Genomic DNA, 117597 nt, shown 5'->3' with positions numbered 1-117597 from the left:
GGAAGGAAGGCAAGTAATTAATTAAATAGATGTGGATGCGTAGGTAGTGGCCAAATCGTCGAGGAGTAGTGGTCGAGAAAGGTCAGTTAGACCGGGTGTTTAGCGCTATGGTATATACGGCAAGCCCGGGCATAATTCAAGGACTTGTCAGGTAGTAATTAAGATATCTGGGGAAGAGTATAGTGAGTAGTTTGAATTGATCGAATAGTTTATAGTGTTTTTATTGTGATCTCTAGTAGGAAGGTTAGGATTTTTGAGACACTCGCTTGTCTGAGACACTCGCTTATCAAGTACGTTATAAGATTTCTGTCTCGCTTGCTTGACTGTCCCACTTGCTTATCATGTACGTTATGTAAATACTTACCCCTAGGTTTAAAGGCGGGGTAGGTAGAGAGATAAGGGGATTTTAAGATTAGAGGGCTTGAAAAGGGTATAATTTTATCTACACCCTATCTAGTACAGCCAGGTCTCGCTCAGCAATCGGCATTCAGCAGGCGAAATAAGTTCCCTTCCCTTCCACTGGCTTCCCTGGTCTCCTTATATAAGTCACCCTTAAGATGAACCAGGCACATGTTCCATTCCTCCGAGCTCCTCACCGAGTAGCTTGCCCTCGATATCGACCGGGGTTGCGTCAATCAACACATATAACATCCGAGACCAGGACTCGCTGTGGTTGATCCATTGGTGCATGGTACCTCTTTGAATCAGCACATCGCCCGGCTTGAGGACGCGGCTCTCACCCGAATCCAGCAAGCACTCCATCTCGCCAACAAGGGCAATGGCATAGTCGCAGCTCACGGTTCGATGCATTGGTGAATAGGCTCCAGCTCGAGGCGGGTAGTCCACGTACCGCAGGACCGACCCGCTGCGCTTGACAAGACCCATCTTCCTCCGCTGCTCATAGATATGGCGGAAGTCGGAGAGGTCTTCGTCGTCAGCCAACCGGACGGGCGCCGATGATGTAGCGTAGGCCAGTCCGAAGCCAACGGGCTCATTTTTGTGACCAACTGTCCAGAACGGAACCGGCTCTGGTAAGCTGGTGGAGTAGATTGCTTTCCCAGACTCATCGTGTGTGGTGATGAAGCGACGCGGCTGCGGTAAGGAACCTCTTTGAAAGTACTCCGTAGCTGTCATGGTGATCTGGAGAGGAGATTGCTGATGCGCTAGAAGACGGACGAGAAGAGAAGGGTTGCGGGTTATGTTGGAGTGATGTGAAGCTGCTCTAACGTTACTATTATACAAAGAAGCATGGATCCGAGGCGATTACTGGCAAAGACCTCGGTCGTCCTTGATAATGTGCTCCGAATGGGAAGGGGTCGGAGCCAAAGTGGAGTGTCGGGTCCTCCGTGTTAGTTCGGTCCGAATATGACTCCTAAACCCGGACCTGTTTGTTTCGGTCCGACCTATGCTTATTCAGCCTTCAGTCATTGTAGAGGTCGGGCCGTAACTTTGAACCTAATGTACTTGGGGGTTCTCGGATCCTCCGTATCTGGGGCTTTCGAATGAGAATCCTCCGAGGTGGTCTCGGGGGTCTTGGTATGTTTTTCCACTTTCGCCTGTTTATGTAGATACATCAACCCGCCAGCGTTCTAGACGACGTTGTTCGTCAGTATCGTATGTGTTGAGTCGCAAAACTGACAGAAGAGAGGCCACGCTGGCACGCCATCAAGAGAAGTTAACCAAGACAGACCCTCACACACTACCAGCTCCAACAAGATGGTATCCTGGCCGATTTCAGTCTCGCCTGACAGCCCCTTCACCCTAGCTAATATTCCCTTCGGAATTTTCAGCACACCAAACAAGGTGAGTGCATTTTTTGCTTTCAAACCTGCCTGGACACAGCGCTACCATTTTGCAGGTTGAGAGACGTGTTGGCGCTGCCATTGGCGACTTTATAATAGATTTGTCCGTCCTAGAACAGTCTCCTTACTGTGATGATGCATGCTTGACGGATCTGACGATCTTCGGCGACGCTTCTCTATTCCGAAATGGTGATCTCAGCAGGTTTGCCAGCTTGCCGGCTGCGACAAGGACACAATTCCGGAAGACTCTCATAGAGTGGCTGAGCGACGGCAACTCGCCGCTTTTCAATGATACCTCGCGGAATGAAGCTGTTTTCATTCCCATGAAAGATGCTACTATGCATCTGCCGTTCGATATTCGAGGCTTTACGGATTTCTCGTGTGCGGATGTTCATGTCGATAACGTAAGCGTGGAATACCAGGTCTACACCTGCTGATCAGAGCAAAAGTCTTCTGACCTACATCTAGTGTAGCAGGCTTGCCGGGGTGTCAACACCTCCCAGCCACTACTGCATGCCTCTAGGCTACAATGGCAGAGCTTCGTCGGTCGTGACTGAAGGCGAGCCAATCCATCGACCGCGAGGAATCATAAGGAACCCACAAGACTCCTCGGTGTCGTTCGGACCTAGCAAAAAGATGGATTACGAGGCTGAAATAGGCATCTTCATTTCTCGACCTCTTCCCATGCGCAAGACCATCACTGCCGATGAGGCCAATGATTACATTTTCGGGTTTGTCGTACTGAACGACTGGTCAGCAAGAGACATCCAGGCTACAGAGATGACACCTCTTGGGCCATTTAGTGGCAAGGCCTTCGCTACCAGCATATCACCCTGGGTCATCACTCTTGACGCGCTGGAGGGGGCTCGGTGTTCTTCCACGGCCGTAGACTTGTCTGAAGGAGGTCCCACTGGTGCGCAACATCTACGTCATGACGATACGAATTCTACGTGGGATCTCGAGGTGGAGGTGTCTGTGTTCAGTGAGTATACCGTGATGCAGATTGAGGGGGCCAGGAAAGCTGATTGCCTCTAGGGCCTAAGTCCAAAAGCACAGCACCCCTTCTGACGTCTCGTTCTAATCTCCGCGATCTTCGCTGGTCGCCCGGTCAGATGCTTGCACACCTTGCCTCTTCCGGTTGCGGCTTTCGCACAGGCGACCTTGTTGGAACTGGCACAATATCATCCCCAGTACGTGGCAGTCTTGCGGTTCATTCCTCGAACCTATGTCATTCCTATGTGTGCTAATGATGATATAGAATGATTCTCCGCCCCTTCGCACTTTGGGATGCCTGTTGGAGTTAACGGAAGGTGGAATCAAATCTATGGGTAGTTATGGAGATGAAACTCTTACGTTTCTCGAGGATGGAGATGAAGTAGTTATGAGTGTCTGGACCGCCGGGCGGACGGTGGGACTTGGGACCTTGCGTGGTGAACTGCTGGGTCTGGTGGCAGATGAATGATCCAGAATTTTATAACTGATTTATGAATTTTTTGTCGCGAATGTCAATTTCACTCAATCTTGATAGTCACAGATAATCTCGGCGCCTATTATTCGAGGTTGTAATTATGAACCACCTAGAGCGAGTCGAGGAGGTGAAGTTTATAGCACGCAAGTGTGCAGACAGTTCTTCTACAACCCTCGAATACCCATCACTGCCGTTACTAACGTGATAGTTGACCATCGAGAAAAGGCTTCACGGCATGCGCGGGGAAGCTTGTAAATATTATTAATCACATATGTCTTGATAAAATCTTGAATTGCTTAGGATATAAAGTGCAATGTTGATATTGTGGCCATCGCCTCTTTCAAGCGATCACTACTTCTCACACAAACTCACGATAGCATCTTTTGCAGATATAGAAGCAGCCTTGAGAGGGGTACGCGCGTGCATATGACAAAGATCCGGTCTCCTTAATGGGCCTTGAGCCACGGAACAGCCTGCATGGCCTTGCGAATGCGCCCATTCACGAAGTACAAGGGGATACACAGAGAACCAAGGGCAAAGAGAATGCCACCAAACAAGACATAAGTCCCCCTCAGGCCAACGGCCTCAACCCAAGAATTGAAAGAGCCAGTGTAGCCGAATGAGATGGCGTTTCTACCTCCACAAGTTAGCACAATCGCGGGACCCGACATATGCGGAAGTAGTTCGCCAAGCCAAACACTAGTCAGCGCCGAAATAGCTATGAAGCCAAAATAGACGAGAGCGAAGCTAGCGTGTATGCCAACCCAGCTGTACTTCTGAGGATCCGCAGCCACAACGCCGTAGATGATGATGCCCAGGAAGTACAACAACAAAGGCAGGATGAAATTTGGGAGGACATGCTCAGGCTTGCGGATGCCGTGGTTGCGGCGGCTCAAGTAACAGCTGATGGGCTCAGCCATCTCTCCAAAGGCGAGACCAAACAGGGCACCAAGGGCGGCTCCCGCCTGGGCTGTTCCAACCGCAGACTGGGAGAAGTTCCAGGGCGGCATCTCGAGGCGCGCACTGTAGGTGAGGCTCAGCACGACAACGCCCCCGAAAACCATGCTGTTGAAGAGCAAGGCCCAAAATGTCCCGGGAACGAAGATACAGATGAAGATATCCCTGTACGCTCCGAGGAACCGGGCGGCAGGTGAAGGCTGAACTTGAATGGGCCCAAACTGGCGCATATAGGAGGCCGTTTTGGGACCGCCGTGTTCAGAGTGCTCGCCTTCGATCTCGAAACCAGCGCTGCGGGCAGCTTCAGCTGTAGCAAAGGTCCGGTGGGTACCATATGCGTCAGTAGCGTGGATCCTGCCGCTGACCTCAGCTGCGTGGCGGACGAACAGAGTCTCCGGCACACAGAAGACGACGACGACCAGAGAGAAGGATGTGAAGGCCAGCCAGTACCAATAGCTTACTCGCCAATCGCCATTAGCATGCTCGACGATGAAGGTTACGGGGACCAAGAGCAAGGACGAACCAACGGCGGTCAGCGTCCAGTAGGCTATGAGGCGTGCGCTTCGCTTGTAGAGGAATGATGTGTCTAAGACGATGATGGGTAGCTTTGACCTGTCAGCCCCGGCCTTATCAAATGTGTATGCGAGCGCAGCGCAGGTGGAGAAACCAGGTGGAAAAGGCACTACATACCAGGCAGTCAGCGACTCCTGCGGCAAGACCTTGTAGGCAACGGGCTCCGAGGTGAGACTCAAAGGACTGTGACTTGGCGGCCCAGATTATAGAAGCCAGGAGAAGAATATTACTGAGGATAAAAACGAAACGCCGACCGAGTGCCATAGATAGAGGTACGAAGAAGAAATTCCCCAGGCCCATGCACAGCGAGGGATAGCTAGCGAGTTCTGTAATACGCTTCGGATCAAACGCCTAAGTTCACGCCGCGTTAGATGAGGCGTCTGAATCGTCGGAGGGGGGTCCAAGACAACTTACACCGTGCGTCTGCACCTTGTATTCGCCGACGAGGTTGCCAAGGAAGAGTGAAGTGGACTGAATAGTGCCAAATGCAGCGACACCGTAGACACAGACAGCCGCGAGGATGAGACGCTGGCGACCGTCTCCAAAGTTGAGGGGATCATTGGGGTCGGATGAGGGGACGGGTAGTTTGCGGGCATGGCCGTCTTCTTCGTAGAGCAAGACTCCAGCACCTTGAATCTCGACATCTTCGACAGCGACGGCTCTGCCCGTTGCTTCAGTGCCTCGTTTCTCTTCCATGATAACAATGTCAAAAGATGCGTCAAAGGTGCTTGAGTCTTGTCTCGATATCGCTTATAACTCCAAGGTGTGCAGTGAGGAGAGGAAAGAATAGAGTCTGGATAACTAAGTCACAAGAAGAATGACTTTAAATCAATACAGAGGATCATGAAAGAACGTGGTACAGTACTTATGTCAATTTGCCGTCTGGGGCCCCAGAAACCTCTACCGAAGCTAATTTCCCCGCACTCGCTTACCCCATCTTTTCAAGCCCAGTGGCCCCGCTTGGTCTGATGGCTCGGATCACAAGGTTGGCTTCTCGAGCCCCTCATGATCCACACGTTCGGCCCGAAGGTCTCACGGTTCGCCGTCTCCCTTCGCCCACCGCCGCGACCGTCGCACGCTGCTCCTCCAGTCCCTCTTCTTATGCTTGCTGCATTGTCCGAAAGGCCTGAGTCGTGGTATCTCTCCCGAACACCCATCCACGCCGATGCCCGACCCTCTCGATCGACCTCCTGGATCATGGACAAACAACAAGACCCACCAGCTGTGGCATGTCTCCGTTGTCGCAAGCAAAAGGTTGGGCCCCACCAGCGTCCGGCACGCCCGGCTCCTGCGTGTGCCAGCATCGACTATCACTGACAGGATTGAAGCTCAGATGTAGTCGTGAGCGACCAGAATGCCGTCGCTGTCAACGAGTCGAGACCAAGTGCTACTATCCAACCCCACCAGATCGGAAGCGACTCGCCCTCGAGCGGGCACGGGAAAGAACCTCACGGTCAGAGTTTCACCAGACTGCATCTCCAGGTCAAGCTCCACGGCCTCATCTTGGCGACTCTGGGCCATCGAGTGCCCAAGACTTGGATTCACAGAATGCATTGCCTGCCACACCAGGAGATCAAACCAGGTCAACGAGGGATGAATTCATGGTTCTATGTGGGCGGGGAGCTCATGAGAGTCGAGCAACCCTGGTTCAGCCAGAGATGGGAGCCTCGACGCGCCAAATACATCCGAGCCAGGATACATTTACCACTGTTCAAGTCTCAAAAGAAGTAGCTCTATTCCTGTTCGAGATATATTTTGAACGGCACTATCAGGCTGATTTTCTATTTCGCAAAAAGCAGTTCATGGAGGACTATACGGCCGGCAAGATTTGCAACTATGTTGTTCTTGCAACTTTTGCGTTCGCATCCTTGTATGTCGGTTCAAAATCGCCCACCTCTTATCCCTCCTCCGACTCTTACTGACACGCAGCCCAGATTTCTCCCTACCGTTCCGGGAGGGGTCTTTCAAGGGGAAATTGACATCACAGAAGTCTCCCTGGCTGACTGGGGAGTGATCGGTCAGCGGTGGGCAGAGCAGGCCGGCCAGCAAGCTCTGATGAAAGCTGACCAGCCGTGCCTGGCGCTCGTACAGACCTGCCAGGTCTTGGCTCTCTTCTGGTTTGCCAAAGCTGAAGTTACGAGAACAGGCATGCACACAGGTATCTCCAACATTCTGCTTTCGCATCTTTCATCATAGTTTGGTGAAGCTAACATCCTTTGTTGCCATCGCCTATCGGGCTTCCCGGCTGCTACAATGTCACCAGATCCACTTTGACAACACCATGACCGACCAGACTAGCGAGCAGGACCTGGGGATGCGGTGCCTTTGGGCATGTTGGCTCACTGAATGCTCCAACCTGGAGAATTCACGGTTCCAGGTCGACTGCTGGACCGATGTCAATGGTTGTCCATTGCCTGCCGATGGCGACAATAGTTCTGCCGGAAGCTTCACGTATTTTCTAGACAAAAACGGGGGCCTCGTTTCGCCAGATAACGGAGCCAAGGTTGGCTTCAACTCTGTGTTAATTGTGGTCCAAGGGCTCTGGTCAGTTGTAATCGACGACACTTTCAGAGCTGGTCTGACTGGGCACTAGGTGGGAAGTCCAGCAGTTTGTCCGATCAGTTCATGGGAACAACGGCAGTCCATCCGAATGGGCTGCAAAATATTGCTCTTTAAATCAGAGGCTGGAAGATCTCCCCAGTCATATGACTCACTACGAACAGCACATCTTGGCTAGTGGAGTCCCCAGACCCCCGTCAGCCGAGCTAAGTCGCATCTTCTCACTGAAGTACATCTACGAACTCTGCCTCATTTATCTACACTCTTCGGTAGTTCCCGCTCTGTCCTGCCGCACGCAGACACCAAATTTCTCACGGTCGATGCTGCGACTTGCAGCCGAGCAAGCTTGGGAACACTCCACAAAAATGACTACTATGACGGAACAATACATATCGTGGAAGGCACCCATTTCAAAACTGTGGCCCATGGTTGGATACGGAGCCTACGTGTGCGCTGCCGTCCAACTGCGTCGATGCCTCGCCCTCGGTTCGCTCAACTACCAATGGTTTGAACGCACAAAAGCCCATCTTCATCTCACGGGAGAGCTTAGGAAGTATTGGATGACCTTACAGCCACTTGTATGTTGCAGTGTGTAAAAGATTGTTTTGCGGCTTCCTGACCAATAGTACCTAGTATGAAGACATGGAACGCCAATTTGCCCAAGCCCAGGCGCTCACTGCCTCCCTACGAGCAGACCTGTCCAAACAGAATTCGGGTCCTGGCAATGGTGGAGAAGCTTCTAACATTGACAAGCGAGATGCGAATACATGGCCGGATCTTTCAAGTCACATCCGCACTTATGTCGCCAATAACAACAATTTTCAAAGGTTTGGCGGGCTGAGAGTCCAAGGGCGATTCAGTCACACCGCCACGGGTGACCCATTGGAGACATCGTCTGCCTCGAATAACCGGGAAACGAGTCCTCAACTACCAGATATCCAAACACTAGGTTTCCCTGGCGCCACCGACCAGCCGTCAATGGGCTCTGATGGCAAGTTGGCAGATGCAAAGGACAGGCTCCCAGCCGATCACAGTTGGGAAGAGAGGCTAGAGCCGATCTGGTGGAACCAAGATCCTGGGTGGCTAGATGACGTATTTGGGAGTGGCTTCTTCCTTTCGGATGACCTTGGATTCCGCATGGATGTATGCTAATCTTAGCTGATAAAGGGATATCAGCTTAGTTAAATGCGGGCTGAGCCAAAAAGCGTAGCGCGCCATTTTAGTTCGGTCCCTTGGGGGTGTGCCAGATTATAGGGAGCTGTAAAGATGGCTTTGTTTTGTCGGCCTCTGCCGTGTTGAATTCAATCTGTCGGACTGGTTTGCTGTTCATTGTGCCGCATCGATCTTTTCTACTCGTACAAGTCTACACGGAGTGCCTCTCGAGATCTTGGTGCAGTTAGATGTCTTCATTGTTTATGCGTTACTTTATCATGTCTCATCAAGTTTCCATCGCGTCTCAGGCCATTTCAGTCGTATTATATCACTCTTTCGCCTCATACCTCCAATTCGCTTTAAAGCTCTTCAACGCTCAACCCGGTCCCAAGCTCATCAGCTAGCATCTCCAAATACTTTTCGTCCATCTTCATATCCTCCTCCTTCTCCTCCTACTTCCCGCCTCTAGGGCTACAACTCGACGTCGGGAGAACGTCCTTGTAAGGATTCCCGGTCAAAGAATCAGGTCCACTGCGAATACTCTCCTCAACCGTAATGGGTGACGACTGCCTAGTTGCAGGAGAAGGGTCGGAGGAAGAAGTTGACTGCCGAGATGGTTGCGTATCTAGTCTCATTCGGGCAATCTTCTCCAGGAGTCGGCACTGCCGCTCAAACTTGACTTTCAGCACCTTGCCCAGGTAGTCCCTGCCAAAGATGGGTCCGCAGTGGTCGGCGAGGGCCTCAAGCACTGGGAGGCCGCCATGCTCGGTAATAGCGTTGCGTACATCGAGGTAGATGTGGAAGCGAAACTTGGAACGAAAGCGGTCGAAGTAGTGCTTTCTGGTGTGACGGCAAAAGGTATTCTTGGACAAATGGCGATACGTTGTGATGATTGCATCTAGGTGGTTTGCGTTAGGTCTTAGACGTTGAGATGGATATGGGGTAATCAAGGTTCGTTGTACTCGACGCTTATATTCGTATGAGCTTGATGCTATGGGCATCACGGTACCTGTGGAGTGAGGTCATTGCGAAGAGCATCAAAGGAGCACTCACTAATCCTATATTAGATCGTGGCTGTATTACAGGGGCGGTGGCCAATCAAAAGTCAGAGCCTCTCAACACAGAGGCACCAGTTGGTGATGCACCTATTTCTGGGGAAGAGGTTCTTTCTGTGCTGTGACGAACTGCATAGTGACTAATCACATCTGCTTGCAAAGAAGTGCCGAGTGTTTCAGAACGTCCAATAGCCAAGGACAATGAGTTCACATAAGCAGTCAACGTCATCATGCATGCGAATGAAGGAATCCTTTTCCTCGGAGGTTTTCTGCCCAAGGGTGTTAATACCTCATTACAGGGCCCGCCTCTAGCTCTCTTATCATGAACAAAGTCTGTCCTCTTGTCCGTCACTTTATCCTTTGGATGGTGGTACACCTAACGATTGCTTTACGAGTAGCATTATCATTCGCTTCTAGCGTCACTGGGTTTGCCTTGAGGGCATCGCTTCATGGGCATCACCGCTAGTTCACTAAATGAGTTCTCCTCATCGGCATGCACTATTTTCCTCTCTCACATTATATTATTAGTTCTCTCTGTAAGGCCACCTTTGCGGGGGGGAATCATTCACATCATACGCTTTACTCGCTTCTTAGCCGTCTCTTTATTTGCAAAACATCATTCGCTTTCTAAGCATCACTCTATGAGTTTGCAATCAATTATGTTATATTCCTCGGCGCAGCCGATCTAACTTGCCCTATCTGAGCTTCACATCATTAGAACTGCCTAATATCCAATGCAAGCCGCCCATTCCCCCAACGGGATCGTATCATAAGTGCATTGGCTACCCTGAAGCCGTGGGCTTGGATTATCACAAGGTCACGTGACAGGTCCGACCTGGTTGCTGACATAATCACTAGCGGCGGCCGGGCTGGTAGCTGTGGCTTGACTGGCTGGGTGCCTTGAGGCTGGTGGCGTAAAGTCAGGTGACCTCCTCGCAACCACAACAACAGTTCTATCCCGGTCTGAATATCGTGACTCTCATTCCCTTGAACAAGAACGTCAAGACCTGTCAATGAACTGAGAAAAATGTGACAGAAGCTTTCAGACTCAGACTGCTTTGCCTTGAATGAGACGCTGCTATGGCAAGCGTGACGTGAGCTGTGCCGTGGCCATATTCGCACATGTTTCTTTGTTCTCAGTACCCTCTCTCAAGATTCAGGCAGTCCGTTAATTTCTTTCATAATCTCTCATCAGTCTCCAGCCATGACCCCGATCTCGCCAAATCGTGCCCGAGCATCTCGTCGTCCGTCCTCGATATCGTGATCGCCCTCGCATCGACTCCCGAAGAAGAAGCACCCCGGGCTCAAGAGTCCAACCATCAGCTCACGTCGCCGTACGCAGCCCACCAGAAACGTCCCAGCCCTGCGTGGAAATACCATTGTTATAGCCGGGATCGACCGCGCTCTTTGATCACAGACTCTGGTACACTATAGCCGGCTACATTCTCTCCACACGACAGCTGATGTCTCTCCTTCTTCTGCGTTAGGAAAGCGGAAGTATCCCATGGATGTGGATGACGGCGGTGGTTATAGCAGTTAAAGACTCCCTGAGAGGTCTAATCTTTCATAATATAGCTAAGAGTAAGTCTTCTACTAACGTATATGATAAACATGCGACGCATCTAAGTATGCGACGCACCTATACTGTGCACTAAATCTTAACATTCTTAAGCTTAATAAAAGCCGCAATAAAATAGCTATAGGCTTAAAAAAGTATTTTAATAAACTTAACTCTTAAATAAATTATAATAACGTACATGATAAGCATGTGCACCAAACAAGTATATGCACTAAAAATCCCTTAATCATCACTAATGCCATTTGATCAATTAATTATTAACTAAAAATCATGCCTTAACTCTATTCTAAATGTTAAGTCCTTCTTGTGCTTTAAGCTCTCTAAAATAACCTAAATTTAAGTCTCCGAGGCGCTGCTAGGCTATACTAAGTTAACTATTGGGCCTTATATCGCCGGCATAATGGCATTCAATCTCGATGTGATTAGATTCCTAAATCACGCAAACTATCTAATCTAGAGGAATAGATTATTATTTAGTTCATTCTCGACCTGGATTCGCGAGGATTTCCCCCGCGACTACGTAGTGTTGAAGAAATGGCTAATTGATTACTCGCCGACCGCGACGCGCTACCTATCGGCAAGCGCTGGGCTTATAACTTTATTAGACGACACCTAGAGCTTAAGACGCATTTTTTTTAGAAATATGACTACTAGAGAGCTAAGTGCGAAGATCCAACTATTATTCGTAACTAGTTTACGGTTATGGCGAATGTAATCGCGAAGTATGGCATCTGATTAGAAGATATCTATAACTTTGATGAGACTAGCTTTATAATAGGTATAATTCAAAGCGGAATAGTCGTCATAGGCATAGATAGGCGTAGAAAGCTAAAATCAGTACAGCCTGGAAACCGGGAATGGATTATAGTCATTTAAGCGATCAATGCGGAAGGCTAGGCGATCCCGCCGTTTATCATCGGCGCGGGCCAATATCACCTCGCTAACTGGTACCGAGAAAGCAACCTCCCGGGCGATTAGGCTATTGCGATGACCCAAAATGGCTGGACCGATAACGAGACTGGTCTAGAGTGGCTAAAGCACTTTGACCGGTATATAACTAATTGATTAATTAGTTCTTATCGTCTCTTAATCCTTAATAGCCATAAAAGTCATTATTTTATCGATTTTGAGAGGTTTTGCCAGGATAATAATATTATCACGCTTTATATACCACCTCATTTATCTCATCTGCTTTAGCCCCTTAACATCGGGTGCTTTAGCGTGCTTAAGAATACTTACGGTCGAGAAATTAAGCATTTGATCAGATGCTCTATAACCCACGTTTCGAAGACTGAGTTCTTTCTGGCCTTCTACGCCGCATTTCAGGCCACTATGACACAAAAAAATATCAAATTAGCCTTCAGAGGGGCCGGGCTTGTTCCTCTTGACCCGGAAAGTATGGTCTCGAAGCTTAATGTGTAGCTATGGACTCCAACACCGCCTGAGGAGGTGGCTAAACCATCGACCCCTTGGGTTTCAAAGACCCCAAAGACCGTGCTTAAGGCTCAATCTTAGTCAGATTACCTCGAGAGACGAGTTAGAACGCATAAAAGTAGCTCCCCAGAGTCAATTCTAGAAGCTATACGGTCTTCTTCTAAGGGAACAAAGATAGTTATGCATAAGGTTGCCTTACTCGAGGCTCGGGTCAAAGACCTTGAATAGGCGAATGAGATACTAAGCCGGCGCCGGAGGGCAAAAAGGACCTGACTACAGAAAAGAGGGGTAATGACGGTAGAGGAAGGACGGCAAGCAATTGATCAAATGGATGTTGATGCGCAGGTAGTGGCGGAATCGTCGAGAAGTGGTGGTCAAGGAAGGTCGGCGCGACCGGGTGTTCGGCGTTGTGGTGTCTGCGGCAAGCCCGGCCATAATGCAAGGACCTGTCAGGTAGTGATTGAGACGTCTGGGGAAGAGTATAGTAAGTAGTTTTAATTGATTAAATGGTTTGTGATGTTCTTATTGCGGCTTCTATCTTATGGGTATAGGAAAAGTAGTGCATATACTTATTTAGTGCACATGCTTATCATATACGTTAGGTTTTTTATAACTTAATTAATTTAACTCTAAGTTATTAACTAGTTAAATCTTAAGCTAAATTTCTTAGAATTTTTAAGGCTATTTTAAAATTTAGTATAAATCCTACTATAGGGTAAAATACGTCGCATACTTAGATGCATTGCATGCTTATTATATATGTTATAGGTAATGGGAAGATTAAAAATAAGGCTATTATATTAGCTTTAAGATATACTACTATATAACATATATATATAGCGAGTGCACCGGACAAGCGAGTGCATTACTATCTCCTGAGTGCGTGCGGACCTCTACTATGGTAACGATGTAAAAGACTAAAAAATATAGACTATAAGGTCTGAATAAGGTGTAGGGTAGGTAACTAAAATAGGAGGAGAATAGGCAGTAGATTCAGTCCTTATAAAGAGCTGATTGGCTAGATAAGGAATCATAGGCTGATAAAAGTGGGTTAAAAAATAAATAAAAGTATATGGTAGAAGGCCAGCTTCTGATTGGTAGTCTTATTACTTGTATTAATTAAGGATCTTAGGAGCTATTTCTAAGAGAGGGTTTATAGCTTATATAGCTAATAAATCGGAATCTATTAGCCCGACTCAGATAGAAGTTATACCGTCAGATAGTTCTAATTCCAGGCTTTAAAACCCTATTAGTTTCATTAGAAACGGATACCTAAAAGCCGGGCTATAGTTAGAAGAAGTTAAAACCCTTAAAGGTTTTAAACTAAGAGTTTTAAAACCGGGTGGAAAATACCCGATAGAAAGGCACGGCTTTATTAGCTTTATCGGGCTGTATAAGAGCCCTAAGTCCGAAGTCACGTGACCCTTCCTAAAAGGGTAATATGACCTAAAAGGGGCATTATTATAACTCCTTGATATCTTGCTTATCTAAGCATATATAGCTTAGGTAAGCAAATTATAAGATAGCGCATAAGCTATAACATATAATAATAAAATCCTAGGCTTATATCTTATAAGCCTATTTTTCTAGAATTATATTTATAAAATGTAACAGTCTGACCCCAAAGGGGCTCAAGCTACAGCTAACTAGCTTCTGCCGTGCCGCGATGCTGCGGCCCCTTAGCCACTAAGGCAAAAGGGTAAGTTAATAACAGACCGCCAGTCTGTTATTATAGCTGCAACTATAGGGGACCGGCTCGGCGCCACAGCGCCCAAGCCACTATACGGCACAGTTCGTAACATAAAAGACCTTTATTTTAAGGGCTTTTATACCATAATCCTTAGTCCTATAGCTATTATAATTAATTATTAGCAAAAGAGTTCTTAATTTATCTATCTCGGTCTACTTCTTAATCTCTAGGTTAATCTATATTACCCTTTGAAATATAGCCTACTTTTCCCCTTATAATTAGATACTTCTTATCTTTCCTTTCGCTTAGCTATAAGAGCTATAAGTACTGGCCTTTAATCTAATTATCCTCGTAATCCTCTGGCATATCTTACTCTCATCGTGAGAGGGCATCTAGGATAATAGCCTTTTTGCTAGGTTAGAATTAAATTATAAAGTTAAACCGTGATAATATCTCTACTTAGTAGACTTATCTTTCGCTAAGCTATTACTTTTTTATAAAATATTAAAGGTTAAGGTAATTTATAAGGATTAGAAAGAAGGCTATATTTCTTAATTTTATATCTTAGTATTTTAAATAATAAATAATTATAAGTAGCTTTTTATTATAAATTAAATAATTATATTTAATAAGTAAATTTTTCTTTAAGAAAAAAGTTATTAATTAAAAGATTTTATTTTTTTATTTATAAAAAGGTAATATTATATTTTTTTATTAATTAAATAATAAAAAATATTTTTTTAGATTTTTATATATTTTATAATATATTTTAAAAAATAAAAATTAATTATTTATTACTATATAATATAATATAATACTTACTTAATTATAATACTTACTTATTATATATATTAATATATATAATAAGTAAGTATATTAAATAAGTAAGTATATTAAAAATCTTTACCTTAAAGATAAAAATTACTATAAAAATACTATAAATTATTTAATTAATTAAAACTACTTATTATATTCTTCCCCTAATATCTTAATTACTACCTAATAAGTCCTTATATTATAGCTAGGCTTACCGCAGATACTATAACGCTAAATACCTAGTTATACTGACCTCCCTTAATTACTACTTCTCGATAATTTAGCCACTACCTATGCATTAATATCTATCTAATTAATTACTTGCCTTCCTTCCTCTACCGTTATTACCCCTCTTTTCTATAGTCGGGTTCTTTTTGCCCTCCGGCGCCGGCTTAGTATCTTATTTACCTCTCAAAGGTCTTTATTCTTAGCGGTCAATAAGGCTACCTAATGCATAACTGCCTTTATTCCCTTTGCAAGAGACTATAGAGCTTCTAAAATTAACTCTAGGGAGCTACTCTAATGCCTTTTAATTTATCTTTTAAGGTATTTAGACTAAGATCTAGCCTTAAGCACGGTCTTTAGGGTCCTTAAGGCCCAAGGGGTTAACGGTTTAGCTGCCTCCTTAACTAGCATTAGTATATATAGCTGCATATTAAGCTTTAAGATTATATTTTCCGCATTAAGAGGAATAAGCCTAGCTCCTTTAAAAGCCCCCTTAATATTTTATTCTATTATAGTAGCTTAAAATGCGGCGTAGAAGGCTAGAAAGAACTTAGTCTTTAAAACATAGGTTATAGAGTATCTAATTAGACGCTTTATTTCTTAATTATAAGTACTCTTAAGCACGCTAAAGCACCTAATATTAAGGGGCTAAAGTAAATAAGAGGAATAAGGTAGTATATAAAGCCTAATAATCTTATTCTCCTTATAATATCTCTCAAATTTGATAGAGTAGTGACTTTTATAGCTATTAAGGATTAAGAGATAATAGATACTAATTAATCGATTAGTTATGCACTGGTTAAAGTACTTAAGCCACTTAAGACTAGTCTCGTTATTAGTCTAGCTATTTTAAGTCATCGCAATAGCCTAATCGCCCGGGAGGTTACTTTCTTAGTACTAATTAGCGAGATAATATTAGCCCGCACTAATGATAAACGGCGGGATCGGCCAGCCTTCCGCATTAATCGCCTAAATAACTATAATCCATTCTCGGTTTCTAGGCTATATTGCTTTTAGCTTTTCACGCCTTTCTATACCTATAATGACTATTCCGCTTGCAATTATGCCTATAAGAAAGCTAGTCTTATTAATATTATAAATATTATCTAATTAAATACTATACTTCGCGATTATATTTACTATAAGCTAAAACTAATCGCGGATAATAATTAGATTTTTATACTTAGCTCTCTAGTAATTATATTTATAAAAAAAATATATCTTAAGGTCTAGGTATTACTTAATAAAGTTTAAAGCTTAGTATATACTAATTAGTAATATATCGCGGTTAATAAGTAATTAATTAGCTATTTCTTTTATATTATATAGCTAAGGAGGAAATCCTTATAAATCTAGGTTAAGAATAAATTAAATAATAATTTATTTCTCTAGATCTAATAGTTTATGTAATTTTAGGATAATATCGCGTTAAGATTATATACTATTATGCTGATGATATAAGGCATAGTAATTAACCTAGTAGAGCCTTATAGTTTATTATAGTTTTAAATCTAGGTTATTTTAAAGGGCCTAAAGTATAAGAAGTAATCTAGCTTCTTTATTTAATTAAGATATCTCTAGTTATAAGAAATTAATTAATTAAATAATAATAATATTAAATAAGGGATTTTTAGTATACTTGCTTATTTAGTATACTCGCTTATTATATATATTATAAGATTTTATTTAATTTACTTAATCTAAAAGTTTAAGTTATTTTTATCTTAAATTAATTTTTTAAAGAATTTTTTTTTAATTAATATAAACTAATATAAAATTTAAGTATTTAATTTACTTATTTATTTAACTTGCTTATTAAGTATATTAATTAAGAATTAATTACTTAAATAAAAAGGTAATATATATAATAAGCATATAATATATCTAAGTATATAATGCATTTTATCTTATAGTAGGATTTATATTAAATTTTAAGATATCTTTAAAAATTCTAAGAAATTTAGTTTAAATTTTAACTAGCTAATAACTTAAACTTAGACTAAATAAGCTATAAGAAATCTATTTTAATTTCTTAGAATTTTTAAAAAAAATCCCTTATAAGATAGTTTTAAAAAAAGCTTATTTATACTATATAAGTAGTTTTTTCTCTATAAAGATATTTTTTTAAAAACTCTAGGAAATTATATATAATTTATTTAAGAGTTAGGTTTATTAAAATGCTCTTTTTAAGGTTATAACTATTTTATTATAGTTTTTATTAAGCTTTAAAATTTATAATTTTAATATATAATATAAGTGCATCGCATACTTATATGCGTTGCATGCTTATTATATATATTATAAGTTAAGGAATTTTTATTTTACTCACTTATCTATTTTACTCGCTTATTATATATATTACCTAAGTTATATTAATAGCTAAGGGAGCTGGTATATATGAAGTGCTAACGAGCGAGTCCTATATACTCGACGATGCTTATCTAGACCGACCGTGGATTGGGACCGCAGTCGTCCTGTCAAATGTGACAGCCTGCAACATGCCTTAAAGGGTGTTATGTGATGACACTAGGCTCAATTGGGAAGTCGCAGAAATACGCCTTCCCCTTTGCGAGGCTTCGCCGAGAAACACACAGAGAACAATAAGATAATACATCATTATATTTAATAATTAACAATCAGAATACTAGCCACTTGCGCAATCAATTCATTAATTATCAAAGGAAGATGCTCTCTACCGAATCCTTAGCGAAGCTTAGCCTATGCACCGCCGTAGATTAGACCCTCTGGGATGACTAGTTTAAGTCTAAAGCCAAGCGCGCCTAACTCTGGGATTATATCGACCCAGAAATATCGGGAAGTAATCATTAAACCCTCGCCGAAGCTACGGTGGCTCCAATGAAGCCCTAGATCAGTCAATTCAGCAAGAGAACCTCCACCGGCAACTGGTCGGCGAGCATGAGCGCTGTGAGCGTCGCAGAGCTCCATATCGATGATATCGCGATTTAGACCGTGTTGACCGCGGAATATAGCGCTAAATAGAAGGATTATAAGCTCCTTATGAAGAAGATTAATAACCTATAAGAATAGATATATAAGATTATAAGCTTAGAGTACCTTTACTAATACTATATCGCAGAGAAAGATATTAATAAATAATATGCCTTATTAAAGCTATATTTAGGTATTAACTTACTTAACTATAAGATATAAGCCCGCTAAGAATATATTAATACCCTTGCGATCCCTTACTAAGAGAGATTATTAATAAAAAAAAAATAAAAAATTAATTAAATAAATAAGATTAAGTATATAATAAGCTCCTTAAAGTAGGGTTTAAGGACTTAAAAGAGATAAGCCTATAGTTTACTAACTTTATATAGGCCCTTAGCTAAAGCTATTATAAGACCTAGATCTATTTTTATTACTTATTATACTTAATAGAAATAAGAAAGAATACCCTTATATTATTAAAGGTATTATAAGATATATAATTCTTTCTAAATAGTATTATAAATAATTACTTAATAGCTCATAGAAAAGCCATAAAGGGAGCATTTAGTCTTACTATTACTAAAGGCTCGCTAACTAATATAACTAAGAGTATTAAAGATATAAATAATAACTAAGAAAGAAATAACCTCTATAAAAGAGAAAGGTATAGAAGAGGCTATTAAGGAGCGCTAAGAGAATAGAATCTGCGTAGCCTATTAGTTTATAAGGGCATGCTAAGAAATAGCTAAAGTAATAATTACCTTATTAAATATAAATAAAGTAAAGAAAAAGAAAAAAGAGATAAATATAAGGCCTATTATAGCCCTTACCCCTTATTAGGCTATTTTTATATTATTAAGAATAAAAGACTATATTAATAAAACCCTAATAAAATAGTCTAGAAGAGTATTAATTAGTGACTTATTATTAATAACTTGCTTATAAAATAAGTTAGAAAGGTAAAGAGATTAAATATATTAAAGTAATTAATTAGTAAATACTAAGAAAAGGCTTAAGTTGCCTTTTACTCCTTATAATAATTAATATATACCCTAAAGAACTTAGCTATTTTTAACTTAGGAGCTATAATATATATCTTTAATAATCTCTTATGCTTTACTTAGCTAATTACTACCGCGCCAAGGGACTTCTTATAAGTAAAAACAATCCCTATAGCTATTAATAGCTATAGATTTATTAATATTACTATAAAGAGAGCTAATAACTCGCTAAAAAAGCTATAGCTATATAATATAATATATTATAAGAAATTTATAAATAACTTAGTCTCTTTTATAAGGCTAAGAAAACGCGGCTTATAGTAGGATATAAGCCCTAGGAATAACTACTTAAAAAGATTAAATTATAGCTTTTTATATTACCTTAAAGAGATATATAATTAATAAGTCCTTAAGTACTAATAGCTCACTAAAGATATAGTGATAATTATAACTATAAAGCTATTAAAAAATAACTTAGTGCTTATTCCTCCGCAAAGGAATAAGTATATTATATATATAAAGAGATAACTAATCTAAGGAGATATAAAGTAATAATATTAATACCTTAGCTACCTAGGCCCTAATATTAGTTTATAGCTATTAAATACTACGCGAGGTACTTACTTAACCTTTACTAAGTATATCTTAATATATAAGTATAACTTATATACCTAAGGTAAGATAAAAAAATAAGTATAAAAAATACTAAGAGACTCTCTTATATTAGTCTTATTAAGTAATTAATTAATTATTAATTTTTATAATTTTAAATAAAGCTAATATACTTAATAAGTATATAAATTAAATAAATATATAAATTAAAATCTTAACCTCTAAGATATAAATTATAATAAAAATATAATAAACTATTTAATTAATTAAAACTACTTATTATATTCTTCCCTAGATATCTTAATTACTACTTAATATATTCTTATATTATAACTAGGCTTACTATATATACCATAGCGCCGAACCCCTAGTCACGCTAACCTTCCTTAATTACCACTTCTCGACGATTTAGCCACTATCTACGCACTAATATCTATCTAATTAATTACTTGCCTTCTTTTATCTAGAGTTATCTTCCCTCTTTTCTATAAGTAAGTCCTTTTTGCTCTCCGCTGCTAGCTTAATGCCTTATTTACCTATTAAAGGTCTTAGATCTTAGCCCTTATTAATACTATCTTATATATAACCGCCTTTATTCCCTTAGAAAGAGACTTTAATGCTTCTAAAATTAATTTAAGAGAGCTACTTTTATGCCTTTTAATTCTTCTTTTAAAGTATTTAGATTAAGATTAGGCCTTAAGGATAGTCTTTAAGGTCTTTAAGACCTAAGGGTTAGAGGGGCTAGCCTCTTCCTCGGCAGGCATTAAAGTCTATAGCTATATATTAAGCTTTAAGACTATACTTTCTAGGTCAAAAGGAATAAGCCTAGCCCCTTTAAAGGCTATCTTAATATTTTTCTTTATTATAGTAGCTTAAAATATAGTATAGAAGGCTAAGAAGAATTTAGTCTTTGAAATATAAGTTATAAAGCATCTAATTAGATACTTTATTTCTCAACTATAAGCCTTCTTAAGTAGCCTAAAGCAATTAATATTAAGGGGCTAGAGTAAATGAGATAAATAAGGCGGCATATAGAGCGTGATAATATTATTCTCCTCGCAATATATCTCAAAGTCGGCCAAGTGGTAACTTTTGTGGCTATTAAGGATTAAAAGATAATAGGGACTAGTTGATCGGTTGGTTATGTGCTGATTGAAGTGCTTTAGCCACTCGAGACCTATCTCGTTATTAGTCCAGCCATTTTGAGACGTCGCAATAGCCCAATCGCCCAGGAGGTTGCTTTCTTAGTACTAATTAGCGAGGTGATATTAGCCCATAACCACGATGAACGGCTGGATAGCCTGGCCTTCCGCATTGATCGCCTGAATGACTATAACCTATTCCTAGTCTCTAGGCTGCACTAATTTCAGTCTTTTATGCCTTTCTGCGCCTATAACGACTATCCCGCTCTAAATTAGGCTTATTATAAAGCTAGTCTTATTAAAGTTATAGATATCTTCTAATTAAATGCTATACTTCGCGATTATATTCTTAATAAGCCTAAACTAATTATAAATAATAATTAAATCTTTATATTTAGCCCTCTAATAATTATATTTATAAAAAAAATATATCTTAAGCTCTAAGTATTACTTAATAAAGTTTCTAGCTTAGCGCTTACTAATAGGTAGCGCGTTATGGTTAGCGAGTAATTAATTAGCTATTTCTTTAATACCACGTAGTCACGGGGGAAATCCTCGTAAATCTAGGTCGAGAATAAATTAGATAATAATCTATTCCTCTAGATTAGATAGTTTACGTGATTTAGGGATCTAATTATAACGCGTAGATATGCTATGCTATTAGCGATAGAGAGTAATATAAGAGATTTTATAGACCTTTGCGGCGCATTAGAGACTTAATTTTAAGTTATTTTAATAGGCCTAGAGCATAAGAAAGATATTAGCCTCTCTATTTAACTATGGCATATTAGGTAGTTAAGAATTAATTAATTAAATAGAAATATTATAAAATAAGGGATTTTTAATCTATATGCTTATCTGATCTATATGCTTATTAAGTATGTTATATAGAGTTTTCTTTTATAATAATAATTATATATTAGGTAATAAGTTATACTTAGGACTTTTACTTTATAAAATAAATATTTAATATATTATTATTAATATTAAATAACTTTTTTATAATATTATTAATTTAATATAAGATTAAAGTAAAAAGAATTAAAACTAATAATAAGCTATTAATATATTTAGATATTACTTAATTATTAAGTACTTATAGGATTATTATTAAGCCTTTAGCCTTAAATACTTAAGCCTAAAATAGGGGTATAAAGTATATAATAAGAATTATTAAGATTAAAGCTTAATATATAAGAATTAAAGCTAACTTTCTAAAAGCCCTATAGCCTAAAATAATAACTTATATAATATATCTTTATAATTAAATACTTATTACTTCTAGGGGGTAAAAGTTATTATATAAGTTATTTTATTTATATTTTTATCTTAATAAGTACTTCCCTCTTACTTAGCTTAACCTCTTATACTTATAATCTTATAGATATAAGGTATATATTATAATAAGTAATATATAACTAAGCTATTAATAAAAGAAAAAGCTTATACTAAGGGCTTAGCTAGGGTTTCTTATTAATTATATATTAAGTAACTTATATAAGATTTAAAATCTATTAAGAAATAAAGTATTTATAATATAAGATATTATTTTTAATAAGTATTAATACTTTAATAAAAGCTTATTAAAGCTTATTAAAGAAATAAACTTATATAATATATAATAATAAATTAATTAATTAATTAAGGTAAATAAAAATATAAGAATTATATAAAATATTAATAAAAAAGAAATAATATAAAAAGCATATTAATACTTTTATAAATATATAATAAACCTTAAGTAATATCTTTTATATAAAAGTAAGATTTAAACTTATATTAACTCTACTATAGTCTCTATTAATAGCTTTCTTAATAGCTATTAATATATAAGGTAATAATAAAAATAAAAATAAACCCTTTAAGGAAAAATTACTAATAAAGTAAATTATATATTAAATATTATAAAAAGCTACTTTTTTAATAAATATAAAACTATATAAGAGACTTAAGAATAACCTATAAAGAGCATATTAGCTTAATTACCTAGTAGTAGCTATATAAGGTAGGCACCTTAGAAACTTTAATAAGAGTATATTAGCCTATAAGGGCGATATGCCGCTGCTTTAATAATAAAGGCATATTAATAAAAAGAAAAGCTAAGAAGAGATAAGACTCTAGGTAAGGGCATTAAGCGCCTTGGCATAAAAAGAGCCCGAGAGAGTAGCTATATATACCCCTAAGACCTCGCTAAGAATAGCTAAAAGGAAGAAAGTTAGCCTAATTAGCACTTATTAAAGAAACCTTTATTCTCTCTTATTTAATAATTAGCTAATATAATACCCTTATAGGGATAAGTTTAAAGAAGTAAAAAAGAGTTATTTATAAGGCTATAAGGTAGCTAGCTCTTAAGAGAAGGTCCCTTAAGTATTTATCGCAAGGCATTAAATCCTTAGATACTATTAGATATATACCTATAAACTTAATAAGTATAAAAGGTTAATTAAGTTTAAGGTATAATTAGTTATTTATAATAATTAATAAGCAAGGGATTACTAAGAGACTTATATAATAATACTTATAGAAATATTATTTAAGATACTTATAGCTATAGTAGTATATTTTAACCTTAAGCTATTTTAATATAATATTATAAATATATTTATATATACTAAGATTAATAAAGTTATTTATATATAAATACCGCTAGGTTACTAAGAGTATAGCTAGGTCTTATAATTAAGGAAGGCATTATATAGCTTTAAAAGATTGCTTTTATTATAATAATATTACCTAGAGATTAGATTATAAATAATTAGCTTTTAAAGAGTTACTAGCGAGAACTATTATTAGTAAAAGGGAAGTATTATATTCTTTTTTTATATTAATAACTATATACTAGTATTTTACTAAGAGCTCTATAAAGCTATAATAATAGCTATCTAAGTACTATAATAATAATATTACCTTAAAGGCAGCTAGGACCTTTAATAGTTCTTAGGCATTAAAATTATAAGAGATTATAGCTAATATAAGATCTAGCTCTTATAAGTAGTTTATTATAAGAAGGTAGTATAAGGAATTAAGAGGTTAAGCTAAGAGCTTAGTAAAGGGCTATTAATCTTAATAATAAAAGAAGAGCTTTTCTTATATAATAGCATAGTATTAATATATAAAGTTTATAACTACTAGGTAAAAATTAATAAGATTCTCTATGCCGCGGTAATAACTTAGCTAGATATTACCTTTATAGTAAGCTAGCTAGCGAGATTTAATTAAAATCTAAGTCCCTTATATTAGAAGGCTATAAACCGCATACTTAGATACCTTAATAGCTTAAAGCACCTTTGCCTAGAGTTTAATATAGTCCCTGGTGGATTAAATAATACCCTTAAAGTCGCCTTTAATACGAGCTTTATTAATAACTTATTAAATTATTAGAGCTCCTAAGTATTTATAATAAAGCTATTTAGAGGGATAATTATATAGAGAGCTAATAAGTAAATAATAATAATTATATTAATAATAAAAATAGAGCTCTTAGCCCTCTTAAGCGTAGTAAAGAAAGTTATATTTATAAGTTAATTTATCTCTTCTCTTTAAATCTCCCTTCTTAATAAGTATATATCTGCTATAAGCTATATAAGTGCCCGCTAAAGTACTTTAATAATTTAAATTTAATATAATAATACTTAGATTATATAACTTATAACTATAGAGCTTATATAGCTATAAATAAAGCTCTAATATATAAATATATATAATTACTAGCTTTAATAAGCTATTACTAAAGGAAAGGTTTTAATTAACTATACTTTATCTATAGAGATAATAGCTAATAAATTAATAAAGAGCCTAGCTAATAAGCCCTTTAGGATCTTTAGGAAGTAACTAAATATAGTAAATAAAAAGGAGTTACTTAAGAAGAGTCATCGCCGAGAGCTCGCCGAAGACGAGCAGCGACTAGAGAAGCTACTAATAAAGGAGGATCCATGGGATCAATTGAATCATATATCAGAGAGCCAGTTAGAGGCATCATAGGGTTAAGTTAGCCTATTGGGCAGACCTAAGGGGGTATGTCAAATGTAACAGCCTGTAACATGCCTTAAAGGGTATCATGTGATGACACTAGGCTCAATTGGGAAGTCACAGAAATACGCCTTCCCCTTTGCGAGGCTTCGCCGAGAAACACACAGAGAACAACAAGATAATACATCGTTACATTTGACACGTCCCTCTTCCTGTCGGTCCTCCTGTGATAGGTCCACAACTACCTGGAAATGTAGAGACCACGTGACGCAACCGCGTTGGTCGTAACACTTCTAACGCCGCGCCCCGATGGGGGCTCTAGGAGATATTCGGGTGGGGGAGCCCGTGAAGAGGATGGTAAAATCGGGGGTCAAAGCACAACGAACACGCGACAGCCCCACGTAACGCGTCGCATGTCGCCGCGACGCACCCTCCTTCTTTATTCCTTCACAATTCATTGAAAAAATGACTTCTAGTAGATCTTTTGGTGTAATTATAAGCGCGAATTGCCGACATTGTTAGTAATTTGATTCTATGACTAGAGCCCTTATTATTAATGAGAAATCTAAAGGAAGATCTTACCGCGACGTCGCGTCGGAATTTAATACGATACTATTAACTATCTTCGGAATTTATTAACGCTAGAAACATAATAAGACTATTAAAAGAAAGCTTAATCGCGGCTAGAAACTAAAGCTTATAAAGGCGGAGATTAAGTATATTATTCTCTCTTTAAAAAGAGACTATTATATAATATATAACGCGCTCGTCGGTATAGTAGGTGGAAAAGTATCACGGTTAACTATTAAGCGAATTATCCGCATTTATTATAGGCGTAAATAGCGTATAATATAGTAGATATCTCTATTAAAAGAAATAATAGCCTAGTGACTTTCTTAGGCATAAGCTTAGAGGGAGGATATTAATAAATTAATTAAGGTATAAGGGTCTAAAGTTAGAGCCTTATTTTAATTTAATAAAGGTTCTTCTTATTAATAATACCCCTAGATAATTTCTAGTAATAAATTAATAATTTAGTCCTAACCTAATTATAAATATAATTAGATCTTCTATAAGCCTTATAAGAAGTTTATAAAAGCACTTATTAATATTATAGTTTATGGGAAAAGTAAGTTATTTATTATAATTTAAGGAGCGATTTAAAAAGGTAGAAAATCCCCCCTTATTATTATAATTCGTAATAAATAAGTGAAGTAGAAAGGATACTCGGCTTAGAGCTATTAATAGGCTTTATTAGAGGGATTTCTTCCTATTTATAATAAGACCCAGCGATTTTAGTAAGATAATGCTAGGATTTATATAGCATAGTCGACGGAATGGTTTCTAATAGAGCATAGAATTAAGTATATTAACTAGCCGGCATACTCGCCGGATCTTAACCCCATTAAGTATATTTAGAAGCTTTTAAAGTCTAACATTTGAAAGATATTTCCTTACTTAGAATATCTAAAAAGCGGCAAGGTTGATAAGGAAGAACTAGAACGGTATATCAAGGCGGCGTGGGACGCGATTACACTGGATGAGATTAATAACCTTATCGACTCTTTGCCCCGTCGCATAGAAGCCGTGATCCGGGCCAAGGGTTAGTATACCAAATATTAAAGAGCAAAAGCAGGGCTTCTAAATGATTATATTTACATAGTGATTGGCTGAGAATTGATAAAGTTGTGTATGAGTGAAGTTATGCATTGAGAATGAAATTAGGGTGGTTGGGGTGGGGTGTTCGTTGTGTTTTGGACCCCAATTTTATCGTTGGCCCTGTTGTGGTCGGTTCACAAAGTGATTGCTATCTGGGCCATGGGGTGGCTGACAAATGTTCGTATGTGACATCATCGGCGTACGCTAGTAGTAATACCCACGAGAACTGATGGGGTCGGGCAGCTTGAACGCAGCCCAAAGGCCCGTCTTGCAACCAGCAGGTGGCAACTATCGCATGATGGTGTTTTAAGGTGACTTACTTGCTAAGGTTGAGCTGCTCCCTTGGACTCGCAAGCAGGGAACTGGCACCACCAACCAAACAGTGATGACATGGGTCGACTAACTTTGATAGTTGACCTCTCATATTCGGTTCTTTTGCCTACTTATATGGCCTGGTGTCTCTCTGTATTTATCCTCACTTGAGCCTGGGTGCCTATATCTAGGCTCCATAACCTGCGCCTTGCTTTGATGTATTGAATGACTATAAGAACCACCGATGCAATAACGAGCTATTTCGATCGAGGCTAGCTTGTGACCTACTTTCTCTGGTAATACTGAGAGATACAGGCCGCTCTAGTATAGCGGCAGCTTGCATGACTGGCTGAGAATAAGCAAACAATTGATCCCAAAGATAACAAAAATAACGGCAATAACTTTACTAGTCATGGAAGGCATTAGGTTATGTTACTGGCGTGGCTTAGACCGTTCAAAGCGTCTTTTATAGCTTAAAGCAAGATCTCGAGAATTGAGTTCTTAATATTAATACTCTTCGCTAGGGATACTAAGCCCTATCCCTATTATTCGCTATTAACTAAGCTCTGCTTAAGCATTGTTTTAAGATTAAGGTCTCGATTTATAAGCAATCTATTAATAAATATCCTGATAGTATCTCTTTTAACTCCGGCGTCGTCTTAAGAGCTTTTAAATGATGCCCGGTTTACTGGAGTTATCGGCTCCGCACGAATCTCGCCATCGCTGCCAATGACTTCGAGTATGTTCTTCATGGCATTCAACTCAAAGTTGATCCGCGTCGTGATGGCAGCACCTCCGTTATGACATGTCATCGTCACGTTATCCATCGCAGCCAGCACCTTTGACACCTGTGGCTCATGGTAGTGAACGTCGATACCAGCAGCAGAGATCTTGCCGCTCTCAAGTGCCGCAATTAAGGCGTCTTCGTTGACAACTTGTCCCCGCGCAGTATTAACAAGACGTGCACCGTCCTTCATGGCCGCAAAAGCCTTGTCATTCATGAGGTCCTGGGTGTGCGCGTTGAGCGGTGTGTGGAGAGTGACACAATCCGCGACCCCAAGAAGCTCATGCAGCGTAGCATGGTAGGTAGATTGGAGCTCCTGCTCAACCTCGGGCGGTGCGCGTACGACATCATAGTAGTGAATCTCCATACCCAGTGCGGCTCGTGCCTTGTGTGCTAGCAATTTGCTGATGTTTCCTAGTCCCACGATGCCCAAGATGTGACCGCGTGGGTTGAGCGATATACTTCCAACTAGCTTGTGTGTGGCAACAAAGTCATCTGGGTTGCAGGTGCGGGCGCCCTTTTGTGATCGCCAAAAGTTTCGAAAGACGGACAGGATCATGAACAGAGCTGTATCGGAGACAGCCTCGTCACTGCAGCCAGCGCCGTTGGCATACCAGATGCCGCGTCGACCGAGTGCGTCGACGTCAGCCCAGTTGAAGCCTGCGCCAGCAGATGCGAAGATGCGAACTGACGGTGGGAGGAAACCGATGAGTTCGTCGTCCCATTGGCCCATCTCACCTCCCGTCTGAAAATGCGGTCGAAAGATGGCCGAGAAATCACCATATCTAGAGAAGGGAGTCAGAGATGGTTCTCCTCAGGGTTGGCTTCTAGATCAAGACGTCTCACTTCTTTTCTTTTAGCGCCTTGATAAATGATGCTCTGTCGTGCTCTTCATTGGCCACGACCTGGAATCTCTCGGTAAATACGTTTTCGAAAAACTTGTGGTTATACTTGATATCCTCTCCAAGACGGAGCACAATGGGTTTCTTTGAAGTCATGGTAAAGTAGTAATAATCAATGATACTTATCACGGCGATTACGACATTAACAGTCTGAGACGGACCAGGTTAAATAGATGGTTAACTCACGCGGAAATGGTTAAGGCTAATAATACCCCGCAACAACAAACACCTATCAAAATCAACAAGCACGGGGATGAGGATCCACACAGATGCAGCATCTTGGGCCGGACATCTGGCCGTAGCGTCGGTTTTCGAGCCGGAGAGGGGCGTGGCCGGTAATAAGAGACATCCATCAGACAATCAAAGTGAATAAACTAGACAAGCAAATTCAATGCTCAAATCTCTTGGCGTCGAACGTTTTAGAGGTGATACAAATGACATTTACTTTGGCTTGTCTCAAGGATACTCAATTTACTCTTTCGCGCGTTGATTGATATTGCTCCGAGTTCTCGTTGAAAGGGGCGGGGCTTAACCAAGACCCTGGTCATCGTAGCACGAAGTTGCTCCATGAGCCGCATCGATGAAGGCGGTAGAGGTCTCGGAATCACCAAGGCCACGGAAGATGTGGAAGAAGAGGTAGGGCTTTGCAAACTGCAAGCGAAACAACGCTCCTTTACGAGGACAAGTTCCAAAGTTTTCTTGGTGGCCTGATGTCAAGAGAGCATGTGAGAATCTCGCCAGTTCAAAATCCGCCGTTAAGACTCACCCTGGAACGTGCTTGTCCAAGGGCCGACCCATTGATCTAGTTGACGCGAAAGGTTGGTGACCTGGGTATCCTCGATAAAGTCTGGTGAGCCCAAGGTAGTCAACTTTGTGAGATGATAGACCGACTCGATTGGAACCTTGGGCAAATCTCGCTCATATTCTGGGAAGAGCTTCGGAGAGTTATCACACGATGGCCTGCAGAAACAGGAGTATGGATGAGGTGTCAAGTATTTTGAAGTGGACCAAGGTCAGGGAGGTTCAAAGTTCTGAGAATGTGCTGGACACTGGAGCACACCATCTCAAGGTCTTGGACAAGGGCATGTCTTTGTCTGCCTGGACTTAGCGGTGCAACCCGCATCCACAGTTCTACCACTTACGGCAGCCTTTCACTGATCAAGATCTGCAGCCTCTTGTTAAGGACAAAAGAAAGGCCTCTCTCGACACAGTATTTACTTGGAGGGCCACCATAGCCCATGTAATACCGAACCTAGGAGCGTGCGTCTGAGCGCCTCAGATGAATACTGGGTCTGAATGCCTTTTGCTCTCTGCATAAGGTGCATGCCGTGACCTTGCGTGACAAGGCGGGTGCCGCGCGCGGAGGTGACTGCGTTGACACCCCAGGTTGGCTTCTGTCCAGTCCAGGTGCGCTTCCACATCGTTTCCGCGCCGCAGAATGCTTCGGACAGTTGACTGATGCTCGGATTGCTCGCAGCATCCAGACCATTCTCAACCTGCGCCAATCGGCGGCTCAATTATCACCGAAGTGGGAAGCGGATTGACTCAGTAGGACACTTGCAGGGCTGTCTAGCCTGAAGGGAAGGGACACTGTACTGTGTCTTGCGGTCTCACTTGGAGCAACTGGATTTTCTGAGGCCTCTCTCTAACTGGGAGCTCTTTACTGCTCCTAGATCCCTCTTGAGAGTGAATCTCCCTTGGCACGGCCACTAATTGGACAATTGACCGTCCCAAAAGCTCCCTTGAATATCACCATCGGCTCATTTATCCTCTTGTCCAAGTAACCGCCACACACACACCAACGCGTGAATGACATTAGGACCCAATGACCCCCGCCTCACCAGCGAAGAGGCCGCGCGGCTTTGATGCCGACGCTAATAAGCGAGGTTGTGACCAACGGATTTAAGCCGGCTATGGCCTCACGGGACAGCGGTATAATGGTAGGATAGGGAGCCTGTTTCCTGTCGAGGTTCGTCCAAAGTTCGGCACCAAAGAGTCGAGGATTCGACGTAAATTACAATATACTTCTTAGTCGTTTTTTCTGGCTGTATCTTCTAGGTAGGGTAAGCAAGAGAACAAGTCCAAATATGAACCATTTCTGGCCAGAGTATCCTATGAGTGCCCAAGGACCTCCAACGAGGTCACAACGGGGGGTTATGGCCAAATATAATCATATAGATGAGAGGTACATAATTCTTACCTCACTTCTGCCTTAAGGGGAGGTTATCATAATCATCAGGCTTTAGCAAAAAGACATCATATATCGCCTAAAACTGCTAGAAGGGTGACACTGGGGCGAGGTACGGCTTGGAGGCCCTTGGGCACTCATGGGATACTAACACGATCGGGCCCCTGCGGGGCTTAAGTTGCAGCCAGCCAGCTTCTGCCGTGACCCGCCTAATTGGGGTTAAAATTGACATACTGGTGTAGCCGGCCATCGTTCCGATGTAGCAGGACATCGTTCCGATGTAGCAGTGCGTAAGTCAAGGACCAATGGGTTACCACCACCCTTACCCCAGGTTTTCCCCAGCTTACCCCGCATAACTGGCACGAGAAAGGAGCGTATAAGTATAGCATTTGAAGCCACCTGGGTCCTAACCATCCACTTCATCACATCCCCCTTCAAATATCTCCCCTCAACACGCCCCCTTGTATATCCCCCATTCTATAACTTCTCCCACCTTGCTTTCCAAGATGTTCAAGGCTGTGGCCGAGTTCTTGAAGCCAAAAGCGGCAAAGAAGATGCATTTTATGCATCTCAAAAACAACACCCACCCAACATGGTACAAGGATCCGGGCCTCCGCAAGAATGTCTGGCACTGCGTGGGCTTCTACTTCGCTGTATTCTACTTAGGATACGACGCTTCTTTAATGAATGCGTTGCAGGCGATCCCCGAGTGGGAGGAATACTTCGATTATCCCTCGGGGAACACGCTGGGCCTCATATCTGCGAGTTTGTTCCTCCCTGCTATCGTTACACCCTTTGCAGCTTCTTGGATAAACGGTCTCTGGGGTAGAAAGTGGTGCTTAGCTATTGGATCTATCCTCCTGATCCTCGGTGCCTTCCTCAATGCCTTTGCCAAGAACATTGGCACCTTCATCGGTGGGAGGGTAGTGATTGGAGCAAGCGGGCCGTTTGGGAAGATAACGGGCATTGCACTGCTTCAGGAACTCGCCCATCCTCGTCTTCGACCGTACGTTGCCACAGCTTACTACAGCAACTACTATGTGGGCCAGATTGTTGCCGCCTGGTTCGGCTATGGAGCCCTATCCTGGCCGTCGACTGAGTGGAGATGGCGAGCACCTTGTTTGTTTCAGGCTTTTGCCCCAGCAGTTGTCCTGATCCATCTTCTCTTCGTTCCTGAGAGTCCACGATGGCTGGTCGACCACGACCGGTCCGACGAAGCACTCAAGGTTCTTGCCGACGAACACGCCAACGGTGACATCAACGATGAGTTGGTCAGATACGAGTACGACGAAATTTGCCGCGCTCTACAGCTTGAGAAGGAAAACAACAACGCCAAGTATACCGACTTCCTCAAGACTCCTGGTAACAGGCGGCGGCTGCTTGTTCTAGTCACTATGGGCACGGGCTCCAACTGGGTTGGCAATGGCATCATTGCCTACTACCTCTCGCCGGCACTCAAGCTTGTGGGAATTACGTCATCAAGCGCGATTGCTGGCATCAATGGTGGCATGGCAATTTGGTCTCTTTTCTGGGCCTACGCTGGAGCCATGAGTGCAGAGCGCGTCGGTCGCCGCACGCTCTGGATCACGGGAACCGCTGGAATGTGCGCTGCTTACGCTGTTATCACTGGTCTTAGCGGCTCTTTTGCCGAAAACCCCTCCCGCAGCGTGGGAATCGCGGTGGTTCCGATGATGTACATCTTCAAGACCTTCTACTGCATGAGTTGGTCACCGCTGCCGTTTGCGTATGGCGCTGAGATTCTGCCGTATAATCTGAGACTCAAGGGCCTCAGCATCGAACTCAGTGTTCAAAGTGTTGCGCTGGCTTTTAACCAATGGGTCAACCCTGTGGCCCTTGAAGCCATTGCGTGGAAATAGTAAGTTTAGATCCACTCACCACTTGAAATTATCACTAACTCCCAACAGCTACATCGTCTACATCGCCGTCATTGCCATGTATCTGGTACTCATCTTATTCTTCTTCCCCGAAACTAGGTAAGTCTTGTTCCATCCCTTGCTTCCTAGCGTATAGCTAACCCTAGCTTGTAGAAACATGACCATCGAGGAAGTCTCTGTTCTTTTCGACACTGGGCGAAAGGGCGACGCCGCCGCAGCAACTCGCAAATTTAATAACGACAAGTCGGAGAAGGAAAGAGACATGCTTGGGGATGATGACGACGTTGAGAAAGAACCAACTATATCTAAGATTGAGCGGATCTAGATTATATATCTTATGAGATCTTTTAACTCTGCTGTCTATTCTTTATAAAGCTAATTAGTTATGGAGAAGCAGGGATATGGCCGCATCATCAACACTTCCTCCGACAGCATCTTCGGCATGGGTGCCGGAGGTGAGGGGGGCTACGTGTCCAGCACAGGAGGCTGCAAATCGACCTGGACCTCCAAATTGAGAGTCGTCTGCATCAAACACAACCGCAACCAACGAGGAAACAACGTTTCCAATAATGTGGAGTGATAAGCTGGTGTTAGGATTGAGCAGCCTGGGGTGTGCATCGTGGCCATCGCCATGCTTGGGATGTTGGCGCTCATGTCTTGCACCAGGGCCGGGCTGATTGGAATTACCACTGGAGGCGTGGTATCTGGGGGGAGGGGGTTTATCGTGCTGGCTGTTGTCGGAGATCGGGTGTCCGGTCGGAGTATGGTCTCGGTGGACATGACCGTGAGAGGCCCCGCCATTTGGTTGAGGGCGGCACTGTCCACACTGACCCTCGGGGCTTTGGTTGGGTGGCCGAGAGCGAGCCTGCTCATTCTGGCGACCCGTTGGAGTCCCACCTCCTGTTGTAAGTCTTGGAGGATCACCATGGTCAGGAGGTCCAGCCGACGGACCTTGAGGGGCTCGCCGGAAACCTCCCGGCGGCGGAGGCGGCATTCTGGGGGAGCCGTCGGCGATTGGTTCGAAGAGTGGCTCGAAAGGGCCATTTGAGGGGCGTTGACGGTGGCCCGCGGGCTCCGACGATGGCCGACCAGGTGGTTGAGGCTGTGGGTTTCCTTGGCTCGCAGGCCGCCGTGGGTGGGACTCTTGAGAGCCCCGGTGCTGGCTTGCTGCGGCAGCAGACTGAGGCCTGGATCGGGGTCTGTATGCTGGATCAGCTCCTGCTCTCTGGCGCATTCTGGCGATGTCTTCAGGAGTGAGTCGGTTGGGATGGTTGGACATGTTGACGGGCACACGATAATGAGGTGGGAGACCACAAAAAAAACTGTGATGGCCTCTTGGTGATGGGCAGAGTAAATGTGAGAAACACATGAGAGAGAAAGAGATCAAGACGGGCGTGAGAGAGATCCGGAGGTGATGGAAATCTTTGATGAAGCAAGTAATGAACAGAGCAACAGATGCTGCTAATATCAGATTTAATACTTGACAAGGTCAACCGTAGACGAGCACGTTCAGTAGCAGAGAAGTGTCAGAAAAAAGCACGGCAGCAAAGGATAGGAGTCTCATTAACCCTGAAGGACAGAACAGGTACGTGGCGACACCTGCCTGGTCTAGGTGCGGCTAATATGTCAGAAATCGAGCCAACAACGGGGAGTCAGGCACCAGCCGTTCAGCCTTATCATATTAAACAAGCCTCTATTACCCCGTATTGCTTCAGCTTAATTCCCCTTTTCTTATCATTAATGACATCTCCCAAAATAGCCCTCAGCCATAACAGCAAAAACGAGAATAATTAATACACGACAACATCACAATCTTATCGGCTTGAACGATCCTCCCCTACCTAGCCCCTCTCAACCCTGGTTCTCTATATCGACTTTCTTCATCGGAACTTCCTCTCACAGAGTTACAACTTCTCAAATCACCTCTTCAGCTCTTTGCCATACATATTGTCTCCTAGCTTTAACCCACGACTAATACTGTTAAAGCATTGGTGCAACCTTGGATCGAGACCGGCTGGCCCATCAAGAATATAGTTACTCCCCACCCCAATGTTCTCCCTTTCGCTAACGCAAAGTCTCGTAGGTTAAGCCCTGGCGTGTTCGTATCATCATGGCCATACAGGCGCTGACCATAATGGTACTATATTCTCCTATTCTTGAAGCAAAAGAGTCTGACCTGACCTGGCTTGTCAGGGTTACTTCAGCGACAGCATTGGGAGGTTTTGCCTCGAGTACATGCTGTCCACAGTTGCCCTACGGCTGACATGCTCCAAGAGACTTCACCGCCAGGCGGCATCATCTTGGAACATGAGCCGAGAGGAGAAGGAGGTTCGGAATCGCATCTTTTAGGCTGCTTATTGTCTAGAAAAGAACTGCGCGGCCCGCTCGGGTCGTCCTTCAGTATGTCGCGAGCTTCCCTCTTCCACCACGTGAGCTAAAAACCCCTCGTTTCCCAGATGATCGACGACGATCAGATAAGCTGCTCTCTACCTCAGAAGGGCCATTGTGAAACCTCTTCGAACTCTCGATACGCGATCACTCTCATCAAGCTGGCTCAGATGTCCTCGTTAACATCAAAAAGACTCACCCTTATCGAGACCAACCAGCAGTCCGCGGAGGTTCTCGTCAGAACAGTCGCCGAGCTGGATCAGAAGCTCAAGACGCTGGCGAGCCACATCCAAAAGGTCGTTGATCTTGATTCGCCGTTGGAACCAGGGAAGCCAGGCCAAGATATAGACTTGCAGCAGGCCATCTATATCCGCATGGCATATTATACCATCGTGCTAGACATTCATACCCCTCTCAGCTACCCTTGGTCACAACGCCTCTTCAACCTCCAGGGTGATCCTGAACTACAACTTCAGGTGCAAGCACCATTGGAAACCGTTATCCCGACTGCAAGAAAGGCAGCCATGGCGGCTCAATTTGTCCGCCTGGATGCCTGCACATCCATCCTGTAGGCCGCAGACGCCTTATCCAGGACACTCTTGTCCCAAGCTAATCCTCTTGTTCCAGCATTGGATTCCACGTTCCCCTGTATGCCCTTATCAACATGTTTGTTCACATACTCGAGGACACGCAGCGCTCAACGGTTCAATCCAACCTGTCCCTACTTGACATTGGGGTAAGCCACTTCCTCCGTGTCGAGTTTAATTCAGAGTCAGAAGTCTCGCAGCAGTTCCCCAAGGAGCTAGCGCCACTTGCCAGACAAGCAGTTGAAGGCAGCAATTCCGATCTGACGGGGGTGGTGTTTTAAATTTGCTGGGCTCTATCGGGCATGGCGAGAAACCAGGCCTCAACAATTGGGCTGATCCCATGGGCAACGTGCGTCTGCTGTCATCCCAAGTCACCTTATGGCCAACTAACACCTTTCAGGGATCCTCTTCCGGCCTTCTGGATCTTGAATTTGAGCATTGTAGTACCTTTCTTCCTAATCCCGACTTTGAGGTCTTTATGAAGTTTTTATACTAATCCCCTTCGTACAGGGGCATCGACACTATGATATGTGGTCTCGGGGCTCAAGTAAACTGGCATGGAATTTCTTACGCGCCAGGGTACTTGCCAGATTCTTTGAGATGACGCAAACATTGGCATGCCTCAGGAGCTCGTTTAAACTCGTTCATGGTCCTCTGGATCAAAATCTATGCCAGGGGGGTTTTCCCGAAACAATTGGGATTTCACAGAGCTCATGGATTCATCAGTGGATTCGGATTGATCCACTTGTGTCTATCATATTTCTTCTATCTATTTTCTTGTGGTGGATGGGCGTTGCAGGACCATGGTTGACAAACCACAATGACCTGATACCTTTCTTATTCCTTTCTTCTAGGCCGAGAGGTGGTCCGGTAGATACCTGAAGCCGAAAGCGGTGTGTTCTAAATCACGACTGTTGAGCTGCTTGCTGCTTGCCCTCCGGATCGTTGCTATAGCGATCCGGTGATGCTCATCGCCGTAGGTCAGGGAGGAAAGGGCCGCTCTCATACGGGGCATGTGTTACCAGAAATCCACGATAGAAATTGATCATGTTGCGAATGTTGTTAGTCTGAAGAAGGAAGCTTCAAGCTTGCGAGACATCAGAATCGAAGTCTGTGAACATATTGACAGAGTGAAGAAGGAAAGGGAAAACTGGGAGAAGCTAGCTTCTACTGCTTGGCTATATGGGCTCTCTGGGCTCTCTGGGGTAATTATACGTGGTAAACTCGCCCATTCCAGCTCGGCAACTGCAGTCGCCATCGCATGGCCCACCGGCCTCTGTACCACCAGTCGTGCCCAATATTGAGGGGATTTCGGGAGCTCGGTGCTCTGGAATCCGGAGCAGGCCCTGAGCTTCCAGCGAACCTTCCTGGTTCGGGCCGGGCTCGGAGCAATCCATAGCGTTCGAGGAGATTCCATTCATAATGACATATAAAGTGGAACGATGATGACAATGATGCCAAGATCAAGCAGAAAAGCAAACCTCTTTATGAATCCAGCAAATATACTCGCAAAATGGCTTCCGACAATGCTTCCAAGAATGGCGTCACCAAGGGCCGTCTCATAGTTGTCGGAGCAGGCTACGCGGGTCTGGCCACGGCCATCGAGCTCGCCAGGAAGGGGTTTGAGGTTGGAGTTGTCGAGGGCGTAAAGCAACTCACAACGCAGGGTATGTGGCCTTGAGCAGCACCCAGGTCTTAACATGCACTGACGTCGATTAGGCGACATCATCCAGCTCGGCTCAAATGCCACCCGTGTCGTGAGAAACTGGGGAGATGTGCTCGCAGAGGAGACCAGGGTGTCTGGAAAGCCGTCTTCCATGACCATCGCTGATAAGCTCGGCAAGACGCTCCTTCAAGCGCCGATGCCTACAGAGTTTGATGGATATCCGGTTCTGTACTCTAATAGAGGATCTTTGCAGCGTCTGATATTTGATCATGCCAAGTCGCTCGGGATCGAGTTTCGGTTCGGCACAAGGGTCGAGTCCTATTTCGAACAAGACGACTGCGCGGGCGTTGTTGTTGGTGGAGAACGCCTGCAAGCCGATGCTGTCATTGCCGCTGACGGAATACATAGCACAGCGCGGAAGCATGTCATCGGCATTCACCAGTATCCTCGCACCAGTGGGTTTGCCGTCTATCGAAGTTGCTTTCCATTCGATCTCTTCGCCAACGATCCTCTCACAAAGCCTCAGACTGAGGTCAAGGAGGATAGCTTCAAAGTCTGGTTGGGCACTGACATCCATGCCATCATGTTCATCACGGTTGCTGTCCGCCAGGCTATAATATTTTGCACGCACAAGGCGAGCTTCCTCAGTCTTGTGCATGATGAGATGTAATACCTGACCCTTGCATAGGATACCTACGAGGTTGAAGAGTCTTGGTCGAATCCAGGAGATATCAAAGAGCTGCTCCAGGCTGTCGACGGCTGGGATCCCGTTATCCAGGCGGCAATGAAAGTGATTCCGAAAGAAAAGTTGATCGACTGGAAGCTTCTCTGGTGTGACCCTATTCGACAGTGGGTGTCCCCCAAAGGCCGCATTGTGCTGGCAGGGGATGCTGCCCATCCACATCTACCCACGTCAGGCCAAGGTGCCGCACAAGCATTCGAGGACGCCGCCACTATTGGCGTTTTGCTTGACAAGTTAGCCAGGGACGATATCCCGACCGCGTTCAAGGCTTTTGAGAAGCTTCGGTAAGACACTTTCAACGCGATGGCAGGACTTTGTTGACAGCCCACAGATTCGAGAGAACCAGCTTGACGCAGCGAATGGGCTGGGAGACTCGGCATCGATGGCACCAGACTGACTGGAAAGCGGTTTCAGCCGACCCATCGTTTCTCAAAATGCCACAGCCTATGTGGCTGTACAGCTTCGACGCTGAAGAATACGCCGAAAAGCGACTGTCAGAGGTAGTCGAAAGCGTCAAGTCAGGATCTCCGTTAAAGTCGAGCAATTTACCCAAGGGCCATGTCCATTGCGACTCGAGCAGTGCACCACACTTGGCAAGCCTATGGCGCACTACAGGTTGTTCGATGAGGGTCTTGACGGGTGAATTTGTTAGCAAACAGGATTCACAAATGAACCAGGTACATCTACCTTGTCGAAGGCTCTGCGCTGGAGACAATAGGCGAAAGCCGAGCTGAGGGCAACCCTGGCCTGCCGCGTCACGCCGACCGAGATGAACATGCGCTCGTGGTTAAAGTTGTGCATGATGTACTTCATGCCCTCGTTCTCACGGCCTATCAGGTTCTCGCGCGGGACCCTCACATCGTCAAGTTCCATGAACGAGGTGCCAGCCACGATCTGACCCGAAACCTTGAGGCGTCTCCTGGTCACCCCGGGCTGGTCCTTGAGCGGCACCACGATCAGTGAGATTCCCTTGCCACCAGAGCCCTCTCCGCCGGTGCGGACCGCCATGGTGGCGTAGTCTGCCATCATCCCGTTGGTGATCCATTTCTTGGCACCGTTGATTACGTACTCGTTGCCGATGAGCTCGGCAGTCGTGGTGATGTTGGCCACGTCGGAGCCGGCACTGAGTTCAAGATCAATCATCAATGCCTGCCAGGTGCAGGCCGGTTCAACCTACTCGGGCTCTGTAATGGCAATGCAAGTCCTCTCGCGTCCTAGCAAAAGATCCGGGAGGAATCTGTTTTGCAGTTGCGAATCCGCGTAAAGCAAAAGAGGGGGCACACCGAATGCCATGCCGGTGGTGATTGACCCGGGCGGGCCAGCTAGTCCCGAGCGACTCATCTGTCGTTGTCGATCTCGTCAGTCTCTCTTGGTCAGGTCGCATCCGTCAGAACGCACTTCATCCGCGTAAATCAGGGTATGGAGAGCATCCCATTCCTCTACCGGCACCTGGCCAGGCATGTGCGTAATGCCCAGCCTTTTGAGCCATTCGACAGGCAGAGGCGCTGGCAGAGCCGGAAGGACAAAGTTGCCCCGGGCAAAAATCTCAAACAGGTCTGATGGCACCTCCTCTGCCGTCTCCCACTCGAGAGCGTGGTCATTGAGGTTCTCATCGACAAATTTGCGGCAAGTCGATTGGAACCTGCGATGCGACTCGTTGAAATACGGGGAGGGGGCTCCTTTGAGCCACGGAGGCTCGGCGAAGGGTATGTGGCTGTTGGGGGGGGGGACATGGCGCCGAAGAGACAGATTTGAGGCAACTCTATGGCAAAGAAATGATGTGTTGGAAGAGTAATTGAAGTAGATGCTGAAAAATCATACACATGATGATGAATGGCGCAAGCTAAGCTTCCATCCAAGAAGACCCCGAACTGCCTCGGCATCACCAAATATGGAATGAGACCATGTCGGCTAGAAAGCATCCCCCCCGGCCCGAAGAGCCCGGGCTTACAATGAACCCCGAATTGAGACATAGCCCGGCAGATGCATTAATTGCCAACCAAAGCCCGCTTTGAGTCACAAATGTTACAGTAAGCAAATCGTTTTTGCATTAGGCCGAGTCATCACTTATACTCGGTTTATTATCACTCCTAATCGCTAGCCTCCCTAATCGACACCCAGCCAATGGCGCGAACTCTTGTTCACAAGGAGGTCCAGTCACTCCACCACCAAGCCCAAAAAGTCTGGTCTATCATATCCAAATTCGAGGACGTCCACACCTGGGCACCGAGTGTTTCCAAGTGCATCGTCGAGGGTGAAGGGGTCGGCGCAGTGAGAACCGTGACCGAGTCGGGCATCATCTTCCAGGAGAGGCTCCAAGTTCTTGAACCCGAGTCCCACACCATTGGCTATCGAATCTTGGATCCTACCCCTTCCCCCATGACTGGATTTCACGGCACGATTCATCTTGAACAGAATGGTGCGGATGAAACAGTTCTGACGTGGACCGCGGACGCCGAATCCATTGATCAGCAAGGACTTGCAATCATTTCCCCCGTCATGAGCGAGTTCATCAAGAGGTCTATTTCTGGTCTTGAAGAGACTCTCGCAAAGAGTTAGGAAGAGAGGCCTTCGACTGAGTCTGTGATGAGCGGCTCGCCAACATCAAGTGATGGGCTGAGGAATCACTACTTTCGGATCGACTGGAGATATACTACAGGAGAATATTAGAAGACAGCAATTCCACGAGCTCTGGATTCAATCGATAATGAATATGCCACAATTTGACTGTAGTCCCAAACCCGCAACATTTCCTACATTCTTGCTCTCCCGCAACTTCCACCCCGATTCATGTTAGACTCTAAAGTCAAGCCCGGAGGCCACGATAAGTCCGATCCATGGAAGACGGAAACAACCAGGCTGGGTGTTTGTTTGGATCCAGATGGATCGCATACATAACGCTTGTGGTGCGTAGTCCGTAGGAGCGATGAGTCCCAGAGGTCATTATACTGCAAATACGGCAACATACTGAGAGAACATCATGGCGCAGTCAACCTCCCCTTCACTCGAGCCAGCTTTCCTGGCCCGCCTGTATCCCGCCCCTGACTTTAAAATAGGTAACATAATCAATATCACTTGCCCGCGGCCCAATACTTTACTGAACAGCGACAGGCAGCACTTCCAATGGAGAGGTTCTGAACGTCGTGGTGAGTCTCTACGTAGCCACCCCATCACATTGCCTGTGTCATCAGCTCACCGCTGCGAACCCCGAAAGCCCATCTCATCCGGGACCGTCGTAAGTGAGCCAGGCTTCAGCGTTCCTGTGGATGCCGAGATCGCCTTCGGGTCTGACCACGTCCGCATCAATCCTTCTCAATCCCATGCACGGATTCATGTCAACGCCATCCTGAAGTAAGAACCTTTTCACAGGAAAAGTTCTTGCTCCTGACTAACCTACCTGCCCCAGAAACAAAGACGGCGCCCTGGTCACCTATTCCTACCACGGTGTCATCAAGGTAGATGCTGTGTTCCTGGCCATTCTGTCAGGTTCCCCTGATGCAAAGACGACAACTTTGGAAACGCGGCCTCACATGTCACTTTTCAGGCAGGCCCGGGGCCTCTCAAGGAGCTTGAGGACAGCTTGTTCGTTGGCAGCGCACGCTTTTTTGTTGAGGACAAGGGATTTTTCATGGAGACAAAGGTTAGCCGCGTCGTTGGTTAACCCGCAAAACTTGGACAGAACAAGTAGCAATGTTTGCGATACACCGAGCTATGTGAAGCCTAGACCGGTTCAGTAGCTGGCAAGAAAAAATTTCATAGGCAGTTGGCTATTGTTCAGTTATATCCATGCCAGTTTACACTTGGGAACTGCTCTGCGGTGAATGGGGGAATGCGTGTTTTTATCGATACCTCGGTGCAAGACTGAGTCTATTAAAAGAACGAAATGACACACCACCTACTCAAACACCAAGCGGTTCGTGATGCTTCCAATCTCCGAGATGCTGACCTGGACAGTATCCACATCCTTTAACCATGCAGGTGGCTTCATGAATGCTGCAACCCCGCTCGGAGAGCCCGTGAGGATCACCGTCCCAGCTCGCAGCGTGGTGCCACGGCTCAGGTGGGCGATGAGATCTCCGACACCAAACAAGAGGTCATTCAGCTGTGCCCGCTGTCGCTCTTCACCGTTGACCTTGGTCACCAGGGTGAGCTGATTCACATCACCCAGAGCAGTAGGCGAAGCGATGACGGGCCCCAGGGGCGCGAATCCGTCGAAGCTTTTGGCATATCCATGTTGCTGTCCGCTGATCTCAGGAAGTTGCCAGTACCGACTGCTGACGTCGTTTGCTGCAGGGTAACCCAGAACATTTTTAAGGGCGTCCTCGCTCGAAGTCACATATTTGCAATCCTGGCCGATGATGACGGCCAGTTCGCCTTCATAGTCCATGTTGGTACACTCTGGGTGGACATGGAAATCGTCAAAGGGCCCGCTCAGTGCATCCGGCGGCTTGGTGAAGACGGTGGGATGCTTCGGGGTGGGGAAGCCAGCCTCCGAAATATGTGTCTTGTCGTTGAGGCCAATCCCGTAGATGATAGAAACCCGCGGCAAGGGACTCGACACCTAGAAGAGAGATGAGCTACAGATCTCAAGCGTTCTTAATAAAAACTCGTGACTCACTTTTGATATCTTGGCAGTTGCTGCGGTTGCCATCAGGTCCCAGGCATCATCTCCGGCGTACACCGGAACCTCTTGGCCGACCGGGTCCCCCGACGATGGCGCTTCTCCATAGAGGACACGGCCACTGGGATCTTGGAAACGGACCAGACGTTCAAAATTGTTCTTCATGTTTGCTGTTGATCGATCCCTAGCTATCCTTGGGTGGGGAGCGGGATCGGGCTCACTCTAGTTGTCTGGTCTCTTTAAGCAGTTATTACCTTGCCAACCGATTGGTTCGGAAAGCCGGTGTGCTGGCTGGTCCGGCGGAACGATGATTTAGTGCCGCTACGTGCGTGACCGAAGATCCGTTGACGTTTACTTCAAGATTGTTGAACACAATATACCACTATGCCATATGGCAAAAGTAGAAGATACCTTCTAACAGGTACCGAGGCATCAAGGGTCATATTGCTGCACGACACACACCCCATTTTGCAAGGAATTTATTCCGGCGAAATGCTCTGTGAGACCCTTTGGCCTAGCAGTAAGCCGGTGTTGGCAGACTTTGTCATGCACTAGCTCCAGGCAACTGAAGGCGAGGTTCGAACCTGCAGCCTTCGTGGCTCGCGGTCTGCCTATGCCGGCTTAATCAGAGCAGTTACAATGGAAGTTACTGGTGGTTCACCTCCCGGGCTCATAACTGTCGTACAGAGCGCCTGCGGTCACCTTGAAGCATGAAAAACGGCAGTTGAAAAAGCCTTGTTTTTCTGAAAATGAGGGCATCGCCTAATGCGGTGATCTAACACGACACAGCACTCACATGATGCCCTGTTGGTCCTATAGTACTCATAGGCCAGAGATCATCTTGTCGTTTCGTTGGATAGTCACGCGAGCCCGTTAGTCCAACTGGCAGTCTCTCTATGAGAGGGAACAAGATGATGGTTAAACCCCAGACGTGCTCAGTTCTGAACGGCGTGACCCCCTCATGTGGGTGGAAACCTGTCTAGGCTTTCTTTCCTCTCCCTACCTCCCTGCTCGGCCACCCTCCCATCCCATCCCAGGACGCTGCAATCAGCCAAGTTCGGGCGTCTTTGCCCACACTTGGTGTGAACGCTTGCGGGGGAAACGTAGGGAGTAGCATTTAAGCAGGGGTCACCGGTCTCGTGTGGCTAGTCAAGTCCGGGCGGGGCTCCGGGAGTCAACAGTTCAGTTCCGGACTCCGGCCGATCTAGTAGTCAAAGGTCTGTCAGATTTGGGGTGGGTAAAAAAACAGCAAGCTAAAGCCGCACGTGGACTTGAAGCCTGCTCGGATAAAAGGATGGGTTTGTGGGGTGATATGTGACATTTCACAGTCGGTATAGCGGCCTTCGACTTGTCCAGCTTCTGCGGGGGCGGCTGGTCCGGATCTACAGCTAGCCCCGACTAGGTAGTCACATCTCTGTGTTCTCCGTTCTCCGGCCTAAACGCCGTCCGGAAGTCACATATCTCTTCCCCGGGACAACCAACCAGGATCGACATTTTGTAATCAGAGACCTCGCCCCCTGATCGTATTTGTCATAGACGCTAGCTTCCGAGGCCTCGCTACTGCCCCGAGAGGTGCGACGGTTCGGATCTTCGAGTCCTATACCGACAAGAAGAAGGAGGTTGAGCGAGTTACTTGGAGGCATAATTGAGTTGACTAAAAACATCTTGCGAGAAGCTGGAGCTCAGTCTCCTCAACTTAGATCCAGAGGAGCAACATAGGGTAGGCTATTTTACCAATACATTGAGCCGGTGATTTTGGTCGATTCATAATAAAACCTGTGAATATTTCTTTTGATGTGTTGGTAATTCCAAGATTAGACTCATGCATTCCTGAATTTACTCATTCTCTTCAACTCACCTGTGTACTTTGACGAGGATGTCGTCCACGCAACATGTATCCACTCCATCTGCCCGTTGAGATGCAAAACTCTTGTGATTTCAGTCTATCCCTCAGCTACTTTTCTTTGGCAAATACCGAGTTGATAAAGTCAGGCGTAAAGTTGCCCTCCGAGTCCAGGTCTTTCTCTGCCTTTGACCAAAGATCCATGATGACTTGCTTGTGACCTGCAGAGCGTGGCTTAATATCACATTTAAGAATCTGTCAGCCCATGTCGTTGCACTCGTACACAGCTGACTCACTCAAAATCCTCAGGCCTCACAATCAGACCCGGCGTCACGGTATCGCGGTTGATGGGCACGATGGCACCCCCAAAGTCTCGTGCAGGATTGATGGTGAATCCCCGTAGAATACAGGAGATGGCGAGGAATAGGTTACGCTCGGCGACGTGGAAACCAGGGCAGACTCTCCGCCCTGCACCAAAGGTAAAGTGAAGTCTTCTGGGAGAGTCTTGGCTGATCGCGTTGTTTTCAGTCAAGGTCGTGTCGCCAGTTTGTCGCATGGGGTTGAAAGCTCTCGACTCCTTGAATCGTTCGTGATTCAGTGTCCAGACCTTTTAAGAGTCAGCCAGTCAGTAATTGCCACCATCACTCATCAACGGAAAACACCAACATTCATCATCACCATGGACCCCTTTGAAATGACCATGCCGTTATAAACGTCGCCTTCCTTGGCCGAGTGAGGAACAGCAGCACTCAGCGTACTCGGTGCCCCTGGTTGGTCTGTCAATATCTTTTTCTCTGTTTCCATCTCGGGTTGAAAACGCACATCTCAAGGTTTCTTCCACAACACCGCGAACATAAGGCAGATCCTTGCGGTCATTCCATTCTGGAAGTCGGCCGTTGCCGATGACCGAATCGATTTCCTCTTGGGCTTTTTCTGAGCTTCCGGGAAGAGAACCATGGCCTATTTGCGAGTTAGTACCATCGCCGTACAGCGTGCTCTCATATATGTACCTTGATGAAGCCTAGGATTGTGTTGGCCGAAATATTCCTAGGAAGAGACCGTTAGCCTTGACTGTTCAAGACAGAGCCAGGGACGAGAAAATGCTAACATGGCAGCCCCAAAACCATGGGCCGCATTATGGGCTATCTGCCGATCATCGAGCCGGTCTGCGTCCTTATTCAGCAGCATATCGCCGATGAAACCTAGTAATCAAGTTCAGCACACGCCGATTTTACTCCATGGGTCTGTTGACGAACTGGGACAAGCGTTTCCACTTTCTATCCTCTCCTTGGCTCGGTTCAACAGTTGGGTAAAGACACGGTTCTCTAGGTTCTGGAGATCGCGAAGCTTTCTTTTACTAGGGAGCATCCAGTAAGGCAATAAATGATAATGGGGACGTAAAAAGCGATAGAAATCCACCAGTTGAAAGTTGGCGGCCTCGGACGTAACGTCCATCCACTGTCATAGTTAGGAGATCTTACAATGCCATAAAGCTCAGGATACATACCTCAAGCAAATCCTTCACGTAGCCTGTGTCGGTTGCTGGAGTCCAACCGTAGAGCAGTGCCGTGGAGATGCTTGCTGTATACCGCTGCACATGCTGGACCCAACCCTCAGGCCGGACGGCGAGATCGTTGACGAGCTGCCTACTGTCAAACGCCTGGTATGGAAGATATCTGTCTGCTGACTTGACATTAAGACGGACGTGGTACATTTTCCTCTGCCGGCGCCAGATGTCGTCATTGCTACAAGCAAGAGTCAGTTTGCATCATATCACGCTGAGGAGGTTGGGGACCTCACTTGCGAAAGGCAATGTTGAGGTTATCGCCAAAACTCCGAATGTAAAGGTCTGGACGACAAGAGTAGTTACTGCTCCTCTTCTCGATGAGGTCTCTGACCACAGTAGGATCATTGAGCAGGAATAGATTTTGCCCTCCAAGTTTCATTGCCGTTATAGGACCATCTTCACCTCTTGTTAGCTCAACTCGTGAATGTCGGTTATGGTGGGGTTCTGACATTGTTGTGCCAGCTTCTAGAATTCGAGATGAGAGTTTTTAGTTGGCATTTGATGCAGGTTGCCAAGAATAGGCAATGTAGGGGGCCCTGGGGCGGTTGTTAGCGTCTTGACATGCATTCAAAGCACAACAGCGAATCTACCTGGAGGGAAGCTCTTGGGCCTGCTGCCATACTGTAGGACTTTGGTGGCAAACAAAACCAGGCACAAGGCCGCGAATGAGTAATAGTAAGAGTATAAACCTTCTGCCGTGGCCATGATGTCTTGTGATCAAAGGGGCAGCAAGACAGCCATCATTTGCCCCCCAACCATCCTAGAGAACCTAAGGTTTAAAGAGGCAGATAAGGTATAAGAATGTAGTAGTTTCTTTTAGGGAACCAACTTATATAGTCAGGCGGCGAGAGTAAGGGAGATCCTAGGGTAGAAGCTGGAAGAAGGTAATAGCTTAAAGAGTATTCGTAAAGTTATTACGGCCGAGGCTAAGGCACTAAGCCTAATACAATAAAGGACAAGGGTACTAGTAAATAGGCAAAAAGATATATGAAGTAGGGATAGGATAGGTTTAAGTGAATTTATATAATACAACTTAGTATTTTCAGGTTTATTACTAGACGGAATCAGCTAGTAGCTAGGTAATTAAAAGTTAACCTCTCCTTATCATATAGAAATATAAGCCTCCTGTGCTTAGTATAGTATAATAAAGGTTCTCGATTTATAAACCACTTTTAATAGCTCTTTATAAGTATAATATTATATAAAAACAAGCTAAAGTCTTCAAGATAGATTATAGTACTTAACTTGTTAGAGAATACTAGTTAGTATAGGCCTACTTAGGAAGCCGAGGCTAAATGAATTTCATCTCAGAGCAAAGAATTAGCCATAGACGTGGTGCGTAATGCGTAATGCGATCAGATAGACTAGGCGAACCAGATCTTGGATTCTCCGCCTCAGGTACGCCGGATCGTAGTACTAAGTAACACCTACGTTCTGCCACATATCCTCCCCCTCCAATCTTCGGTTGTTCTTCATCTCAAATACTGTTGGAAAATGTCTTCTGGTACGTCCTTGCCCAAGTAGTGCGGTATTCGCTCGTACATCTCCCATGCGCTGTGCCGAAGAAACCTTGTTTGCTCCCTGATCCATTGCTCAAACTCATGTCTCTCGATAGTCTCACCATTCTTCTCCTTCTCAGTCAGGGTTGCCAAAACAGTGTCAACACGTCCTCGCAGGCGTATGAGCTTTTCTTGCAGGAAGACATTACAAAAGACAGGAAGATTGTCATTTGCAAGATCCACGCTTCGAAGTGAGGTGTACTGATCATCAAGGTTAGGGTCTGCAAAAGCATAGCTACTTACCATACTTATGCGCTCTGGCACGTTGACGGCTCGCAAGGCAGCGTGCTCTGTGCACCCTCCCTGCATAATAATAGCCCCGCCGATAGTTGGGCTTTTGACTTTAACAACGGAACCATTTCCAGTCCTAACGGCAGTCTCGCCCCCTTCCATACCTCTCGTGTCACTGAGCATGACAACGCAGACAACAGGGACCTGGTCTTTGTGCCAAGAGTCGATTGGTATGTCGTCGTAGGAAGACTTCTGTATTTCCCTGGGCAATAGTGGAGTCGCAGGAGTCTCTGTGAGATTGTAGACTCCGGCTAAGCCTTCTGGGCCAAGCTGAATGTTGACCAGGCCTAGATCGGCTTCTCTTTTCAAGAGACGCAACCCAAACCCAGCTGCCTTCTCTACAGCAGCCTGGGTTGCGGGATGTTGCCACGCCTGGAGTGTGAACTTTGCTGTCTATGGGTTTGCATAAGCTAAGAATCTAATATTCTTTTAAAAATTCTGTTGGAGGGAGAGGAAACTACCAACCTTCTCGTGACCCGCGATGTAAGCAGGGGCACGATCCCAAGATCTGAGATACTTGTCGAGAACTCCTTTACTGAGCATCTCGCGGCGCAGAATACGCACTCCTTCTTCAGAGAAGAGAGGAAACGGGTCCGTATAACAGAGATTAGGCGCATTCTGTGGTTGCGGCAGCCCTAGGTCCTGAAAGGTGTGGATTTGGGTAGGTGGCCGGAAAGCCAGGTGAACCTCGGGGTCGAAGTCTGGTATATGAGGGTCGCCAAACACAGCTGTTTCTTGCGTACGAGTGGTTGCTGGAGCCATAGCACAATTTGCTGATGATATGTTGGGCGTCTGCCAAGAAAGTATAGCTTTCGAAAAAGAGCTTCGTTCGCGCTTCTGTGATAGAAGTTCAGAGACCTGCCTATTAAGGAGAATAGTTTCACTACATGGCGTAGTTAGAGCGTTCTTATCATCTGCTTCAATCCCCGCGACAGCCCTGCGGCTACATGAGTTATACCTAGCTATTTAGGACCAATTAGAGAGTCTGCTGCTAAACTTTCCGAATTTGGTGAAAAAAGCCCGCTATTATTACCAGGCTAACTAACTATCCTTGGCTTCACTATCCGATAACATACCCACAGATAAGAAACGGGCGCTTACAGGCCTCAGGGGTTTGAAATGTTAATCATTAACCAACCAAAAGGTGCCGATCCTTTCTTCTCCATAATAGCTTGCGCTTTGAGAAGGTATCTACCATCTCTCGCCACCGATCGTCAAGTCCCCTGTCGGAGAAGCCTAGAAGTTAATCAATCAAAGGGCTGGAATCACCCTTCGACTTGCACTTTCCTCGGGATTCGGTGTTAAGAACCGCTACCCCGCGCCAAGCTAAAATGAATTAGGAAATCGCATCCTATCTTTCCCCATGACATGACCTCTCAACAACGGATGATAATTTAATCATCCACGGGGTAATCACAGGGAGTCACGTGGCCAATAACGTGGGATGAGAAGCTTGTAGCTGAGACACGAGCGTTCAACCAACCATCGATCTAGCATTCCAAACACTCGAGCGATTACACGACAACAGCTCTGCGACACTTATCCGTGATTTAAATACATGGTGGTGGGAGAGTTTAGCCTCGTATTTCAAGACCTCAGTTCCCCTTCTCTACGAACAAGTCTCCAACAATGGCTCCAGAATCAGACGTGGTAACAGCGATAGCGAGAGGGTCCAAGGACCTACATGACGACACGACAAAACAAGATGTCAGCACAGGCATCGTAATCCCAACGCTGGTGGAAGGAGAAATGCTCACTACAACAAAGTGGGAGATCTGGTCGTGGTACGCCTATTACATCGGTTCCAATGGACTCGCCTTGTTCAACTTTGGGCCGACTGCCTTCCAGAATTTACTCGACCAGGCTGCATCCAAGGATACCGGCCTTTTGCCTTTTGCCGGCCGCGCCAGAGATATCAATAGCATCGTCTTGCTTGCCAATGGCATCTCTTTCGCCCTACAGGCTATTCTCTTCCTCATCATCGGAGCGTACGCCGATTTTGGAACTGGACGACGATGGATTCTGCTGGTCTGGTCCATTATTTCTTATGGAATCGGCTTTGGCTGGTTGGGCGTCCACGATCCTAGCAAATGGCAAACGGCCACAGGCTTATACATCGTCGGCCTGATCGGATACCAAATGACACTTACATATTGGACTGCCGCATTTCCCTCTCTGGCCAGGAACCTGCCTCAGCTAAGAGACGCCGTGCTGCAGTATGAGTCGGGCGAAATCACGCAGCAGGAGATGGATCGCAAAGACGAGGTGGAGAGAAGCAGACTGAGCAACGTTGCATTCTACATACAATCCATCGGCGAAGTCGTCATCTTGGCGATAATTGTGGGCATCATGTTCGGCGTCAAGGTCGACAAGAGCGTAGCGAATAACAATCGAGGGCTCTCGGTGCTAATCGCTTTCGCTACAGCCTGTTGGCTCATTCTCTCGATTCCTTGGTTCATCTTAGAGAAGAAGCGTCCGGGAATGAAGGTCCCAGACCACTTGAACATAGTGACCGTCGGATTTTGGCAACTTTGGAGGGCCCTTGGGCAGGTTTGGCACTTGAAACAAAGCCTGATCTACCTTGTCGGATATTTCCTCCTCGGCGACTCTCTCAACACTACTGTCACAGTCATTGCCACGCTACAGAACCAGGTTGTCAGCTACGAGACTCTTACCTTGACTTACCTGCTCATTGTCGGTATAGCCGCCCAAGCTATTGGCATTGGTACCTTTTGGCTCATCCAGAAGCGATTCAACCTCAGTGCGAAATCCATGTTCAACGCAGTCATGGTCTCTATTATACTCTTAGATGGTTGGGGTATGATTGGCAACTGGACTGACAAGTTTGGGTTCAAGAACGTCTGGGAGATTTGGCTATATCAGGCTTTCTATGGACTTTTTGTGTGTCCCTGGTACAGCTATTCTCAGATCATGATCAGTTCTGTGACTCCCAGAGGACACGAGTTTCTCTTCTTCTCTTTGTTTAATATCATTGGTAAATCGTCCAGTTTTATCGGGCCGTTTATCAGCAGTGCCATTATCGATGCCACTCCTGGTGGTACTAATAATAGCGCACCATTCTACTTCTTATTCGCCCTGAGCTTGGTCAGTGCTATTGGTATCTGGTTATTCCTCGATCTGGAGAAGAGTGCTCGAGAACAGGAGACTTTTATTATTAAAGAGAAGGTAGATTTAGATAGGCGAGGAGCTAGGCAACTTTAGTGCTTCCTACTATATATTATAAACATGCCTTACTCAAGGCATATTTTATTTATATAGCGTTAAATAGAGCGCGTTTTATATTAGCGAGTATTAAAAATAGGATAAAAAGAGTTTTATTTCTTTATAAAAAAACAAGGGTTAGATTACCTGAGCTATCTTAAGAGTTAAAGTTAATATTATTTATATTTAATAAGAGCTTAGTTATATTTTTACATCTTGTGTTTATAATAAGTAAAAGTAATATATTACTTAACGTACATAATAAGCGAGCGTCGCAGATAAGTGAGCGTCGCACTTTTCCCTCTTATATCTAACTTTCCATTTGATTAATTGATTCCTAACCACCAAATATGTCAGACTTGAATATAGAGGCTAGAACCCTTCTTGCCCTTTAGGCCCTTCAAAATAACCCTAAGCTAAGCATCTAACGCGCTGCAGGGACCTACCGGGTCTCTGAGCATAGGCTATGTCGGCGACAGAATGGCATTCAAGCTCGACTTGATATTATCCCTAAATTACGTAAACTATTAGATCTAGAGGAATAGATCCTTATTTAGTTTATTCTTAACCTAGATTTATAAGGATTTCCCCCCTAGCTATATGGTTTAAAAGAAATAGCTAATTAATTACTTACTAATTGCGATATATTATTAGTTAGTATATATTAGGCTTTAAACTTTATTAAGTAATACCTAGAGCTTAAGATATATTTCTTTTAGAAATATAACTATTAGAGAGCTAAATATAAAGATCTAATAGTTATTTATAATTAGTTTTACCTTATAGGGAATATAATCATAAAGTATAACGTATATGATAAGCGAGTGGGACAGACAAGCGAGCGGGACAGCTAGATTATATACTAAAACTAGGATTTTTAAATAATTCTAGAAAATTCATATTAAGCTAAGGAAAGCTAAAAATTAGAAGTTAGCTTAATTATATAATATATTACTAATCCTGATTTTTATAGATTATTAGAAAAATACCCTATAGGGTAGTTTAGAAAAAGTATATTCGCACTGTATAAATAGCTATTTCTCTATAAAGGAGATTTTTTAAAAATCTATAAAAATTAGATATACTTTATTTATGAGTTAAATAGCTAGAAATACTCTTTATAAGTTTCTAGCTATTTTATTAAAGTTTTTATTAAAGTTTAAAAATCCTAGTTTTAGTGCACAGTCTAGCTGTCCCGCTCACTTGTCTGTCCCACTCGCTTATCATATACGTTAGTATTTAATTAGATAATCTTTATAACTTTAATAAAATTAGCTTTCTTATAGGCATAATTATAAGTAAAATAGTTATTATAGGTTTAATAAGGCATTTAAAGCTAAAATTAATATAGCCTAGGAACTAGGAATAGATTATAATTATCTAGGCAATTAATATAAAAGGCTAGGCGATTAAGCTATTTATTATTAGCGCAGGTAAATATTACCTTGCTAATTAGTACTAAGATAATAACCTCCTAGGCGGTTAGGCTATTATAATAACTTAAAATAGCTAGACTAATAATAAGACTAGTCTTAAGTAGCTTAAGCACTTTGACCGGTATATAGCTAAGTGATTAAATAGTTGCTATTATTTCTTAATCCTTAATAGCTATGAAAGTCACTAGTCTATTAAATTTAAGAGATATTACGAGGAGAAAAAGGTTATTTAGCTTTATATATTACCTTATTCCTCTTACTTGCTTTAGCTACTTAACGTCGAGTGCTTTAGGCTGCTAAAGAAGGCTTATGGTCGAGAAATAGAGCATCTGATTGTTACGGGCGAACCCGTGAGGAAGGTTGTTTCCCCCCTGGAAAAACCAAGACCGGAGAAATCATTCTCTGTAGCCCCGCTGCGAGCCCTGCACAAAACCCGCAGCGAGATCACAGCTAGTTCTTTTCCTTTTCTCTCCCTTCCTTAGTCTTAGATATTTAATCAACTGGTTCACCTTAGCTGCATGAGCTCCGGTCTGACCCTAGCACTAATTAAATGCTTTATTACCTATATTTTAAAGACTAAGTTTTTTCTAACCTTCTATATAGTATATAAAGCTATTATAATAAAAAAAAATATTAGGGGGGGCTTTTAAAAGAGCTAGCTGTCAAATGTAATGATGTATTATCTTATTGTTCTCTATGTGTTTCTCGGCGAAGCCTCGCAAAGGGGAAGGCGCATTTCTGCGACTTCCCAATTGAGCCTAGTGTTATCACATGACACCCTTCAAGGCATGTTGCAGGCTATTACATTTGACACACCCCCTTAGGTCTGCCCAACAGGCTGACCTAACCCTATGATGCCTCTAACTGGCTCTCTGATATATGATTCAATTGATCCCATAGATCCTCCTTTATTAGTAGCTTCTCTAGTCGCTGCTCGTCTTTGGCGAGCTCTCGGCGATGACTCTTCTTAAGTAACTCCTTTTTATTTACTATATTTAGTTACTTCCTAAAGATCCTAAAGGGCTTATTAGCTAGGCTCTTTATTAATCTATTAGCTATTATCTCTATAAATAGAGTATAATTAATTAAGATCTTTTCTTTAGTGATAGCTTATTAAAGCTAGTAATTATATATATCTATATGCCAGAGCTTTATTTATAGCTATATAAGCTCTATAGTTATAAGTCATATAGTCTAAGTATTATTATATTAGATTTAAATTATTAAAGTATTTTAGTAGGCACTTATATAGCTTGCAGCGGATATATACTTATTAAGAAGGGAGATTTAAAAAAAAGAGATAAATTAGCTTATAAATATAGCTTTTTTTGCCGCACTTAAGAGGGCTAAGAGCTTTACTTTTATTATTAATATAATTACTATTATTTACTTATTAGCTCTCTATATAATTATCTCTCTAAATAGCTTTATTATAAATACTTAAGAGCTTTAATAGTCTAGTAAGTTATTAGCGAAGCTTATATTAGAGGTAACTTTAAGGGTATTATTTAATCCACCGGGGATTATACTAAACTCTAGGCAAAGGTGCTTTAAGCTATTAAGGTATCTAAGTATATAATTTATAGCCTTTTAATATAAGGGACCTAGATTTTAATTAAATCTCGCTAGCTAGCTCGCTATAAAGGTAATATCTAGCTAAGTTATTACTATAGCGTAGAGAATCTTATTAACCTTTACCTAGTAACGTACTTAATAAGCATGCGGATCAGATAAGCATGCGGATTAAAAATCTTAACCTCTAAGATATAAATCGCAATAAAAATATAATAAATTATTTAATTAATTAAAATTACTTATTATATTCTTCCCTAGATATCTTAATTACTACCTAATACGTTCTTACATTATAACTAGGCTTACCGCATATACTATAGCGCTGAACCCCCGGTCGCGCCGACCTTCCTTAACCACTACTTCTCGATGATTTAGCCACTACCTACGCACTAATATCCATCTAATCAATTGCTTGCCTTCCTTTATCTAGAGTTATCTTCCCTCTTTTCTATAGGCGGGTCCTTTTTACCCTCCGCCGCCGGCTTAATGCCTTATTTGCCTATCAAAGGTCTTAGATCTTAGCCCTCATCAATACCATCTCATACATAACCGCCTTTATTCCCTTAGAAAGAGACTTTAATGCTTCTAGAATTAATTCAGGAGAGCTACTTTTATGCTTTCTGATTCTTCTTTTAAGGTATTCAGACTAAGATTAGGCCTTAAGGATAGTCTTTGGGGTCTTTGAGACCCAAGGGTTAGAGGGGCTAGCCTCCTCCTCGGCAGGCGTTGGAGTCCGTAGCTACATATCAAGCTTCGAGACCACACTTTCTGGGTCAAAAGGAACAAGCCTAGCCCCTTTAAAGGCTACCTTAATATTTTTCTTCGTCATAGTAGCTTAAAATGCGGCGTAGAAGGCTAGGAAGAATTCGGTCTTTGAAATATAGGTTATAGAGCATCTAATTAGATGCTTTATTTCTCGACTATAAGCCTTCTTAAGTAGCCCAAAGCAACCGATATCAAGGGGCTAGAGTAGATGAGATAAATGAGGCGGCATATAAAGCCTAATGATCTTTTTCTCCTCATAATATCTCTTAAATTCGATTAAGTAGTGACTTTCGTGGCCATTAAGGATTAAGAGACGATAGGGACCAGTTAATCGGTTGGTTATGTGCTGATTGAAGTGCTTTAGCCACTCGAGACCTATCTCGTTATTAGTCTAGCCATTTTGAGACGTCGCAATAGCCTAATCGCCCGGGAGGTTGCTTTCTTGGTACTAATTAGCGAGGTGATATTGGCCCGTAACCACGATGAACGGCTGGATAGCCCGGCCTTCCGCATTGATCGCCTAAATGACTATAACCCATTCCCGGTCTCTAGGCTGCACTAATTTTAGTCTTCCACGCCTTTCTGCGCCTATGACGACTATCTCGCTCTAAATCAGGCCTATTATAAAGCCAGTCTCATCAAAGTTATAGATATCTTCTAATTAGATGCTATATTTCGTGATTATATTCTTAACGAGCCTAAACCAATTGCGAATAATAATTAGATCTTCGCATTTAGCCCTCTAATAGTTATATTTATGAAAAAAACGCGTCTTAAGCTCTAGGTATCGCTTAATGAAGTTTCTAGCCTAGCGCTTGCCAATAAGTAGCGCGTTGCGGTCGGCGAGTAATTAGTTAGCTATTTCTTTAATACTACATAGTCGCGGGGGAAATCCTCATAAATCTAGGTTAAGAATAAATTAGATAATAATCTATTCCTCTAGATCAGATAGTTTGCGTGATTTAGGGATTTAATCGCAACGCGCAGATATGCCATGCTATCGGCGATAGAGAGTAATATAAGAGATTTCATAGACCTTTGCGGCGCGTCAGAGACTTAATTTTAGGTCATTTTAATAGGCCTAGAGCGCAAGAAGGATATTAGCCTCTCTATTTAACTGTGGCATATTAGGTGGTTAAGAATTAATTAATTAAATAGAAATATTATAGGATAAGGGATTTTTAATCTATATGCTTGTCTGATCCGCATGCTTATTAAGTATGTTAGTTATAAACTTTATATATTAATATTATATTATTATATAAGAGAAGCTTTTTTTTTATTATTAGGGTTAGTAGCCTTTTACTAGGCTCTTAGCTTAACTTCTTAATTCCTTATACTACCTTCTTATAGTAGATTACTTATAAGAGCTAGATCTTATATTAGCTATAATCTCTTATAACTTTAATACCTAGGAACTATTAAAGGTCCTAGCCGCCTTTGAGGTAATATTATTATTATAATACTTAGATAGCTATTATTATAACTTCGCGGAGCTCTTAGTGAAATACTAATATATAGTTATTAATATAAAAGAAAAATATAATATTTCTCTTTTACTAATAATAGTTCTTACTAGCGACTCTTTAGAAGCTAATTACTTATAATTTAGTCTCTAGGTAGTATTGCTATAATAAAGGCGATCTTCTAAGACTATATAATGCCTTTCTTAATTATAAGACCTAGCCGTGCTCTTAGTGACCTAGTAGTATCTATATATAAATAACTTTATTAATCTTAGTATATATAAATGCGTTTATAATATTATATTAAAATAGCTTAAGGTTAAAGTATGCCGCTATAGCTATAAGTATCTTAAATAATATTCCTATAAGTATTACTATATAGGTCTTTTAGTAATCCCTTGCTTATTAGTTACCGCAAATAATTAATTATATCTTAAACTTAGTTAATCTTTTATACTTATTAAGTTTATAAGTATATACTTAATAGTATCTAAGGATTTAATACCTTATAGTAAGTACTTAAGGGATTTTCTCTTAAGAGCTAGCTACCTTATAGCCCTATAGATAATTCTTTTTTACTTCTTTAAACTTATCCTTATAAAAGTATTATATTAGCTAATTATTAAATAAGAGAGGATAAAGGTTTCTTTAGTAAGTATTAATTAGGCTAGCTTTCTTTCTTTTAGTTACTCTTAGCGAGGTCTTAGGGGCGCATATAGCTGCTCTCTTAGGCTTTTTTTATGCCGAGGCGCTTAGTGCCCTTACTTAGAGTTTTATCTCTTCTTAGCTTTTTTTTTTACTAATATATCTTTGCTATTAAAGCGGCGATATATTGCCCTTATAGGCTAATATACTCTTATTAAAGTTTCTAAGGTGCCTACCCTGCGTAGCTACTACTAGGTAATTAGGCTAATATGCTCTCTATAGGTTATTCTTAAGTCTCTTATATAGTCTTATGCCTATTAAAAAAGTGACTTTTTATAATATTTAATATATAATTTATTTTATTAATAACTCTTCCCTAGAGGGTTTATCTTTATTTTTATTATTACCTCTTATGCTAATAGCTATTAAGAAAGTTACTAGTAGAGACTATAGCGGAGTTAATATAGGTTTAAATCTTACCTTTATATAAGAGGTATTACTTAAGGTTTATTATATATTTATAGAGGTATTAATATACTTTTTATATTATTTCTTTTTTATTAATATCTTATATAACTCTTATATTTTTACTTACCTTAATTAATTAATTAATTTATTATTATATATTATATAAGTTTATTTTTTTAATTTCTTTAATAAGCTTTAATAGGCTTTTATTAAAGTATTAATACTTATTAAAAATAATATCTTATATTATAAATACTTTATTTCTTAATAGATTTTAGATCTTATATAAATTACTTAATATATAATTAATAAGAAACCCTAGCTAAACCCTTAATATAAGCTTTTTTTTATTAATAACTTAGTTATATATTACTTATTATAATATATACCTTATATCTATAGGATTATAAATATAAAAGGTTAAACTAAGTAAAAAGAGAGTACTTACTAAGATAAAAGTATAAGTAAAATAACTTATATAATAACTTTTACCCCCTAGAGGTAAAAAGTATTTAATTATAAAGGTATATTATATAAGTTATTATTTTAAGCTATAAGGCTTTTAAAAAGTTAGCTTTAATTCTTATATATTAAGCTTTAATCTTAATAACTCTTATTATATATTTTATACCTTTATTCTAGGCTTAAGTATTTAAAACTAAAGGCTTAATAATAATCCTATAAGCACTTAATAATTAAGTAATATCTAAGTGCCTTAGTAGCTTATTATTAGTCTTAATCTTTTTTATTTTAATCTTATATTAGGTTAATAATATTATAAAGAAGTTATTTAATATTAGTAATAATATATTAAATATTTACTTTATAAAGTAAAAGTCCTAAGTATAGCTTATTACTTAATATATAATTATTATTATAAAAAAAAACCTTATAATATATATATATAGCGAGCTAGATAGCAAGCAAACTAGATACTTTTTTTAACCTTTAAGATAGAAATTACTATAAAAATATAATAAACTATTTAATTAATTAAAATTACTCGCTATACTCTTCCCTAGATATCTTAATCACTATCTAATATATTCTTATATTATAACCGGGCTTACCGCAGATACTATAATACTAAACCCCTAGTCGCGCTAACCTCCCTTAATTACTACTTCTCGACGATTCTGCCACTACCTATATATCTATATCTATCTAATTAATTACTTGCCTTCTTTCCTCTATTATTATTACCCCTCTTTTCTATAGTTAGGTCCTTTTTGCCCTCTAGCGCTAGCTTAATATCTCATTTACCTATTTAAGTTCTTTAACCCTAGCCTTAAATAAGGCAACCTTATATATAACTATCTTTATTCCCTTAGAAGAAGACTATATAGCTTCTAAAATTAACTCTAGGGAGCTACTTTTATGCCTTATAACTTATCTCTTAAGGTAATCTAACTAAGATTAAGCCTTAAGCATGGTCTTTAGGGTCTTTAAGACCTAAGGGGTTAACAGTTTAGCTACCTCCTTAGGCGGCATTAAAGTCCATAGCTATATATTAAGCTTCGAGACTATACTTTCTGGGTCAAGAGGAATAAGCCTGGCTCCTCTAAAGGCTAACTTAATATTCTTTTCTATTATAGTGGCCTAAAATATAGCATAGAAGGCTAGAAAGAACTTAGTCTTTAAAACATAAGTTATAAAGTATCTAATTAAATGCTTTATTTCTTAGCTATAAGTATTCTTAAGCATGCTAAAGCACCTAATATTAAGGGGCTAAAATATATAAGATAAATAAGGTAGTATATAAAGCCTAATAATTTTCTTCTTCTTATAATATCTCTTAAATTTAATTAAGTAATAACTTTCATAGCTATTAAGGATTAAAAGATAATAGTAACTATTTAATCGCTTAGCTATATACCGGTCAAAGTGCTTAAGCCACTCGAGACCGGTCTTATTATCGGTCTAGCCATTTTGGGTCGTTATAATAGCCTAATCGCCCGGGAGGTTACTATCCCGGTACTAGTTAGCGAGGTAATATTGGCCGGCACCGATGATAAACGGCGCGATCGCTTGGCCATCCGCATTGATCGCCTAAATGACCGTAATCCATTCCCGGTTTCTAGGCTACACTAATTTTAGCTTTCCACGCCTATCTATGCCTATAATAACTATTCCGCTCTAAATTATGCCTATTATAAAGCTAATCTCATTAATATTATAGAAATTATCTAATTAGATGCTATACTTCGCGATTATATTCGCTATAAGCGTAAATTAATTACAGATAATAGCTAGATCTTTGCACTTGGCTCTCTAGTAGTCATACTTCCGAAAAAAACGCGTCTTAAGGTCTAGGTATCGCCTAACGAAGTTTAAAGCCCAACGCGCGCTAACTAGTGGCGCGTCGCGGTCGGCAAGTAATTAATCAGCTATTTCCTTTATACCACGAAGCCGGGGGGGAAATCCTCGCGAATCTAGGTCGAGAATAAAGTGAATAAGGATCTATTCCTCTAGATCAGATAGTCGGCGTGAATTAGGAATAGTATTGACTCGGGCTTAGATGCTATTATATTAGTCAAACAGTATTGAATGCTTGACTTGGTAGAGCTTTGCGGCACCTCTAAGACTTAGTTTTAGTGTATTTTGATGGGCTTGAAGTGCAAGAAGGATTCTAGCCTCTTTATTAGACTATGATATGCTAGGTGGTTAAGAATCAATTAATTAAATAGAGATAATATAGGTTGAGGGATTTTTTGTCTGGTTCGCTTGCTATCCGGCTCGCTATATATGTACGTTATAGCCTTATTTAAAGTTATAAAAATTAATAGCTAATTAATTACTTAATAAGGCTAATATAAAAAAGTCTCTTAGTGCTCTTTATACTTATTTTTTTATCTTACCTTAGGTATATAAGCTATACTTATATATTAGGATGCGCTTAGTAAAGGTTAAGTAAGTGCCTTATATAGTATTTAATAGCTATAAAATAATATTAAAGCCTAAGTAGCTAAGGTATTAATATTATTACTTTATATCTCCTTAGATTAGTTATCTCTTTATATATATAATATACTTATTCCTCTATAGAGGAATAAGCGCTAGGTTATTTTTTAATAGCTCTATAGTTATAATTATCGCCGCGTCTTTAGCGAGCTATTAGTGCTTAAGGACTTATTAGTTATATATTTCTTTAAGGTAATATAAAAAGCTATAATTTAATTTTCTTAAGTAGTTATTCCTAGGGCTTATATCCCACTATAGGCTATGCTTCCTTAGCCTTATAAAGGAGATTAAATTACTTATAAATTTCTTATAATATATTATATTATATAGCCGTAGCTTCTTTAGCGAGCTATTAGCTCCCTTTATAGTAATATTAATAGATTTATAGCTATTAATAGCTATAAGGATTATTCCTACTTATAAGAAGTCCCCCGGCGCGGCAGTGGTTAGCTATATAAAGCGCGAGAGATTATTAAAGATATATATTATAACTCCTAAGTCAAGGATAGCTAAGTTCTTTAGGGCATATATTAATTATTATAAGGAGTAAAAGGCAACTTAAGCCTTTTCTTAGTATTTATTAATTAATTACTTTAATATACTTAATCTCTTTACCTTTTTAATTTATTTTATAAGCTAGTTATTAGTAATAAGTCACTAATTAATACTCTTTTAGACTATCTTATTAGGGTTCTACTAATATAGTCTTTTATTCTTAATAATATAAAAGTAGCCTAATAAGGGATAAAGGCTATAATAGGCCTTATATTTGCCCCCTTTCTCTTCTCCTTCGCTCTATTTATATTTAATAGGGCGACTACTGCTTTAGCTATCTCTCAGCGTGCCCTCGTGGACTAATAGGCTACGCGGATTCTATCCTCTTAGCGCTCCTTAATGGCCTCTTCTACGCCTTTCTCTTCCACGGAGGTTATTCCTTTCTTAGTTATTATTTATATCTTTAATGCTCTTAGTTATATTAGTTAGCGAGCCTTTAGCGATAGTAGGACTAAATGCTCCCTTTGTAGCCTTTATATAAGCTATTAGGTAATTATTTATAATGCTATTTAGGAAGAATTATATATCTTATAATACCTTTAATAATATAAGGGTATTTTTTTTTATCTCTATTAGGTATAATAAGTAATAGGAATAGATCTAGGTCTTATAATAGCTTTAGCTAAGGGCCTATATAAAATTAGTAAACTATAGGCTTACCTTTTTTAGGTCCTTAAACCTTATTTTAAGGAGCTTATTATATATTTAATTTTATTTATTTAATTAATCTTTTATTTCTTTTTTTATTAATAATCTCTCTTAGTAAGGGATTATAAGAGTATTAATATATTCTTAGCGGGCTTATATCTTATAATTAAGTAAATTAATACTTAAATATAGCTTTAATAAGATATATTACTTATTAATATCTTTCTCCGCGGTATAATATTAGCAAAGGTACTTTAAGCTTATAGTCTTATATATTTATTCTTATAAATTATTAATCTTCTTTATAAGAAGCTTATAATCCTTCTATTTAGCGCTATATTCCGCGGTTAACATAGTCTAAATCGCGATATTATTAACATAGAGCTCTATGACGCTCGCAGCGCTTATGCTCGCTAACTAGTTACCAGTGGAGGTTCTCTTACTAAATTAACTAATCTAGGGCTTCATTAGAGCTACTATAGCTTCGGCGAGGGTTTAATGATTACTTCTTAATATTTCTAGGTTAATATAATCCTAGAGTTAGGCGCGCTTAGCTTTAGACTTAAACTAGTTATCCCAGAGGGTCTAGTCTATAGCGGTATATAGGCTAAGCTTTACTAAGGATTTAGTAGAGAGTATTTTCCTTTAATAATTAATAAATTAATTACGTAAGTAACTAATATTCTAATTATTAATTATTAAATATAATAATATATTATCTTATTATTCTTTATATATTTCTCGGCGAAGCCTCGCAAAGGGGAAGGCGCATTTCTGCGACTTCCCAATTGAGCCTAGTGTCATTATATGACACCCTTCAAGGCATGTTGCAGGCTGTCATATTTGACACTAGCCTTATTCCCCTTGACCTAGAAACTATAATCTTAAAGCTTAATATATAGCTATAGACTTTAATGCCTATTAAGGAGGGGATTAAACCCTCTACCCCTTGGGTCTTAAGGACCCTAAAGACTATACTTAAGGCTAGATATTAATCTAAATATCTTAAAAGATAAATTAAAAGGCATTATAATAGCTTCCTAGAGTTAATTATAAAAGCTATAAAGTCTTTTATAAAGGCAATAAAGGGAAATATATATGAGATTATATTATTAAGAGCTAAGGTTAAAGACCTTTAAGAGGCGAATAAGATATTAAGCTAGTACTAAAGGGTAAAAGGATTAAATTATAAAAAAGGGGAGTAATAATAATAGAGAAAGAAAGGCAAGTAATTAATTAAATAGATATAAATACTTAGGTAGTAGCAGAATTATTAAGTAGTATTAGTTAAGGAAGGTTAGTGCGACTAAGTATTTAGCGTTATAATATTTATAATAAGCTAGGGCATAATATAAAGACTTATTAGGTAGTAATTAAGATATCTAGGGAAGAGTATAATTAGTAATTTTAATTAATTAAATAATTTATAGTATTTTTATTATAATATATTATAAAAAGATAAAAAAAAATATAATACTTATTTATTTATAATACTTACTTATTAATATATATAATAAGTAAGCGTCGCAGTTAAGCAAGCGTTGTATTATATTATATAGTAATAAATAGCTAATTTTTATTTTTTTAAAACGCGTTATAAAATATATAAAAATCTAAAAAAAATATTTATTATTATTTAATTAGTAAGGAAACCATATTATATTTTTTATAGAATTTTAATAAAATTCCTTTATATATAAATTACTAATTATATAATATAAATAAGTTTTTTAAAAACTAGCTTATTAAGAATGTTTTAAAAAATATAAGAAAATTTTAAATAATAGCTAACGTACATGTATAGCGAGCCGGACAGCAAGCGAACCGGACAGCAATACTGTGCACTTAAAAATAGCTAACCTTAAATTTCTAAAAACTGTTATAAAATAGCTAAGAGCTTAAAAAGAGTATTTTCTTAAATCTAATTAAAAGAGTTATAAGTTTATAATTTTTTTATATTTTTAAAAAATTCCTTTAATTTAAAAAAAATAAAAAACTAATATAGACAGTGCGAATAAGAAATTCTTAAATAACTTACTTATTAATTTTTTTAAAAATCTAAAAAAAATTACTAATAAGTTTTAGATTTTTTTTAAATTTTATCTAAGCTTGCTAGCTTATAAAGCCTAAAATGGGATTTTTAAGCATTTTTTTAATTATTTTTATAATTAGGTGAGATTTATATTATAAAGTAAAAGTGTCTGGTTCGCTTGCTGTCCGGCTCGCTATACATGTACGTTAATTATATTATTAACTAAATGTTTAAATTATAGCTATTTTAAGACTAAATTAGTTTTTTAAGAATTTTTTAAAATATGCTTTATATATAACAATCATATATTTCCCAAGGGATAAACCGGTCATGCTGGGTTTATATTGGCAGAGAGTGCTAGGCGTAGTCTGAGCAATAGGTTATAAGTCACGTCTAGTAATATGCTCAAAGGTATTGAGTGTAACCAAGTTATATTAATAGCTGAGGTAGCTAGTATATAAGAAAGTGCTAATGAGCGTGTGCTATATACTTCGGGTTGTTCTTGGGACCGACGTTGTTGAGGTTCGGTCCAGGGTAGGACCGATGTTTTCAATACTCGGTCCTAGGACCGGCGGGAGCGAAGTTTGGTTCCCTCGGTCTTATTTGCTTAGTCAGGTTATTTTGCCGGGTTTCCCCGCCTGGCGTATGTCATGGCCGTGATATTATAGGTTAAAATCTAAGTGCGACGCTCACTTGTCTGCGACGCTCGCTTATTATATATGTTATATATATTAAATAGTTTTTAAAAATTTAAGTTAATAATATTTTTATTAAAAAAAAACTTAATTATACTTTTATACCTTATTAATAATTTAATAATAACCCAGAGGGGTAGAGTTATTAAAAATATTATAAAAATAAAAAAAATATTAAAAATCGTTAAAGAGTAAAATTATAAAAAATTAAAAAAAATTAAAAAATTTTAAATAATAAAATAACTTATTATAATATATAATATATATAATAAGTAAGTTAGCTATATAAGTAAGTTAGTTATTTTTTTTATTTTAAAGATTAAAAATTATAATAAAAATATTATAAATTATTAAATTAATTAAAACTATTTATTATACTTTTCCCTAGATATCTTAATAACTATCTAATAAGTCTTTATATTATAACTAGGCTTATTATAAATACTATAATACTAAATACTTAGTTATATTAACCTCCTTTAATTATTACTTTTTAATAATTTAGCCACTACTTATATATTAATATCTATTTAATTAATTACCTACCTTTTTTTTTATTATTATTACCTCTCTATTTTATAATTAAGTCCTTTTTACCCTTTAGCGCTAGCTTAATATCTTATTTATTAGTTAAAGCTCTTAGATCTTTACCCTTATTAAAGCTATCTTATATATATTTCCCTTTAGTGCCTTAATAACTAATTTTATAGCCTTAATAATTAACTTAGGGGAGCTATTATAATACCTTTTAATTTATTTCTTAAGGTATTTAGACTAAGATTAGGCCTTAAGTATAGTCTTTAGGGTCTTTAAAACCTAAGGGTTTAATAGTTTAGCCTCCTCCTTAGTAAGCATTTAAGTCTATAGCTATATATTAAGCTTTAAGACTATAATTTCTAGGTTAAGAGGAATAATCCTAGCTCTTTTAAAGGATATTTTAATAGTTTTTTTTATTATAGTAGCCTAAAATGCATTATAAAAGGCTAGGAGGAACTTAGCCTTTAAAATATAGTTTATAAAGTATTTAATTAAATACTTAATTTCTTAATTATAAGCTCTCTTAAGCACGTTAAAGTATATAATATTAAGGGGCTAGAGTAAATAAGATAAATAAGGTAGTATATAAAGCTAGATAATCTTATTATCTTAGTAATATCTTTTAAATTTAATTAAGTAATAACTTTTATAGTTATTAAGGATTAAGAGATAATAGTAATTATTTATTTACTTAGTTATATATTAGTTAAAGTACTTAAGCTACTTAAGATTAGTTTTATTATTAGTCTAGCTATTTTAAGTTATTATAATAGCTTAATTGCCTAAGAGGTTACTTTCTTAATATTAATTAATAAGATAATACTAGCCCGCACTAATAATAAATAGCGGGATTAATTAGCCTTTTAATATACATATATAGCGAGCCAGACAGCAAGTAAACCAGATAAAAAATCCCTTAACCTATATTATCTCTATTTAATCAATTAATTCTTAACCACCTAGCATATCATAGTCTAATAAAGAGGCTAGAATCCTTCTTGCACTTTAAGCCTATCAAAATATATTAAAACTAAGTCTTAGAGGTACCATAAAGCTCTACTAAGTCAAGCATTTAACACTATTTAACCGATATAATAGCATCTAAGCCCGAGTCAATACTATTCCTAATTCACGCCGACTATCTAATCTAGAGGAATAGATCCTTATTTACTTTATTCTTAACCTAGATTCGCGAGGATTTCCCCCCTGGCTTTATAATATAAAAGAAATAGCTAATTAATTACTTACTAACCGCGATGCGCTACTAATTAGTGCGTATTAAGCTTTAAACTTTATTAGGCGATACCTAGACCTTAAAATATATTTTTTTTAGAAGTATAACTACTAGAGAGCTAAGTATAAAAATCTAGCTATTATTTATAATTAGTTTATACTTATAGTAAATATAATTATGAAGTATAATATTTAATTAAATAATTTTTATAATATTAATAAGACTAGCTTTATAATAGGCATAATTTAAAGCAAAATAATTATTATAGGCATAGATAGGCATAGAAAGCTAAAATTAGTATAGCCTAGAAACTAGGAATAGATTATAGTTATTTAGGCGATTAATACGGATGGCTAAGCGATCGCGCTGTTTATTATTAGTGCTAGCTAATATTACCTCGCTAACTAATACCGGGATAGTAACCTCCCGGGCGATTAAGCTATTATAATGACCTAAAATAGCTAGATTAATAATAAGACTGGTCTTAAGTAGCTTAAGTACTTTAACCGATATATAGCTAAGTAATTAAATAGTTGCTATTATCTTTTAATCCTTAATAGCTATAAAAGTTATTACTTAATTAAATTTAAGAGATATTATAAAAAGAAGAAAATTATTAAGCTTTATATACTACCTTATTTATCTTATATACTTTAGCCCCTTAATATTAAGTGCTTTAGTATACTTAAAAACACTTATAGCTAAGAAATAAAATATCTAATTAAATACTTTATAACTTATATTTTAAAGACTAAGTTCTTTTTAGCCTTCTATGCTATATTTTAGGCCACTATAATAGAAAAGAATATTAAGTTAGCCTTTAGAGGAGCCAGGCTTATTCCTCTTAACCCGGAAAGTATAGTCTCAAAGCTTAATATGCAGCTATAGACTCCAACGCCGCCTAAGGAGGTCACTAAACTATTAACCCCTTAGGTCTTAAAGACCCTAAAGACTATGCTTAAGGCTTAATCTTAGTTAAATTACCTCGAGAGATAAGTTATAAGGCATAAAAGTAGCTCCCTAGAGTTAATTTTAGAAGCTATATAGTCTTTTTCTAAGAGAATAAAGATAGTTATATATAAGGTTGCCTTACTTAAGGCTAAGGTTAAAGAACTTAAATAAGTAAATAAAATATTAAGCTAGCGCTAAAGGGCAAAAAAGACCTAATTATAGAAAAAAAGGGTAATAATAATAGAGGAAGAAAGGGAAGCAATTAATTAGATAAATATAGATATATAGGTAGTGGTAGAATTATTAAGAAGTAGTAATTAAGGGAGGTTAGCGCGACTAGGGGTTTGGCATTATAGTATTTATAGTAAGCCTAGTTATAATATAAGAATATATTAGGTAGTAATTAAGATATTTAGGGAAGAGTATAATAAGTAATTTTAATTAATTAAATAGTTTATTATATTTTTATAGTAATTTTTATCTTAAAGGTTAAAAAAAGTATCTAGTTTGCTTACTATCTAGCTTGCTATATATATATAACGTACATGTATAGCGAGCCGGATAGCAAGCGAACCAGACACTTTTACTTTATAATATAAATCTCACCTAATTATAAAAATAATTAAAAAAATGCTTAAAAATCCCATTTTAGGCTTTATAAGCTAGCAAGCTTAGATAAAATTTAAAAAAAATCTAAAACTTATTAGTAATTTTTTTTAGATTTTTAAAAAAATTAATAAGTAAGTTATTTAAGAATTTCTTATTCGCACTATCTATATTAGTTTTTTATTTTTTTTAAATTAAAGGAATTTTTTAAAAATATAAAAAAATTATAAACTTATAACTCTTTTAATTAGATTTAAGAAAATACTCTTTTTAAGCTCTTAGCTATTTTATAACAGTTTTTAGAAATTTAAGGTTAGCTATTTTTAAGTGCACAGTATTGCTGTCCGGTTCGCTTGCTGTCCGGCTCGCTATATATGTATGTTATTATATTAATTACTTAAATAATTATAATTTATTCCTAGTTTTTAAGTTATATTAATTTTAGCTTTTATACCTTTTTATATCTATAATTACTATTTTACTTATAATTATATTTATAAAAAAGCTAATCTTATTAAAGTTCTAAGTATTATTTAATTAAATATTATACTTTATAATTATATTTATTATAAGTTAAAACTATTTATAAATAATAATTAAATCTTTATACTTAGCTCTTTAATAATTATACTTCTAAAAAAAACACGTTTTAAGCTCTAGGTATTATCTAATAAAGTTATAAGCCTAATATATACTAATTAGTAGCGCGTTATAGCTAGTAAGTAATTAATTAGCTATTTCTTTAATACTATAAAGCCAAGAGGGAAATCCTCGCGAATCTAAGTTAAGAATAAAGTAAATAAGAATTTATTCCTCTAGATTAGATAGCCAGCGTGATTTCTAGATAATATCACGTCGAGATTAAATCCCTTTATAGCGATTAATAAGAGTATTGCGATTAACCTTATAAGCTCTTATAACTTATTAGAAGCTAAGTTTTAGTTAATTTTAATAAGCCTAAAGGGCAAGAAGCATTCTAGCCTTATAATTTATAGATAATATGCTAGGTGATTAGGAATTAATTAATTAAATTAAGAAGATATTAAGTAAGGGATTTTTAGCTAACTTGCTTATATAGCTAACTTGCTTATTATATATATTATAAAATAATATCTTATATAATAATTCTAATATATATAATAAGCAAGTGGATTAAATAAGTAAGTGGATTAATTTGCCTTATAGAGGGATTTATACCTAATATAAAATTAATTTAAAAAATTCTAAGAAAATTAAGCTAAGCCTAAAATAGCTAATATTAAAAGTTTAAGTATATTATATACTAAGATACTAATATTAATTTTTATATATTTTTAAAAAAATCTTAGTAAGCTAGTATTTAAAAAGTTTATTTATACTATATAAATAGCTATTTCTATATAAAGAAACTTTTCTAAAAATCTAGTAAAATTATATATAGTTAATATAGTAATAAAATACTTAAAATAGGTTTTTTTAAATTTATAACTATTTTATAGCTATTTTTATTAAGCTTAGAAATCTCTACTTTTAGTGCATAGTATGCTTAATCCACTTGCTTGTCTGATCCACTTGCTTATTATATAACGTACATGTATAGCGAGTGCACCGGACAAGCGAGTGCACCACTATACTGTACTGCTAAAAATAGCCTACCCTAGACTTCCTAACTTTTTCTATAAAATAGCTATAAATATAAAAAAAGTATTTTTATAAACCTAATATTTTAAGAAATCTTAGGATAATTTTTTTAGATTTTTAAAAAAGTCCCTTTATAGAGAACTAGCTAAGTATACAGTGCGAATAAGCTTATTTCTAAACTACCTTATAAACGATTTCCTTAGAATTTTTTAGAGAATTATATAAGATTATATAATATATAAATAGTATTTTACTAAAATCTTACTAAATTTAAGTAAGATCTCAAATTTTAAGGTATTTTTTAATTTTCTCTTTTTAGGTAAAAATACAAGTAGTGCACTCGCTTGTCGGGTGCACTCGCTATACATGTACGTTATGTTAATATTAAAACTTTATTTATTTTAAGATTTATCTTAAATTTTAAGAGCTTTTTTAATTTCTTTTTATAAGGTATAAATACCTATATTATATATACTTATTTGTTATATAAGCTATAACTTATATATATATTAATATAAATAATGAGTTGGGGGAAAAAGGTGCTAAGCCATTTTGGGCCATCGAGCAATTTCCTATACGTAGAAAAAGGTCAAAGACTAGTTGCCTTTGGCCATCAGCATCATCATCACTGTCATCATGGTCAATGAGAAAGGAGCAGCTTTTGGGCTCTTTCTCTGACCAAATCTCCGTTGCTATCAATTGATTAATTGCCCTTACTATTTTATATTATGTTTGCCTCACCGAGAAGTGTGTGGGATCCTTATTTAGAAGTCTTTAAGAAAAGTTACATAACTATACAAACTGGCTGTGGTTGGTGTGTTTTGTTCCTCTAATAAAATAAGTTTTTTAAAAACTAGCTTATTAAGAAGTTTTTAAAAAATATAAGAAAATTTTAAATAATAGCTAATTATATTACTAATTAAACTTTTAAATTATAGCTATTTTAAGACTAAATTAGTTTTTTAAGAAGCTTTTAAAATATACTTTATAGGTTAAAATCTAAGTACGACGCTTACTTATCTGCGACGCTCGCTTATTATATATATTATATTAAGTAACTATAATAAAAGCAAATATCTAGGGAGGTTTTAAAGGAGCTAGAATTATTCCTCTTAACCTAGAAAATATACTCTCGAAGCTTAATATATAGCTATAGACTCTAACGCCTACTAAGGAAGAAGCTAGCCCCCTTACCCCTTAGGTCTTAAAGACCCCAAAGACTATTATTAAGGCTAAATCTTAATCTAAATAACTTAAAAGACAAATAAGAAGGCATCTATAAAAGACTAAAAAATAAAGACTATAAAGTCTAAAAATAGTTTATTAGTATAAAATATCTTATTTTTAAGAAGGTCTTTTATAAAATAAAGTTCTAGAAAAATAAGCTTATAAGATATAAGCCTAGGATCTTATTACCCTATATTATAGCCTATGCGCTTCCCTATGAAATGCTTACCTAAGCAATATCTACTTAGATAAGTAAGATATAAGGGAGTGTTAATACTGCCCCTTCTAAGCTTATTTCCCTTTTAGGAAGGTAATGTGACTTCGGACTTAGGGCTTTATTATAAACCTAATAACTCTATTAAAGCCGTTTCCTTCTAAAGGGTATTTCCTATCTGGTTTTAAATGTCCTAGTTTAAAACCCTATAGGTTTTAACTTCTATTATGCTATAACTCGGCTTTTAGTTATCCGCAACTAGTAAAACTAATAGGGTTTAAAGCCCGGAATTAGGGCTATCCGACGGTATAACTTTTATCCGAATCGGGCTAATAGATTCCGAGCAATTAAATATATAAGCTATAGATTCTCTCTTTAAGATAACTCCTTAGATCTTTAACCAATTTAGATAGTAAAAACACTAATAAGAAGCTAGTCTTCTTTATTTTAACCCTACTATTTATTTTATTTACTTTTATTACTTTATAATTCCTTACTTAGCTAATTAGCTTTTTATAAGGACTAATTCCATTACTTATTTACCTCCTATCTCTATTACCTACCCTATACCTTATTCAGACCTTATAGTCTATATTATTTAGTCTTTTATAATTAGGTAATATCTAGAGCTTAAGATGCGTTTTTTTTTATAGATATAACTACTAAAGAGCTAAGTATAAAGATCTAACTCTTATTTATAATTAACTTACCCTTAACGTACATGATAAGCGAGCGTCGCAGACAAGCGAGCGTCGCACTTTTCCCTCTTACATCTAACTTTCCATATGATCAGTTGATTCCCAACCACCAAATATGTCAGACTTAAATATTGAAGCTAGAACCCTTCTTGCCCTTCAGGCTCTTCAAAATAACCCTAAGCTAAGCATCCGACGCGCTACAGGGACCTACCGGGTCTCTGAGCATAGGCTACGTCGGCGACAGAATGGCATTCAAGCTCGACTTAATACTATCCCGAATTCACGCAAGCTATCAGATCTAGAAGAAGAGATCCTTATTCACTTCATTCTTAACCTAGATTCGCGAGGATTTCCCCCCCGGCTACGTGGTGTTAAAGATATGGCTGATCAATTGCTTGCCGACCGCGACGCGCCACCAGTTGGCACGCGTTGGGCTCATAACTTCGTCAAGCGGCACCCAGACCTTAAGACCTGTTTCTTTCGTAAATACGACTACCAGAGAGCTAAGTGCGAAGATCCAACTATTATCCGCGATTGGTTTCGGCTTATGGCGAATATAATCGCGAAGTATGGCATTCGATCAGATAATATCTACAACTTTGATGAGACTGGCTTTCTTATGGGCATGATTGCAAGCGGAATGGTTGTCACAGGTGCAGAAAGGCGTTCAAAACCAAAATCAGTGCAGCCTAGAAACCGGGAATGAATTACGGTCATTCAAGCGATCAATGCGGAAGGCTGGGCGATCTAGCCGTTTATCATCGGTGCGGGCCAATATCACCTCGCCAACTGGTACCGAGAAAGCAACCTCCCGGGCGATTAGGCTATTGCGACGACCCAAAATGGCTAGACCGATAACGAGACCGGTCTCGAGTGGCTTAAGCACTTTGACCGGTGCACAACCAATTAATTAATTGGTTCCTATTGTCTCTTGATCCTCGATGGCTACGAAAGTCACCACTCGATCGAATTCGAGAGATATTACGAGGAGAAGAAGATCATCTGGCTTTATATGCCACCTTATTCATCTCATCTACTCTAGCCCCTTGACGTTAGGTGCTTTGCGCTTCTTAAGAAGGCCTATGGTCGAGAAATAGAGCGATTAATCAGATGCTCTATAACACACGTTTCAAAGACCGAGTTCTTTCCGGCCTTCCACGCCGCATATGAGGCCACTATGATAGAAAGAAATATTAAGGGGGCTTTTAAAGGAGCTGGCCTTATTCCCCTTGACCTAGAAGCTGTGGTCTTAAAGCTTGATGTGCAGCTACGGACTCCAACGCCCGCCGAGGAGGGGGCTGAACCGTCGACCCCATGGGCTTCAAAGACCCCAAAGACTATGCTTAAGGCCCAATCTCAGTCTAAATACCTTGAAAGACGGATTAGAAGGCATCAAAGCAGCTCTCCAGAGTCAATTCTTAAAGCATTAAAGTCTCTTGCGAAGGGAACAAAGGCAATTATGCATAAGATGGCTCTCGTGAGGGCAGAGGTCTAAGACCTTCGATAGGCAAATAAGATACTAAGCCGGCGCCGGAGGGCAAAAAGGACTTGACTTTAGAAAAGAGGAGTAATAACGGTAGAGGAAAAAAGGCAAGCAATTAATCAAATGGATATAGATGCGTAGGTAGTGGCGGAATCGTCGAGGAGTAGTAGTCGAGGGAGGTTAGTCAGACTAGGTGTTTGGCGCTATAATATTTGCGGTAAGCCCGGGCATAATATAAGGACCTATTAGGTAGTAATTAAGATGTCTAGGGAAGAATATAGTAAGTAGTTTTAATTAATTAAATTATTTTTAGTATTTTTATTATGATTTCTTAAGAAAAGGTTAAGAAAAGTGCGATGCTTACTTGTTTGTGACGCTCGCTTATTATATATATTATAATAAATATAATTATAAAGTATAGTATTTAATTAAATAATTTTTATAATATTAATAAGACTAGCTTTATAATAAATATAATTATAAGCGGAATAGTTATTATAGGCATAGATAGGCGTAGAAAGCTAAAATTAATATAGCCTAGAAACTAGGAATAGATTATAGTTATTTAGGCAATTAATGCGGATAGCTAAGCAATCTTGCCGTTTATCATCAGTGCGGGCTAATATTACCTCGCTAACTAGTACCGGGATAGCAACCTCCCGGGCGATTAGGCTATTGTGATAACCTAAAATAGCTAGACTAGTAATAAAACCGGCCTTAAGTAGCTAAAGCACTTTAACTAGTATATAGCTAAGCGATTAAATAGTCGCTATTATTTTTTAATCCTTAATAGCTATAAAATTTATTAATCTATTAAATTTAAGAGATATTATAAGGAGAATAAGATTATTAAGATTTATATACCGCCTGTAACGGGCTGAGCCCGTGGGGGTCTCGGCTTGCACTCTCGACCAAGACCCATATAAGCTTAACAGCCAAAAGGGGCTCTTTTCGCTTCTCTTTTTTTACTCTCTTTTCCTTTCTTCCTTAGCTTTAGGATACTCATTAGAGTCGTTTAGCTAGTTGTTAATATACTTAGCTAGACCGTTACACCGCCTTATTTATCTTATTTACTTTAGCCTCTTAATATTAAGTACTTTAATATACTTAAAAATACTTATAGTTAAGAAATAAAGTATTTAATTAAATATTTTATAACTTATATTTTAAGGACTAAGTTCTTTCTAGCCTTTTATTTTATATTTTAAGCTATAATAGCTAAAAAAAATATTAAGGTAGCCTTTAAAGGAACTAGGCTTATTTTTCTTAACCTAGAAAGTATTATCTTAAAGCTTAATATATAGCTATAAATACTAACGCTAGTTAAGGAGGGGGCTAAACCCTCTACCTATTGGGTCTTAAGGACTCCAAAGACTACACTTAAGGCTAGATCTTAGTCTAAATATCTTAAAAGATAAATTAGAAGGCATCAAAGTAGCTCCCTAGAGTTAATCCTTAAAGCCCTAAGGTCTCTTAAGAAGGGGACAAAGGCAGTTATGCATCGGGTTACCTTACTAGCTGCTAAGAATAAAGACCTTTAGGAGGCAAATGAAATACTTAGTTAGCGCTGGAGGGCAAAAAGAACCTAGCTATAGAAAATAGGGGTTATGATAGTAAAGGAAGGAAGGCAGGCAATTAATCAAATAGATGCTAATGCGCAGGTAGTAGCTAAATCATTAATGAGTAGTAGTTAAGAAAGGTCAGCGCGTGTAAAAGACTGAAAAATATAGACTATAAGGTCTGAATAAGGTATAGGGTAGGTAACTAAAATAGGAGGAAAATAGGCAGAGGATTCAGTCCTTATAAAAAGCTAATTAGCTAGATAAGAGATTATAGGCTAGTAAAAGTAGGTTATAAAATAAATAAGAGTATAAGATAAAAGGCTAGCTCCTAATTAATAGTCTTTATAGTTATATTTCTTTAGTATGTAAAGATCTAAGGAAGGAAAATTATTTTAAAAGAAAGCTATTCTTTTATAAGTAATAGCTTGGAATCTATTAGCCTGATTTAAATAAAAATTATACCGTCGGATAGCTCCTTTCCGAGGCCTTCTAACCATATATAATATATATTAATTAGATAGCTAATAGCCGGGCTATTACATAAGGAAGATAAAACCTATAGGGTTTTATATTTAAGGTATTAGAAACCAGATAGAAAATACCCATATAAGAAGACCAGCTTTAATAGAGTTATTAGACTTTAAATAAAGCCCTAAGTCCGGGTCACGTCAATTACCCTATATGTCTAGAATTACCCAGGAGGGAAGTTTATATAACTCCGCAATATCTCGCTAATCTAAGCAGTTATAGCTTAAGTAAGCATACTATCAAATACCGCTAATAATATACTATAGGGTAGCGAGTTATTAGACTTATATTTTATAAGCTAAATTCCCTAAAATTATTTATAAAAGACCTTTCTTATAAAAGTCTTTAACAGCGCGACCAGGGGTTTAGCATTGTAGTGTCTGCGGCAAGCTTAGTTATAATGCAAGAACCTGTCAGGTAGTGGTTGAAACGTCTGGGGAAGAATATAGCAAGTAGTTTTAATTAATTAATTATATTATGGTATTTTTATTGCAGTTTTAGTCTAAGAGGTTAAGATTTTTATTTCACTTACTTGTCTATTTCACTTGCTTATTATCTATATTATTAATATTAATATTAATTAATTTATAGATCCTTACTTAATATTCTTTCTTATTTTTAGCTTATTATAACTATTATAAGAGCTACTTTGCTAATTATTAGCTAGTGCTTATTTTAATTATTAGCATATCTATATTATATAAGCGCTAAAATATTTCCCATATAAAATTAATCATTAGTTACCAGCCGACGCAAGCCATAATTGTTAGGGCACTTATTCTCTTAGGCAAGAAGCTCGATGTGCTTTCTCTCTCTGAGGAACCCGATATAGTAGCATTATTTAACTATAAATCCGAAGTTTTATAGATATTATTATCTCCGGTAGAGTAATACTAGTCACCATATGGTCCCATCGCGCACGATCTCAGCATCGCCTCTCCTAAGGGGCTAGGCGAATTTAAGCCCGTCTCAATTGTTCTGTGTGGCGCTGGCGCATTATGTAGATTCTGCAGACACGGCTGTACATACCAACTGTACCAACATAGACTTTTCCGTTGGTTATAGACGCAATCCATTTCCGGCCATAATGGTGTTGCTTGTAATATGGTTCAAAGCTGGTGGGGGTGGGGTTTCAGCTCGATCTGACCGGCTAGCGGCGTTTGCGAGGATATCGAGGCAGCTTGTTGACTCTGTGTGATGTTGTAGCGAGGATGGAGGCCGCAAAGCTTCTATCGGTTGGGGGACATAGACTTTAAATCGGATATCTCCATGCACCGAGGAGCTCTGAAGCCATCGTCGAGCGCGTTTAGTAATAATATCTTGCCTTGCTTTCTCCTATGGTGTATTGTACTTTTGAGGTTGCCTATGTTTCTTAGGTGCTTCGGGCATAGTGATTAAGATCCACCTTATGAAGAGGCCCAGCTGGGCAGCTATCCAGACTTTGAGGCCTATGTTGATAGGCTTATTAGGGATATATATAACTTGCTTATTCCTTCCGGTATATCAGATCATGCCCTCGTCTACGGCAAGATGTGAGCCTGGATCACAAAGCTCTATTATCGCGCGTTAAATATATTGAGACCACCGCTTAATGCACTAGAAGACGATAGGAAAATCATTATTATCAGTGACTTTAGTATGATCAAAGAGCCGGAGATAACGATAAAGGAGTTAAAATCGGTTATAAGTTATGAACTTAATGATCGAGTGTTTAGGCCGCTAATCCTCTAGCTAAGGGGTCTTCTAATGGTCTTCGACTAATATTTCGCCGTGGACTCTTATATAAATAAGGATCCTAAGCTAGATATATGTAAAGGTATGGGCCTAATCGGCACGATCAGGGTGATATTAGAGATAGAAAGGTAGATTCTGTATTATTATTAGACTTTAACTTGCTAAAGCCTCTATTGAGTCTTTAATGGGAAGAGTTTAATGTGGCCTCTGGCCTATATAATTATCTAATAATTTCCTGACCTACCGGTGAAAGCCAGCATAACCCAGGTATTCTTATAATTATCCTCTCTCCTAGGAGCTTAGTCCCTTAAGCTCATCTAGCTAATTATCTTATTCCTTTATTTAATATTAAAGATATCTATATATAGGTATCTTTTAATTAATCTCAAGCTTTAATAACTCTTTATAATAAGTCATTAATTATTTATTACCTCCTTTGCGTTTTTTCTTTTTATAATAATTATAATCTTTATTATAGATTTATTATTCTCCTTTGTGATTAGTCTATCGCCATTAGGTTAGCGATTGCTTCGCGCTGCTAGCTGCCTGGCATTGGTAGCTTAAATACGCTATTGCTGCTGCGACTAGAGTTTTTCTATTCTATAATAATCTTCCCTCTTCTGTTTTCCTTTTCTTTATAATAATAATTCTACTGCCCGTCGCAATATCATCGCCGCAGCCTCTGCGATCCCCGTTGTTCTTATTTCCTCGCCTATCTATCGCGCAGCTTTCAGCGATATCTCTCCTAGCTACCTATTCCGCCGTGCTTTCGAAGTTCAAGTATGATACTTCCATTAACTTCTGGAAGATGGATCTAGGTGAGGTTCCCTATATGTATTGCCTAGAATATATAGATAAGGATCCCTGAGTCCCTTATATTACCGATTAGTCGCCGAACTGCTGCATACTGTGCGCCCATGATAAGAAGAAGTGTGGTTCCGTGAGTTCTCTCTCCTCATGGCTCCTTGATCTGGGATGACTAATCGTCCCTTATAACGCAATAAGTCTTAGGAGTCTATTGTGTATCCCTTGCGTTCGCCGGCGGTTCCCTAAGCCTTTGTCTTAAACTTTTGGCATTGTTAGTCTTAGCTCTATAGTTCCTTAACTAACGCCTCGAATTCTTTAGATAGCTAGGAGAGAAGTGCCGTTTCGCCCTTCATAAGCTCTCTTATGACCGGGCGTGGGATATACTGCTCCGGAATAATAACCCTAGCTACAGTTAGGTCCCCGGAGGCTCGCCGAGAGTCCTCTACCTGCTCAGCAGTCCGTGGGGCATTTGCCCTCTCTGTCTTTGCCTGTTGACATCGGGTCATAATAGCGGATATTATATAGTAAGTGGTGCTCTTCGGCTCGTGCTTATAGGAGGGGGGGGGACCCCTTATTATAGCCCTTACTGCGCGGATATATATAACTAATACGCTAGCCCTGCCTTTTAGCGCGGCGATACGTCGCTGAGTGGGCTCTAGTAGCTCATATATGATCTCTAGCTTCTTGGCTAGTATGGGCAGAACATCTTCGTAGGAGATCTCTCCCTTTATATAATCTGGCCTCCTTGAGAGACTATCTATAGGGTTCTTTATCCCTAGTCGATATTTAATATTAAAATTAAAGGTAGATAATTGGTATACCCAGCGGGCAAGTCTGCCTCGTAGATCCTTAGCCGAAGCTTTAATAACGCCTATAAGTGCCTAGTAATTTATTAGGATTAGGAACTTCTCTAAAAGTCCTTATAGATAATAAAACTAATATTTAAGGCTCTTAATAATTACTAATAGCTCTTATTAGCCTATGGCCTATTGCTATTCTTAGTTATAAAGCTTCTGCGACTAATAAGTAATTAGTCGCTACTAGGTATTAACTAGTTATATTAAAATACTTAAAATAGCTTTTACTAAGGTATTTATTTTTACCTTAGTTAAGAGTAATAGATCTTAGTATTAGAGAATTATCGCTAAGTAAAAGGCCTCCTTAAGCCTTTAAAATACTTATTTTGCCTTTAATATCTAAGTAAACTCGCTACTTTTTTTCTTATTTTTACTTTCTTTTAATAAGGATATAAGTAGGCTAATAATTATTAAATAATATATAATAAATTTGTGATAAAAGTTATAAAAGCCTAAGAATACCTATTTATCTTTAAAGCTAGCTAGGGCTTTTTATTTAAATATTAACTTAACCTTAATAAGATTTATTTTTACTTCTTCCTAAGTAATAATATATCTAAGGAATTTAATATATTATTAATAAAAATTATACTTAAATAGCTTACTATATAGCTATGCTTTAATAAGCTATTATAAAACCTCTTATAAGTGCTTAATATATTCCTTTTTTATTTATAAATAAATAAAAATATTATCTATATAGGATATATAATATATATTTAATATATTAGCAAGGGATTAGTAAATATATACCTAGAATATAATAAGGGCATTAATAAGCCTAAATAGCATAATTATATACTAGAAATACCTATACCTTATATAAAAAGTAGTCTTTTAATAGTCCCCCTCTGCGACCCTTATCTAATAATATATATCCTAGATATTAATCTTAGAGATTTATTTTACTCCTATAAGTTAGTCTAAAAGGTCTCTAATAAGAGGGAAGAGATATTAGTTTTTAATTATAACCTTATTTAATCCTTAATAATCTATGCATAGGTATATTCCTTTATTTTTCTTAGGTATAAAGAGTATTAGGGCACCTACCTTGCTTACTAAGTGCTTAATCTAACTATTTACTAAGTTTTTAGCGAGGTATTCCTATAGGGTATTATACTAGGCCTTATTTATAAGGTATAGCGGCCTATATAGCGGCTTACTTCCTTAGATAAGATTAATCTTATAAGTTATTTTTAATAGAAGTAATACTCTCTTAGCTACTTCTTTATTAAAAAACCCTTTTAAGCCCTTAAGTTTTAATAATAATTTTTTAATATTTTTTATTTCTACCTTTAATAATTTACTAAGGGTATATAAATTTTTCTCTTAAGGTATAAAAATAGCTATAATATATAATATATAAGCTACCTTATAATTTTTAATAATATCTTAAAAAAGAAATTTTAAGTTTATAAAAATAATCTCTTAATAATATTATAAGTTAATAATATAATTAATAATAATATATAATATACTTAATAAATATATAAATTAAATAAATATATAAATTAAAAATCTTAACCTCTAAGATATAAATTATAATAAAAATATAATAAATTATTTAATTAATTAAAATTACTTATTATATTCTTCCTTAAATATCTTAATTATTACTTAATATATTCTTATATTATAACTAGGCTTACTATATATACCATAGCGCTAAACCCCTAGTCGCACTAACCTTCCTTAATTACTACTTCTCGACGATTTAGCTACTACCTATGCACTAATATCTATCTAATTAATTACTTGCCTTCTTTTATTTAGAGTTATCTTCCCTCTTTTCTATAGGTAGGTCCTTTTTGCCCTCTGCCGCCGGCTTAATGCCTTATTTGCCTATTAAAGGTCTTAGATCTTAGCCCTTATTAATACTATCTTATATATAACCGCCTTTATTCCCTTAGAAAGAGACTTTAATACTTCTAGAATTAATTTAAGAGAGCTACTTTTATGCCTTTTAATTCTTCTTTTAAGGTATTTAGACTAAGATTAGGCCTTAAGGATAATCTTTAGGGTCTTTAAGACCTAAGGGTTAGAGGGGCTAGCCTCCTTCTCGGTAGGTATTAGAGTCTATAGCTATATATTAAGCTTCGAGACTATACTTTCTAGGTTAAAAGGAATAAGCCTAGCCCCTTTAAAGGCTACCTTGATATTTTTCTTCATTATAGTGGCTTAAAATGCGGCGTAGAAGGCTAGGAAGAATTTAATCTTTAAAATATGGGTTATAGAGCATCTAATTAGATGCTTTATTTCTTAACTATAAGCCTTCTTAAGTAGCCCAAAGCAACCGACGTTAAGGGGCTAGAGTAGATAAGATAAATAAGGCGGCATATAGAGTGTGATAATATTATTCTCCTCGCAATATATCTCAAAGTCAGCCGAGTGGTGACTTTCGTGGCTATTAAGGATTAGAAGACGATAGGGACTAGTTAATTAGTTGGTTATATGCTAATTAAAGTGCTTTAGCCACTTAAGACCTATCTCGTTATTAGTCTAGCTATTTTAAGACGTCGTAATAGCTTAATTACCCGGGAGGTTGCTTTCTTGGTATTAATTGGCGAGGTGATATTGGCCCGTAACCATGATGAACGGCTGGATAGCCTGGCCTTCCGCATTGATCGCCTGAATGACTATAACCTATTCCCGGTCTCTAGGCTGCACTAATTTCGGTCTTCTACGCCTTTCTGCGCCTATGACGACCATCCCGCTCTGAATCAGGCCTATCATAAAGCTAGTCTCGTCAAAGTTATAGATATCTTCTAATTAGATGCTATATTTCGCGATTATGTTCTCAATGAGCCTAAACTAATTGCGAATAATAGTTAGATCTTCGCATTTGGCCCTCTAATAGTTATATTTATGAAAAAAACGCGTCTTAAGCTCTAGGTGTCGCTTGATGAAGTTTCTAGCCTAGCGCTTGCCGATGGGTAGCGCGTTGCGGTCGGCGAGTAATTAGTTAGCTATTTCTTTAATACTACGTAGTCGCGGGGGAAATCCTTATGAATCTAGGTCGAGAATAAATTGGATAATGATCTGTTCCTCTAGATTAGATAGTTTGCGTGATTTAGGGATCTAATCGCAACGCGTAGATATGCTATGCTGTCGGCGATAGAGAGTAATATAAGAGATTTCATAGACCTTTACGGCGCGTCAGAGACTTAATTTTAGGTCATTTTAATAGGCCTAGAGCGTAAGAAGGATATTAGCCTCTCTATTTGACTGTGGCATATTAGGTGGTTAAGAATTAATTAATTAAATAGAAATGTTATAAGATAAGGGATTTTTAATCCGCATGCTTGTCTGATCTGCATGCTTATTAAGTATGTTATACTTATTAAGTATATTATAATAAATAAATAAAATAAATAAATAAGTAAAATACTTTTTTTAACCTTTAAAATAAAAATTATTATAAAAATATAATAAATTATTTAATTAATTAAAACTTATTACTAAATTCTTCCTTAGATATCTTAATTACTACCTAATAAGTCCTTATATTATAGCTAAGCTTACTATAGATATTATAATACTAAACCCCTAGTTATATTAACCTCCCTTAATTACTACTCCGCGATAATTTAGCTATTACTTATATATTAATATCTATTTAATTAATAACCTACCTTCCTTCCTCTATTATTATAACCCCTCTTTTTTATAGCTAGGTTCTTTTTACCCTTTAGCGCTAACTAAGTATCTTATTTATTTCTTGAAGGTCTTTATTCTTAGTAGCTAATAAGGCAACCTAATATATAATTGCCTTTATTCCCTTCTTAAGAGACCTTAGGGCTTTAAGGATTAACTCTAGGGAGCTACTTTAATGCCTTTTAATTTATCTTTTAAGATATTTAGACTAAGATCTAGCCTTAAGTATAGTCTTTAGGGTCCTTAAGACCTAATAAGTAAAGGATTTAGCCCCCTCCTTAACTAGTATTAAAGTTTATAGCTATATATTAAGCTCTAAGAGTATACTTTCTAGGTTAAAAGAAATAAGCCTAGCTTTTTTAAAACCTCTTTTAATATTTCTTTTTATTATAATAACTTAATATATAATATAAAAAGCTAAAAAGAACTTAGTCTTTAAAATATAAGTTATAAAATATTTAATTAAATACTTTATTTCTTAACTATAAGCCTTTTTAAATAACTTAAAATACCTAATATTAAGAGGCTAAAATAAATAAGATAAATAAAATAATATATAAAGTATAATAATATTATTCTCCTTATAATATATCTTAAAGTTAGCTAAGTAGTGGCTTTTATGCCTATTAAGGATTAAAAGATAATAAGGACTAGTTAATTAGTTAGTTATATGCCGATTAAAGTGCTTTAGCCACTTGAGACCTATCTTATTATTAGTCTAGCCATTTTAAGACATCGCAATAGCCTAATCGCCCGGGAGGTTACTTTCTTAGTACTAATTAGCGAGGTAATATTAGCCCATAACCACAATAAATAGCTAGATAGCCTGGCCTTCCGCATTGATCGCCTAAATAACTATAACCCATTCCCGGTCTCTAGGCTATACTAATTTTAGTCTTTTATGCCTTTCTGCGCCTATAATAACTATTCCGCTCTAAATTAGGCCTATTATAAAGCTAATCTTATTAAAGTTATAAATATTACCTAGGGTAATATTATATTTTATAATTATATTCTCTATAAGCTTTAACTAATCGCAAATAATAGCTAAATCTTTATATTTAGCTCTTTAATAATTATATTTATAAAAAGAATATATCTTAAGCTCTTAGTATTACTTAATAAAGTTAGAAGCTTAGCGCTTACTAATAGGTAGCGCGTCGTAGTTAGCGAGTAATTAATTAGTTATTTCTTTAATATTATATAATCGCGGGGGAAATCCTCGCGAATCTAAGTTAAGAATAAATTAAATAATAATTTATTTCTCTAAATTAGATAGTTTCTATGACTTTAGTATAATATCACATAGAGAAAGAATGCCTTGCTGCTAGCGCTATAGCATTATAGGACTAACTTTATAGATCTTTGCGGCGTATTAAAGAGATAATTTTAAATTATTTTAAAGGGCTTAAAGAGTAAGAAGGATATTAGCTTTTTTATTTAATTATAATATATTAAGTAGTTAGGAATTAATTAATTAAATAGAGATAATATTAATTAATAGATTTTTATTTTACTTACTTATTTATTTTACTTACTTATTATATATATTAATACTTTTTTATTTTATAAAATAATAAAATAAAATTATATTATATTTCTTAGAGCTTATATTTAATCTTATAAATACTTATTAAACCTTTTATAGCTTTTTATTATTATTAATAAAAAAAAATAAATTAATAAGTATTCCCTAGGTTTATTTTATCCCCTTTAAAGGACTTTAGTCCTAGGGTAATATAATTTATTATAGGCTTAAGCCTAAGCCTCTTAATAAGGTTTATATTTATTAAGTTAATCTTAGACCTTATATCTAGGAGTATATTAAGCTCCTCTTTAGCGAGCCCTTAGATAGCTAGTCCCTTTGCTCGGGCTATCTTCCCTCTAGGCACCTATTTAATAGGGGTTATAAATAGAGAATTAAGTCTTTCCTTTATTCTATTTAGTTTTCTAAGTTATCTAACTTATTAGTAAGGATATAATTAATCTTTGCCGAAGGAATAATTCTTCTAAGTAGGGCTTAGTTAATTCTTACCTGCTTCTTTAGTAGGTAGTCTAGGGCCCTATAACTTATTTAATTATATTTATAGTATCTAAAAATCGCTAGTCTCTCGCTACCCTATGGGCGATATATCGCTGATATAGGTATACTTAAGCGGCTCTAGCCTCCTTAGTAATATTCTAAGCTAATTCTTAATAGGGGTCTAGAGGAAGAGCTTCCCTTAGAGCTTTTCTTATATCCTCCTTAATAAGGGGAGTAGCGTCTCTTCGCTAAAGGCTTAGAGATATCTAGCCTATGCTTCCGCTTAGCCTTATTATTAGCTTAGGACTAATTTTAAATATATTTTACCTTATTAATAATATCTCTAGTTTTCTCTAAGGGCTATTTAATTCTCTTAAGCTCTCTCTTAACTCTTAGTATAAGATAATAAAAGTAATAATAAGCTATACCCTTATTTTCTTCTTATTTTACTAGTAATATATTATAGAGGGCATACTATTATATAAAATACTAAAAAGAAGTCTTTTTTTTTCTTATATAATAACTATAAGCTAGTCCCTTGCTTATTATTTTTATAACTCTAGGTTAATATATTACTTCTATATAAATATAAGATACTCTTCTTAAAAAAAAAAATCTATTAATAAGCCTATAATATAATATAACGTACATGTATAGCGAGCCGGACAGCAAGCGAACCGGACACTTTTACTTTATAATATAAATCTCACCTAATTATAAAAATAATTAAAAAAATGCTTAAAAATCCCATTTTAGGCTTTATAAGCTAGCAAGCTTAGATAAAATTTAAAAAAAATCTAAAACTTATTAGTAATTTTTTTTAGATTTTTAAAAAAATTAATAAGTAAGTTATTTAAGAATTTCTTATTCGCACTGTTTATATTAGTTTTTTATTTTTTTTAAATTAAAGGAATTTTTTAAAAATATAAAAAAATTATAAACTTATAACTCTTTTAATTAGATTTAAGAAAATACTCTTTTTAAGCTCTTAGCTATTTTATAACAGTTTTTAGAAATTTAAGGTTAGCTATTTTTAAGTGCACAGTATTGCTATCTGGTTCGCTTGCTGTCCGGCTCGCTATATATGTACGTTATATAATAAGTAAATTAGCTAGGCAAGCGAGTTAGCTACTTTTCTTAATCTTTTAATTAAAAATCGCAATAAAAATATAATAAACTATTTAATTAATTAAAACTACTCGCTATACTCTTCCCTAGATATCTTAATTATTACTTAATATATTCTTATATTATAACTAGGCTTACTATAAATACTATAATATTAAACCCTTAGTCGCATTAACCTCCCTTAATTACTACTTCTTAATAATTCTACTACTACTTATATATTTATATCTATTTAATTAATTACTTACTTTCTTTCCTTTATTATTATTACCTCTCTTTTTTATAATTAGGTCCTTTTTGCCCTCTAGCGCCGGCTTAGTATCTTATTTACCTATTTAAGTTCTTTAACCCTAGCCTTAAGTAAGGCAACCTTATATATAATTATTTTTATTCCCTTAGAAGAAGACTATATAGCTTCTAGAATTAACTCTAGGGAGCTACTTTTATGCCTTATAACTTATCTCTTAAGGTAATCTAACTAAGATTAAGCCTTAAGTATAGTCTTTAAGGTCTTTAAAACCCAAGGGGTTAATAGTTTAGTTACCTCCTTAGCTAGTATTAGAGTCTATAGCTATATATTAAGCTTTAAGATAATACTTTCTAGGTTAAGAGGAATAAGCTTAGCTCTTTTAAAGGCTAATTTAATATTTTTTTTATTATAATAGCCTAAAATATAATATAAAAGGCTAAAAAGAACTTAGTTTTTAAAATATAAGTTATAAAGTATTTAATTAGATATTTTATTTCTTAGCTATAAGTATTTTTAAATATATTAAAGTACTTAATATTAAGAGGCTAAAATATATAAGATAAATAAAATAATATATAAAGCCTAATAATTTTTTTTTTTTATAATATCTCTTAAATTTAATTAAGTAATAACTTTTATAGCTATTAAGAATTAAAAAATAATAATAATTATTTAATTACTTATCTATATATTAATTAAAGTGCTTAAGCCACTTAAGACTAGTCTTATTATTAGTCTAGCTATTTTAAGTTATTATAATAGCCTAATCGCCCGGGAGGTTATTATCTTAGTACTAGTTAGCGAGGTAATATTAGCTAGTACTAATAATAAATAGCGCGATCACTTAGCTATCTATATTAATTGCCTAAATAACTATAATTTATTTCTAGTTTCTAAGCTATATTAATTTTAACTTTTTATGCCTATTTATACCTATAATAACTATTTTACTTTAAATTATACTTATTATAAAGCTAGTTTTATTAATATTATAAAAATTATTTAATTAAATATTATACTTCGCGATTATATTTATTATAAATATAAACTAATTATAAATAATAGCTAGATCTTTATACTTAGCTCTCTAGTAGTTATACTTCTAAAAAAAATATATCTTAAGGTCTAAGTATTGCCTAATAAAGTTTAAAGCCTAACGCGCGCTAATTAGTAGCGCGTCGCGGTCAATAAGTAATTAATTAGCTATTTCCTTTATATTATAAAGCTAGGGGGGAAATCCTCGTAAATCTAAGTCGAGAATAAAGTAAATAAGGATCTATTCCTCTAGATTAGATAATTAGCGTAAATTAGGAATAATATTAACTCGGGCTTAGATGCTATTATATTAGTTAAATAGTATTAAATGCTTAACTTAGTAAAGCTTTATAGTACCTCTAAGACTTAGTTTTAATATATTTTAATAGGCTTAAAGTGTAAGAAGGATTCTAGCCTCTTTATTAGACTATAATATGCTAGGTGGTTAAGAATTAATTAATTAAATAGAGATAATATAGGTTAAGGGATTTTTTATCTAGTTTGCTTACTATCTAGCTCGCTATATATATATATTATATTTTTTATTTTATTTAGAGGGCATAGCTAAGCTTAGTTATAAACTATTTAATTTATTATTAGGCTATAATATTAAGTCTTATTTAATTAATTAATTTAATAATTTTAATCTAATTATTAATTTTAATTATATTTATATATTTAGCTAAAAGCTTATAATTATATATTAAGGGCTTTTTATAATTCTTTTAATAAGTAATTACTAGTTAATTAATAAGTTATATTAATATTTAGTTTTATTATAATAATTTATCTAAGATTTCTTATTATTATTCTTATTTAATTTATTAGCGGCGTTATTATTCCCTCTTTTAAGACCTTCTTAGTCTTCCTAAGGAAGAGGAGCCTAAAGAGGATCCTAGTGATAAGCTCGCCCTTCTTTAGCGATGTATCGGCGATATATATTCTTTATATAGCGTCGTGGCCGGGGTATGGTTTCTTAGTTATTACTAGTCTTTGCCTAATAGATAGGTAATCTCTTTTAATTACCTTAAAGAATAATCTTTATATTCTCGCGGAGATATTAGGAAGACCTCTAGTAAGGGGATTATATATTATCCCCTATTTTCTTAAATTAGCTAATTAAGGTCTTCCGTATCTATATAACCTATGGCCCCTGGTCTTGTAGCAGTGCCGATGGGTGGCGTTGCTATTTGTCCTTCCCCTTGCAGTCCTATTAGATTGCCTTTATTAAATTAGCGGTGAGCTATTAGCTGCTGCATAATAGGGGTATTTCTACTAGGCCTATCTATCTTAATAATGCATTAATTTTCCGTGAGGATAGAAGTTAAAGAATTATAAAGGTATAAGCCTAATTAGTATAATTAGGGTAATATTAGAGATAGAAAGGTAGATTCCGTATTATTATTAGACTTTAATTTACTAAAGCCTTTACTAAGTCTTTGATGGGAAGAGTTTAATGTGGCCTCTGGCCTATGTAACTATCTGATAATTTCCTGACCTGCCGGCGAAAGCCGGCATAACCCGGGTGTTCTTACAATATATAGCTCTGTAGCCGTAGTTGGCTTCCAGGCGCGGAGGCGGGACTTTTTTATTATTTTATGCTCTTGGCTATTAATAACGTGGCTTTGGAGTAGGCGATTGACCTAGTTATTAGTGTATTTAACCTAGCTATTGACTAGGGAAATAGGTATAAAGTGTTGGAAAAGGGACAGCGGGTTCTGGGGCAGCTGCTTAATAATAAGCTCTCGTCGCGGCACCTCGAAGGGTTAAAAATCGAAGCCTCGGTCTTCGGCAGGCAGAAAAGCCGGTCGGCGGGTGCTATCACCCTCATGCTCTTGAAGGCTATTATCTTCATTAATGAAGCTGCTGTCATCATACGCGTTGAGAGCCTCCGCCGAGATCTCTATAGGTACCGATTGGGAAGTCATTGATCAATCTGAATGAATTTTTATGAGGATGTAGGCGGAATTAATCAATGACGCATCATAAGGTTCCCCTCATGTACCTCTTAGAAGTTGGGGCGGATGTGGGGCTCAGTACGGCCGGGAGGTTTTCCACAGCTCAAGGGATAATGATTGACTTAGACCGTCTGGAAGTTCCTATAACTTAATGAGATGAGCTTGCCCCTGAGTTGACCGTGAAATCCTGATTAGTGTGAGAGCGCTAAATTCTGGTTGGCTAGAAGTTTTGAGCACTAAGTCCAAAATAGGCTAGCATATTGACCGCGAAACTCAAAAGGATAATTTCGATTGACCCAATAGCTTCGTACATAAGGCACATCACGGGGTGTAGAATGAGGGTTGCATCTGTCCGGATTAATATTTATTGCAGTTTTCCCTTTATCTTATCTTATCTTATCCTATGCCAAGTAAAGAGCAGGGGTGCTGCTGTTGAACAGAGATCGCGCTCGCTGAGTGGAGACTGCTCGTTTTATCCGCGGTATGATTGGCTGTTTATTTTATTCGTGGTCTGATTGGCTGAGCCCTTCCAAACACAATCGAAAACCGACAACCTAAACCCATCACCTATCCCTACAAGCAACATTGATCTAAGGAAAACAGGCCCCATTCCCAAATGATCCCTAACAATTTGGGTAATGAGATGGATTTTGGGAATGGGCCCCGTTCCCGAGGTGGTAGGAGGTAAGGATGGTTGGGGATAGGTGATTGGCGCAGAAGCGGGAATGGGGCGCGTTCCCGACTTGAATACTTGGTAGGTTTCGGTGTTATACGGTATTGGGTTTTAGTGCCGTCAACGTGTTATATCCCGTCTTCTTTGACATTGTGGCTAACCCCCTGGTCATGAATTAACAATCAAGACAACGGGTTCAGAAACCATTCCTTCGGGTAGGGGCAAGTGCATGGGCAAGGACCTAGGTAGGCACGGCTGTGCTATCAGAGTCTTGAAGGTAGTAAAACAAAGTCACTACGAACAGTCATGCCGTGGGTGAATGAATAGATGGGTCTCCCAAGGGGGGCAAGCCATAACAGTTGACCACAACACCCATACAACCAGTCTCTAAAGAGTGCGCATCTCAATGCATCATGATCGAATATAGGATAGATCTGCATATATATACAAAAGTGTCATACAATGTAACCCATGACTTATTTCCCATCTCAAAATAGAAGAGAGAGAAAAGTAGTGTATACTAACTACCGGAATTCGGATCAATCCTGGCCTTAATACAGTTGTTCTCAACCCAGCCGCCCTGTTTGTTACCCTTAGCAGAACAGTCGCAGCTGTCGATAGGAACGCGCATGTAGCGCATACACTCATCATAGTTGGCTTCCCAGCCGCAGCCTTCATAGACCTCAAAGGAGAGTACGAAATGGTAACCCTTCGGTGGATTCTTCTTGTCCTCGCGCCTGTAATTGGACCTGATGGAGCCCTGTTCGTCGTCGTCGACGACATTGTGGCAGAAGGACTCAGCAGCAGCCTCGATGGCTCCATAACCTGACTTCTGGCCCGAGTCATAGCAGTGCTTCTTATTTTTGGAGTGATCTGGAGTCTTCAGAGTCGGGGTAGGGCTCTCGGTGGTCGACGTCTCCTTATTCTCCTCGGTCGTGGTCGGCGTCTCCTCAGTCGTTGTAGCGACCCATGACGCACAGCTTGTCCTCTCGATGCATGCCTGCTGACCTCCTGGACCCATGGCACATTGCGTGTGTGTGTCGGTCTCGGCGCAAGAGGAACCTTCGGGTGTGGAGATCGTTGGTTCCGGCAAGTCTTGAGTGAGCGTCGGCATGTCGGTCACCATCTCAGAAGATGAGGATGATTCCTCGCTAGTTGAAGTGGTGCTTTCAACAGTCGACGAGGATTCTTCAGTGGTGGTCAGTACAGACGTGGACAGAGTAGTCTCAGTCGGCAAGGGCCGAACACAGGCGGCACCCTCGTTCCCGTCTCGCTTGGTGATGTAGGTCCACTTCCAGTTGATGGATGTCACAGCCCATACGCGGTTCGGGTCGTCAAGGTTGCTCAGTCTAGCGTTCCAGGAGGTAAGATCGCCTGGGGGAATGCCGGGTATGAGAACAGCCTCGGCCAAGTCGATACCTAAGGCTTGAATGAGATCATCCTTTGCCTTGTTGACAGCTTGGTTGATGGAATAGGGTTGAGTGCCGGTGAACCTGTCCGTCATGAAAGTCTTGTATCGCTCAGCGAATGACCACCAATTGCCTTTCACGGCGAGATCGTTCATGCAGTTCCTTGCGTTGTTGTCCATGTCGATGCTATATCAAAGCGTCAGACTCAGGGGTAACGTGGCTGGATGGTTTGCGTCCGTAAGTACTTACAGCCTTGCATAGATGCGCTGATTTTGGTTCTCTAGAGCGGCAATAGACTCGGGGGCATTAAACATGTCCATTGCAATGGCTATACGCTCAAGTCTCTCGAACTTGAGGTTTATCCAATCTTGCGCATCCTGAAGTGGTGTTGTCTGATAGACATCGTACTTGGCATCGACGGTCTTCTTAACCGTGTCTAACATCTTTTTCGGTTCCGTCACAAATTGCTGCGTATCATGCCATCAGCCAGACTCTTCTTATCACCGGGGAGGCGGGGGATGAGCAGGGACTTTACCTTTGCGACACCATTCGTCCATTGATCCATGCCTATGAAGTCGTCGAAATACTTTGCATCCGTTACCATGACAGCGTCGCCGGGGTTGGTGTTTTCCGTGGCTTGGGGATAAGTATCGAAAACATTTTGAAGCCAATTGGTCCCCTTCCTGACGCCGCCGTAGGCCCGCATGTCGTTACAGCTGATTTTGTTTACTGGTCTCCCTTTCTTCATGGTCGTAACGTCAACCTTTGTGTTTGGGTCGATGATGAAGTCGAAATAATCCAAGAGCATACTCTTTTCATACACGTGGTCGATAGATGGTCCTTGGTCTCTCGGCAAGCCCCTGGGAAACTGGGACTCGGGAATGGGGCCGTTGAGAGTAGGGACACAGTTTCCGTCACGAGTAGTTCGCCACCATCGCTTTATATCCTTCAGGGGTGAGTTCCTAGCGACTATATCTGCCTCGTTGTCCAACACGGTAAAACCGCCAGGATACTCGGGAAACTCTGGCAGACCTAGAAACTTGCACCCCCCAAGTTTCTTAACCTGCTGGGCACGGCCTCGGCGCTCAAGACCCCTTCTCTCAAGATCTTCTGGATCTGACTCCTCTGAGGTATCGGCCGACCCCCAATCACATACCCTGCAAGTGCTGTCACCTGAAGGGCCGCACGCTTCAGCTGATGTCGTGCTGGTGACGCCACTAACACTGCAGCCGGTGTGTGTCTTTGTGCATGTCGTTGTGCATTCCGGAGTGATGGAGCTATCCGCGGGCCCAGTATAGGTGGTGCATGCAACAAGACAGTCACTGGCTGTCACCTCTTCAGTGCATGTGCGCGAGGCAGTTGACGACTTTGTCTTGTCGTCCTCATCCTCATCCTCGTCATCATTTCCATCCTCATCCGGCGTCTTGGGGGGCTCGGAACAGCCAGGAGGGATACATGGGAACCAGAATCGAGGGAGTCCGGGGAAATGAAAGAGAACTTTGGTCAAGGGGGGGGAGTTGAATAGAATAATACCAGAGCCACGTCCTCCGCAGCCTCGACAACCCACAAGAACTGGAACAGTGGTGGGCTCAGAAGAGTCGCTCTCCGTCGTCGTAATCCATGTGTTGGTTGTCCATTCAGGGTGGCCAGATACTGTTGTGACATGAAATCCTTCAGGGGGCTCTGTCATGGTCGAGGTCACACCGGGCACGCTGCTGTCCGTTGTGGTTGAGGTAGCAGGAGGCAACGTGGTCGAACCAATCATCGATAGGACTATAGCCGTGCTTTCAATGCCTCCAGTTGAGTCAGAGGTAGCAGTAGCGTCTGTTGTGATGACTCCTTCGGTGCTTGAAGGCACGCCCGAGTCTGCTGAGTGATCAGCGGAAGGGGGGCCTGATTCACTTGCGAGAGTCGTGTCAGAGCCAGCAGGAGTGGATTCAGTTGTAGCTTCATCAAGAGAGGCCGTCGAGCGATCAGAAGACAATGGACCCGACTCACTCGCTAGAGTGGTTCCAGTGCCAACAGAAGTGGGTTCGGTTGTAGCTCCATCAGAAGAGGCCGTATCAGATACCAGAGTCGATGGACGAGTAGGATCGGTTTCGGTACTGCTCTGTTGCCCGGATGATACTGCCTCCGACTCTGACATTGAGCTGCCTTGGTATGTGCTGGTGTCCGTTGATAAAAGTTCCGAGCTCAAGGACATGGTGTCAGTAGTCCTTGTGTTATCAGTGCCTCCACTGCGTTCAGTAGACGCCGGTTCAGTTTGCTCCGGCGGCTGAGAGGTTGTCGACTGTAAGTTGGGACCGCTTCCTGGTGTGCTGCCTTGACTGGCCGAGGAGGTCACCGACTGAGTCTCAAGTGAATCTCCTGAGCTCGAGCCTGTAGACACATCCGGAATGGTATGAGATTGAGTACCACTAACGTGGTCGGATGCTGGGTTTTCAGACGTTTGGTCCGAGGGGTGATGAGAGCCAGACGCTGAAGTCGCTGAACCAATCTCAGATGAAGTGACTGTGTCACGAGCCGGCTGAGTGCTGGCTCCTTCAGTTACATCAACTGATGGGATTGAACTGGTGTTTGATCCGAGTTCTGAATTGCCAGACGAAGTGGGAACGGTGGCATCGGAGGAGGAGCTTGGCAGACCAGTTTCGATTGTTCCTTGGTCGGGACCAGTGCCAGTTGCTGAAGGGTCCTGAGAAGAGGATGTCAAGCCCATTAGCAGCGAAGAGAAGCCGGTAGATGAGCCAGTGAGATCGGATGTGGCCCCTGAACCTCCTTCGCTTGTAGGCCCCGGGATGTCCTCAGTGGTCCCTGGGATTTCTGCCGAGGAAGACAGAGAATGACCGGTAACAGATGAACCGGTGCCGGTCACTGAGACGTGGCCCATTGACGAAGAAGGCGCCGAAAGGGACAGTGTGTTGCTAGACTCTCTAGGGAGGGAATGGCTGACAGTTGCAAATGAATGTGTGGACGATGTCGAGCCCGGCCAAGAAGAGACAGCCGATGTTTGATCATGTTCGTTATCAGAGGCAGAAGATGACTCCAAGTCTCCATGGGTAGATGAAGAGGTCGGATGTCCATCGTGACCTGTGTCGAGTGCTCCGTGAGACGTGGTAGACGATGACTCCTGGCCATGCGGGCGGCAAGGACCACCGAGAACTGCCACGCTCCAAACGGAGAAGAGTAGCAGATGCCTCATGGCGTCGGGCTTAGTAAAAGAGTGACTTGAAAACTGAGTGACTTGGTAAAAGAGTGACGAGTCAAGACAAGAGTGTGTGCCCTAGAACAGATAAACTACTACGCGATCTATGCCATCTATATAACTAAACATGTGTCGATTCCCATCTCTCGTGTTAGTTGTGTCTCAATGTCAGCTGAAGCAACAAAGAATAGCCATCTCACTAGCCGATGGCGTTGGTACCGACCCGCGGTCGCTTCTCATCATGTCTACCTTGTTGCATCTAGATCAGGTCATAGTAACTTACCTCTTACACGATACAACCAACACTGGACATAAGAAGACCCAGTTCCAGTAAATTGCTCCTGGGGCTGAGTTTTGTTCGCATGCAGTCGCAACATGATGTTATCTGCTACCAACAGCAATCACCAGGCTTCTCCATAACATGAGAGAACCCACAGATTAACGGCTATGGCCGTCTTGGCCGACCAGCAGATAGAGGTACGTGCGGATATAATTGATCCACTTGTCTAGGTACATAACGTCAATGCGATGTGTCTTGTTTCAAAACGTGAATACGAGAGAGCTAATTTCGGTTTACTCTTCAGCCGCAATGCCGCCAACATCGAGAAAGGATGGACCTGTGGGGTGGCAAGGATGCATCTTGACCGTTGGAAGTCATTGAAGGAGGAAGCCTTGCAGCAGTGTGACAGCCAATTAGATCCAAGGGGCGACGTAGCTGAAGATATAATCCCTGTCCAACATCATGTTTCATCGACATGACATGCATCTCTTGAGTGGATCTAAGTTGAAGCCCACCACTAGTAGCAGTGCCGAGGTCTCTTCGCCGGCCGCAGAGTACAGCCCTCTCCGTCATGCTCGCCTCCACCCGCGAATCACCAACACATGGTTTCAGCCAACCCCGCCCAGCCTCGCCTTTCTCTTTCTCCTTGCTTAGCTTCTTACGATGCCGCATTCTCCATCATACCAAAAACTTCTTGTTTTGACCCCTCTTCTGACCTTGATTCGCTGCGAGCAACCATGGCGTACCACCCCGAGTATCCTATCTGCACCATCTGCGGCATCAGGCTCGAGGAGCCTCTCTGCTACCTCGAAGAGCTCGCCGAGCGCTCGCCTGATGAACGAGATTGGAAAAACGGCGTCGTTGCCCTATCTGGCCCGCATTGGTCACCAGGGGAATCGCCGTCCCTGGACCTGGCCGACGATGCAGTACATCGCTTTGATGCTGTCGCAACCTGGCATCCCTCGGTAGGGCTAGTCCTTCTCCCGGATAAGCGAAGTGTGGACACCCAGTCCCGGTACGAGTCTGACAAGCCCAATACCTTGGTACCGCCTGCCACTATGCAGCTATTCATGGGGATACATGCTGCCTGTGAGGAAGTGGCCAACCGCGTCATGAGGACCTCATTCAATGCTCGGGTTCGTTCAATAGGACATCTCTGGATGACGCTCGAACGCCGATGTGCTCGACCCATGGACCGTCACCCGCACATGAACTTCCTCCCTTACTTGCCAGAATCCCAGTCAGGTCAACCACGCTCGTTTGGCACTGGGCGTTACTTTGTTCCCTATTCCTGCATAATCAGATATGGAGATGAGTGGGATGGATGGGTAACTTTGAATCCCCCCCCCTGGGTTCCTTGGCGTACCAGCAACTAATCGCCTTTGACAGTGGGAAGATGACCCCATCGTCATTCCTGACTTGACGACTCAGCTTCTCTCAAACCTTGAACCAGTCAGTCGGACCACCGGTCCTTTGCCGAGCAAGTTCATGCAACAGTTCAAGGGCCGTCTCATGACTCTGCCGCAGGAGCTCAAGAATCAGCTTGTGTCCCTGTTGCAGGAAAATCCTGTCTGTCTTAACTGCAACTATTTGATGCCTCAGTATCTATGGAAGCAAGCGTTCTTGCAAATCCCGTTCCTTTGGGATCTCCATACGAAATTGGTACTCGAAAAAGCCGGTTCAGAACCGTCCGAGACAGAGGAGTGGAACTGGGAAAAGATTACTCGGCAGGTTCTGAGTCCTGCACAACCCCCGTCCCCCATTTCATATGCGTCGAAGAAAGGTTATGTGTGGGACTACGACAAGGTTGGACTGCGTGTGCCCCCTGGATTTACCAATCGCCGACGAATCTGGCAGATTGTGGAGGAAATGTGGCCAAACGATGTAGGAGTGTGAAGCTGTATAGTCTGAGAGGAGACAGAGTTAGATGTGAGGCCACGGATCGAGGGTTTCGGTAGCAAATAGAGCGAGTTGATCGAGCCAACAGCTGTCCACCAAATTATCGACTTGATCATAACCCTGGATAAGAGTCTCATGTGTCAGGGTTCTTTCATCCTTGCCCCTGCAGTTTGCCGGTAACTCAATTTGAATGACACTTTTTTGACAGCAGCCGTGAACTCCGGTACCAACATGAATGAAACTTACTCGTATGTGCATGCAACCTTGATCCGCAAGGCCGTCTTTTTCAGCCCCAGAGCTGCGAGATTTGAGGATGAACTGTGGATATACTACCAGGCACAAATCGGGCGTTCCAGTATATGCTAAACACATCCCGCAGAATAACCAATTGATCTCAGTCGGGGCCAAGTAATATAGAGTGATACGACGTAATTAACCACCTGCATCGTTAATGCGGCGCATTTTCCTCAAGGGGCGATACGATCGCGCACAGCCATGAAAGTGGGACAGTCTGGTTTCATAATCACCAACAACCAACACGTTCAAGTGAGTGTACTCTCATCAGTACCATTCTTGCCTGTAAACCTATACTCCACGGAGAGCTACAAGTAAGTGTTGCACTGCTCAAACATAGCATCAGGCCTCAATCACTTGTCTTCTTATTCCATCGCTAAAATCTCTCGAGTATTACCTTTGTGCACAATGGGGCCTCTGTGGGCATTACGACTCTCACTCGCTGGCTTGTTTCTTGCCAACACGGCCATGTCAGCCGATGACTGCCAGCCAGAAAGTTGGAAGGCTGCAGCTCTACAAGCTGGCCGCATCAACTGCCGAGACGGGGTTACCACTGAGTCAAAAGTCGATTCAAACACATGTGCCCTCTTGGCTAGCAAGAACCGCCTCTCTATGAAGGCATTTTTTGACTTGAATCCTCGACTAGGAGGGGACTGCCAGTCAATCTTGCCTGACACAATGTATTGTGTGAATGGATGTGAGTTTCATTACTGTTGGTATGGCGACGCTCAGCGCACCAGTACTAAGAACTCTCTCAAGTCCCGGAGCCAGTTCGCGCATACAACGGTCTGTGTGGCCCTGACAATGGAAACGCGACGTGCGTAGGCACAAACAAGCAGTGCTGCAACAAGAAAACTTGGAAGTGCGGTGATACCGTGTGCGTACAAATCCCGAAGCCGTGCTCACGTGATTGTTATGCTAACAGGTACCTAAGTGACGACTGCACTGTGAACTGCTACGAAGGCAACTGTTACTAGAGTTTGGCCGGCAACTTTTGAGGTAGACAGTATGGCATGTAGGTGTTTCTTTACCAGACGATGGAACCTTTGTATTTGCGCATGTTCAAGCTTCTTGTATGTTTTAATATTACCTCTCGTATTTCCGCGCCTGGTAGGAAACAGTGTACAGATTACTTGACCAAGCATGTTTAAGGGCCTATCGAAATCAGCGGTAGTTAAGCTAAATGATTAGAAGAGACTCGCGGCCTTTTGCTATAGCGCGCTAGATCTTGGCGAAGTTATTTACACCGTCTAAAAGGGGCTACGGCTGAGAAATTCCAGGAATGTTTTACCCGATTCGCCCTGCCTGTTATTAGAAGGATCCCGCCCCAATACCGATAAAGGGAATTAGGAACGGAGGGTACGGAAGAAGGAGCAGGGAGGAACAGGGGGGAGGAGGTAGAAGAATGGTGTCATATCGTATCACTAGGCCTCCTAGCGTCTAAGAGGTAACCGTGTCGAAAAGTGTAACCTTCCTTATAAATCTCGCAATGAAGCCGGCCAAGGAAATACAACATGCCGTGGAGAGCATCCATGGAAAAAGCACAGCCCGTGAATCCACCTCTTCGTAAATAATCTTGGGCATTGTCCATATTCCATCTCAGGATCAAAGCAATCAACCTCGAGAGAAACATGCCTGTCGATGTCGTTGTAACCCCTTCAGAACCCCGCCGCTCAGATCGAAACGATGTGAACACATAGCCCGATTCCAGTTCTTCTTCAAGAAGCATTGTATCTGTATCCTTACCTCTTCTCCTAAGTCCGGCAATCGGAGAGCGATAGCCATTGTTTGGGCTACTTTCGAACCCCGTCCCACTGCCTCGACTCCTCTCGCCATCATCGCCAGACTCGATAATGAAGATAGCAACTCCCCGAGTCCCAGGGCCGAGCAATGTTGCTGTGCAGAGCATTTTTCCCCGACGAATGGCTTCTTCGATTTTAGTCGCCATGCGCTTCTGCCATTTCTCAGCGAAGGTTACTGGATGATGCAAATCCACGATGCTGTGCAGTCTTTCAGAGAGAATGCGAAGGCGGCGATTAGCAGCTTGGAAAGCCAACCATCTCAGGGGCCGTAGCGCTCTGCAACGCTGACCATGTCTGTTGCGCTTTGCTCTTTTATGCCAAACATGGCGACGGAAACCGCTGGTTCGGATCTCTTCGTCCAGTCGCCAGAGATGACCCTCAGTCTTGATACCCTCTTCAGTTAGGATCACACCAGGGAATCGGCAACCTTTGTTGAATGTGAGCTTTCCTGTGGGCTCAGGGCATTCCAACCCATCAAAGAAGTGCATGTGGAGAATGTCAGTGATAGGTACTGCCCTTGCCGTCCCCACGTTTACACCATCTACAGGGTGGTTGGATAGTATCTCCCCATTCACAAGACAGAGCGTGAGTAAGGATAGACTGAGGCTATATCCGCTTTGCCGAAGCTTCCTGCTGTCTAGTCGATTGATATACTGGCAACAGTTGGCGATGATAGCCAGTCGGTCCCAGTCTCTATCTAGCTCGCGGCCTATGACATCCTCAATAATTTGCGGGGTCATGGATACCGGGGCCGAATCGCCGCAGTCGAGATCATCGGATTGGAGTAAGATGGTATACTTCCCGGCTCTCGAAAGGATGCTGGCCAAGTAGGGTGGAGGCGGCTGATGGCTTTGGTAGGCCAGACAAAGCATTGTTGCTTGCTCGTGGAATTTGACTGATTTGATACAGAGTTCCCCATCCAAGGATCCTAGAAGGCCGTGTGGCTTCTTGTCATTGAGGTTCGGGGGATGGGGAACAAGAAGCGTCATCTTCGTTCTAGCGCGGTAGTTTTCCTGGTAGGTCCAGCCTCGTGAGAACCACATGTCTGATGTCAGGTAGTTTAAAAGTCGAAGCGCTTGTAGGGCCCTTTGCCATGACGTTGATGACGAGAGCCAATGTCTTTTCTTCCATCGCACCACAAGGTCTCCAGAGAGAATCTCTATAAGCAACTGAAGTTAATCCGGAGTCTTGACTGGTCTTGCCAGTAATGCCACTGGGTATTCGCTCAAGCTGTAGACCCGATCCATCGCTTGCATTCCTATTTCTTTCGCTTCTCCGTCTTTCTGATCAATGCAGTGTTTATCGATCCAGAGGTCATCAACACTAACGTAATCCATGTACTTTTTCATGCGAATAAAAACCGTATCTTTTACGCTGGACGGCTTCGCTCGAGACGAACCTACGCTTTCAACTATGTAACCTCCTTCAGGAACACCTAATTCTTCTGGAGGTGGCCGCCATGTGTAGGATAAAGCGATGTATCCTGGCTCCTTGAAGGCATTGATAGTTCTCAGCCGTAGAGCTGGGCGGGTGGAGCGTGCACGCCTGCGATTCGTGTTGAATTGCCTTGGCGAGTCCGTATAATGTAGGCACCTCAGTTTCTTGATGAGATCCAAAGACTTCTGCTGTTCCACCTGGGCGGTTTGAATAGCAACTAGCTGCGTTGTAATCCTGTCTTGTGGACACCTTGCGCGGATACGAACGAGCGGCTCGTTCATATCATCAGTCGCTTGAAGACCGCTGGGCATAAGCGGTAGGTTTTCTTGGGGCATATTCCACTCCATCTGTGCTGCAATCGAGACTGTGGAAAGATTTGTAAATTGGATGTCGATGTTTGCTCAGGTGTGGCTTTTCAAGTATATTGTCGCTTGAGATTTGCAGGCTTGTTGTGTTGAAATGGTTCTAAAGGCTGTATGAGACGGCAGTACCTCAATCAGTCAAGCAGAGAACTGCGTCGCATTTTATCATTTGAGAAACCTTCAGCAATTCTGCACTCCTAAACCGCGACAACGTTATCGAGCCCGGCACTGCTCCTCCCATTCCTTAGGTGGTGGGGTTCCCAGCCTAAGCCCAGCCATTCGGAATACTCAAAATCGCTATAACATGCGAAGGCATGCACGCAGACTCGCGTCCAACCAGAATACGCCGCATCGCGGGGTTGAAAAAGACAAAATAATCAGAGATAATGCAGCTAATTGCATGGCTTATCAATATCCTTCTATGACTAATATGAGCATATGGGCTTGATCTCGTTGCGGATATTCCACACTCCCAGATAACAGAGAGACTAGCCGATAAATACTACTATTATTTATCTGATTAATGCAGTAGCATAGTGTCCCAGTGATAACTTCGCCACTCTATGGTGTGTGGTCTTCGTTTCTAACCATGTGATAGGCATAACACAAGAGGGGTCGAGGGATCACTGTTTGCTGCTCCCGTAACCCTCAAAATTATCACAGTGCATCACGCGCCCTTGCAACCCCCAGCCACCTCAGCTAATTCAAGGCAATGTGCAGGTCAAATGACAAGGCGCATTGCCGCTTTGGTGTGGCTGCAGGCTTGGCTTTCAGGCAGCAGTTTCTTAGCTCCTGCCGGCATACGGTATTACCCAAGCATGGATCTTCGTCTTCTGTGAGACAAGACAACAAACTGGTTTCAGGACGGAGCCGAAAATGCAGTACCAGTAGTTCTGCCGAAAGGCGAGTGACCTTTTATATAGGCCATTAAGGTTGGGCTTCAGGTTGCGGGTTGGGAGGTAGCCTTGCGTTATAAAGGGGCAATAAACGTAATTAGAGCAGGGAAAAGCCATTTTCGATAACGTACATGATAAGCATGTGTCACACGCAAGTATATGTCACACCTATACTGTGCACTAAAAATAGAAAATCTTAGGCTTAATAAAAATAGCTATAAAATTATCTAGCCAATCAGCTTTTTATAAGGACTGAATCCTCTGCCTATTCTCCTCCTATTTTAGTTACCTACCCTACACCTTATTCAGACCTTATAGTCTATATTTTTCAGTCTTTTACACTTATAGACGCCATGGAGGAACTTGCTGTCCGGTGCGACTGCCCACCAACCCAGGACGGAGAGACTCATATCACTCACGAGCTGGCTTCCAAAGGACCACCAGTTATGCAACATCTCAATAGTGAACCCCCCTTTCCACCAACAGGAGAGGATCAAAATCGACGCAACTTCGGCTCACGCTCTAGTCTCGATCTTTTGTGGCGTGAGTCTCGCCGTCGACCCCAATGCCGATTTCTATATCTATGTTACTCAATACTCATTGCTGTGAAGCCAAATGTCCAATTGGTATGAAAATGCTCCTATTGTCAAGTGGGAGCTTCATCGCGTCGCGCTCTATTGTTCGATCGACACCACAAACGTCTCGCTACAGTACCAAGCATCGTGGAAAGTCCAGGATACTTTCTGGAAGGACCTTCAGCAGCACGATGTTTTCCGCGAAAAGGCTTTTCCGCAAAGATGCAGTGACCTGGCTTGGCTTGAAGGCCTCTTCCAAGAGGTTAAGCTTTATCTGGACACTCAGAAGGGACAACACAAGATTGATCTCTGGCCTCCTGTACTTGAGATCAGTTCCAGGCTTCGACGAAAATTCGGGTTTGACAGGTTCATAGAACTTCAGTTGCTGTCAAGCTCTTTGTCGAAGTCTTTCCGAGACGGCGATCTGAAGAAATCACTAGCTCGATGGTTGGTTCACACGCGTCAACTTTTTCTCCATCGCGAGTGGGCTACATTCTTCTTGCAGGACTGCAACATTCCACCAACCTTCCCTAAACGAGTGTTTCTGTTTGCCGAGCGAGGACATGGCCTCATTCCGTCTATGGATAGCAAACATGCAGTCCCCGGGACCGTCACGTCAGCAATCAGGGACGAATGCAGCCGACTCGACATGTTGAACTAGCTTTTACAGTTTGACCAGAACACAGATAAGCCATACATGAAGCTCTTCCACCGCATTCAGTTAGGTAGGCTCCCAACCACATCCTTCTTCTACTTCCCTCTACATTTACCAACCTTTACTCATTCTATCGGACGTTCCTATAGGCCTAAGCAAAGCAACCCCAACTGTGGTGCTGGCAGAGCATCAGATACGCAACCATCATGCGGACATCCTATCACCGAAGGGTGTAGCCATGAATGATGGTATCGGAAGACTATCCCCCTCGCTTATGCGAGAGGTGCGGAATGATCTTGGTCTAGAGAGCATCCCATCAGTTATTCAAGGGAGGATTAGGGTTATGGTTGGGGTTAGTATTGACTATCTAAGCTATTTTGCCCGGAGGGTTTCTTCTAGCTAAAGATATAGCTTATAGACTGAAGAGAGGAGATTTTTCTGAGATATAAAGAGATAAGAAAAAGGAAAAATAAGAGTATAAAAGAGATATAAGAGATATAGCTAAGAAAGAGAGAGATAGCTACTCAAGTATTAAAGACTGAAACGGGGCCCGTTTCCAGGTCTGGACCAACCAAAACTCCCCATTCTTACAGGGGTTCTCTAAAATCGAAACGGGGCCCGTTTCTCATTTCTGACTCTAAAACCGCGTCGCGAAACGGGGCCCGTTTTCGCGTCGCGTTGGTCCGTGCCAACCAAGTTAATTCCTTTGACACTTCCCTCTTCCTCACCTGAGCCATAGGACATGCGAATCGGGCTCCCCCCAGGCTTGAGTCCTGGGGGACTGGATGGAATTCGCGCAGGTAGTCGACAGAGACATTTTATTTTGTTAAAATTCAACCATAACGATGCATCTAGCGATATGTGTATAAAACGATAGAGAAGAAAGCAATTGATTGATCAATTTCTATAGAGTCATTTTTTATTTTATCGCTGGCTAATAGATACGCAAAAGAAAGTATTTAACTCGGTGTCGAGACGAAAGCATGGTCTGAGCTTAGAGGCTACTTATGAAATATTGTTACACCCTGGTCGCTTGGCCTAGACCTCAAACCAATGAAAGGAGGGCTTGGACCGGACGGTATCCTTGTTTGCTCCACAGTGATTTCCTGAAACAGGAGAGGCAAGCCGGGGCTTGCACATAGAGCCTTGAGGAACGAAAGTTTCTGAGGCCGGAGCGAGATAGGATTTCCAATAGGTCAGGAAGATGAAGATAAAATGGAGGGGTTTGTGGTTTTCAGTATAGAGTTCAGTATAGACTTAGGCGGCATCTTCCATTATGCGGCTAGATAATAGGCTATCTCTGTCTTGGTTTTTATTTTCATACTTTCATCTATCCTGAGAATATCGCAGCAGACTACCATCCACGTTGTTATTCCTTTTCTAGAATTTTTTTGGTGGGTTGATGGCTTCGATGTGGCCGGTTTGCCGAATCTAATGGTAAGGCGACAATTGAATTAAGCGCATGCGTCGAAGGGTTTACTGAGGCGGGACTCTGCCTAGTAGTGTTTGAGTCGCTAGAGGAAGACGCTGAGGCTGAGGGAGGGAAGGATTGAGTGGCAGCGCTGCAACCGTCAGGCGAAGAGGAAAGGTTTGGGGCCGGCTGCGGCATACGCGGCCTCTTCGTCGGCGTCGGCGCAGGGTCAGGGCAGTATCGCTTTCGTGGCGGTGTAACGGGCTGGCCGGAAGATGAGGCTGGAGGACTCGGTAGGAGAGTGCTAGGCGTAGTCACAGAATAGCAGGCAGCGCGCATATCCTGGAAAGCGGAGGAGGCGGAGGAGCTTGTTGTTTCGGTGACGTAGAGAGAGGCACGGTGGTAGCCCTATCGAGAAAAGTCCAAGAATCGGGAACGACAATAAAGACGTAGTCTCGTTCGAAGCCCGGGGGATGGACCATGACGCGATGGTCGAGCAGGCCGGCGACTTTGCCAGTGCAGGTGAATTGGGTGTTAGCCTGGAACTGGGAATCTCGCCTCTCGGTCACTTTCTTGCACAGGATGGCCCAGGGATTCGTGTGAACGGGGAAGATGACGAAGACCTGGAAAGGGTGAGAGCCTCTGAATGGAGTTTTGTCGGGGTTCCCTGGAGTAAGATAAGTGGAAAGCTGGATGAAGCCGCAGCACTTCAGTTGGGTGGCGTCCAGACCTGGGAGGAGGTCCTGTCGCAGCAAGGAGTGACCGGGGCCGACGATGGGGCCGGTGAAGGAAACGATGGGCGGGATACAGGGGAAGTTGACCATGGAGGCCAAGAGCCTAGGCAGAACGCTCTGGGCATATATCAGCCGAGTTTGTTCGAAGGAAGTGCGTGTGGGGGGAGTGCGTTAAGACCTACGGCTGATAGCTTTGATCACGGACGATGAGGGCGGGCATGGTGTAGAGAAGGGTGCGGCCTGCATCAGATTCTAGACCGTCGAGCTGCTCAACCTCCCACGCAAGGGCGTAGGGGTGGACGCGGCCATTCATGAAGAACCACTCTTCGGTCCATTCCGAGGCTACAATAGGTTGATTGTAAATCGAGAGATTGAGACTGAAGAAGATGGATGTCGGCGAGTCGCCAACGTCGGACCGTAGGGGTGCATATTCCGCGGCCAGCAACCACGAGGGGGGAGGGAGGAAGATGCGGGCGAGCGTTTCGGCATTGAGGCCCTTGATGCGATGCTGTTCCTGGTGAGCGAATCTGGAGGGGCAGTCTGGTTGGGCGAAGAACATCATAGACATATCACCGCCAGCGGCCCTTTGGGTGTCGAGCGGCTTTCGAAGGTGGGGCGAAGCATGGGCGACGGGCGAAGAGGAAGACATGATACGTCCCTTGTAGATTAAATGACTGATGTGGCTACAAGTGGAGGATTAAACCGTAGCTATCGCGCGGCATGGCTCTTGGTTTATGCCAAAAAGAGTGGTAAACTTGGCTGTTATATATCCTCGACGATATCCGTTCGAGACCGGACTGTCTCCGTGTTGAGACGGATATACAAGTATATATAGACATATCTAACTACCGGTATATATAGAGTGTTCTATATACTAGACGATATCCGTTCGATACCGGAGTTGTTCCGTGTTGAGACGGTGAGCGATGTAAGGGCTCCCGAGCTACCTGATCTTGACAGCAGCTGTGTGTTGCGCGAAAAGGCAACGATGCGACCGTCCTCCTCGAAATCACGGAGGGACGCGGAGGAGAGCGCAACGTTGGAATAGCCGGCTAGCCGAGATTGTGACAATGGACGCATATAGGCAAGTTTGTAGGTGGAGGAACCTATGCCGAACTAAGTAGCATAATCATCATCCAGAAGCGAAATCGTGCAACTAAAGAGAGTCCGACGCGCAAGCCTTGCGATCTACCGTCCGCCTGGAGCCATCGATGTCGAGAAGGCAGCAGCAGGATGGATAGTCCAGCGGCGAAGCCACATGAGGCGGTTGCTCACGTGGGAGCCTGCTCGTTGTCAGTTGGGAACGGGCCAGGGGGCAATGATGTAAACGTGTGGGAGAAAGAGCAGGGAAATGAGACGACGGGAGGCGGCGTGGATGTGATAGCAGCTACGGGCAAGAGGCTGGGACGTTGGTCAAGATATGATTTACTGGCGAATGCAGCATCAACGTTCCGACAGATTCAGCCTAAGCGGTCTGCGGTTGAAGATACCGCATGGAGGCAGCGTGCGGAAGCAATTGCGAGGTCGTTGCCCAGACGACGTCTGCGAGGCGGTTTGCGGTCAAACAGAGCACGGAAGTCTCATGACACGGCCAACAGTGGAGGTTCTGCGCAACATCAGCCACCGAGTCAGCTTCAAAGGCCCTTGTGGACCAGAGAACATGGTGCACCGGAGGCCGCGCATTCTGATCTTCCGCTCTTTCACCGACACTTTTTGCCGAAGGAGAGGCGGGATGGAGATGATGAGCGGCGCGGTACGCCTCCGAGGAAACAAATCCGAGCTGGAACCCGAAAGCAGAGAAGACGGGAGTTGCAGGCCGAAGACCTGGCGAGCGTGCTGCGCTTCTTGGAGGACGAATTTACCGTGAAGGAGAGTCTGTCCAAGGAGCAGATGTGGTATACGCCAATACCACATGAAAGGAAGGTGTCAACCGTGCGAGCCTTCTACAAGGAGTTCCACGATGTGGATACTCTGCCAATACGGACTTGCATGCTGTGCTACGGTAAGCGCACGAAAAAAGAGTTGAGAGACGTGACATGGGACCAATGGATGTCGAGCTGGGTTGAAAAGGACAACCGTTCGCCATTTTCATGTCGGAGCTGTTTCCCTGTGGGCGAGACCTTCACGGCATGTGCGGAGTGCGCTCGTTGCTTGAGAAGGGGTGTTCTGTCGCCTGCAGCCCAGCTTCACAGACGTATTGGGTGTGAGCATATGTTTCCCGAAGAGCTGAAGGGCCTCACGCCGGTTGAGGAGAAGCTTATCGCGCTGAACTCATGTTATGGGTTAGTCACAAGGTATAGCATTGCGAGCAGCCAGAAGCCAAGTGTCAGGTATCCGAAGCACATCAAGGGCCACATCATGGTGTTCCCGAACAATGTGCAGGAGCTGGCCACAAAAGTGCTCCCCCACCCGCTTGTGCAAGTTATGGAAGAGATCCATGTCTCGTGGCAGGGTGCGGAAAAGCCAGCGCCAAGCGACTTGTCAGGTTTACTGTCGGTGAGGCGACGAGTCGTTGAGAGGGCCCTCCTCTGGTTGAAGAAGAACAACCCGCATTACGCTGAGATCGAGATTGACGCGGCGGAGATGGAGAGCTGGGGTGCGCCGCCGCATGGGGTGCCGCCACTGGTGTACGATCGCATGGAGCGGAATGAGCCAACGGCCTGGGAAAAAACACGAACGGCGCAAGTTGTTCCACCAACGGAGCGCGGCATGGACGATGAGGATTCATTGGAGATCGAAGAGGTCCTCGCTCGTCTTAACCGAGGAGAGGACATACCCAGTGGTGAGACCCAAGGGCCGGGGCTGAGCGAAGATGAAGGTGGCTACCGGAGCGAGGCCGAGTCTGATCAATTGGGAAAATCGATCAATGAAGTCACTTCATCGGGTATGTTTGCGTTGGACGGACCGTCAGATGTACCCGATGTGGAGAAGCTTTTGTTTGCCTGCAATGCTGTGAACGCGGATGCAGTGGCCGGGGGAGGCAATGCGGGCCCGACAACACGAGTGGAATCGGGGTCGGCGGACAGACGGCCAGGGCTAGCTGACGGATGTGAGCCATACATTCACGTCTCTCGGGGCGACGAATTCGCCGACTCACTTGGTGCCTCATTCTTCGCGAAGACCTTCCCCACGCTATTGCCGTTTGGCGTCGGCGGGCCACGGTTGGTGGAAGACGCCACCCTACGCGCGGGAAGAGGTGCCGATATGCGCGGAGCAGAGGCGGCGGCGGCGCAAGACCTCGTCTCCTCCCGTAACATGAGTCTGCGAACGTGGGCCGACGTGGTGTTGCGGCGCCACGGCGGTCGGTTTGCGACGCACCACATCTTTGCATTCCTTGTGTTCAACATGAGTGTACGGTCGAGGAACCGTCGCGTCAGCATGTTGAGCGTGACGAGGAAAAATTTCCGCAAGATAGAGCGCATTATACAGTCGCTCTCGGCAGACAGGTTAGCAGCGGCAAGGATGGAGTTGGAGAACTCGGGCAAAACGACTGACGAGGGCGTGAAGGAGCTCTCGAGAAGCCTTTCCTTGTACGGCTTCCGGCAGCCTATGTCCAGGGAAAACCGCTTGAGTATGCGGCGGAAGATACAGTCGCTGATTCTTCGGCATGGCGTGCGGCGATCTGGTTCACGCTCAATCCAAATGACATTACGAACCCGGTAAAGCTGCGACTTGCGGCATACCGCACCGGCGAGCCTGACGAGGCCGAGGCTTTCCTGAGGAGCCTTGACATGTCGTACAAACGCCTGCGGCTGGCCATTTCGGACCCCATGAGCTCGGCCATCTTCTTCCACCGCGAGATGACGTTGTTTTTTGAGCATTACGTCAAAGTAGGAGAGGAGTCGGTATTCGGCCGCATCATCGACTACTATGGTGCTGTCGAGACAAACGAACGAGGGGCGCTTCATGTCCACGGGTTGCTTTGGCTGCATGGAAACGCGCACTTAAGTTCGATGATTGCCGATATCGACGGCGAAGACCAAGCAACCTACCGTGAACGTATCATCCAATACATAGATAGTGTCTTCTCCGAGGTACAGTATGGCCCTAGGCATGCCATTGAAGAAGATGCAGCAGTCGAGGCGGGGGCAAAGCCGACATACCTAACCTATGAGGCAGGACCTGGACCAGGAAGGGCATTGCGCCCTCCAAGCGGAACGGTCGGTGGCATCGGACATTACCTCCCTGCTTGACAACAGGGAGCAATTTTCGGCCGCATTTGACGAGGAAGCGAATTTCTGTGCCGGTGCGACACAGATCCATACTCATAGCCCAGCTTGCGTCAAGTACTCCTTCAGCAAGGGCAAAGGAGGAGGAAAGAAGCGTGGCCTTTGTCGATTCCAGGCGCCATGGAGACTAGTCGAAAAGACTGCCTTCATGGCAGACGGCGTGCTGCAAATTCGAAGGAGGCATAGCATGGTGAATCGGTGGAACAAGGCCATGGCCGTGAGGCTTCGCCACAACCATGACATCTCCTTCATAGCGACACAGCGGAAGACCATGGCCCTCATTTATTACGTCACAAATTACGCGACGAAAGTGGAGGATCCGGTGTGGAAGCGTGTGGCCGCCGCGGCAGAGCTCTTGACCGCATCAACGGGTGAAGGGGCGGCCAACGGAGGGGGGAACGTTGGAGACGGTGCTACCGATGACGCCGTCAAGGGGAACAGGACGCGGCAATTCTTGATGAAGGTGGCAAACCGCATATTCACGGAGCGATCTCTATCGCAGGTCGAAGTCATCGCCCACCTTCTAGGATACCCGACCGAATTCACCAACAGCAGCGATTGGACGTTCCTGAATGTCTCTCTGCTGTACTGGCACGTCTTCCGAAGGTGGCGACACCTTCGGCAAGAGAGCGGCACAGCGGTTGCGGATAGTCCCGTGGATGAGTCGATCGTCGTGGAAGAATCGGGTGAGAGAATCAGCTATGCTGAGGCATATCAGCACCGGGGAGACGTTTTGCGAAGCCTGTGTCTCTATGATTATGTGTCGCTCGTCAGACTCAAACGAGTCAGTAAAGATGAGATCGCTGCCGCTTGGGGAGAGGTGGCATTCGAGAGCGAGTGGGAGTCTGGAAGAGGCTGGTTGCAGGTGCTGAGACGGCCGGGAAAGCACGCCAGCGTCTGTCTTGATGGCTACCTGAGCAAGGATCTCGACCAGGATGACGAAGAGTCGTGCTATCGAAGGTGGGTCTGCCGCCGCCGACAGAGTGTAAAAATGGTCGTGTTGAAGAGGCTAACCTCCATGCTGAAGAGCAGCCGTCCAGCACCTTGCGCTATTTGTGCCATGGGAGTATTTTCTGTGCCGAGAAACGGGCGACATCAACAGCATATGGGTGCGGGCTCGAGAGGCCCTTCCTCCGAGAATATCATGCCTCGTCGATAATGTGCAGCTACTACGGCGGTCGGCCGAAGACGCAAAACGCGACGCCAGGCAATGGGCAGCCTCAGCCGGCGACGATGACTTCACGGCCGCACGTGCCCGTGAGGAAGGAGAAGGCGAGGCTGGTGAAGAGGCCGCATCGGTTTACCAGTCTGGCAGCATCGGTAACGCAACGTGTCTGATTGACGTCGTGAGAAGTGCGGTGGGCGCCAACCAGATCACTGCCGGCTCGCCGGAGCTCATGGCGACAATGGAGCAGCTCTGCCGCTTCCAGCAGTCAGCACTGAGCTCGACTGCTGAGCTCCAGGCCACCGTAAGGCCCGAACGAGGAGAAAGACGGATCAGCATACCGGGAGGGGCATTTTCCGGGACCGCTATACCACCGCAGGATCAGGTCAAGGCCATCAAGTCGCAGCAGATCTGTGCCTTCAGAGAGAGGGAGCGAATGATCCAGGGCATACGAAATATGGCCGAGGTTCATAGAACTGGCCACAGCGCGGCGGTGCGAAGTGTGCTCACTGGTTTCGGCGAGGAAGATATCCAAATGACGGCAGCCGACTTGGAAGAAGAGACGGCAGGCGAGGCAGGTCCGGGCATGGAAGTCGACTTTGGTGCATCAACGTCCTTCCTTGAGGCAGGTAAGGCTCTGGCAGCGCGGTTCACGCTGAACAAGAGGCAGACAATCGCCTTCCTCATCATATGCCGCCAGCTCGATTCGATACAATGCAGCGGCAGAGGCGACGTCGGTCAGCTCTGCGAATTTGTTGGTGGAGAAGGTGGAACCGGCAAGTCACGAGTCATCGAAGCACTCGTCGAGCTCTTCGCATCAAAAGGTATTTCAAACCGTCTGCTGATAACGGCGACGTCGGGGACTGCCGCAGCGCAGATCAACGGCATTACGATCCACTCCGCATGCGGGCTCTCCAAGGACCAAGCGGCGGGCGCGAACACGGCCAAGGACCTCGACGGTGTGCGACTGCCGAAACCGGCTGAGCGATTTGTCCATGGCCAGTCTCGGATGGACTGGCAGGAGAAAGACGTGCTCGTCGTCGACGAGGTGAGCATGCTGGGAGCTCGGACGCTACACGCGGCGAACGAGCAGCTCTGCAGGCTACGCGGGTCGCAACAAGATTTCGGAGGGATCCCCATCGTCCTTTTCTGCGGAGACTTCCACCAGTTCCGCCCGGTACAAGAGAGGTCGATCCTCTTGCCGAGCATGGCCGTCTCGTGGGATGAAGACAACTCATTCAAGGCCGAGCAACGGCACCAGCACGACAAGGCGCACGCGCTGTGGAAGAAGTTCACGACGGTCGTCATGCTGGACGAACAAATGCGCGCCGCCGGAGATCCGGAATTGCAGAGACTGTTGAAGCGAATCCGATCGGGCGTGCAGGACCGTACGGATTTGGACCTCCTCAACTCAAGATGCTACCGCGAAGGCAGGCGGATCCCGTGGGAATCAGGCATCACAGTGGTGACGCCGCTGAACCGGAATCGATGGAACCTGAATATGGAGGCGACCTTGTCGTTCCAGATCCAGCAACGGTCGATGCTGGGAATCTTCATCTCCGAGCATAAGTGGAAGGACGGGCTGCCGACCGAGGAAGAAGCCACTATGATGCTGAACCAGGGCGATGATAGCGCGATACCAGTACCAGGCGTCTTCATGTTCGTGCCGGGGATGCCCGTCGTCGTGAACCACAATACCCATCAGGGTCTGAAGCTTGTCAATGGTGCCAGGTACAGGGCGCTTGACGTCATCCTCGACAAGGCGCACCCAGGCCATCGGATCTCGGCCGATACGATGGTCCACTTCGGGCCGCCGGCGGGGATAATATTGGCGTTGGAGGCGACGACTAAGTTTCACTTCGTCGGAATGCCGCCCGGCACGATCCTGTTGATAACCATGAACGTCAGCATCCAATGCCAGCGAAAGCGGCCGTGGCAGCAGAACGATGCCAGTCGGAAAGGTTTACCTTGCACGGCAGCGTTCGCGTGCACAGACTACAAGGTCCAGAGCAGAACGCTGGAGCGCGTAGCCCTGGAGCTGCGGGGGACGAGGACGACAAATGTCGACGGATACATAGTCCCCGCACCATGCGACCCGTACAGCCTGTATGTGCAGCTGTCGCGGTGTCGGTCACTGGACGGCATCATGCTCATCTCCAAGGTGCGGGAAAGAGATCTGGTGGGCAACCGGGTTCCCCACGAGATGACCGTGGCAGAGGCCAGACTGGAGGAATTGAGCAAGAAGACTGTTCAGGAGGCTCTTGCAGTGGCTGGATGACGATTTTCGAGGTCGAGAGACGTTGTAAAAAATGCACCAGAGGTTAAAGCAAGAGGCACGTGCGAAGTCACGGGGAAAAAAAGGGGTGGGAAACCAAGAGCCCTATGGCGTGGATTAAAGACCACCAATAGGAGTGCAGATACTATAATCCCTGTCCGGGGGCGGGGCATAGACCTTTCGTTCTTCAAGGCACAAGGCTACTACGGTAAGTTTCGTTTTGCCCATAGAACTGGCCGAGCGAGTAGTCAAGCAAGCACTGTCGAGACTAAACGACCGGATAGTAGCAGACATCATTGTATTGCGCACAACCTAGACTTTATCACCCTACATAGCATGAATTCAAGATGCAATACATATGATTTCGAGGGGCCGCTTGGTTCATTAAGAGGTTATTATGTATCCTTCGTCGCCGGGTTTACTTTTCCACCGCGATCGCTTGTCGCGATTGTTCTTTGCACCTACCCTACTGTACGCAGTCTTGCTAGTCATTCGTTCAATTACACCGAAACTGGCCCCTGCACGCCACGGGGTCATCCGTGCACGCATCGCGTCTTATTGATCTCCCCTCCGGGGAAAGAGAAAACTACCGTAAGAACTCGGTAAATTCGCGCTTTTTTGAGTTCAACCGGCGTCTCTTGGCAAGCCACACAGAGGGCGGGGATGGGCGGCAGAACGGATCCCCCACCAAAAATAGGTAGGCGGCTTGTTCCCACTTCCAACCTCCGCCTTCTATTGAAGCTGCCCTCCGATATCGTGATAACGAAGATGGCCGCCGCCGCTGCCGGCTTCATAGTTATCATATGTGTGTTTTTTTGGTGTTGAAGACGGACTGGAGGTTAAGAAAGGAACGTAAATAGCAAGAGGGAATAGCCTTCTTTTGGCAAGATAATAAGGTCAATGAGACTTCTGAAGGCGCTGATTCTGATGGTCTAGTTAGCTAATGTATATTGTATCTCCTTCTCGACATTTCTGGGAGTCATCATCATCTCGCAGTCGTTGGATCAGATCTGCCTTCTTCCCTGATACCCTGAGGCCCCTCTTCCGCAGCCGCTCTTGCAGCTGCTTGATGACTTCTTCGTGATATTGTGCATGCAGAAGAAGCTCGTCATCGTCGGCAACGAGGAATTCCTCGTCGTCACATAGGGGATCCACGGGGTCCTCGTCTTTGACGATGACTTCCTGGGCTTCTTCCCACCCAGTAAAGTCAATCTGATCAGAAGGTATATCCTTGATCCGGATCAGCCAGTCCTCAGCCCCGTCAGGGCGTATGCTTATTCCGCAGTTCAAGAACGCTTTTTTGACCATCTCTGACTTTGCGCTAAGACGCTTTAAAGCAGAAGCAACTACATGAGTAACCATAACTCTCTTATCACTAACTGACCACTTGAAATCATCTCCTTTCTCTCTTTCTATCTGCTCAATATACTCGTCAGTTGCCTCCTGTAACCACCGCTTAAAAGGAGCATTGATAGCGGTGTCAAGGGGTTGCAAAAGACTTGTACAGCCGGGAGGGATAAGTGCAAGGGAAATACCGTTATCCCTTAGTTTCTTCTTGATCCCTTCAGTCTTGTGGAATGTGGCTGCATCCATCACGAGCAATATATCCTCTTCTTCATCCTTAATAAGGGGAAGAAGCTTGTTGTCAATCCAGGAAGAAAAAAGCTCCTCGTTATTGTATGCTGTCTTATTGAACTCTACGTCGACGTCAGGGGAATAAAGATGCTGCTCCTTCTCGTAAGTCTGGCCGCCTTCATCGGTAGGGGTACCATGAAATATAATAGTCGGTCGAAGCCTGAATTCGCCATCTGCGAATATATAAAGAATCAAGGTGGCCTGCCGTTTATTCCACCCGCTGCGGTCGCTTTTCCCGGAGACTGATTTTGCGCCGCGTATTTCCCAAGTGAAGCCATCAAGATACTCAAATGGGATTGGGGTCTCGTCTAGGTTGAGTATAAGGCGCCGATAAAACCGGCGTTTTGGCGAGTTCAAGATCATCGTGATGGCCCGAGATTGGAATCGTAATGTAGAGATGCGCCTGATGAATCGTAAGAACCTATTCACGACGTCGATGTAATCCTCTGGCCTCTTGGTTGACTGCTTTGTCACTCGTCGCTTTACGATGTTGTGACGCCGAAGGAAGCCTCGCCACCAACCGGTGGAGAAAGGGAACCGGGAGCTTTGGTCTGGGTATAACTCCTTGTAAATAGCCTGTGCCTTCCGGCGGAACCAAGAGGTCGTAGCTACTTTCCCTTGGGCGCGGCGCTCTAAGAAAGAGAGGTACACTTGATCTTGGAGGCCTGGCCACTTGGGGCAGAGTTTCCGATGATGTTCTTTGAGGAAAAACTCACGCTTTTGCCGCCATCCACGGATCGTTCCTTCTGGTATTTTGAAGTGCCTCGAGGCATCATAAATCGTAGGCTTCCTTTTCCAACCCTTCTTTATAACGTGGCCGTGGATCAGCCACACGAGGACTTCCGCCTTCTGCTCCGGTGAATAGCTTCTTTCCGGGCGTTGGATTGGCAGGATCCTCCTTGGTTTCCGCTCTGCAAGAGGCTTGGGCTTTGGGCCGGGCTTTTTCCTTGGTGTTGAGGCCACAGTCCAGCCGGCATTAGGATCAACCTCATCAAGCGGCGGCATTGTGTGAAAAACGCGGTGGCGATAGCTTCAGATCGGATGAAAGAGGGACTGCAAAAATCCTGGCCGGGGGGAACATCTGATCTTCTGATATTACCCCTCGAATGATCACTTCCACATACTAACTGTATGAGGAAGTGATCATCCGATCAGCGACGGAACTCAGCGCACTTCCCGCCGCAGAGGATAGTTTCCAGCATGTATTCATCCTCTTCATAATTGCCAAATGTTATCTGGACGACCGCGAGAAGGAAGGCAAAAGACTCCATTGAAAATTACGCACTTGCTTCTACAAAACTATCTTCAACGCACTAGTCTCCCAGCGGAAGACACCCTAACTTCTTGTGACGTGTGTCAATACGGCCGTCCGTTGACTCCCATCGGATTCTCGTATGGATATTCCGCCTTGCCATGGATGCTCTTTTGGTGTTGGTTAAGATCCTTCAGTGTTTCGAATCCCATCGTCGTCGGGCAATCATGACATAGATATGGCGCGTTGTCATGGAAGTTTTTTAGCTGCCACATAAGAATCGAGTGCAGTGACGAAGCATCTTGCTGAGCAGGTGCTTGAGAAGTTCAAGATGGAACATCGCGTTCGAGCCTGCATGGCTGGGCGGCGGGATGGATAGGTTGCTCAGGCTGGGTCGTATCAAGTGTTGTTTTGGGAGAGTTGTCAGAGAGCACCGGTGTCGAGCTCAACAGATCGATCCATTCCCGCCTTGCATTCAGCGCTTTCAATGCCTTTGGCCTCGTGGACGTGCGCCCCCTCGGGTCAAATCGCTGTCTGTGAGAACGCCTGGTGTGTCCAGTCTGACAACTTGAGCAGGCTTTCGACTGCCTCGAACCGCTTGATATCCGCGGCCAATTGCGAATGAGTCTCCGGCCGAGCCCTGGATTCGGGTTCGTATGACTTTTGGGCCCGTTGTAGGCCATGGTTGAGATAGAGGGGATGGCGTGGCTGTGGGTGCGAGGTTGCTATAGGCTGGCCATGTTGGTGATGAAGGGAGGTATGGTTCATGATGGTAGGAGCAGAAAAGGCAGCGGATGATTCAGCTCCCTCGAAAGCATGGATTGAATAGAAGATACGCCATCAAAAGACTTATCTTGGGGACGAGCCTGGTATCAGGGAAAACGGTCGGGGCATGGCTCGTATATGTGACAGGAAGCTGATCCAATACACAACTCGTCTCCCTAGGCCTCAGCTTAAAGGAGAATTGCCGCGACAGGAAAGCAGCAGAAGCAACGAGTTTCCTCGTCTGGAGACAAGCAGGAACCTGCGCTAAGCCAAGTCAAGGTCAAGGGCCCCCAGCGATCGACTGGGGAGCCGGGGCGGGCTGGTCAGCTCAGCCCGAGATACACGCCCCCCTCAAGATCACGGTCTGTGCACGAATGGCCCACACCCCCATGCAGGCGATGTTGGTTTACACCACCACCCCTGGGCATGGCACGGCAACAGGAGCGGAAGTGCAGTCCCTTCATGTCCAAGGCGAGGAATGGCATCCATAAGAGTGCTCACACCGCGAGCTGTAAGATACTCCAGGTCATGCCTCACCTGCAATTGCCGATTGTCTTTGCTTTCACGTTGCAACACAAATGCGCGATGTGATGGCGGCTTCAACGTCCCCCAACAATGTCGTCCCAGAATATCTCCGGCATTATATGCCATTCGAATGCTGGGTCGACATTCCTCATTCAAACGGCGATTACTATGTATCATACAGCATTGCCAACTGGGATCTCAGAGACCGTATAGTCTTTACTATGCAGGCTCCTCCGAATGAGCTACATCGTCATTATCACCTCCTTCTTCAACAGACCAACTTCATTGGCTTCGACTTATCTTCTCAGGAAAAACAAAGAAGACCGTTCAGTACACTTGGAATGACCGTCTATCTGTGAGTTTTCTGACTATTAACTGAATCCCTCTAATCACTAAACAGAACCATCCGGCTATATGATCCAACAAAATATGCCTGGGCGGCCAGACTACCAACGAGAATTTTGCTTGGAATTGCAGCCAACATCAGCACCCAAATACCAGTTTGGTGTCTTAATCTGCTGCAATTGCCAACGTCCACACTGTACTTTCCTATCCCTTCCTCTGGGGAGACAGTAGTATACGACCCATAGGTTATTCTCAAAGAGAGTGCGCCCCATGCATCTCCCCCGAACCCCAAAGCTGCAGCGGCATCGACCAGTTAAACTCCAAATATCCAGGAGGAAATAGAGAAAATCCTCGACTATGATGATGAAGTCAAGAGAATACATAGGGTTTTGATTCTAAATTATTATGGCATTAAGATGTGCTTCAAGGCGATTGCTAGGTAATGGGAACGTAAATGGCGACAGCAGCGAGTAGTGTGCACATGGAACTGGGAGTAATGCACATTCCATCTAAGTATCCACGAAAGAAAAACTCGCCCGGCATCATATATGTATGTGGCAGAGGCTTCCCACGCAACGGAAATCTTCATTCCAACACACGACGCAGACCTAAGTAACCGCCGAGATAGCGACCGTGACAACAGGCCACTCATAGCTCAACAAGCAGTGGCTTTTAGCCGAGAGGAGTCGTCTGGGTTGTAGCCCTCTTAAGCCTAGGTGCAAGGCCAGCATAAGTGAAGCTTATAGTATCTGCACTTAAAAATCATCTAGTGAGGTCCCGAGCGATAGTGCTGGCAAACCCACTGGATTAAGGTGTTATCTGACTTGATCATCTGGAACGAGTGAGCATAAGCATTGGCCATCTTCCTTAGATCTAGGTTAGAAGGAGCATTAGTATAGGCATGATAGAGAGGGAGTTAGTGGGGTCTCACTGCGAGATAGATATATTAGCGTGTAAATAGGGGAAGGTAGAGGTAGTAAGTAAACTAAGTAAGAGCGAGGTTCAGGGAGGAACAGGCCTTAAATACTCTCACTGAGGGATCTAAGCACTAAGCATGTGTTAGCCGCTCCCTTGTCTAGGTCCTTTCTTTCACTTGTCCCCTATTTTCCCCCCCGCCTCTTGTTTCCCCTTTGGAGATTCTAGTGCGCCGACTAAGCCGCCTATCGTTGGCCCCCTGGTACGGACGAAGTCCACGTTGCCGGAAGGGATAACT

General features: G+C 41.8%; 19 protein-coding genes across 19 annotated transcripts; 9 read left to right on the top strand and 10 right to left on the bottom strand.

Moving 5' to 3' along the window:
* Nucleotides 1–552: 552 nt before the first annotated feature.
* On the bottom strand, nucleotides 553–1134 carry LRP88_02064 (cupin domain-containing protein; the record flags this gene model as incomplete). The annotated part of the gene is made up of 1 exon (XM_083238735.1): nucleotides 553–1134. The coding sequence occupies one exon, from the start codon at nucleotides 1132–1134 to the stop codon at nucleotides 553–555; it is 582 nt and encodes a 193-aa protein (XP_083105330.1).
* Nucleotides 1135–1716: 582 nt separating this feature from the next.
* Nucleotides 1717–2837, top strand: LRP88_02063 (uncharacterized protein; the record flags this gene model as incomplete). The annotated part of the gene is made up of 3 exons (XM_083238734.1): nucleotides 1717–1803; nucleotides 1859–2206; nucleotides 2271–2837. The coding sequence occupies 3 exons, from the start codon at nucleotides 1717–1719 to the stop codon at nucleotides 2835–2837; spliced, it is 1002 nt and encodes a 333-aa protein (XP_083105329.1).
* Nucleotides 2838–3716: 879 nt separating this feature from the next.
* LRP88_02062 (major facilitator superfamily domain-containing protein) lies at nucleotides 3717–5496 on the bottom strand (the record flags this gene model as incomplete). The annotated part of the gene is made up of 3 exons (XM_083238733.1): nucleotides 3717–4832; nucleotides 4918–5151; nucleotides 5215–5496. 3 exons carry the CDS (start codon nucleotides 5494–5496, stop codon nucleotides 3717–3719), a joined length of 1632 nt encoding a protein of 543 aa, XP_083105328.1.
* A 22120-nt stretch (nucleotides 5497–27616) lies between these two features.
* On the bottom strand, nucleotides 27617–28739 carry LRP88_02061 (D-mandelate dehydrogenase-like dehydrogenase; the record flags this gene model as incomplete). The annotated part of the gene is made up of 2 exons (XM_083238732.1): nucleotides 27617–28526; nucleotides 28588–28739. 2 exons carry the CDS (start codon nucleotides 28737–28739, stop codon nucleotides 27617–27619), a joined length of 1062 nt encoding a protein of 353 aa, XP_083105327.1.
* Nucleotides 28740–31337: 2598 nt separating this feature from the next.
* Nucleotides 31338–33051, top strand: LRP88_02060 (general substrate transporter; the record flags this gene model as incomplete). The annotated part of the gene is made up of 3 exons (XM_083238731.1): nucleotides 31338–32707; nucleotides 32757–32825; nucleotides 32880–33051. The coding sequence occupies 3 exons, from the start codon at nucleotides 31338–31340 to the stop codon at nucleotides 33049–33051; spliced, it is 1611 nt and encodes a 536-aa protein (XP_083105326.1).
* A 2131-nt stretch (nucleotides 33052–35182) lies between these two features.
* LRP88_02059 (uncharacterized protein) lies at nucleotides 35183–35982 on the top strand (the record flags this gene model as incomplete). Its single annotated transcript, XM_083238730.1, has 2 exons — nucleotides 35183–35682; nucleotides 35742–35982. The coding sequence occupies 2 exons, from the start codon at nucleotides 35183–35185 to the stop codon at nucleotides 35980–35982; spliced, it is 741 nt and encodes a 246-aa protein (XP_083105325.1).
* Nucleotides 35983–37214: 1232 nt separating this feature from the next.
* On the top strand, nucleotides 37215–38397 carry LRP88_02058 (FAD-dependent oxidoreductase; the record flags this gene model as incomplete). The annotated part of the gene is made up of 3 exons (XM_083238729.1): nucleotides 37215–37368; nucleotides 37421–37962; nucleotides 38056–38397. The coding sequence occupies 3 exons, from the start codon at nucleotides 37215–37217 to the stop codon at nucleotides 38395–38397; spliced, it is 1038 nt and encodes a 345-aa protein (XP_083105324.1).
* A 360-nt stretch (nucleotides 38398–38757) lies between these two features.
* LRP88_02057 (long-chain specific acyl-CoA dehydrogenase) lies at nucleotides 38758–39934 on the bottom strand (the record flags this gene model as incomplete). The annotated part of the gene is made up of 4 exons (XM_083238728.1): nucleotides 38758–39232; nucleotides 39287–39450; nucleotides 39508–39869; nucleotides 39931–39934. 4 exons carry the CDS (start codon nucleotides 39932–39934, stop codon nucleotides 38758–38760), a joined length of 1005 nt encoding a protein of 334 aa, XP_083105323.1.
* A 299-nt stretch (nucleotides 39935–40233) lies between these two features.
* LRP88_02056 (SRPBCC family protein) lies at nucleotides 40234–40668 on the top strand (the record flags this gene model as incomplete). Its single annotated transcript, XM_083238727.1, has 1 exon — nucleotides 40234–40668. The coding sequence occupies one exon, from the start codon at nucleotides 40234–40236 to the stop codon at nucleotides 40666–40668; it is 435 nt and encodes a 144-aa protein (XP_083105322.1).
* Nucleotides 40669–41089: 421 nt separating this feature from the next.
* Nucleotides 41090–41770, top strand: LRP88_02055 (DUF3237 domain-containing protein; the record flags this gene model as incomplete). Its single annotated transcript, XM_083238726.1, has 5 exons — nucleotides 41090–41165; nucleotides 41221–41255; nucleotides 41324–41460; nucleotides 41516–41595; nucleotides 41658–41770. 5 exons carry the CDS (start codon nucleotides 41090–41092, stop codon nucleotides 41768–41770), a joined length of 441 nt encoding a protein of 146 aa, XP_083105321.1.
* Nucleotides 41771–42004: 234 nt separating this feature from the next.
* LRP88_02054 (fumarylacetoacetate hydrolase family protein) lies at nucleotides 42005–42895 on the bottom strand (the record flags this gene model as incomplete). Its single annotated transcript, XM_083238725.1, has 2 exons — nucleotides 42005–42670; nucleotides 42728–42895. 2 exons carry the CDS (start codon nucleotides 42893–42895, stop codon nucleotides 42005–42007), a joined length of 834 nt encoding a protein of 277 aa, XP_083105320.1.
* Nucleotides 42896–44865: 1970 nt separating this feature from the next.
* Nucleotides 44866–46845, bottom strand: LRP88_02053 (uncharacterized protein; the record flags this gene model as incomplete). The annotated part of the gene is made up of 7 exons (XM_083238724.1): nucleotides 44866–45180; nucleotides 45240–45340; nucleotides 45396–45533; nucleotides 45971–46031; nucleotides 46081–46318; nucleotides 46374–46536; nucleotides 46731–46845. 7 exons carry the CDS (start codon nucleotides 46843–46845, stop codon nucleotides 44866–44868), a joined length of 1131 nt encoding a protein of 376 aa, XP_083105319.1.
* A 767-nt stretch (nucleotides 46846–47612) lies between these two features.
* On the bottom strand, nucleotides 47613–48752 carry LRP88_02052 (uncharacterized protein; the record flags this gene model as incomplete). Its single annotated transcript, XM_083238723.1, has 2 exons — nucleotides 47613–48383; nucleotides 48456–48752. The coding sequence occupies 2 exons, from the start codon at nucleotides 48750–48752 to the stop codon at nucleotides 47613–47615; spliced, it is 1068 nt and encodes a 355-aa protein (XP_083105318.1).
* An 867-nt stretch (nucleotides 48753–49619) lies between these two features.
* LRP88_02051 (autophagy-related protein 22-like protein) lies at nucleotides 49620–51212 on the top strand (the record flags this gene model as incomplete). The annotated part of the gene is made up of 1 exon (XM_083238722.1): nucleotides 49620–51212. The coding sequence occupies one exon, from the start codon at nucleotides 49620–49622 to the stop codon at nucleotides 51210–51212; it is 1593 nt and encodes a 530-aa protein (XP_083105317.1).
* A 38545-nt stretch (nucleotides 51213–89757) lies between these two features.
* LRP88_02050 (uncharacterized protein) lies at nucleotides 89758–93533 on the bottom strand (the record flags this gene model as incomplete). The annotated part of the gene is made up of 3 exons (XM_083238721.1): nucleotides 89758–90832; nucleotides 90896–91113; nucleotides 91182–93533. The coding sequence occupies 3 exons, from the start codon at nucleotides 93531–93533 to the stop codon at nucleotides 89758–89760; spliced, it is 3645 nt and encodes a 1214-aa protein (XP_083105316.1).
* Nucleotides 93534–94865: 1332 nt separating this feature from the next.
* LRP88_02049 (uncharacterized protein) lies at nucleotides 94866–96024 on the top strand (the record flags this gene model as incomplete). The annotated part of the gene is made up of 2 exons (XM_083238720.1): nucleotides 94866–95456; nucleotides 95518–96024. The coding sequence occupies 2 exons, from the start codon at nucleotides 94866–94868 to the stop codon at nucleotides 96022–96024; spliced, it is 1098 nt and encodes a 365-aa protein (XP_083105315.1).
* Nucleotides 96025–103773: 7749 nt separating this feature from the next.
* Nucleotides 103774–104842, bottom strand: LRP88_02048 (uncharacterized protein; the record flags this gene model as incomplete). The annotated part of the gene is made up of 2 exons (XM_083238719.1): nucleotides 103774–104308; nucleotides 104376–104842. 2 exons carry the CDS (start codon nucleotides 104840–104842, stop codon nucleotides 103774–103776), a joined length of 1002 nt encoding a protein of 333 aa, XP_083105314.1.
* A 1709-nt stretch (nucleotides 104843–106551) lies between these two features.
* LRP88_02047 (Helitron helicase-like domain at N-terminus-domain-containing protein) lies at nucleotides 106552–111865 on the top strand (the record flags this gene model as incomplete). The annotated part of the gene is made up of 4 exons (XM_083238718.1): nucleotides 106552–107544; nucleotides 107859–108227; nucleotides 108313–109382; nucleotides 109450–111865. 4 exons carry the CDS (start codon nucleotides 106552–106554, stop codon nucleotides 111863–111865), a joined length of 4848 nt encoding a protein of 1615 aa, XP_083105313.1.
* Nucleotides 111866–112798: 933 nt separating this feature from the next.
* Nucleotides 112799–114502, bottom strand: LRP88_02046 (uncharacterized protein; the record flags this gene model as incomplete). The annotated part of the gene is made up of 1 exon (XM_083238717.1): nucleotides 112799–114502. The coding sequence occupies one exon, from the start codon at nucleotides 114500–114502 to the stop codon at nucleotides 112799–112801; it is 1704 nt and encodes a 567-aa protein (XP_083105312.1).
* Nucleotides 114503–117597: the final 3095 nt, after the last annotated feature.

Source organism: Fusarium phalaenopsidis, assembly GCF_050370095.1.
Source record: "Fusarium phalaenopsidis strain FUZ10S chromosome Unknown contig_32284, whole genome shotgun sequence".
In the NCBI taxonomy this organism is placed as follows: domain Eukaryota; kingdom Fungi; phylum Ascomycota; class Sordariomycetes; order Hypocreales; family Nectriaceae; genus Fusarium; species Fusarium phalaenopsidis.
The sequence above is the reverse complement of the archived record's forward strand: the minus strand, read 5'-3'. Positions and strand labels throughout refer to the sequence as shown.